At 45.4% G+C, this 144,179-nt stretch overlaps 2 protein-coding genes across 3 annotated transcripts; one reads left to right on the top strand and one right to left on the bottom strand.

The window, feature by feature from the left end:
* Positions 1–58,794: 58,794 nt before the first annotated feature.
* On the top strand, positions 58,795–122,435 carry LOC132395761 (GTPase NRas). Of its 2 annotated transcripts, none has more exons than XM_059972756.1 (6): positions 58,795–58,929; positions 75,758–75,892; positions 86,831–87,009; positions 100,248–100,407; positions 112,980–113,103; positions 117,409–122,435. In XM_059972756.1, the coding sequence occupies exons 2-5, from the start codon at positions 75,782–75,784 to the stop codon at positions 113,097–113,099; spliced, it is 570 nt and encodes a 189-aa protein (XP_059828739.1). In that variant the 5' UTR covers positions 58,795–58,929; positions 75,758–75,781; the 3' UTR covers positions 113,100–113,103; positions 117,409–122,435. The 2 variants fall into 2 exon arrangements, with proteins under 2 accessions (XP_059828739.1, XP_059828738.1); XM_059972755.1 differs by lacking the exon at positions 58,795–58,929 and adding an exon at positions 58,951–59,185.
* Positions 90,106–94,157, bottom strand: LOC132395760 (general transcription factor II-I repeat domain-containing protein 2-like). The gene has a single exon (XM_059972753.1). The coding sequence runs from the start codon at positions 91,887–91,889 to the stop codon at positions 90,279–90,281; it is 1,611 nt and encodes a 536-aa protein (XP_059828736.1). The 5' UTR covers positions 91,890–94,157; the 3' UTR covers positions 90,106–90,278.
* Positions 122,436–144,179: the final 21,744 nt, after the last annotated feature.

Here is a 144,179-nt window from a genome sequence, read left to right as displayed (position 1 = left end):
AGTGATCCAGCAGTGATCTGCCCTTACAGACCGTGATCCAGCACTGATCTGCTTTTACAGTCAGTGATCCAGCATCTGCCTTTACAGACAGTGATCCAGCAGTGATCTGCTCTTAGAGACAGTAATCCAGCATCTGCTTTTACAGACAGTGATCCAACAGTGATCTGCTTTTACAGACAGTGATCCAGCCGTGTTCTGCTTTTACAGACAGTGATCCAGCGTCTGCGTTTACAGACAGTGAACCAGCAGTGATCTGCTCTTAGAGACAGTGATCCAGCATCTGCTTTTACAGACGGTGATCCAGCAGTGATCAGCTTTTACAGACAGTGATCCAGCCATGATCTGCTTTTACAGACAGTGATCCAGCATCTGCGTTTACAGACAGTGAACCAGCAGTGATCTGCTTTTATAGACAGTGATCCAGCATCTGAGTTTACAGAGAGTGATCTAGCATCTGCGTTTACAGTCAATGATCCAGCAGTGATCTGCTTTTACAGACAGTGATCAAGCATCTGCTTTTATAGACAGTGATCCAGCAGTGATCCGCTTTTACAGACAGTGATCAAGCATCTTCTTTTACAGACAGTGATCCAGCATCTGCGTTTACAGACAGTGATCCAACAGGGATCTGCTTTTACAGACAGTGATCCAGCATCTGCTTTTACAGACAGTGATCCAGCAGTGATCTGCTCTTACAGACAGTGATCCAGCATCTGCTTTTACAGACAGTGATCCAGCAGTGATCTGCTTTCATAGACAGTGATCCAGCAGTGATCTGCTTTTACAGACAGTGATCCGGCAGTGATCTGCTCTTTCAGACAGTGATCCAGCATCTGCGTTTACGGACAGTGATCCAGCAGTGATCTGCTTTTACAGACAGTGATCTGCTTTTACAGACAGTGATCCAGCAGCGATCTGCTCTTACAGACAGTGATCCAGCAGTGATCTGCTTTTACGGACTGTGATCCAGCATCTGCTCTTACAGACAGTGACCCAGCAGTGATCTGCTTTTACAGACAGTGATCCAGCATCTGCATTTACAGACAGTGAACCAGCAGTGATCTGCTTTTACAGACAGTGATCCAGCAACTGCTTTTACAGACAGTGATCCAACAGTGATCTGCTTTTACAGACAGTGATCCAGCACCTGATTTTACAGACAGTGATCCAGCAGTGATCTGCCCTTACAGACCGTGATCCAGCACTGATCTGCTTTTACAGTCAGTGATCCAGCATCTGCTTTTACAGACAGTGATCCAGCAGTGATCTGCTCTTAGAGACAGTGATCCAGCATCTGCTTTTACAGACAGTGATCCAACAGTGATCTGCTTTTACAGACAGAGATCCAGCCGTGATCTGCTTTTACAGACAGTGATCCAGCGTCTGCGTTTACAGACAGTGAACCAGCAGTGATCTGATCTTAGAGACAGTGATCCAGCATCTGCTTTTACAGACGGTGATCCAGCAGTGATCAGCTTTTACAGACAGTGATCCAGCCATGATCTGCTTTTACAGACAGTGATCCAGCATCTGCGTTTACAGACAGTGAACCAGCAGTGATCTGCTTTTACAGATAGTGATCCAGCATCTGCGTTTACAGACAGTGATCCAGCAGTGATCCGCTTTTACAGACAGTGATCCGGCAGTGATCTGCTCTTTCAGACAGTGATCCAGCATCTGCGTTTACGGACAGTGATCCAGCAGTGATCTGCTTTTACAGACAGTGATCTGCTTTTACAGACAGTGATCCAGCAGTGATCTGCTCTTATAGACAGTGATCCAGCAGTGATCTCCTTTTACAGACAGTGATCCAGCAGTGATCTGCTTTTACGGACAGTGATCCAGCATCTGCTCTTACTGACAGTGATCCAGCAGTGATCTGCTTTTACAGACAGTGATCCCGCATCTGCATTTACAGACAGTGAACCAGCAGTGATCTGCTTTTACAGACAGTGATCCAGCATCTGCTTTTACAGATAGTGATCCAACAGTGATCTGCTTTTACAGACAGTGATCCAGCACCTGATTTTACAGACAGTGATCCAGCAGTGATCTGCTCTTACAGACAGTGATCCAGCATCTGCTTTTACAGACAGTGATCCAGCAGTGATCTGCTCTTAGAGACAGTGATCCAGCATCTGCTTTTACAGACAGTGATCCAGCAGTGATCTGCTCTTACAGACAGTGATCTGCATTTACAGACAGTGATCCAGCAGTGATCTGCTCTTACAGACAGTGATCCAGCAGTGATCTCCTTTTACAGACAGTGATCCAGCAGTGATCTGCTTTTACGGACAGTGATCCAGCATCTGCTCTTACAGACAGTGATCCAGCAGTGATCTGCTTTTACAGACAATGATCCCGCATCTGCATTTACAGACAGTGAACCAGCAGTGATCTGCTTTTACAGACAGTGATCCCGCATCTGCATTTACAGACAGTGAACCAGCAGTGATCTGCTTTTACAGACAGTGATCCAGCATCTGCTTTTACAGACAGTGATCCAACAGTGATCTGCTTTTACAGACAGTGATCCAGCACCTGATTTTACAGACAGTGATCCAGCAGTGATCTGCTCTTACAGACAGTGATCCAGCATCTGCTTTTACATACAGTGATCCAGCAGTGATCTGCTCTTAGAGACAGTGATCCTGCATCTGCTTTTACAGACAGCGATCCAACAGTGATCTGCTTTTACAGACAGTGATCCAGCAGTGATCTGCTCTTACAGACAGTGATCCAGCATCTGCGTTTACGGACAGTGATCCAGAAGTGATCTGCTTTTACTGACAGTGATCTAACAGTGATCTGCTTTTACAGACAGTGATCCAGCAGTGATCTGCTCTTACAGACAGTGACCCAGCACTGATCTGCTTTTACAGACAGTGATCCAGCAGTGATTTGCTCTTTCAGACAGTGATCCAGCATCTGCATTTACAGACAGTGAACCAGCATCTGCTTTTACAGACAGTGATCCAGCATCTGCATTTACAGTCAGTGATCCAGCATCTGCTTTTACAGACAGTGATCCAGCATCTGCTTTTACAGACAGGGATCCAGCAGTGATCAGCTTTTACAGACAGTGATCCAGCATCTGCGTTTACAGACAGTGATCCAGCAACTGCGTTTACAGACAGTGATCAGCTTTTACAGACAGTGATCCAGCATCTTCGTTTACAGACAGTGATCCAGCAGTGATCTGCTTTTACAGACAGTGATCCAGCATCTGCCTTTACAGACAGTGATCCAGCCAGTGATCTGCTTTTATAGACAGTGATCCAGCATCTGCGTTTACAGATAGTGATCCAGCAGTGATCCGCTTTTACAGACAGTGATCCAGCATCTGCTTTTACAGACAGTGATCCAGCATCTGTGTTTACAGACAGTGATCCAACAGTGATCTGCTTTTACAGACAGTGATCCAGCAGTGATCTGCTCTTTCATACTGTGATCCAGCTTCTGCGTTTATGGACAGTGATCCAGCAGTGATCTGCTTTTACAGACATTGATCCAGCATCTCGTTTTACAGACAGTGATCCAACAGTGATCTGCTTTTACAGACAGTGATCCAGCATCTGTTCTTACAGACAGTGATCCAGCATCTGCATTTACAGACAGTGATCCAGCAGTGATCAGCTTTTACAGACAGTGATCCAGCATCTGCTTTTACAGACAGTGATCCAGCATCTGTGTTTACAGACAGTGATCCAACAGTGATCTGCTTTTACAGACAGTAATCCAGCATCTTCTTTTACAGAGAGTGATCTAGCATCTGCGTTTACAGTCAGTGATCCAGCAGTGATCTGCATTTACAGACAGTGAGCCAGCATCTGCGTTTATAGACAGTGATCCAGCAGTGATCCGCTTTTACAGACAGTGATCAAGCATCTTCTTTTACAGACAGTGATCCAGCATCTGCGTTTACAGACAGTGATCCAACAGTGATCTGCTTTTACAGACAGTGATCCAGCATCTGCTTTTACAGACAGTGATCCAGCAGTGATCTGCTTTCATAGACAGTGATCCAGCAGTGATCTGCTCTTTCATACTGTGATCCAGCTTCTGCGTTTACAGACAGTGATCCAGCAGTGATCTGCTCTTACAGACAGTGATCCAGCATCTGCTTTTACAGACAGTGATCCAGCAGTAATCTGCTTTCATAGACAGTGATCCAGCAGTGATCTGCTCTTTCATACTGTGATCCAGCTTCTGCGTTTATGGACAGTGATCCAGCAGTGATCTGCTTTTACAGACATTGATCCAGCATCTCGTTTTACAGACAGTGATCCAACAGTGATCTGCTTTTACAGACAGTGATCCAGCATCTGTTCTTACAGACAGTGATCCAGCATCTGCATTTACAGACAGTGATCCAGCAGTGATCAGCTTTTACAGACAGTGATCCAGCATCTGCGTTTACAGACAGTGATCCAGCATCTGCGTTTACAGACAGTGATCCAGCAGTGATCTGCTTTTACAGACAGTGATCTAGCATCTGCATTTACTGACAGTGATCCAGCAGTTATCTGCTTTTACAGACAGTGATCCAGCATCTGCGTTTACAGACAGTGATCCAGCAGTGATCTGCATTTACAGACAGATCCGGAATCTGCGTTTACAGACAGTGATCCAACATCTGCTTTTACAGACAGTGATCCAGCATCTGCGTTTACAGACAGTGATCCAACATCTGCTTTTACAGACAGTGATCCAGAATCTGCGTTTACAGACAGTGATCCAACAGTGATCTGCTTTTACAGACAGTGATCCAGCATCTGCTTTTACAGACAGTGATCCAACAGTGATCTGCTTTTACAGACAGTGATCCAGCAGTGATCTGCATTTACAGACAGTGATCCAGCATCTGCGTTTACAGACAGTGAACCAGCAGTGATCTGCTTTTACAGTCTGTGATCCAGCATCTGCTTTTACAGACAGTGATCCAGCATCTGCATTTACAGACAATGATCCAACAGTGATCTGCTTTTACAGACAGTGATCCAGCATCTGCTTTTACAGACAGTGATCCAGCAGTGATCTGCTCTTACAGACAGTGATCCAGCATCTGCTTTTACAGACAGTGATCCAGCATCTGCTTTTACAGACCGTGATCCAGCAGTGATCTGCTTTTACAGACAGTGATCCAGCAGTGATCTGCTTTTACGGACAGTGATCCAACAGTGATCTGCTTTTACAGACAGTGATCCAGCATCTGCTTTTACAGACAGTGATCCAGCAGTGATCTGCTTTTACAGACAGTGATCCAGCAGTGATCTGCTTTTACAGACAGAGCATCTTCTTTATACAGAGCTTGGTAGTAAACCTGTGTTTTTTACTTCAAGCTGATTACTGCTTGCCAATTACATTTTTAGAACTGAATACTGACTCCTGTTTTATGACCTGAACAAAACGAAGCATATTTGTTCGAAGCTTCATTGCTCGTTTTTGCGTCCTACAAAGTGGCATCGGCTGTTTTTAAAAATCGATCTTTGCGAAACATGAAACACCGGCCCAGGACAGTGAATGTCCATTACAGCAGGTCTGCTGCCTCTCAGCTCCAGTGGTGGACCTGGGCTTGATGCTGTTTTCTGTGTGAAGTTTGCATATTGTCTCTGTAAGCATTTCCTCCTACATTCCAAAGACGTGTGTGTCTTGGTCGGTTAATTGGGTGCTATTAATTGATCCTGGTGGGTAGGTGAGTGGTAGAATCTGGGAGACGAAGGGAATGTGGGGGAAGGGAGTGTAGGGTGAGTATAGTAGTGTTAGTACAGTCTCGATGGGTCCATTTCTGTGCTGATCCCAGACCAGATTATCTAGCCGTTCACAAATCCGTCCTGCCACGGACTCACTTTAATGAATGCAAAGGTCTTATCAGGTCGATCTCCCCACATTCAAGAGGCAACCGGTCAGATGGCCAGGCTCGGTGAAGTCTCGTAGCGCATCGTGAGACACTTCCCCCTGGGACTGGCTGCCTTTGTCAGAACCTCTCAGAGTCAGAGATATTCAAAACTAATACAAATAGTGACCCAAAACAAAAAGTCATTAAAGTCGAAACAAATGATCAAATTAGCGAAAAATATCTGAATTTCCTTCCTTTCCCAGGGCTGGTGGACGGGGCTCTGAGACAATGCCAACCCTCCCTGGTATTGGGTTGAAGGGACAGACACTAAGTACTCCTCGCTCTTCCCTCACCACTTTGATGGACTTGGTGATGAGTTCAGGGTAGGACTGGGAGGTGGATTGTAATGCATGCACGCTGGAGTCCCAGGTATGGGGCAGCTGACTCTCCACAGAACCATTTACCCTTTCTTCACCCATTTCAACTGATCATAGAAACTGGACCTCGCTCAACCTGGCACCAATATAAATTTCCCGCACCAAGGGGGCCTAACCTTCTGACAAGTGACTCTATAATGTTCTCGCACAGGTGTAAAAGAACTCTGAACTAAACACCAAGCATAAACCAATCAATGAGGCGGTCCCAGTAAGATTAACTGTTTACTGCTCACTCTTCCACATTAACATATGGTGAAAATGGCGTTGCTTCTCTGATGTTTCTAGTGCGTAGAAAGAAAACTTTTCTCGCGCTGATCCTGCACACACAAGCCCCCTCCTTCCTGTTTCTCCAAACCGGTATTTTCCAACAAGACGCGGCGAAACCGGGTGTGACGTCATCACATGCCACGATATATCACAGGCAACAAATTTACTTTAAACAATCTTAACTTTAACTAGAAAACGATTACACATGAATTACTAAAGCGAAAATATAATAAACTAAACAAATGCCTTAAAGGCAACACACTCCCCGCCTGACTTTTGTAAGGTCACTATGAACATGATACAAAACTTCAGTCTCCAAATCAGTCCTTAGGTAGAAGTAGAATGACTTCTGCAACTGGCCTTTGGTACGTTTTCACATCACCTTGGTCAGAAGTTTTCAACTCGACCTTCCTGACATGTCCATCTCTACTAGGGAATGTGGCAGTGATTCTGGCCATTGGTTAGCTGTTGCGGGCGATTTGCTTGTCCCTGAGCAGGACTAAATCTCCAACTTGAAGATTCCTGCAGGGTTCTGTCCACTTTTGTCTGTGTTGCAACAAAGGTAGATATTCCTGTCTCCAGCGAGACCAGAACCGATTTGCAAGAGCCTGGACCTGTCTCCATTGCTTTGTGTACAAATCCTTATCAGAGAAGTCCCCAGGTGGAGGGGGAGCTCCTGCCTTCTGTGTAAGGAGCATTAATGGCGAGTGTAGGAAGGGGTTTTCCGGGTCAGAAGACACAGGTAAGAGTGGTCGTGCATTTATAATGGCTGTTACCTCTGCCATTAGTGTGCACAGTACTTCATGGGTCAGTCGGGTGCGTTGCTGCAGAAATATTGAATCCAGGATCCTTCTGGCGATACCAATCATCCGCTCCCATGCGCCTCCCATGTGAGAGGAGTGTGGTATGTTCAACTCCCAGTTGCATCCCTGCTCACTGCGGTACCTTTGCACCGTTTTGTCCATCCCGAGCTCCTTGGATGCTCCAACAAAGTTCATGCTGCAATCTGACCTTAACTGTTTTGCAGGGCCTCTTAGCGCAAAGAAGCGCCTGAGAGCGTTAATGCAGCTGAATGTATCCAAAGATGCGATGACCTCAATGTGTACCGCTCTTGAACTCATGCAGCTGAACATGATGGCCCACTGTTTGCTCTCTGCTTGTCCTCCTCTGGTGCGTCTCGTAGTGATAGTCCAGGGACCAAATACATCAAGCCCCAAATATGTAAAAGGAGGGCAGGCATTGAGGTGTTCTGGTGGGAGGTCCACCATGCGTTGAGCTTCCAGCTTCCCTCACAGTTTCCTGCAGGTTACACATCTGTGGAGTACTGAATTGTTCAGAGGTTTGCCTCCCAAGATCCACAGTCCCGCTGCCCTGATTGGTCCCTCCGTCTGGTGACGGCCCTGATGCTTTACCTGTTCATGGTGATGGCGAGTGAGCAGTAAGGACACGTGGCTGTCTTTGGGCAGGATTACTGGGCTCTTTTCTGCAGCTGGAAGTTGGGAGTGTATTAACTGGCCTCCAATGCAAATGAGATCATTCTTCAGGATCGGGTTGAGTTTCCTCAAAGGGCTGTCCTTTGGTATTGGTTTATTAGCTTGGAGAGCTGAAAACTCCCCTGCAAAAGCTGCTCTTTGATTTGCTTTAAAGATGATGTCCTTTGCCTGGGCCAATTCGTCCGCAGTGCGAGGTAAGTCACATTTGTGCCATAAGAAACGGAGGAAATTGTGATGGTCCTCCTGTACTAAGAAGCAATGGAACATCTGCTGGATGTCCGCTAGGATTGCGACCTTCTCCTTCCAGAAGCGCAGCAGGACCCTGAGAAGGGTACTGTTCAGGTCGGGGCCTGTAAGGAGCACGTCATTAAGGGAGATACCAGTGCACTGAGCACCGGAGTCAAAGACCACCCTGACCTGATTGGGCTTTTGTGGGTGGTAAACCCCAAACATCGGGTGGTACCAGCACTCAGTGGCGGTGCTACTTCAGCATGTCCATTAGTGAAGATCTTCTCCATAAATGCTACGTATTGTTGCTGCATCTCAGGTTTCCTTTTCAGCGTTTTTTGCAAGGACGTGAACCGCTTGACTGCCTGCTCTTTGTTGTTTGGCAAGCGCTGGCGTGGTTCTCTGAAAGGTAGTGGGGCGACCCAATTATTTGCTTCATCTCTGAAGACCTTGGTGTCCATTATTTTTAAGAAAATGGCGTCTTGTGCTGATGAAGCAAGTTTATTATCATGCTCAGTTTGAGCGAAGACTGACTGACCCAGCGTCTTGTCGGTTACTTTACATTTGTTAAAGCCTTGTCGTGCTTCCTTGATACACATGAAACTTGTGCAGGGTTGAAAAATTGAATGGCGGCCACTCTCTAGCACGTTGGTCTTGAGTGTGTTAACTGTCAGTTTGTGTACATTGCCAAGGCACACCTCTCCTATCACCACCCAGCCCAGATCCAGGCGTTGCGCAAAGGGGGCGTCGTGTGGTCCATTGACCTGCTGCCTAACCTTGTGCACCTGGAGAACATCTCTTCCTAATAGCAGGAGTATCTCTGCTTTTGGATCCAGTTCTGGGATGTGTTTGGCGATGTGGTGGAGATGTGGCTGGTGTAGCACTGCACTTGGCGTCGGGATCTCAGTGCGGTTATTCAAAATTTCATTGCACTCTAAGAGCGGAGGGAGACAGATGACGACTTTACCATCCAGGGACTCGAGCTGGAAGCCTTCTGTCTTCCTGCCATATGTTGCTACTCTGCCTGAGCAAGTTCTAAGGTAGTATGGGAACTGATTACTCTCAATGTGGAACAAGTCAAAGAACTCTGGACTGACTAGTGAGCAATTGCTCTGATCGTCCAGAATTACATAGGCTTTGATGGCCTTGTCTTTGGATCCCTTAGGGTACACCTTAGTGAGGCAGATCTTTGAACAAGAACGGCTTGATTGAGCTTGACCACAAACTTCTGTGCAGCTCGAGCTGACAACAGTTGTCCTGGAGTGAGCCTCTCCCACCCTGCTGTCCTGTTGTGGGGGTGAAGGAGCTTTATCAGTTTGCGGTAACGGGCCGGGATGCATGGCCCCATCGTGATTAGTGCTATTACATTCTGGGCACTTCACGGCAATCGTACATTCTCTAGCAAGGTGAGAGGCAGAGGAACAGCATTTAAAACATATTTTTTTCTCCTTGAGAAGGGCCTTTCTCTCTTCAAGGGGTTTTTTCCTAAACGTTCTGCATTTTTGAGGGGGTGGGGTTTGTTGTGCAATGGACAATTCTTGCTAGGGTCGTTGCTAGTTGTAAAGACTACAGTTTTACGCACTGAGACAGGTTTATTAATGTTGAAATTATTCAAAGTGGATTTAACTGGCTTGGTGTAAATTGTACTGCTACCTGGACTCATGAAGCTAGGATCATTTCGTTTTTTCGCCTCTTTGCACACAAACCTAGTGAAATACTCAAAGGGAGGAAATCGACCATCGTTCTTTTCCTTGTACTCTGAGCCAACAGACCCCCACCTTTCCTGCAGCCCAAATGGAAGTTTGTCCACGATTGGTCTAATCCCGTATGGAATATCTAGGTATGACAGGCCAGTTGAAAAGCCATCTTCTTTGGCACTTTGAATCTCTAAGCTCTCTTAATTTAGTGTGGTCCTTGGCTGACACCTTAGGAAAATTTTCCAGACGTCGAAATAGTGCCACTTCAATAATTTCAGGGGCCGCATAGCACTCTCGAAGTCTCTCGCATGCTTTGCGTAAGGCTAGCTTGGGGTTGTTGATGTGCACTGAACGTACGCATCTCACCTGTTCGCATGATTCTTTTCCCAGCCATTTCGCCGTAAGATCCAACTCTTGGGTTGCTCTGAGCTGGACTCCGTTGATAGTATTGGTGAATGTGGAGTACCATGCACGGTAATTTTCAGGCTTATTGTCAAACTGGTATAATCCTGAAGTGACGAGATCTCGTCATGCTAAATACTGTGCCATGGGCTCAACTGCTAGTGGCATGTGGGCTGTGGGAATATGTCGGCGGGTATATGACTGAGGGCGTACGTCTGTTATGGAATTTGCTGTTCTGAATTCGGCCTTTGCCTCTCTTCTCACCAAATCTGGTAAGTTTGGTGTCGAGAAGTATTTGTCATCAGCCATTTCATTCTTGAATTCGTCGCAGAGTTGCAAGGGTAAATTGTCTTCCTCGGATGGATGTGATGCAATTGGGCCTCTCTGAGACTCCTCATGAAATGGGATGTTAGCATATAAGTATGGAGAGGAAGAATGAATCTTCAAGTCCATTTGAGATCGGACATAGTCGCTTGTGCGTTCCAATCTGATCTTTTCTGAAGTAGATTATATGTCATCCAGAACATGCATTTCTTCAGCACTTTCTATTATCTCTGCTTCCACCCTGGCAGCTTTTGCTTCTCGGTGTAGCATCAGCACTTCTAACTCTGACTCTATCCTTACCTTTTTTTCGGCTTCTCTGGCAGCCGCTTCCTTTTTCAATTTTGCTTCTTGTTCGGCGTACAACGCTCGCACCTTGGCGGCTTCTGCCAGCTCTTGCATGGGCAGCCTTACTTGTTGATGCCCTACTGCCCCTGTCGCTGAATGGCAATGACTTGATGCTGGATTGAGTTGTCATTGCAGCACATGAAACACCTGGTAACAACGCCTTTTCACTGTAGTGTTCTCGCACAGGTGTAAAAGAACTCTGAACTAAACATCAAGCATAAACCAATCAATGAGGTGGTCCCAGTAAGATTAACCGTTTACTGTTCACTCTTCCACATTAACGTATGGTGAAAAGGCGTTGCTTCTCTGATGTTTCTAGTGCATAGAAAGAAAACTTTTTTTGCGCTGATCCTGCACACACAAGCCCCCTCCTTCCCGTTTCTCCAAACTGGTATTTTCCCACAAGACGCGGCGAAACTGGGTATGACGTCATTGCATGCCGCGAAATATCACAGACAACAAATTTACTTTAAACAGCCTTAACTTTAACTAGAAAACGATTACAAATGAATTACTAAAGCGAAAATATAATAAACTAAACAAATGCCTTAAAGGCAACACAGACTCACTGAAGAAAAATGGGGTCTGAGGTGATGGGGTGTTTGGAATGTCGTGGCGATCATTTCTGAAACCACACATTATAGCAATGATGTGTGGAAGAGCATCACTGAATGCACAACATTTCACACCTTGAAGTGGATGGGCTACAGCAGCGGAACAGCACACTGGGTTCCACTCCTGCACCTAATGAGTGGTGTGCAGTACTGTACAGAAGTCTTCAGGAGATGATGATGTGTGTGTGTGTGTGTGTGTGTGTGTGTGTGTGTGATCACCTCTCCTCCAATCTACAACAAAGTTATACTGTACCTGCTCATCGTGACAAGTGTGGTCATAGATCTATGGGCTCTACTTAAAGAGCTTTTGCTTCCCATAAGACAAAAGATAGATTTAAGCCCACTGAATCTGCTCTGCCATTCCATCATGGTAAAATTATTTTCCCTCTAAATCTCCTGCTCCTGCCTTCTCCCCATGACCTTTCACACCTTTACTGATCAACCTCTGCTTTAAATATTCCCCAGTGACTTGGCTGCCAAAGCCACATGCAGCATCAAATTCCAAAGATTCATTACCCTCTGGCTAAAGAAATTCTTCCTCATTCCTGTTCTAAAGGAAAGTCTTTGTACTTTGAAGATGTACCCTCTGGCCCTGGACTCTCAAAGTTCAAAGTAAATTTATTACCAAAGTACATATAAACTACCCTGAGATTCATTTTCTTGCAGGCATTCACAGTATGTACAAACAACCAATGTGTAAAACTCTGTGAATACAAGTCAAAACTAAATAATGATAGTAATAAATAACAACACACACAAAATGCTGGTGGAACACAGCAGGCCAGGCAGCATCTATAAGGAGAAGCGCTGTCGACGTTTTGGGCCGAGACCCTTCGTCAGGACTAACTGAAAGGAAAGATAGTAAGAGATTTGAAAGTACTGGGGGGAGGGGGAAATCCAAAAAGATAGGAGGAGACCGGTGGGGGTGGGGTGAAGCTAAGAGCTGGAAAGGTGATTGTCGAAAGTGATACAGAGCTGGAGAAGGGAAAGGATCATGGGACAGGAGACCTCGGGAGAAGGGGGGAGGGAGCACCAGAGGGAGATGGAGAACAGGCAAACAACTAAATATGTCAGGGATGGGGTAAGAAGGGGAGAAGGGGCATTAACGGAAGTTAGAGAAGTCAATGCCATCAGGTTGGAGGCTACCTAGCCGGTATATAAAGTGTTGTTCCTCCAACCTGAGTTTGGATTCATTTTGACAGTAGAGGAGGCTATGGATAGACATATCAGAATGAGAATGGGATGTGGAATTAAAATGTGTGGCTACTGGGAAATCCTGCTTTTTCTGGCGGACCGAGCGTAGGTGTTCAGCGAAATGGTCTCCCAGTCTGCGTCGGGTCTCACCAATATATAAAAGGCCACACCGGGAGCACCGGACGCAGTATACCACACCAGCCGACTCACAGGTGAAGTGTCGCCTCACCTGGAAGGACTGTCTGGGGCCCTGAATGGTGGTGAGGGAGGGGGTGTAAGGGCAGGTGTAGCACTTGTTCCGTTTACAAGGATAAGTGCCAGGAGGGAGATCGGTGGGAAGGGATGGGGGGGGGGATGAGTGGACAAGGGAGTTGCGTAGGGAGCGATCCCTGCAGAAAGCAGAAGGGGGGGGAGGGAAAAATGTGCTTGGTAGTGGGATCCCGTTGGAGGTGGCAGAAGTTACGGAGAATTATACATTGGACCTGGAGGCTGGTGGGGTGGTAGATAAGGACAAGGGGAACCCTATCCCGAGTGGGGTAGCGGTTGGATGGGGTGAGGGCAGATGTGCGGGAAATGGGAGAGATGCGTTTGAGAGCAGAGTTGATGGTGGACGAAGGGAAGCCCCTTTGTTTAAAAAAGGAAGACATCTCCTTCATCCTGGAAAGAAAAGCCTCATCCTGAGAGCAGATGCGACGGAGATGGAGGAATTGTGAGAAGGGGATAGCATTTTTGCAAGAGACAGGGTGGGAAGAGGAATAGTCCAGGTAGCTATGAGAGTCTGTAGGCTTATAGTAGATATCAGTAGATAGGCCGTCTCCAGAGATGGAGACAGAAAGATCAAGAAAGGGGAGGGAGGTGTCGGAAATGGACCAGGTAAACTTGAGGGCAGGGTGAAAGTTGGAGGCGAAGTTAATGAAGTCGACGAACTCAGCATGTGTGCAGGAGGTAGTGCCAATACATGGTCTTCGTATCGCGTCCCTGGCCCTGGCCGTTGATCTCGGCTGCCCCAGCAACCCAGGGCATATTGAAAATCCGGACTCCAGCACCATCAACGTGGGTTCCAACGGCTATGGACAGCTTCAAAGCGATTGTGCAAGCACCGACTGCGACTCCGGCCTTGAACTCCAGGCCGGGTCTTCACGTGCTGCAATTGTGACTCCCGTCTCCCCTTCCCCCACCACCACTCAACAATCCCCTCTCCCTCAGATCCCATCGTCAGCTCCTGGGCCCTCAGAGGCTCCATCTTCCTCTCACCCCAACCCTTCCCTCTCCACTGACACTACCAGCCTCCTCTGACTCCATCTCTCATCCGTGTCGGGTCTTCACCATTCCCTCCAACCTTCAACTCTTCTGAGGCAGAGCGCTCTGTCCTCAGTAAGGGCCTCAGCTTTGTCCTCAGTAAGGGTCTCAGCTCTGTCCTCAGTAAGAGCCTCAGCTCTGTCCCCAGTAAGGGTCTCAGCTCTGTCCTCAGTAAGGGTCTCAGCTTTGTCCTCAGTAAGGGTCTCAGCTCTGTCCTCAGTAAGAGCCTCAGCTCTGTCCCCAGTAAGGGTCTCAGCTCTGTCCTCAGTAAGGGCCTCAGCTTTGTCCTCAGTAAGGGCCTCAGCTCTGTCCTCAGTAAGGGTCTCAGCTCTGTCCTCAGTAAGGGTCTCAGCTCTGTCCTCAGTAAGGGTCTCAGCTCTGTCAGTAAGGGCCTCAGCTCTGTCAGTAAGGGCCTCAGCTCTGTCCTCAGTAAGGGTCTCAGCTTTGTCCCCAGTAAGGGCCTCAGCTTTGTCCCCAGTAAGGGTCTCAGCTCTGTCCCCAGTAAGGGTCTCAGCTCTGTCCTCAGTAAGGGTCTCAGCTCTGTCCCCAGTAAGGGTCTCAGCTCTGTCCTCAGTAAGGGTCTCAGCTCTGTCCCCAGTAAGGGTCTCAGCTCTGTCCTCAGTAAGGACCTCAGCTTTGTCCCCAGTAAGGGCCTCAGCTTTGTCCTCAGTAAGGGCCTTAGCTCTGTCCTCAGTAAGGGCATCAGCTCTGTCCTCAGTAAGGGCCTCAGCTCTGTCCTCAGTAAGGGCCTTAGCTCTGTCCACAGTAAGGGCATCAGCTCTGTCCCCAGTAAGGGCCTCAGCTCTGTCCTCAGTAAGGGCCTCAGCTCTGTCCCCAGTAAGGGTCTCAGCTCTGTCCCCAGTAAGGGCCTCAGCACTGTCCTCAGTAAGGGCCTCAGCTTTGTCCCCAGTAAGGGTCTCAGCTCTGTCCCCAGTAAGGGCCTCAGCTCTGTCCTCAGTAAGGGCCTCAGCTCTGTCCCCAGTAAGGGCCTCAGCTCTGTCCTCAGTAAGGGTCTCAGCTTTGTCCCCAGTAAGGGCCTCAGCTCTGTCCTCAGTAAGGGTCTCAGCTTTGTCCCCAGTAAGGGCCTCAGCTCTGTCCTCAGTAAGGGTCTCAGCTCTGTCCCCAGTAAGGGCCTCAGCTTTGTCCCCAGTAAGGGTCTCAGCTTTGTCCTCAGTAAGGGTCTCAGCTCTGTCCTCAGTAAGGGCCTCAGCACTGTCCCCAGTAAGGGCCTCAGCACTGTCCTCAGTAAGGGTCTCAGCTCTGTCCTCAGTAAGGGTCTCAGCTTTGTCCCCAGTAAGGGTCTCAGCTGTGTCCCCAGTAAGGGTCTCAGCTTTGTCCCCAGTAAGGGCCTCAGCTTTGTCCTCAGTAAGGGCCTTATCTTTGTCCACCTTTGCCCACACCTCAGTGAGTTCCGCGTACGCCATGACGCTGAACTCTTCTACTGCCGTCTCCATCTCTGAGCTTACTTCTTTGACAAGGACTCTTCTACCCCCACCGATGACCCCTTCTCCTGTCTTCAACCCTCCTCCTCTTCATGGACACCCCCTCTGGTCTTCTGCCTGCTCTGGATCTCTTTATTGCTAATTGCCAACGGGACATCAACCGTCTCGACTTCACCTGTTCCAATCCCAACCTCACTATAAAACCTGCTGATAAGAGGGGAGTTGTTGTTGTCTGGCGTACTGACCTCTACCTGGCCGAGGCACAGCGACAACTGTCTGATACCTCCTCTTATTTACCCCTTGATCATGATCCCACTAAGGAGCACCAGGCCATTGTCTCCTATACCATCACCAACCTTATCAGCTCTGGGGATCTCCCATCCACTGTCACCAACCTCATAGTACCCACACCCCGCACTTCCCGTTTCTACCTCCTACCCAAGATCCACAAACCTGCCTGTCCAGGTAGACCCATTGTCTCAGCTTGCTCCTGCCTCACTGAACTCATTTCTGCATACCTGGACACTGTCTTATCCCCCCTTGTTCAATCTCTTCCCACCTATGTTCGTGACACTTCTCATGCTTTGAATTTTTTCAATGATTTTAAGTTCACTGGCCCCCACCACCTTATGTTCACCACGGACGTCCAGTCCCTATATACCTCCATCCCCCACCGAGATAGTTTCGAAGCTCTTCGCTTTTTTTTGCATTCCAGACCTAACCAATTCCCCTCTACCACCACTCTCCTCCGTCTAGCCGAATTAGTTCTTACTCTCAATAATTTCTCCTTTGGCTCCTCCCACTTCCTCCAAACCAAGGGTGTAGCCATGGGCACCCGTATGGGTCCCAGTTATGCCTGCCTTTTTGTTGGCTTTGTGGAACAGTCCATGCTCCAAGTCTATAGGGGTATCCATCCCCCTCTTTTCCTTCGCTACATCGACGACTGCATTGGCGCTGCTTCTTGCACGCATGCTGAGCTCGTCGACTTCATTAACTTTGCCTCCAACTTTCACCCTGCCCTCAAATTTACCTGGTCCATTTCCGACACCTCCCTCCCCTTTCTTGACCTTTCTGTCTCCATCTCTGAAGACGGCCTATCTACTGATATCTACTATAAGCCTACAGACTCTCACAGCAACCCGGGCTATTCCTCTTCCCACCCTGTCTCTTGCAAAAATGCTATCCCCTTCTCACAATTCCTCTGTCTCTGCCGCATCTGCTCTCAGGATGAGACTTTTCATTCCAGGATGAAGGAGATGTCTTCCTTTTTTAAACAAAGGGGCTTCCCTTCGTCCACCATCAACTCTGCTCTCAAACGCATCTCTCCCATTTCCTGCACATCTGCCCTCACTCCAACCACCCGCCACCCCACTTGGGATAGGGTTCCCCTTGTCCTTACCTACCACGCCACCAGCCTCTGGGTCCAACGTATAATTCTCCGTAACTTCCGCCACCTCCAACAGGATCCCACTACCAAGCACATTTTTACCTCCCCCCCTCTTTCTGCTTTTCGCAGGGATCGCTCCCTACACGACTCCCTTATCCACTCATCCCCCCCCCCCCCCATCCCTTCCCACTGATCTCCCTCCTGGCACTTATCCTTGTAAACGGAACAAGTGCTACACTTTCCCTTACATCTCCTCCCTCACCACCATTCAGGGCCCCAGACAGTCCTTCCAGGAGAGGAGACACTTCACCTGTGAGTCAGCTGGTGTAGTATACTGCATCCGGTGCTCCCGGTGTGGCCTTTTATATATTGGTGAGACCCGACACAGACTGGGAGACTGTTTCGTGGAACACCTACGCTCGGTCCGCCAGAGAAAGCAGTATCTCCCAGTGGCCACACATTTTAATTCCACGTCCCATTCCCATTCTGATATGTCTATCCATGGCCTCCTCTACTGTCAAAATGAATCCAAACTCAGGTTGGAGGAACAACACCTTATATACCGACTGGGTAGCCTCCAACCCGATGGCATGAACATTGACTTCTCTAACTTCTGTCAATGCCTCTCCTCCCCTTCTTACCCCATCCCTGACATATTTAGTTGTTTGCCTGTTCTCCATCTCCCTCTGGTGCTCCTCCCCTCCCCCTTTCTTTCTCCCGAGGCCTCCCATCCCATGATCCTTTCCCTTCTCCAGCTCTGTATCACTTTCGCCAATCACCTTTCCAGCTCTTAGCCTCACTCCACCCCCTCCGGTCTTCTCCTATCATTTCGCGTTTCCCCCTCCCCCCACTGATGCACCATCAATAACTCACACTGAGACGTAAGGCGAGATATCGGCTTTTATTGACTGGAAGAAGGAACCAGGAGTGAGTGTCCATCATACTATGACCTGGAGACTGAAGCCGAGCGTCAGGCCTCAGATCGCCTTTATACAGGGGCCTGTGGGAGGAGCCACAGGAGCAGTCAGCAGGGGCGTGTCCAGACAGGCACATAGTTCACCACATTCACCCCCCCTTTGTTTGAAAGAGTCCCCATGTGGCGAAGATTCTTACAAGTCAAGTCTATCAGGTGGTCGAATCTGTCGCTGCGATCTACGTAGCACCGGCTGTGATCGCATGGATGCCGGCGACATTGGTGATTGCACAGGGGACGGAGGTTGTGCTTGTTCCTGCCCACTAGGCGCCGGTGATCCCTCACGCATGTGCGTGGTATAAATGCGTACGAAACGCCCGGTATACAAGTGTCGTGAGGAGTCTGTGTAGGGCCTGGTGAGTACGGTGTCACCTCTGGTGCAGGGTTCATAGTTACCGGAGAGCCTTCAGGGTAGTGGTCTGCTGCACCCGCGGGTGCCAGGTCGCGGATGGAGACCGTGTCCTCCCGCCCATCAGGTAAGACCACGTAAGCATACTGGGGGTTCGCATGTAGAAGGTGAACCCTCTCTACCAGCGGGGAGTATTTATTGCTCCTCACATGTTTCCGGAGCAGCACTGGCCCCGGGGACGTCAGCCAAACTGGCAGGGTGGTCCCAGTGACAGACTTCCTGGGAAAAGAGAATAGGCGTTCGTGAGGGGTGGCATTGGTGGACGTACATAACAGAGAGCGGATAGAGTGCAGTGCCTCAGGGAGGACCTCTTGCCATCGAGAGACCGGCAACCCTTTTGACTTAAGGGCTAAAAGTGTGGCCTTCCACACTGTGACATTCTCCCGCTCCACCTGGCCATTACCCCGGGGATTATAACTCGTGGTCCGACTGGTAGCAATGCCCCTAGCTAGCAAGTACTGGCGCAGCTCCTCACTCATAAAGGAGGACCCTCTATCGCTGTGGATATAGCAGGGATACCCGAACAGAGTGAAGAGCTGGCGCAGGGCTTTTATGACGGACGTGGCAGTGGTGTCGGGGCAGGGGATGGCAAAGGGGAACTGTGAGTACTCATCGATAACACTGAGAAAATAGACATTGCGATCAGTGGAGGGAAGGGGGCCCTTAAAGTCAGCACTCAGTCGTTCAAAAGGGCGGGTGGCCTTGACAAGTTGTGCCGTGTCAGGATGGTAGAAGTACGGTTTGCACTCAGCGCAAATTTGGCAGTCCCTGGTCATCATCCTGATGTCCTCCAGGGAGTATGGCAGGTTCCGAGCTTTCACAAAATGGTTAAATCAGGTGACCCCCGGATGGCAAAGTTGTGCATGAAGGGCGTACAGCTGGTCGAGCTGTGTGCTAGCACATGTTCCCCGGGATAGGGCATCAGGGGGCTCATTGAGTCTGCCAGGCCGGTACAGGATATCATAGGTGTAGGTGGAGAGTTCTATTCTCCACCGCAAAATCTTATCATTTTTGATTTTGCCCCGCTGTTGGTTGCTGAACAGGAACGCAACCGAGCGCTGGTCGGTCAGCAAGGTGAACCTTTTGCCAGCAAGATAGTGCCTCCAGTGCCTAACAGCCTCCACTATGGCCTGGGCTTCTTTCTCCACCGCGGAGTGCCGAATTTCGGAGCCTTGGAGGGTGCGAGAAAAGAATGCTACTGGTCTGCCTTCCTGATTGAGGGTAGCAGCCAGAGCAAAATCGGAGGCATCACACTCCACTTGGAAGGGAGCGGTCTCATCCACGGCATGCATCGTAGCTTTGGCAATGTCCGCTTTAATGCAGCTGAAGGCCGCGCGAGCCTCAGCAGAGAGGGGAAACGAGGTAGACTTGACCAGGGGGCGAGCCTTGTCTGCGTAATGGGGGACCCATTGGGCGTAATAGGAAAAAAAACCCAGGCACCGTCTGAGGGCCTTGAGAGTGGTGGGAAGAGGGAGTTCTAACAGGGGGGCGCATACGTTCGGGATCAGGGCCAATAACCCCGTTTTCCACGACATACCCAAGTATAGCAAGGCGGGTGGTTCCAAACACACACTTGTCCCTGTTATAAGTAAGGTTCAGAGCTGCGGCCACTTGGAGAAATCGTTGGAGGTTGGCATCGTGATCTGGCCTGTCGTGACCACAGATGGTGATGTTATCCAGATAGGGAAATGTGGCCTGCAGTTGGTACTGGTCCACCATCCGGTCCATTTCCCTCTGGAAGACAGAGACACCATTCGTGACACCGAAAGGGACGTGCAGGAAGTGATAGAGCCTGCCGCCCGCCTCGAAGGCAGTGTAGGGGCGGTCCTCTGGGCAGATGGGGAGCTGGTGATAAGCGGATTTCAGATCTATTGTCGAGTACACCTTGTACTGAGCAATCTGGTTGACCATATCCGCGATGCGGGGTAGGGGGTACGCATCAAGCTGCGTAAACCTATTGATGGTCTGGCTATAGTCCACCACCATCCTATTTTTCTGCCCAGTCCGAACAACAACCACCTGGGCCCTCCAAGGGCTTGAGCTTGGCTCAATGATCCCCTCCCTGAGCAGCCGCTGCACCTCCGATTTAATGAAGGCCCTGTCCCCCGCGCTGTACCTCCTGCTTTTAGTTGCCACAGGCTTACAGTCAGGGGTCAGGTTGGCGAACAGCGGTGGGGGAGGGATCTTGAGGGTGGAGAGGCTGCAAGTGGTGTCGGTAGCGCAGCTGTCGGCCTGGTTCTGGATGGGATGTGTGTGCCCGTGTGTGTGTGTGGTCAGTAGCGGGGAATGTGAAGAAGTCCCACAAAACTGAGGATTCCTGACAGTGAGTGGTGGGAGGGGCCCGTCATACACCATAGTCACACTTTCGAGATGGCTCTGGAAGTCCAGCCCCAATAGCACAGGGGCACACAGTTGAGGCATGACCAGTAGCTCAAAGTTCCGATACTCTGTGCCTTGCACCACCAATGTCACTACACAACCCGCCCGGATATCTGCGGACTGCGACCCAGAAGCCAAATGGAACCTCCGACTTACCGGCCGCGTTGCGAGTCCGCAGCGTTGCACTGTGTCCGGGTGAATAAAACTCCCAGTGCTGCCCGTGTCAAACAGGTATCTAGTCCTGTGCCCCTCCACCCGGATGTCCATCATGGACCTTGCAAGCTGGTGTGGGGCGCTTTGATCGAGGCTTACAGTGGCCAGAGTAGAATCGCCGTCGGGGTGCCCGGTCAGCATCAGAGGGTTGGGGGGCAGGGCGTGCTGACGTCAACAAAGATGGCTGCTCACATCCGGGGTACCCGGTCAGCATCGGAGGGTCGGGGGCGGGGCATGCTGACGTCGACAAAGATGGCCGCTCACATCCGGGGTGCCCGGTCAGCATTGGAGGGTCGGGGGCGGGGCGTGCTGACGTCGACAAAGATGGCCGCCCACATCCGGGCATGCAAGATGGCAGCCCCCACGTTTCACCCGCAGCGCTGCACTCTGCTCGAGATTGAGACTTACAGACCTTGGCGAAGTGGCCCCGCTTTCTGCAGCTGGAGCAGGTCGCTTCTCGCGCTGAACAGCGTTGTCGAGGGTGTTTTTTTATGGCCGCAGAAATAACACATGGGCTTCTGACGGGCCACAGCCGTGGTCAGGGTCGGGGAGCTCGTGGAATCGCGACTGGCAGCGGCGTTGGCGAATTCGCTCCCGGGAGCCGGCGGTGGCGGGGTCTGAGGTGTCCACGGAACCGGCGGGGAATCGCGCGACTGGACAGCGTCAGCATTATGCAGCACAGCTTCTAGAGCGTTGGCCGTCTCCATCGCCGAGCTTAAGGTAAGGTCGGCATTTTCCAGCAGCCGCTGGCGCATGTACACTGACCTCAGTCCTGTCACAAAGGCGTCTTGCACCAGCAGCTCCGCATGCTGTTCTGCCGTGAGCGTCTTGTAGTCGCAAGGTCGGACGAGTGTCTGTAGTGCTCGGAGAAACTCAGCGCACGATTCGCCAGGCCGCTGTTGCCGGGTAGCTAAACGATGTCTTGCGTAGACGGTGTTCACCGGCCGCAAGTACTGTCTTTTGAGGGCGTCCAGTGCCCCATCGTAGGTCGGCAGGTCCCGGATAATGGAGTAAACTTTGGGGGTGACCCTTGAGAGTAGGATTCTGTGCATAACGGCGGGTTCAGTTGCACGAACCTCCTCCAAGTACGATTGGAAGCATGCAAGCCAGTGTTCAAAAGTGAGAGCTGCGTCAGGGTCTTGAGGGTCCAAATCCAACCTTTCCGGACGCAAAACGGTTTCCATGTTTTAAAACTTCCAGTCAATAAAATTGATGCACCATCAATAACTCACACTGAGACGTAAGGCGAGATATCGGCTTTTATTGACTGGAAGAAGGAACCAGGAGTGAGTGACCATCATACTACGTCCTGGAGACTGAGGCCGAGCGTCAGGCCTCAGATCGCCTTTATACAGGGGCCTGTGGGAGGAGCCACAGGAGCAGTCAGCAGGGGCGTGGCCAGACAGGCACATAGTTCACCACACCCACTACTTTCAAATCTCTTACTATCTTTCCTTTCAGTTAGTCCTGACGAAGGGTCTTGATCTGAAACGTCGACAGTGCTTCTCCTTATAGGTGCTGCCTGGCCTGCTGTGTTCCACCAGCATTTTGTGTGTGTTGTTTGAATTTCCAGCATCTGCAGATTTCCCCATGTTTGCTGAGTAATAAATAAGACTGAGAACACGAGTTGTAGGGTCCTGGTAAGTGAGTCCATAGGGTGTGGAATCAGTTCAGTGTCAGGGTGAGTCAAGTTAGCCACGCTGGTTTAGTAGTCTGATGGTTGAGGGGTAATAGTCATTCCTGAAGCTAGTAATGTGGGAGCCATGGCTCGTGCAACTCCTTCCTGACAGCTGCAACGAGAGGAGAGCGTGGTCGGGATGCTGAGGGTCCGTCTTGATGGGTGCTGCTTTCTTGCGGCAGCACTCCTTGTAGATGTGCTCAAGGGTGGGGTGTTTTTTTCCCTGTGATGGACTGGGCTGTATTCACCACTTTCTTGCAGCCTTTCCCATCCAAGGGCATCAGTGTTTCCATACTGGGCTGTGATGCAGCCAGTCGGGACACTCTCCACTGTGCATCTCTAGAAGTTTGTAAAAGTTTTAGATGACATTCCAAAGCTGTGAAAATGTCTAAGGTATAGACACTGTTGTGTGTGCAGGTCCCTGGACAGATCCTCTGAAATGATAATGCCACCCAGTTTAAAGTTACTGACCCTCCCACTATTGGAAATATTCTCTTAATGTTCACTTCATCAAGGCCTTTCAATATTCGGTCTGTGGGTTTAAGTGATCCCCCACCCCCTCCATTCTTCTAAACTCCATCTAGAACAGGCCCAGAACTTAAATCGCTCCTCTTTAACCTTTTCATTTCTGGCATAATTCTCATGAACCTCCTCTGGACCTTGTCCAGCACATCCTTTCTTAGTTTCTTAGATAAGGGACGCAAAGCTGCTCACAATACTCCAAGTGTGGTCTGACTAATGCCTGATGAAGCCTCAGCATTACATCCTTGCTTTTGTATTCTAGTCCTCTGGGAAGGAATGCTGACATTGCATTTGCCATCCTGAACTCAACCTGCAAGTTAACCTGCACGAGGACTCCCAATTCCTTTGCACCTCTGATTTCCTGAAGTTGCTCCCCATTTAGAAAAGCGTTTATTCCTTCCACCAAAGTAAATGACCATCCATTTCCCTACACTGCATTCCGTCTGCCACTTCTTTGCCCATTCTCTTAATCTGCAGATTCTCTGCTTCCTCAATACTACCTGCCTCTCCACGTTTCCTTATATCATTCACAAACTTAGCTACAAAGCTATCAATTCAATCATCCAAGTCATTAATGCACAAAGTAGAGAATCCAACAGTAACCTCTGCAGAACACCACTAGTCACCAGCAAAGGTCCTCATTACTACTAATCCTTGCATCCTGCTAGTCTCCCTCAGCCTTCAACTCAACCTGAGAAACAGCCTCAAACCTTGATGGCCAAGATTAACCCTACAGATGAAGCAGTGTGTGGAAAGCTTTCAGCTTTCAGAAAAGGGAACTGAACGGCCTCCTTCGACCTTTACCAAAGCCACAGCAGGTTATATAATATGTGCCATTGCAGGAAGTAAGATTTGAGGTTGCATAACAGTGTGCATATTGGTACTTTACACAATACTAAAGCTAAATTTCAATTATTGCTTTAACTAATTTAAATTATTTTCATCACTTTCTTGACCCGAATGGGTTTTGGTTGGTGCTGGCAAGTTCTCAAGCTGAACACTAACTCTGAAGAAAGAATTGCGCAGGGTTTGCTTGGGTGAGAGCAAGACGGTTGTGTTGACAAAAGGGGAAAGGGTGATAGAAGGGGCATTTGCCACCAGATTTTAGTTGACTCAGCTTTCAACCATTCTGCAAGCCTCACCAGAAATGTGAGCTTGCTGTGCATCCCAGTCAGTTACATGCAGTGCACTTTCTTGTTCCCCTTTCTTGTCTGTCTTTAGTGCTTTCTCCCCCTCCTGCAGACGTTGCTGTTGTGTTGATTTGTTAGTTATGGGTCTGGTACGTACTGGGAGATATCTCTGGGAACAGATCACCTCGAGTGTGTCCATGACTTGCTTGCTCCTCATCTGTGGTCGTCTTGCGCACTGTAGCCGTTAGATGGTATAAAATTATGTCCTGACTTTGAGCAGGCGGCTGAAATGAGTAGGGGAGGTGGTGGGCATCTGGGCAGCCAGGAGCAAGGGCAGGGGTAGTGACGAGTCTCATTCATTGCCAAGGAAAATAATCATTCCCCATTCATGAGGGGCATAGATAAGGCGGATGGTCCCAGAATAGGAGTGTCTAAGGCTAGGGGGCTAAGGTTTAAGGCAAGATTTAGAGAGATCCTGAGGGACAGACTTTCACTCAGAGGGTGTATAGAACAAACTGCATGGTATGGTACAACCAGAGCATTTAAAAGACATCTAGACAGACACATGTGCCGGCCAGTGGTGCAGTGGCGCCCACACCAGACTACGAGGCCAGTGGTCCCGGGTTCGAAACCAGCCAGCTCCTTGCATGCTCTCCTTCCATGTTGGGTTGAGCGTCGAGCTGGCAACTTGCCCCCTTTAAAAAAACAGACAAATGCTAGGGAAACAGTAAGGTTGCCGCCCGATACGCCTCTAATGCGAAAAACAACAAATGAACAAGAGATGTTTGGATGGATAGGTTGAAATGCAGAGAAAAGGGGTTAATTCAGACTAATTGTTTGGTCAACATGGGTGAGTTGGGCGGAAAGACCAGTTCCTGTGTTGTATAACTCTCTGAATCTATCACTGTATTCCTGGGGCATGGATTGTGATAGGAATTTCCTACATTATCTCTCAGTCGTTGTGGAAGGTTGTTGACCAAGGCCCCTGACTGGTCTGGAATCAGAGCCAGGTTTAATGTCACCGGCATACGCCATGAATCTTGTTGTCTTTGCGGCAGCAGAACAATGCAATGGGTGATCATTGAGAGACGTGAATTACAGTAAGTGTGTACATTAAATAGTAACATTAAATAAATAGTGCAAAAATAGAAATAATAAAGTTGTGAGATAGTGTTCATGGGTTCACTGTCTATTCAGAGATTAGATGGCAGAGGGGGAGAATCATTGAGTGTGTGCCTTCACTCTTCTGTATCTCCTCCCTGATAGTAGCAATGAGATCAAGGCATGACCTGGGTGATTGGGGGGTCCTTAATGATGGATGCCATCTTTTTGAGGCATCGCTCCGTGAAGATGTCCAAGATACTCCTAAACCTAGTGCCAATGGTGGAGCTGACTATGCTTACAACTCATTGAAGTTTATTTTGTCCTGTGCAATAGCCCCTCACTCCCCATACCAGATGGTGATGCAGCCAGTTAGAATGTGCTCCACTGTACATCTGCAGAAATTTGCGAGTGTCTTTGGTGATAGACCAAATCTCCTAATGGAATATACCCGCTGTCGTGCCTTCCTGTAGCTGCATCGATATGTTGGGTCTAGAATAGATAGAGATCTCGACACCCAGGAACTTGAAATTGCTGACTCTCTCCACTTCTGATGTCTCTAGGAGTGTGTGTTCCTGTGCCTTACCCTTTCTGAAATCCACAATCAGTTCTTTGGTTTCACTGGTGTTGAGTGCAAAGTTGTTGTTGTGACACCACTCAATTAGCTGATCTATCTCACTCCTGAACTCACCTTTATCTCCAACTGAAATTCTGCCAATAATGGTTGTATCATCAGCAAATTCATGGATGGCATTTGAGCTGTGTCTGGCCACACTGACATGAGTGTAGAGAGAGTAGTTCAGTGGACTAAGCGCACATCCCTGAGGTGCGCCAGAGTTGACTGTCAGCGAGGTGAGGAGCCAGGGTTACGGTTGTGAGTAGCTGGTAACGTTCTGCAGGAAGGCAGAGCGCGTAAACCTGCGTTGTTTTTCTCCGTACACAGGCCTCGCTCTGGTAAACGTCGCACTTCATGCACCGACCACAAAGTGTTGCCAAATTTCCCACCTCATCCCGCAAGTATCCCGGAGAAAACAATCTGAGATCAGTAATGCTTCATGGCTACTGATAAAGTGTGAGTGCCTTGTCCTGGCCACGGGCCAACTTCTAGTAGACTGCCGAGCCCAGCTGTTGATGGGGAGGGGTGGGGTGAGGAATGGGCTGTGGGAGCTGCTTTGCCTCTGAAGTAGCTGGTGTTTAAACATGTTGAGAAAATTCATGCTCCACTCTGTGCATCCTGAATGTATCATGGTGTGCCCTGGCAATCTCGTAACCCAAGTGCAGAGGAAAGACAGACTCTGATGTAGAGACGGCGATGAGAATCTCTTCATAATAATTCCAAAAGAACATCAGCGGCTCGGCTGAGTGACACTGTGAGAAGTAACATTCTCAAAACTAGGACCCCGTGATTAGCTCTAATCAGGCATCCACTTAAATAATACAAGTAACACGGAATCCCCAAACCTATCAAAGTAAGCTTCACAACCTTGAACAGAAAGCACTAGGAGACCACATTACAAAGAGCGAGTCACTCGAGAAAAACACAAGGAACTCATAACGACTCTCGTTAAACAACAATTAACTAACTCAGATGCTCCAAAAACCTCAGAGCCTGATGCTGTCCAGAGCCCCGCACAGGCCCGAAGAGCTCATTACAGAATGGGAGGCATGGCAACCTGTGGGTCACCCCACTCTACTGACCAACTCTGAAGCTGCTGCTCTGGGAGAAACCGGAGTTGCTCATTCTGTTATGCTTGTCCCTGCCATTGACACGGTCCATCCCAGTTCCAAATAAAAACCTCTCAGATTACTGTCATGCTGCTGCAGCTCTTTTGGAGTTCCAAAGGGGGTTTGGAGGTCATACACAATTCCCTCTAAAGCTTACCTTCTAAACTCCAGAGTTTTGGAAGCTTTCTACCTCTCACCGTAACTATGTAAGTAGAGCTTTCACCAAGGACACAAAAGAAACCAGCAGCTATTGGTGTTCATACTTACTGATAACTCTCAAGTCATTGGGTATATGAAAATGGAGATTGATAGCTTCTTGATTAGTAATGGCATCAACGTAAAGTACATTTACTATCAAGCTATGTAGGCAGTTTACAACCCTGAGATTCGTCTTCCCACAGACAGCCACGAAACAAAGAAGCACCACAGAACATGTTGAAAGAAAAATTCAAACACCCAATGTGAAAAAAAGGAATAAATTGTGCAAACAGCAAAAAACACAGAATATAAAATGTCAAGCCACAGACTCAATTAAACAGTTATGCAATGTTTGGTTTAGTTCAGTTCATTCCAGATTAGCACTGCGTCACTCGCTGACTGCAGGCAATAGAACCAACACACACAAAATGCTGGTGGAACACAGCAGGCCAGGCAGCATCTATAAGGAGAAGCACTGTCGATGTTTCTGGCCGAGACCCTTTGTCAGGACCCAGTCCACTTTAATCAAAATCGCAAAAAATAACAAAAATCAAAAAGCAACCAGAAACACATATAACATGAACTGCAGAGTCCGATCCACAAACCATATCAATCAAACCTTGCCCAAGACCCAGGACTCTGGCAGCATCGAGGGAGAGGGAGAGGGAGGGAGGGAGAGAGAGAGATATCCATTGTAGGCACCTTCCTCTGACAACAGAGAGCAAGAGGGAGAGAGAGTGAGACTGGTCAAACATAAGCAGACGATGCTGAACACCTTCAGCTCTCGCCCTTGTTGATTTCAATGATGCTCGACACCTCAGTCAATGAGATCAGCAAGGAATGGAGCTGATCTTGGGCTCACACCCCAACACCAAACTTCTTATCCTCCAGGATGCACACTCCACTCCAAACCTCACCAAACTCCTTCGGAGACAGCAAAGCACCAGATTGCTCAATCGGCCAGAAAACATACCATCAAGATGTAAATCGCAGGTTCCAGCTGTAGCAGAATCATATTTGAAAGAAGAATGAGAAGTAAAAGAAATAGCTCTGTGAACTGTCTGAAGGATGTTGCCTTGGGTCGCATTGTCATCTTTTTCAACATTTACAGGAGTATAGGGTTGAGATGGAAAATAAATCAGGCATGATTGAATGGTGGAGCAGACTCAATGGGCCAAAGGGCCTAATTTTGCTCCTTCACCTGATGGTCTTATGGTCTAATATTTCAGCTCCCTCCTGTATTCCTCTCATTGACAACGTCCAGGACACCACGGACTTCTTTCTTCTCCTTCTTAGGTAGTCGCTTCAGGATCAAGAACAGCTCACTTCCAGTTTAGTTTTGTGGTTTCTGAGGTGACTGATGTGGGAACTGCAGACCCTGCCACAGATGAGGTCGGGCAGGGGTGAGTGGAGGGGTAACTTGCGAGCTGGTGTTCTCTTCATACTGCACATACAGGGATGTATGGCCCGAAGTTTCACAATATGTATGTTCCCCACTCTCTCCCATCACCTTTCACCCTCATACTGTAAATAACCTCCCAGTCCTCTTCCTCCCACTTCTCCATCACCCTCTCCTCAATTTGCCTTCCCCATTCACCCCTTTGATCTTCATGCCCTTTCCCCTCCCTCACTCCCACCCTGGCCCAAACTTAGTTCACTGTAACTTCTCTGCAGTTCCCCAGACTTCTCTCCACCTTGAGAGGGAGACTAACTTTCAGCCATACAATGCAAAGCCCTGTTTTTGCCTTGATGATAGCATTTTCCAAGACATTTGCAACACTACATCATCACCCCCACCCTCAGTAATCTGTACAGTGTATTGAGAATGTTACAGTTCATTCACAGGATGTGGGTATTGCTGATAAGACCAACATTTAATGCTATCCCCAAATACCCTTGAAATGAGTACTATTTTGCAGAACCACATTGCCAAAGTCAACGTGGAATTTGCAGTCATCTGCACAAGTACTCAAGTGCAATGAAGAACTTACTTGCAGCAACATTGCAGGCACATGACATCAGATAAGTAACACACACAGGAAAAAACATAAATATAAGTAAATTATACACAATTTTAGAATAAAGAATGCACTTAGAACAAAACAAAAACGAAGTGCATGGCAGCAATACATTTGGAACCACATTTGCCAAATGGCCTTCTCAAATGCTATACATTTCTGAATACTTACAATAAGGCTGCTGGATTTCCAAAGAATGTGCAAAATCAAATTTTTTGATGATTTGACAGTATCATTGTCACCATTTCCAAGAGTAAATTGTTAGTGTCATATCTTAATAGCAGTTTAGTTCCTCAATTAGGTTAATGAGATTTGAACTCTCTGTTATTGGAACTGCAATGCTGCTTTACTCTGTTGCCCGGTTTTCCTGAATGCAGGTCGGTGTTATTATTCAATTCAGGAATATTTTTCAAAAAAATGTTGGATTTGCAGCAGTGGTTTTCTAAAAGATATTGTACTTCCTTTCTGCAACCAAACATCTACCTATCTTTCTGACTGCACTATCTGCAAATGGACCTATCAAATCTTCCATTCACATCTAATGGTATTTTTAACTGTACATTATTGGCCTTGTCTCTGTGCCTGTTTTGGTGTAAATCCAGCTGGATAATATAAATGAATCCTTCCAGTCTCTGTCTGTTTACTTAATGTGATTCTGTCTCTGTCTAACTTTATGTATTTGGTACAGCTGTATTTAACTTCCTTGTCATCTTCTGGCTGCCCATTTACCATTCTGAACAACATTGCTTTACCTTTTCAATGATGGGGAACATCAATCTTATTTAATGGAAGTCTGTTTTTGTTTTGAATTTAATTTTGTTGTCCTGCAGTTTCGGATGGGTTTAGCCAAAACACGTCGATTCAAATATCTGCAGGGCAAAAGCAAACACATTTGTGGTTTTCAGCTTGCGATCTTCGTGATTTCTTATCAGTCAGTGTTCAATGCTTCATCAGCACCCTTGAGCAAGTATTAAAGAACTGTTTCTGTGCCTGGAGCATGTGGCTGTGAAGGGTGAATAATTATAAAACCCAAGGAAAAAGAGCACAGAATTAGAAACTTGCAATACATCTGTTTGGGTTTGAATTAAAATGGAGTAGCAACTTTACTGCCATGACCACTTTAGCCATTAACTGGTGTTGACTTTACCTTTCACTGATATCACAGGCAGCAGTTTGACCTAGCAAGCCATACTTGTATAACTAAAAAAGTGGTCATGGCAATAAAGTTGCTACTCCATTTTAATTCAAACTCAAACAGATGTATTGCAAGTTTCTAATTCTGTGCTCTTTCTCCTTGTGTTTTATAAGCATTCACCCTTCATAGCCACATGTTCCAGACACAGAAAGCAGGATCTCCCAGTGGCCACACATTTTAAGTCCACGTCCCACTCCCATTCTGATATGTCTATCCATGGCCTCCTCTACTGTCAAAATGAATCCAAACTCAGGTTGGAGGAACAACACCTTATATACCGGCTGGGTAGCCTCCAACCTGATGGCATGAACATTGACTTCTCTAACTTCCGTTAATGCCCCTCCTCCCCTTCTTACCCCATCCCTGACATATTTAGTTGTTTGCCTGTTCTCCATCTCCCTCTAGTGCTTCCCCCCCACCCTTTGTTTCTCCTGAGGCCTCCCGTCCCATGATCCTATCCCTTTTCCAGCTCTGTATCACTTTCGCCAATCACCTTTCCAGCTCTTAGCTTCATCCCAACCCCTCCGGTCTTCTCCTATCATTTTGCATTTCCCCCTCCCCCAACTACTTTCAAATCTCTTATTATCTTTCCTTTCAGTTAGTCCTGACGAAGGGTCTCGGCCCAAAACGTCGACAGTGCTGCTCCCTATAGATGCTGCCTGGCCTGCTGCGTTCCACCAGCATTTTGTGTGTGTTGTTTGTATTTCCAGCATCTGCAGATTTCCTCATGTTTGCTGACTAAAAATAAAGATGGCTAGCACTTTGCGATTATAATTTTTGTTTTTCTAGTCACCCTTTCAGTTACATGGGAAAGATGGCTGACTATGGATGAATGCAGACTCCCAATTTTCCACTGTAGTTCTGGAGGACTTGATGGATAAAACAAAGTGAAGGAAATAATTTTCCTTGCAGAGGAATCAGGAGACCTTCCAGAAGTGAACAAAATCCAAGTGAAAACTTCATCTCCACAGATATGGCCTGAGTGCCAAATGAGGCTCAAATCCCATCTGCTACCAACTGACCTATTACTCTAACATACCATGTCGAGGAGTGGGAAGAAACACTGAGTGTGGCTCTTCCAGATCCTGTACTTTCTCCCTGATGGATGTAACAAGAAGAGGGAATGTGCCGGACACTTGTCAAGAGACCGCCTCTTGATGGTGGGGTGGGTTGTGCCCATGATGGAAATATCTGTCTAAGACCCCCTGCAGCTTCTTGCGATCTTCTCCATTAGAGGCTCCATACTAGGCTCTGGTATAGCTCGAGGGTGGTTGCAATCTGGAACACCGAAGTACCTGGACTAGCAGCAAGGAATCGAAGGCTAATCAGAAGGTTGCTGCCTGATCGTATCCACTAATCAATGGAGCCACAGTGGGCCCTCTGGCTTAAGAACCAGACTTCTCCTGACCACGGCACTGCCTATGTAAAGTTTGCACATTCTCCCTGTGACAACGTGGATTTCCTCTGTGTCTCCATGTCCCAAAGATGTGTGGGTTGGCCACTGTAAAATCCTCCAAGAGCAGGAGCTCACAGCCTTTCCTATGCCATTAAGCAAGGGGTCTGTGGATCTCAGGTTGGGGAATTCAGTCCTAGAGTATTGGTGTGGGAAGTTGAAGAGGCTACGCCCGAGGTCAGCATTGAATCTGGATCTCGAGCACTGTGAGACAAAAGCTCTTCTATTTGCTAACTGATTAATGGATCTGCCCGGGGAAACACATCTGAGGCATTCAGAGGGCAAAGACCACCGATGCACAAAAGATTCAGGAACACCTGCCCATAACGATTCCTGCTGTGTGTGACTGGGCACCAAATCAATGGAGTTGTTAATTACAAGAAAAAACAGCATCGACCGTACCAGTCATGCCCCACTCTGTGGTGCTCGAAACAACATCCATGCTTTGAGGCAAATAGCTCAACGCTGGCCATAAAAGCGAGCCTCCCCCAAGTGAGCAGCTGCTGTCTATAACAGACACAAACCCCGTCAGGGGCCAGGCCAGACAACATCCCAGGCCGAGCACTCGGTAGTGCGCACACCAGCTCACCTACCTCTTCATGGGCATCTTCAACCAGCTCACCTACCTCTTCATGGGCATCTTCAACCAGCTCACCTACCTCTTCATGGGCATCTTCAACCAGCTCACCTACCTCTTCATGGGCATCTTCAACACTTCACTCATCCAGGCTGTTGTCACCACAGGCTTCAAAACAGCCACCATCATCCCTACACCGAAGAACTCGACACCTACACAACTAAATGACGACTGCCCGGTGGCCCTGACACCAAACATCCTGAAGTGCTTTAAACTGCTGGTAATCGTACACATTGAAAACTCCATTCCTGCCACCCTGGACACTCACCAAGATGCTCACTGACAGAACTGCTCCACCACAGAGGCCATAGCACCGGTCGTGCACCTGGCCCTGACAGAACTGCGCTAACACAGAGACCATAGCACCGGTCGTACACCTGGCCCTGACAGAACTGCTCTAAGACAGAGACCATAGCACCGGTCGTGCACCTGGCCCTGACAGAACTGCTCCACCACAGAGGCCATTGCACCGGTCGTGCACCTGGCCCTGACAGAACTGCTCTAAGACAGAGGCCATAGCACCGGTCGTGCACCTGGCCCTGACAGAACTGCGCTAACACAGAGACCATAGCACCGGTCGTGCACCTGGCCCTGACAGAACTGCTCTAAGACAGAGACCATAGCACCGGTCGTGCACCTGGCCCTGACAGAACTGCGCTACCACAGAGGCCATAGCACCGGTCATGCACCTGGCCCTGACAGAACTGCTCTAAGACAGAGGCCATTGCACCGGTCGTGCACCTGGCCCTGACAGAACTGCTCTAAGACAGAGACCATAGCACCGGTCGTGCACCTGGCCCTGACAGAACTGCTCTAAGACAGAGGCCATAGCACCGGTCGTGCACCTGGCCCTGACAGAACTGCTCTAAGACAGAGGCCATAGCACCGGTCGTGCACCTGGCCCTGACAGAACTGCTCCACCACAGAGGCCATAGCACCGGTCGTGCACCTGGCCCTGACAGAACTGCTCTAAGACAGAGGCCATAGCACCGGTCATGCACCTGGCCATGACAGAACTGCTCTAAGACAGAGGCCATAGCACCGGTCATGCAACTGGCCCTGACAGAACTGCTCTAAGACAGAGGCCATTGCACCGGTCGTGCAACTGGCCCTGACAGAACTGCTCCACCACAGCGGCCATAGCACCGGTCGTACACCTGGCCCTGACAGAACTGCTCCACCACAGAGGCCATAGCACCGGTCGTGCAACTGGCCCTGACAGAACTGCTCCACCACAGCGGCCATAGCACCGGTCGTACACCTGGCCCTGACAGAACTGCTCTAAGACAGAGGCCATAGCACCGGTCGTGCACCTGGCCCTGACAGAACTGCTCCACCACAGAGGCCATAGCACCGGTCGTGCACCTGGCCCTGACAGAACTGCTCCACCACAGAGGCCATAGCACCGGTCATGCACCTGGCCCTGACAGAACTGCGCTACCACAGAGGCCATAGCACCGGTCGTGCACCTGGCCTTGACAGAACTGCTCTAAGACAGAGGCCATTGCACCGGTCGTGCAACTGGCCCTGACAGAACTGCTCTACCACAGAGGACATTGCACCGGTCGTGCACCTGGCCCTGACAGAACTGCTCCACCACAGAGGACATTGCACCGGTCGTGCAACTGGCCCTGACAGAACTGCTCCACCACAGAGGCCATAGCACCGGTCATGCACCTGGCCCTGACAGAACTGCTCCACCACAGAGGCCAGAGCACCAGTCGTACACCTGGCCCTGATAGAACTGCTCTAAGACAGAGGCCATAGCACCGGTCGTGCACCTGGCCCTGACAGAACTGCTCTAAGACAGAGGCCATAGCACCGGTCGTGCACCTGGCCCTGACAGAACTGCTCTAAGACAGAGGCCATAGCACCGGTTGTGCACCTGGCCCTGACAGAACTGCTCCACCACAGAGTCCATAGCACCGGTCGTGCACCTGGACCTGACGGAACTGCTCTAAGACAGAATCCATAGCACCGGTCGTGCACCTGGCCCTGACAGAACTGCTCCACCACAGAGGCCATAGCACCGGTCGTGCAACTGGCCCTGACAGAACTGCTCCACCACAGAGGCCATAGCACCGGTCGTGCACCAGGCCCTGACAGAACTGCTCTAAGACAGAGGCCATCGCACCGGTCGTACACCTAGCTCTGACAGAAGTGCTCTAAGACAGAGGCCATAGCACCGGTCGTGCACCTGGCCCTGACAGAACTGCTCTAAGACAGAGGCCATAGCACCGGTCGTGCACCTGCCCCTGACAGAACTGCTCTAAGACAGAGGCCATAGCACTGGTCGTGCACCTGCCCCTGACAGAACTGCTCTAAGACAGAGGCCATAGCACCGGTCGTGCACCTGCCCTGACAGAACTGCTCTAAGACAGAGGCCATAGCACCGGTCGTGCACCTGGCCCTGACAGAACTGCTCCACCACAGAGGCCATAGCACCGGTCGTGCACCTGGCCCTGACAGAACTGCTCTAAGACAGAGGCCATAGCACCGGTCGTGCACCTGGCCCAGACAGAACTGCTCCACCACAGAGGCCATAGCACCGGTCGTGCACCTGGCCCTGACAGAACTGCTCTAAGACAGAGGCCATAGCACCGGTCGTGCACCTGGCCCTGACAGAACTGCTCTAAGACAGAGGCCATAGCACCGGTCGTGCACCTGGCCCTGACAGAACTGCTCCACCACAGAGGACATAGCACCGGTCATGCACCTGGCCCTGACAAAACTGCTCTACCATAGAGGCCATAGCGCCGGTCGTGCACCTGGCCCTGACAGAACTGCTGTAAGACAGAGGCCATAGCACCGGTCGTGCACCTGCCCCTGACAGAACTGCTCTAAGACAGAGGCCATAGCACCGGTCATGCACCTGGCCCTGACACACCTGGAAAACAAGGACACTAATGTCAGAACACTGTTTCTGGATTTCAGTTCGGCACACATCATTACAGGCCTTGGTGTGCAAACACTTAGTCCTTGATTTAAATGCACCACTGTGCAACTGGGTAGTCAGAACTGCCTAACATGTCACCAGTTCTGGACTACCCACCATCAAGAACATATGATGGGGAATGGTGCTGGAAAAGGGCAGATCCCACCCTACCGTCCCACTCAGTGACTGTTTGCCCCACTTCCATCAGGGAGAAGTCTACGTAGTATTCACATTAGGACCACCAGACTCAAAAACATTTACTCTCCCCAAGCAGTAAGGCAGCAATAAAGAAGGTTAGGTTTCATTAGGAGATTGAAGAGATTTGGCTTGTCAACTAAAGCACTCAAAAACTTGTACAAATGTACCATGAGAGCATTCTGACTGGCTGCTTGATGATCGGGGATGGGGCTGCTGCTCAAGATCGAAATAAGTTGCAGCAACGTGTAAGATTAGTCCGCTCCATCAAGGGTATTAGCCTCCATAGTAGCCCAGACATCTTCAAGGAGTGCTACCTTCGAAAGGTGGCATCCATCATTAAGGATCTCCAGCACCCAGGGCACACCCTCTTCATTCTGTTACTGCCAGGACAGAGGTACAGAAGCCTGAAGGCACACACTCAGCTATTCAAGAACAGCTTCTTCCCCTCTGCCATCGGACCCTTAAATGGATATTGAACATTACTACTTCTTGTTTTTGTTTGCACTACTTACTTTAACTTGACTATTTACCAGACACATACTCAATCTAAATCAGTTTTTTTCTCCATGTTTAATTATTATATTTTGCATTGTACTGCTGGTGTAAAATTAACAGATATGCCCGTGCTCTGATTCTGATCAACACCTCCACCCACTAACCCAGCCCTCCACACCACGACTTTATCATTTCCTATCAGTCACTTTATGTACAGACACTCATTTTTGGACATACAATCAATTGACATATATAAGCGTTCTTATGCATTTATATTTATTGTGTTTTTATTTTTATTGTGTTCTTTATCTTATTGTGTTTATTTTTGTGCTGCATGGGATCTGGAGCAGCAATTATTTCATCTCCTTTACACTTGTGTATTGGAAATGACATTAAACAACATGATTCTTGTGAAAGCAGGGATTCTAAAAAAATAAAGTAGGAATAGTTTAAAAGGTTGATAGTTGGTGTGGATTCAATGGGCTGAATGGCCGGTTTCTGTGCTGTATCTCTGTACAGCTGTACAGCTCTAAGTTGTGGAGGACATCACACACTATATCCCCTTTTGGATTGGACCTTACAAAGTGCTTGTTCCAGCCAGAAGTAAACTGCTGGAAGCACCATGTTTCATGATATTCCAAGCAGCCATGTTTTTTCTCTTCGGAGGACTGGCCATTTCAGGGACACATTAGCAGTAAGGCATTCAGAAAAGGACCGCTCCTGGGCACCATGCTTTGATGACTAGTGAGCCTTCCCGTATACAGAACTGTGTAAAAGTTTTAGGCACACCTACAGTATACAGCCAGGGGGCCTAGGACTGTATTTGTCAACACCGTGTGCAGAGTGAGTTGGTAAATCCGGCAGGAGCAAAAGATGCTGGGAATGGTGAGGATGGAGCATTGTAGGAGGGGTGTGGGACAGGTGGCAGCAGAGTGCCAGGGGCAGGGCATGGTCCGGGTGCAGACAAACCCAGCCCTGAGACACCAGGCAAGGCCACTTGATTCCAAACCATTGGCTTATTGACTCTCTGGTGCTTCCTGCTCCCTCCTCCTTTCCCCAGCCATGGGTCCCCTATCCTTGGCCCCTTCTTGCACACAGTCCACAACAGGCACAAATATCGGAACCACTCACATGTGTAATGATTCGTTTCTTGTGGCAGCAGTACAGTGCAATGTATGAAATTAATACAGTCCTGTGCTAAGACTTTTCCACGGTACAGTATCTTCACCTCCTCGGGTCATTACAGTTGTTGACTCACTACAGACTATGAAAATCTCGTGTCGATTTGGGCAAGATAGTGCATTTGATGATTGCTCCTTTAATTGCAGACTGTTTTAATTCCCTGATGACACACCAGCTTCCAAATACTGAATGTTCCCAGGACCAGCCTGGAGGCAACAAAAAGCATAAAAGGTGGTGATTACAGATTCCCCCAGCACAAAGGCCATCCTAGCTGCACTGGTGTGGCTACAGATTCCCCCAGCACAAAGGCCGTCCTAGCTGCACTGGTGTGGCTACAGATTTCACCAGCACAAAGGCCGTTCTGGCTGCACTGGTGTGGCTACAGATTTCACCAGCACAAAGGCCGTCCTAGCTGCACTGGTGTGGCTACAGATTCCCGCAGCACAAAGGCCGTCCTAGCTGCACTGGTGTGGCTACAGATTTCCCCAGCACAAAGGCCGTCCTAGCTGCACTGGTGTGATTACAGCTTTCCCCAGCACAAAGGCCGTTCTGGCTGCACTGGTGTGGCTACAGATTTCCCCAGCACAAAGGACGTTCTGGCTGCACTGGTGTGGCTACAGATTCCCCCAGCACAAAGGCCGTCCTAGCTGCACTGGTGTGATTACAGATTCCCGCAGCACAAAGGCCATTCTGGCTGCACTGGTGTGATTACAGATTCCCCCAGCACAAAGGCCGTTCTGGCTGCACTGGTGTGGCTACAGATTCCCGCAGCACAAAGGCTGTTCTGGCTGCACTGGTGTGGCTACAGATTCCCGCAGCACAAAGGCCGTTCTGGCTGCACTGGTGTGACTACAGATTCCCCCAGCACAAAGGCCGTTCTGGCTGCACTGGTGTGATTACAGATTCCCGCAGCACAAAGGCCGTTCTGGCTGCACTGGTGTGATTACAGATTCCCCCAGCACAAAGGCCGTTCTGGCTGCACTGGTGTGATTACAGATTCCCCCAGCACAAAGGCCGTTCTGGCTGCACTGGTGTGATTACAGATTCCCCCAGCACAAAGGCCGTTCTGGCTGCACTGGTGTGATTACAGATTCCCGCAGCACAAAGGCCGTTCTGGCTGCACTGGTGTGATTACAGATTCCCGCAGCACAAAGGCCGTTCTGGCTGCACTGGTGTGATTACAGATTCCCGCAGCACAAAGGCCGTCCTAGCTGCACTGGTGTGACTACAGATTTCCCCAGCACAAAGGCCGTTCTGGCTGCACTGGTGTGGCTACAGATTCCCCCAGCACAAAGGCCGTTCTGGCTGCACTGGTGTGACTCCAGATTCCCCCAGCACAAAGGCCGTTCTGGCTGCACTGGTGTGACTACAGATTCCCCCAGCACAAAGGCCGTTCTGGCTGCACTGGTGTGACTACAGATTCCCCCAGCACAAAGGCCGTTCTGGCTGCACTGATGGTGACTACAGATTCCCCCAGCACAAAGGCCGTCCTAGCTGCACTGGTGTGATTACAGATTTCCCCAGCGCAAAGGCCGTTCTGGCTGCACTGGTGTGGCTACAGATTTCCCCAGCACAAAGGCCGTCCTAGCTGCACTGGTGTGATTACAGATTCCCCCAGCACAAAGGCCGTCCTAGCTGCACTGGTGTGACTACAGATTCCCCCAGCACAAAGGCCGTTCTGGCTGCACTGTTGTGACTCCAGATTCCCCCAGCACAAAGGCCGTTCTGGCTGCACTGGTGTGATTACAGATTCCCCCAGCACAAAGTCCATTCTGGCTGCACTGGTGTGACTACAGATTCCCCCAGCACAAAGGCCGTTCTGGCTGCACTGATGGTGACTACAGATTCCCCCAGCACAAAGGCCGTCCTAGCTGCACTGGTGTGATTACAGACTTCCCCAGCACAAAGGCCGTTCTGGCTGCACTGGTGTGACTCCAGATTCCCCCAGCACAAAGGCCATCCTAGCTGCACTGGTGTGATTACAGATTTCCCCAGCACAAAGGCCGTTCTGGGTGCACTGGTGTGACTCCAGATTCCCCCAGCACAAAGGCATTCCTAGCTGCACTGGTGTGACTACAGATTCCCCCAGCACAAAGGCCGTTCTGGCTGCACTGGTGTGATTACAGATTCCCCCAGCACAAAGGCCGTCCTAGCTGCACTGGTGTGACTACAGATTCCCCCAGCACAAAGGCTGTTCTGGCTGCACTGGTGTGATTACAGATTCCCCCAGCACAAAGGCCGTTCTGGCTGCACTGGTGTGATTACAGATTCCCCCAGCACAAAGGCCGTTCTGGCTGCACTGGTGGTGTGACTACAGATTCCCTCAGCACAAAGGCCGTTCTGGCTGCACTGGTGGTGTGACTACAGATTCCCTCAGCACAAAGGCCGTTCTGGCTGCACTGGTGTGATTACAGATTCCCCCAGCACAAAGGCCGTCTGGCTGCACTGGTGGTGTGACTACAGATTCCCCCAGCACAAAGGCTGTTCTGGCCTTGTTCAGGAGCTGCTGCGCGTGACAGATCACCATCAGAATGTATTTGTGTTCAGGTGAATATAGGAAACTTCTCCTGAAAGGCTTTATATATGGACATTTCTTACCTGCTGCCTTACATTTCCCCACTAAACTAGCAATATCTTCAAAGTAATTAAAGTAATTGCATAATACCTATCCTTCCCTTCTAGAAACCCTATTAGTGCCTTTTCAATCTGAGCGCTAATTCAAGATGTCTCTGATTTACCTGGTTCAATCTGCCCCTCATTGTTAACCACTAATCATCTACTTTCCCTGTCTCACCCTCCGCACCCCCACCTCTTTACACTGCTCATTTCTCCTCTCCACTCTGGGTCCTGATAAAGAGGTTTGACTTGAAACATCGGCATTTAGACGATAAGACCCCAAGTAACAGGAGCTGAATTAGTCCATTTGGTCCTTGGATTCTGCTCCGGCATTTCATCATGGCTGGTCCATTTCCCTCTCAACCCCATTCACCTGCCTTCTCCCTGTTGTCCTTCATGCCCTGACTAATCAACAATCTAGCAACCTCTACCTTAAATACACCCGATGACTTGGCCTCCACAGCTGCCTGTGGCAATGAATCGCACAGATTCACCTCTCTCTGGCTGAAGAAGTTCCTACTCGTTCTAAATGGCTGTCTCTCTACCCTGAGGCTGTGCCCACTGGTCCCACAACCCATGGGAAACATCCCCCACCTCCACTCTATTGAAGCCTTTGAACATTCGATAGGTTTCAATGAGAACCCCCCCCCCCCCCATTTCCTCGCCCGCTACAGCCTGCCAAGCTCCTCCAGTGGATCGGTATCTCTGATTTATTTCTAGCACCTATCATATTGATTTGCATTGGGGTCAGTTTGGTGTGGAGTTCAAATTATATTTATTATCAATGTGCATATATATCATCATATTCAACCCACAGATACACTTTCTTCTGTCCTTAATAGAATAGTGACCGTAACAGAATCATTGGAAGAACACATCAACTTGAGCGTCCAACCAGTGTGTAAAGACAACAAACTGCAAATACAAAAAAGAAAGAAACAATAAATAAATAAACAAACAAACAAACAATAAATTTTGAGAACATGAGATAAAGAGTCCTTGAAAGTGAGTTGGTAGGTTGTGGGGACGTTTCAGTGATAGGGTGAGTGAAGTTAACATAGAACATAGACAAAGGAATCTGCAGTTCATTACAGGCCTCTGGGCCCACAATGTTGTGTCAACCCTGTAATCTCTAGAAATGACGCAAAATTTCCCTATCAGATAGCCCTCTACTTTTCTCAGCTCCATGTACCTATCTAAGAGTCTCTTAAAAGACCCTACTGTATCTGTCTCTACCACCTGTGCTGGCAATGCATTCCACGCACCCACCTCTCTCTATGTGAAAAACTTACCTCTGATATCCCCCTTTTACCTACTTCCAAGCACCTTAAAACTATGCCTCCTCGTGTTAGCCATTTCAGCCCTGGGAAAAAGCCTCTGGCTCTCCACATGATCAAAGCCTCTCATCATCTTATACACCTCTGTCAGGTTACCTTTCGTCCTCCGTCACTCCAAGGAGAAAAGGCCAGGTTCACTCACCCTATTCTCATAAGGCACGCTCCCCAATCCAGGCAACATCCTTGTAAATCTCCTCTGCACTCTCTCAATAGTATCCACCTCCTTCCTGTGGTGAGGTGAACTGAGCACAGTACTCCAAGTGGGGTCCGACCAAATCTTATATAGCTGTAACGTTACCTCCCCGACTTTTGAACTCAGTCTCACCGTTGAAGAAGATTGTCACACCATATTCCTTCTTAACAACACTGTCAGTCTGTATGGCAACTTTGAGTGTCCGATGGATATGGACGCCAAGATCTCTGAGATCCTCTGTACTGCCGAGAGTCTTACCATTTATATTATATTCTGTTTTCATATTTGACCTACCAAAATGAACCATTTCACACTTATCTGAGCTGAACTCCATCTGCCACTTTTCAGCCCAGTTCTGCATCCTATCGATGTCCTGCTGTAACCTCTGACAACTCTCCAGACTATCCACGACACCCCCAACTTTTGTGTCATCAGCAAACTTACTAACCCACACTTCTACTTCCTTATCCAGGGCATTTATAAAAATCACAAAGAGGAGGGGTCACAGAACAGATCCCCGCAGAACACCACCAGTCACCGACCTCCATGCAGAATACAAACCATCCACAAACACTCTTTGCCCTTCTATGGGCAAGTACAGCCTCTCCTCTAGTTGGCTTGTCTACATATTGCATCAGGAAACCTTCCTAAACACACCTAACAAACTCCACCCTTTTTCTCCTCTGGTTCAAGAGCCTGATGATTGAGGGTTAATAACGATTCCTGAACCTGATGTTGTGAGTCCTGAGACTCCTGTACCTTCTCCCTGATGGCAGCAGCAAGAAGAGAGCTTGTCCTGTGGTGAGAGTCCCTGATGGTGGATGTTGCTTTCCTGCGTTTCATCTAGATTTGTGTAGCTACCATTACCGAACAAGCTTCACGTGACGTCTTAATTGTGAACTTTGTACCTGACAAATGTATAAGTGAGTAAAAATAAAGTTATTTTGAAGCAGTATGCTAGGAGAGAGGTGAGAAATAAACATTTCTAAGGAAATGGTAATAGAAAAGTGGAATATATGACCAATAAGGGACCTGACGCAAGAGATATATTTAAGCACAAAAAAGCTGATTGAATACTGGGAGAAAGGTTTAAGCATTATGTTTGAGCTGTTCTTTCATAGGGAGGGTTCTAACAAAAGGCTGGGTCAGGATGAGTGTAGCTGCTCATTGATTAAAGGAGGGGAGGGAACTGTCAACTTCCCCTACCTATCATCACCTAGGTGACCATTACACACAGAGACTCTTTTCCTTTTGATTGAAACCAAAGGAAAGCCAACCCAATGAACCAGCCAATCTGTTTCCTGCTGCTGGGTTTCTGCAAGAAGAACCATTCCCCCACCTCACTCCTTCCCCCCACCCAAAAAAAAGGTTTGTCTCTCTTGTGAGGACAATCTCTTCCTATTCTCAACATAAACTTTTTTTATTTAATGCTCATTAGGTTTGGATTTTAAAGACATATTGTCAAAGGTCACAACAGGCTGTGGTAAATAACATTCACCCTGCTGCGGGTTAATATTACAACACATTACTGAGGGTTTTGAATTACAGTCTAATCCTACACCGAAATAGATCAAATGTCCAAGCCGCACTCTGCGAAACATAAGAGTTCAGCACAGAATGTACGGTGATGTTGGCTCTCTTACTGAGCATGGATAATCTTGACGTGAGCTTCCATGCCATGTAGCAGACTTGTTAACCACATGACAGCCAAGGTCACACCAAAAGAAATTAGGATTTTTCTTTTGAGTAGTGACAGATAGCAACAGAAATCATGTTGAAAATATCTCACCCAGGGTTATTCTTGTTCCATGATCTGTATTTCGAGAGCATCTTTTCTGACTTTTGTGTGTCTCAAAGTGTATTACAGTTGATTAAGTGTTTTAAGATCTTGTTGCACTGTAGGAAACCCAGAGGTTAGCTTGCACACAGCAAGACAAAGTGTAGTGAGAATAACTGGATAATCCATTTTGTGTTTTGGCTGAGCAAAGAATATTGACTGTAATTACATCGGAGAACACCATGTTGTTCTGCAGGACAATCTCATGGAATCGTTTATACAATCCGAGAGTTTCATGTCTGAAAAAAAGGTAATCCCAATGCTGCAGTACTGCCAGAGCCCTGTGCTAAAATATATGGGTAGATTGTGAGCTTTACTTTTCGGAACAGAGGTTGATCTACAACCATCTGACTTGGTGGCAAGACACTAACAGATAGAGTGTGACATTCAGGAAGCAGCTGATTAATCAAATGTGGTCAGCAACATTAATGGCCAATGAGATGAAATGGGGGAGACAGATCTCCAGTGGATTAAAGGGGACACTGGATATCCTGGTGGCAGAGGAGAGAATGAACACTGCGACAAGAGAGAAGGTGCATGGAATGGGCCTTTGTGGTTTTGACAGAAGAGGGTAATGCAATTGGCTTGACTGAACCAAAACTGATACACGATCGTTGTATCTAGTGTGTGCCAGCTGTACTTGCACTGGTATCTATCTGATCTCAGGAAAAGAAGGTGGGTTGCTGATGAGGAGAAGCAGCTTCTTCCCCTCTGCCATTTAATTTCTGAATGGCCATTGAAACCAGGAACACTACCTCGCTACTTATTATTCCTGTTTTTGTGCAATTTATTTAATTTAACTATTTGATATACATATATATATATATTCCCTGTAGTTCACAGTTTATCCCGATACTATCGTGTGTTGCATTGTACTGCTGACACAAAGTTAACAAATTTGACAACACATGCTGGTGATATCAAACCTGACTCTGACTCTGATTCTTCACACGCTGGAAATACAGAGCACTACAATCCTGTTACAATACAGAGCCCTGACCAAGGTTCTCGGCCCAAAACCTCAACTGTTTATCCCCATCCATTGATGCTACCTGGCCTGCTGAGTTCTTCCAGTGCATTGAGTGTATTGTTAATGGGAGTTTAGCAGGGATAAATATCAGAGGCTAATTGATGTGCTGAAAAAAATGGCTGACATGCTGGAGCACTTTATCAAAATGACCATGGCCAAAACTTTGGACAACTACTCCCAATCTAACCCCCAAAGCCCTGTTCCCCTTCTAAATGGTTTTGATTCTCTTCCATCTCCCTGTGCAAAGTAATCTCTCTCCCTTGCGAGCCCAGCCCTCCACTGCCTCTGCGATGTCAGTGCAAAAGGAGGGAAGGCCTTTGGCCTTCTATTGAACAAAACACCTCGGGCCTCACAATGGCCAGACACGCACTTTTCCCACATTCCTCACTTGTGCCGTATGGATGATGGGAAGACTTTTAGGGAATCAATGGATGTGCCACTCAGAAAATGCCCAATCTTTATATTCCCCAGGTTGTATGGCTGGTTCAAGTTTCTGTAGGTAGTGACCCAGAATGCTAACGATGTGGAACTCAGCAATAGGAAAGGTAGTTTAGGAAAGATCATTATTTGCTTCTAAAGCGTCAATGTTCTTTGCCATTGTAGAACCATGGCCATTCTGTTTGTATTCCTGATTGCACCCTCCATAGTCTTTCACACTCTTACTTATCCAGAACCTCTTTATTACTGCTTTTAAGGGTGCAGAGGAGATTTACAAGGATGTTGCCTGGATTGGGGAGCATGCCTTATGAAAACAGGTTGAGTGAACTCAGCCTTTTCTCCTTGGAGGGAAGGAGGATGAGAGGTGACCTGATAGAGGTGTATAAGATGATGAGAGGCATTGATCGTGTGGATAGTCAGAGGTTTTTTCCCAGGGCTGAAATAGTTGCCACAAGAGGGCACAGGTTTAAGGTGCTGGGGAGTAGGAATAGAGGAGATGTCAGGGGTAAGTTCTTTACGCAGAGAGTGGTGAGTGTGTGAAATGGGCTGCCAGCAATGGTGGTGGAGGCGGATACAATAGATTCTTTTAAGATGCTTTTAGATAGGTACATGGAGCTTAGTAAAATAGAGGGCTATAGGTAATCCTAGTAATTTCTGAGGTAGGGACATGGTCGGCACAACTTTGTGGGCCGAAGAGCCTGTATTGAGCCGTACGCTTTCTATGTTTCCATGTTTAAAATATCTAAAATTACTCCTTGCACCTTCCTCTGAGATGAGAGTTGTAAATAGTCACGACCCACCGGGATGAAACGTTTCTCTGGAGGGAGACAAGAGTGTGGATAAAAGCCATTCAGCCAAATGACTCTGCAATTGCCATCAACCACCCATTTTACTTTAATCCCATTTTTATTCTCCCTTGTATTCTCATTGGGTTGCTGGGGTGGAGATACGTCTCTACCAAAGGAGGTGTAAGGTGTTTCTTCTCTCCACTAGCCTGCAGGTCACCCTGGGGCAAGGTGTAGCACCTGCTTAGCCCTCTGATCAGTCATGTGAAGCCATGGGAGCAGATGGTGGATGGTTGTACAAGCAGCTGGTGCATATCTCAAGCCCTAGTTATGCAACCACTGATGCCAGGCAGACCATCTCTGATGATCATTGATAACGGCTGGGGTCACCCGTCTTGTAAAGACACTGCCCAGAGGAGGGCAATGGCAAACCACTTCTGTAGAAAAGTTTGCCAAGAACAATCATGGTTGCCCACATCATACAACAAACATTTTCATCAGCTTCCCCTCGATTCAATCACTCACTTACCCATGGGGGGTTAGGGGGGAAGGGTTGGGGGACTTACAGTGGCCAATTTACCTGCCCACGTGTGCACCTTTGACATGTGGGAGGAAAACGGAGCAGCTATAAAATAACACAAACAGTTACAGAGAGAGTGTGTCAACTCCACATGAGGGAGGATTGAACGGGGTCACTTCAGAATCAGAATCCGGTTTAATATCACTGGCACATGTCGTGAAATTTGTTGTAATGCGGCAGCAGTACATTGCAATACATGATAATAAAAACTGTGAATTACAGCAAGCTATCACCTATTCTTACAGTACAAAGTGTGTGTGTGTATATATAAAACCCCTTGTCCCTTAACTTGCCAGTTCACTTTAACCAACTCTTCTTTCATGTCCCCATTATTTCCTTTATTTAAGTTTATAATACTAGCTTTGGGTTCCTTTCTCTCTCCCTCAATCTGAATTTATAATTCAGTCATATTAAGATCTCAGCAACCTAGGAGCATTTTCAGCATAAGATCATTAATACTACAGTACCTCATTACTCAATACTACATCCAGTACAGTATGGCTTGCTCTCTGGCTCCCCAAACCATCCTGAAAACCTGTTTTCTTCTGGTCTACCTGCAGATTAAAAAGAAGACACATTATCACTATACCTGCGGAGTTCCCCCAGCACTTTGTGTATTGCTTCAGATTCCAAAATCTGCAGTCCCTTACCACTGCGACTTTCTGACAGTCACTCGCTATTTCAGGGGATGTCGAACGCATTGCAACTCTGCTGTTCCAGGGCCCCACGTGAAATACTTTAGTGCCTGTAATGGTCAATTTGGTGCAAACTGGTTGCAGCTTTTATTGCAGGACAACAAACATGTTTTGCAAATGTTGCAGGCCCATGAGGTTGACTATAAGTGAAGTGAAAATTTAAAAAAAAACACAACTGTTGGAAATCTAAATTCAGACAGAAGATGCTGGAAATGCTCTGTACGGGAGGTTATATCTGTGGGAAGAGGTGACCCGACCTGCTGCGTATTCCCGACATTTCTTTGCTTTTTAGTTTAGAGGTTGTCTGTAGATGATGCATCTGCACTATAACTTCCCACCAGCGGACAGAAGCCCTTGAGCAGAGGACATCAATATCCTGGGAAGTTTTGAGGACTGCTTAGTAAATTTTATTTGGATAGGAGCAACAAGGGATATCCCATTGATTTGTTGTGTTCTGGCCTGGGATTAGAAGCTTGTGTGTTTGTCCCACTTGACCTCAAATCCCAAGCATGCACTAGTGTGTGGCAGCACCGCTTGACGTACATGTAATGCAGAAAAGCTGTCTTCTCCCTGAGCTGGACATATAATGATCCACTGCAACATTTCAAAAGGTTTTAGGGAATTATCCTCAGGCTCGTAATGCATGTCAGTCTCTCAATCAAATCACAAATATAAAACAAGTTTGATTTGCTACATATTTCCAAAGTGAAACAACGACCACAGTTCAAAAATGATTTAAGAAAAGCTTGAAATTACCAACAGCTCTCCCACCTCAATATACTGGCCTCTCTCTGCACTCTCAGCCAGACTCATGGATCAACCATCCCTTTGTCTCTGCAGATGATTCTCCTTTTGCTGAGTTCTTCCAGCAGTCTGTTTATTATGTTCCAAGTTCCAGCACCTGTAGTATTTTGAGTCTAGAGCATACTGGTTTATTCAAGTCTTTCCTTTTGCAGTTTCATCTTTGTCAGAAACAGATCAGCCATTAGTGGAGACACAGCCCCAAGCAGCTGAATGACCCATCTTTTGATGCTTACAGCATATTTTTACTGCACTTTTCTCATCACATTTGCGTGCCGTGCCTGGATGTTTGTTTTAATCTGTGAAGTGTATATAAGTTTTATAACTGTACATGTTCAAGACCAGGCCTGTACACCTAAAACCTTACCCCCACTTCTGATTTCCAGTCTACTTCAAGTAAAGGCCAACATTCCTTTAGTCTTTTTTGATTCAATTCCATACCTGCGTCTTGGCCTTTTGTTGCGTATTTCAATACTTTATCATCTCTGCAGTTCTCTGTTGCTCACAGAGAAGTGATATTCTGCTTTCTTTCATATAGATCCAAAGTTAAACACTAGGAAATATGCCCTCTGATTTAATTACAAGGAGATCTCCACATATCTTCAGTGCTTTTACAGTGGTCGTCATTTCCAGCGGGTGAGACTCAGCAAAGTAGTCTGGTACTATTTCTGTGACCGCAAGATAAATAATTGGCCACACAATAGTCCAGATTTGCTTTTCTCCATGTCAAAATCACAATCTAATTTCACTCAAGCCTCCATTCATAGTGAAAAATTACATCTATGGCTTTGGCCATAGATGGCCTTATTGAACAACCTGGCCTCTGATGCTGTCTATGTAGAGCTTACTTGAGATGCCAAGGGTCCTGGTTTCTATCCACATCCTTCTGCCTTTCTATGCCCTGGAGCACAACTCTGTGTCTACTCATGGTCATCCCCTGGGTCAACGCACCAATGATCCAATGAGTCATAACTTCTAAGTGAAGAGTTGACCTTTCCACACAGCCCGTTCCTTTGTAAACAAGAGGTCTTAACCCCGCTGCTGCCAATGGCTTTCCTTCTGATTCCCCACCACAGTCAACATTCCCTCTCCTCTACAGGTGTGAGTGAACAGCGCATTGCTCTCTCCCTCCTCTTTGGGTAATACAATTCTTAATATTACAAAGTCACAGCTCTTAATAGTATTCCAGCTGGTCAAAGTCAACTTCAATAGTTACAGTGAGATTATCTCACTTCAGTGGAATTCTGTTGTAATAGGATTGCATATCCTGACCAGAGTTTACATGTTAGGCAGGTTAAATGCGAGCTTTAAAGATTTTCCAGCACCTGCTCTCTGTTCAATCTGGGCAAATTGTGCATGAAATGCCCCACGTAAATTAAAAAGTCCCTGAGCAAGCATTGTAACTTTTGACCACTTCAATCATGGTAAAAATCCCAGTTCAGAACAGCCAGGGAACCTGGATGTTGCAACAGTACTGTTAATATTATAGCATCTGTATGTCTAGTCAAACACTGCAGTGAAGCTCACACTTCCCTCTCCCTGCCCTCCAGCTGTACATTCATAGCACCCTGATTTTCTTGGGGCAGGGGCTCACATACTAAACTTCCGATTAGATTCTGGTGTCAAAATGGTTGTTGTCATGCATCTAGTGTGCTAGTGTAGTGGGGAGTGCTTGTCGCTCTCACTTTCGGCTTCCACCGCTGGCTAGCAGTCTCTCGAAAAGGAGAGCTGAGTGTGCAAGTCTCTCCCTGCCAGTACACAGCCTCTGCAACAGCAAGCCTCATGTAGAGCCTCCTCGCTGGACAACACAGAAACTGAACTCTTTTCGGACTCAGGCTGAACTACAGAGGACGAGGAGGTCTGGTCCCTGCACACGTAGCACGCGGGCCCACCGGTGTGTAGACGTGCCCTGGTGCAGTAAATAGCCCTTTTGCCTTGTGGGCAGTTTTGGGAGAGATGAAGGCTATGGGAGTAAACCCAGACAGTGAATCCAGAGTGGAGTTCCTAGACGTCACTGAACATCCATCTGGCAGCTCCTGCAGCCAAGCTAATGCCAAATGTACTGCTTCATAAGCTTTCCTTTGGGCTACACTGGTGAGGCCAAGGGGGGATCTCCATTCCTTCCACCCAGGCTTGTGAAGATGATGATCTTCACCCATCGTCCTTTGAGACAGATTGATGCCAGCCAGATTCTGGATAAAGCCCACACCCCCATTAAAGATTCTACTTCTTCTTGTAGGCATTGTCACACTGGTTTATTTATTGAGATACAGGCAGAACAGGCCCTTCTGGCCCTTCAAGCTGTGCTGCCTGGCAACCCCTGATTTAACCCTAGCCTAGTCACGGGACAATTTACAATGTCAAATTAACCTACCAACCAGTAGGTCTTTGGACTGTGGGAGGAAACCAGAGCACCCGGAGGTGTGGTGAACTACATATACCTGTCTGGACAGGCCCCCTGCTGACTGCTCCTGTGGCTCCTCCCACAGACCCCGGTATAAAGGTGATTGGAGGCACTGCTCCCTCCTCAGTCTCCAGGATGTTGTGTGGTGGTCTCTTGCAGCTAATAAAAGCCTATCGTTGGCCTCCCGTCTCCGAGAGTTATTGATGGTGCATCAATTTTATTAGCTGCAATTTTAAAACGTGGGGAGCATTTTACGACCGGAAAAATTGGACATTGATCCTCAAGCTCCCGAAGCAGCCATTGCCTTTGAACTCTGGCTTGCATGCTTCCAATCCTACCTGGAAGAGATTCCCGTGACTGAACCTGCTATCATGCACAGAGTCCTCCTCTCCAGGGTCAGTCCGCGGGTATACTCCCTAATCAGGGACCTGCCGACCTACCAAGGGGCACTGGACGCCCTCAAAAGACAGTACCTGCGGCCGGAGAACACCGTCTACGCAAGACATCGCTTAGCGACGCGGCAGCAGGCTGGAGAGTTGAGCGCTGAGTTTGTCCGGGCCCTACAGACACTCGTGAGGATCTGCGACTGCAGGGGACTGACGGTGGAGCAGCATTCGGAGCTCCTGGTACGAGACGCCTTCGTTACGGGGATCAGGTCAGTGTACGTGCGCTAGCGGCTTCTGGAAAACACCGATCTTACCTTACAGTCGGTGATCGAGCTGGCCGACACGCTGGAGGCTGCTCTGCACAACACTGACGTTGTCCAGCCACGCGATCTCCCGCCGGTCCCATGGACGCTGCAGACCTGCCACCCACCAGCAAATCAACCACAGCTGCTGCCACTCGCAAGTCCGTGAACTCCCCACAACGGTCCAGCGAATCAACCACAGCCGCTGCAACTCGCGAGTCCGTGAACTCCCCGCAATCAACCACGGCTCCTGCCAGTCGCGAGTCCGCGCAGTGTTACTTCTGCAGACTCGAAAAGCACCCCCGAAAACGCTGCCCGGCCCGAGAAGCGACCTGCTTCAGCTGCGGAAAGGGCCACTTCGCCAAGGTCTGTAAGTCTAAACCACGAGTGGGTTTGAGCAGCGCCGCGTGCAAGGCATGGGGATCGCCATCTTGGTCGGTGCCACCTCGCCCCACCTCCGACCCACGGGTGCTTACTGGGCACCAAGATGGCGATTCAACTCTGGCCTCTGTGACCCTCGACCAAAGCGCCCCACACCAGCTTGCAAGGTCAATGATGGACATCCTGGTGGAGGGGCACAGGACTAGCTGCCTGTTTGACACGGGCAGCACTGAGAGTTTTATTGACCCGGACACGGTGCAACGCTGCGGACTCGTGACACGGCCGGTAAGCCAGAGGGTCACCATGGCTTCTGGGTCGCATTCCACAGACATCTTGGGGGGGGGTTGTGTAGCAACACTGGTGGTGCAGGGCACAGAATATCGGGACTTTGTGTTACTGGTCATGCCTCAACTGTGTGCCCCTGTGCTATTGGGGCTCGACTTCCAGAGCCACCTCGAAAGTGTGACAATGGAGTATGATGGGCCCCTCCCGCCAATCACTGTCAGAAATCCTCAGTTTGTGGGGTTTTGTCATATACCCTGCTACGGACCACACACACACCGACCCACACATCCCACCCAGCACCATGCCGACAGACACCACTTGCGGCCTCTCCACCCTCAAGATCCTTCCCCCACTGCTGTTCGCCAACCTGACCTCCGACTGTAAAACCTGTGGCAACCAAAAGCAGGAGGTACAGCACGGGGGACAGGGCCTTCATTAAGTCGGAGGTGCAGTGGCTGCTCAGGGAGGGGATCATTGAGCCAAGCACAAGTCCTTGGAGGGCCCAGGTGGTTGTTGTTCAGACCGGGCAGAAAAATAGGACAGTCGTGGACTATAGCCAGACCATCAATAGGTTCACGCAGCTTGACGCGTACCCCCTACCCCGCATCGCGGATATGGTCAATCAGATAGCTCAGTACAAGGTGTACTCGACCATAGACCTGAAATCTGCTTATCATCTGCCCAGAGGACCGCCCCTACACCGCCTTCAAGGCGGGTGGCAGGCTCTATCGCTTCCTGCGTGTCTCCTTTGGTGTCACGAATGGTGTCTCTGTCTTCCAGAGGGAAATGGACCAGATGGTGGACCAGTGCCAACTGAAGGCCACGTTCCCATATCTAGATAACATCACCATCTGTGGTCACGACTGGCAGGATCACCACACTAACCTCCAACGGTTTTTCCAAGCGGCCAAAGCTCTGAACCTTACTTATAACAGGGACAAGTGTGTGTTTGGAACCACCCGACTCACTATCCTTGGGTAAGTCATGGAGAACGGGGTCATTGGCCCTGATCCTGATCATATGCACCCCCTGTTAGAACTCCCTCTTCCCACCACCCTCAGAGCACTCAAACGGTGCCTGGGCTTCTTTTCCTATTACGCCCAATGGGTCCCTCACTGCACAGGCAAGGCCCGCCCCCTGGTCAAGTCCACTGCATTTCCCCTCTCAGCCGGGGCCCACACGGCCTTCAGCCGCATTAAAGGGAACATTGCCAAAGCAACGATGCATGCGGTGGACGAGACCATTCCCTTCCAAGTAGAGAGTGACACCTCCGACTTCACGCTGGCTGCTACCCTCAATCAGGCAGGAAGGCCAGTAGCATTCTTCTCTCGTACCCTTCAAGGCTCTGAAATTCAGCACTCCATGGTGGAGAAAGAAGCCCAGGCCATAGTGGAAGCTATTAGGCACTGGAGGCACTATCTCGCCGGCAAAAGGTTCACCTTGCTGACCGACCAGCGCTCCGTTGTGTTCCTGTTCAGCAACCAACAGCGGGGCAAAATCAAAAATGACAAAATTTTGCGGTGGAGAATGGAACTCTCCACCTACAACTATGATATCCTCAATGAGCCCCCCCTGATGCCCTATCCTGGGGAGCGAGTGCCAGCGTGCAGCTCGACCGGCTATACGCCATCCATGCAGATCTTTGCCACCCGGGGGTCACCCTATTTTACCATTTCGTGAAAGCCCGGAACCTGCCTTACTCCCTTAAGGACATCAGGACGATGACCAGTGGGAGGAAACCAGAGCACCCGGAGGAAACCCACACAGTCACGATGAGAATGTACAAACCCTTTACAGGCAGCCATGGGAGTTGAACCCTGATTGCTGGTACTGCAAAGCTAGCGTGCCGACCGACAAAAGCCCTGCTTTTAAATCTTCCATTATCTCACTCTTTCCTAACACTGTGGGGTGTAGGGGGTGTCTAGAGAGGGGTAGCGCCTCTGGTGGGGGGCCTGCCGGGTCCTTTTCAGGACAGCTCGTCCACCTTTGGTCCCCAACTGATGCTTAGCTCTCGCCTGTGGTTGCAAGTAGCTGTAGCACGCGCAGTGACCACACGCCGGTAAACCATCTCGGCAGACGGGCCAAACCAGGTGAGGGTAGCCGATGAGTCTTCGACCCTCGGTGAGGTAGGGGATCGGCCTATCCCAGCGTGTGAAGTCTGGCCCTGGCAGATTGAACGGAGGAGACCGATTAATGGTCCAACGGTCAAGAAGGCAGGCCAGCTGGCATTGTGGAGCGCTAAGAGCACATCAAGACACTTAGACATCCTGGTCATCCACTGCAGCAGGAGAAGTCTCCAGCCGTGACGGTTGTCCGTGTCACTGGATCAAGGTCTATTCAGCCGAGAGAGTGGGATTGCCCCAGTGCAATGGCTGTTCCACTTAAAACTCATCACACACGGGTTTCAGAAGTATCTTCTTCGTATCCAAAGAGCTGGTTACCTTTCACAGTAACCAGCCCCACCCTTCAAAATGCTGGAGGAACTCAACAGATCAGACAACGTCTATGGAAACAAATAAATAGTCAATGATTTGGGCCAAGACACTTCTTCAGGACCTGACGTAGGGTCTTGGCTCAAAACATCACCTGCTTATTCCTTTCCATGGATGCTGCCTGACCTGCTGAGTCCCTACGGCATTCCGCATGTGAGGCATTTGTCCTAGTGTTTTCTTTCAGATTTATTACCAAAACTATTTACTGATGTTTTTCTTATGAGTCGCCTTTGAGAGGTTTTACTGTTTAAAAAGCAGCTCAAAAGACAAGCTACTGTAAGTTTGTGAAACTAAGGTAATGGAGATTTGTTTCAGTGACTTATCAGTTCCAAGCAGATATACGCTATATCTGTAATAAGGTCCCACACAAAACATCAGCCAGCAAGGTTAGAGTACAGGAAAATATCGGGGCAGACAGAATGTAAAGAGATCTGGTATGTCAACAAAAACACTCAAAAACTTCTATAGATGTACTGTGGAGATCATTCTGACAGGCTGCATCACTGTCTGGTATGGGGGGTGTTGCTACTGCATAGGACCAAAAGAAGCTGCAGAGGTTTGTAAATCTAGTCAGCTCCGTCTTGGGTACTAGCCTACAAGTACCCAGGACATCTTCAGGGAGCAGTGTCTCAGAAAGGCAGCATCCATTATTAAGGACCTCCAGCACCCAGGGCATGCCCTTTTCTCACTGTTACCATCAGGTAGGAGATACAGAAGCCTGAAGACACACACTCAGCAATTTAGGAACAGTTCCTTCCCCTCTGCCATCCGATTCCTAAATGGACATTGAACCCGTGAACGCTACTTAACTTTTTAAATGTATTTTATTTCTGTTTTTGCAAGATTTTTAATCTATTCAATAGACATACACAGTAATTGATTTACTTATTTTTTTCTTTTATCCTGTGTATTGTTAAGACATTTGACAGCACATGCTGGTGATAATAAACCTGATTCAGAGAAAGCAAAAGGTGGAAACAAATGGACATTGGACAGACTGTGACTGGTGCGGAGATTGTTGCCTGAGCCCCTTTTATTTACAATCCATTTTGCAGATATGGCTGATCTGAAGATTCGACTGAAATGTTCCTTCCAACATCTTTTCTGCAGCAAACTGTGGATTTCCACGGGCAGTGAGGAAGCAAGCTGGCTCGGGGGGATGAGCGGCACTGGGGCACTGTGAGGCGCAACGCATCCGAGCCGCTGGTGGAGATGGAGTGAGCGACTGGAAGAGGAGACGAGGCGGAAGAGTTCTGAGGCCTGTCCACCTCACCTGGGTGCGAGGTTGGATTGCTCCAAGTGGCGAGGCGGTTTGGTGAAATTCAGAATGGTTTCAGGTTGGGTAGCCCAAGCGTATCGGGGCACCTGGATTTGGGTCCTGGAGCACGGTAATACCCGGTTTCCAAGTGCATTGATGATTCAAAGCAAAGTGGGATTGTAAGAATGGAAGAGGACAGAGACAAGCTAATTAAGTAATTGAGGACATGGCAAATGGAATATAATGTGGAAAGTTGAAAGTTCATCCATTTTAGTACAGAAAACTAAAAAAAAACATGGTCTTTTTTAAAAAATGAGAGTTTGGGAAGAGTTGATATTCAAAGAGACCAAGATGACCTTGTGCACATCATGGAAACTAACATGGCCCTCAATTATTTGCTATTTAAGTTAATAACCTAGAGGAGAGAAGAAAGAGCAAGGCTTCCAAGTTTGCCGCTGTCAAGAAAATAGGTGGGAAGGCATGTTGTGATGAGGGCGTTGTGATTCTGCGATGGGATTGAGTGACTGGGCAAAAAGATTTGATGTGGGGAAGAACAAGGTCATATGCTTCTGTGAAAGGAAATCTAAAGGTGGGCTACTACACAAGTGCAAAGAAGTGAAGTTCAGAGGCAAGTGTCCTTGAGCCAGAACCATAAAAAGTTTGCAGGAAGATCAAACAACTTGATGCAAAGGGGTTAAAATCTAAGAACGGAGGTTTCTTTTTTATATAGGACGTTGGTAAGGCTGTACCTGGCATATTATGCAGCACACATAAAATGCGGGAGGAACTCAGGCCGCCAAAGATCCAAAACATCGACGGTACTTTTTTCCGTAGATGCTGCCTGGCCTGCTGAGATCCTCCAGCATTTTGTGTGTTGCTTGGATTTCCAGCATCTGCAGATTTTCTCTTGTTCCTGGCCTATTAACTCCCTTAACTATAAAAGAGCTACAGGCAGTCCTGTGAACATTCACCAGGTGAAATCTTGAGATGTCCTATCAAGAGAGGACAATTACTGAGCGGGGGGAGGGGGGGGGGTGTTGAGGGACTAATTCCTTTATTTTTGTATTATCTGAGATTATTTGAGTGGAGTAAATTATACAGGACCTTGGTGAGACCACCTTATCGATCCTGTGGCCTTCTGATTCAAGTATACTTACCACAAGAGTTCAAAAGGAATTCAAGACTAGCTCCTGGTCTGCAGATCCACCACACTGAGACGAGGTAAACTAATGTGGAATTCTCTAGCACTTAGTGGAAGGAGACATGATCTTACTGAAACTTACAAAAATCTTAACAGGACTTTATAGGGCTGATGAAAAGCAGATTTCTCCTGGGTGAAGCAGGATGTTAAGTCTAAGAACTAAACTTGGCAATTGCGGTCGGGGAGAGTCATTTTTCCAATTAGAGGGATATGAATGCTCAAAATTCTCTCTCCAAATGAGCTGCGGAGGCTCGATCATGTAGTTGAGTCAAGTAGGGGATTGATACTTTTTTGGATTTCAAGGAGTCAATATTGATCAAAAGCATTTGCTCCTAATTGTAACTTAAGAGCACTACCAAGCACGTGAAACTATCTCCATCCTGATTGAAGAATTTACGGGTGCAACAGCCATCTTTATTATCAAGACCAACATGACAGATCTCATCATTGCAGATGAGGAAAAGTTTAACTGCAACATCTAAATGGAAAGCTTTTTAAAAAAATTCTCTGCACACTAGGTCATCTGTAACCAAAGCTGCCACCCTGAGCAGGGTGAATGTACGGAAGGCAGCTGGTCCAGATGGAATACCTGGCTGTGTGCTCAGTCTGTGCAGGGCAGTTGGCCGGGGTCTTCATGGACATTTTTAATCTGTCCCTGGCCCAGGCAGTTGCCCCCACAAGCTTCAAGACCACCACCATCGTGCCAGTGCCAAAGCATTCCACTGCCACAGGCCTGAATGACTTACGCCCAGTTGCACTCATCCCCATCAATGCAAAGTGCTTTGAGAGACTGGTTCTATCACATCTGAAATCCTGTCTGCCCACTACCCTGGATCCCCATCAATTTGCCTGTCGCACCAACAGATCAACAGAGGACGCCATCTCCACAGCACTTCACTCTGCCCTGACCCACCTGGACAGCCCCAACTCTTACATCAGAATGCTGTTCATTGACTTTAGTTCGGCATTCAATATTGTGATCCCCTCCAAGCTGATCACCAAACTTTGCCAGCTTGGTATCAGCTCATCCCTCTGCAATTGGACCTTGGACTTTCTGACTAACAGACCCCAATCTGTTAAGTTAGACAACCTCTCCTCCCCCACTCTCACCCTGAAGGCTCAAGGCTGTGTACTGAGCCCTCTTCTGTACTCCCTTTTCACCTATGACTGCGTTCCTGTACATGGTACTAACTCCATAATCAAGTTCACAGACACACCATGGTGGTTGGCCTGATCAGAGGGGATGACGAGACAGCCTACAGGGACGAGGTCCAGCACCTGGCCGCGTGGTGTGCCGACCACAACCCAGCCCTTATCACCCAGAAGACCAAGGAGATCATTATGGACTTCAGGCATGCTCGGAGCCACACTCACATCCCCATCTACATCTACAAACTGTAGTGGAGCTTCAAATTCCTTGGTGTCCACATTTCTGAGGATCTCACCTGGTCCCGGAACTCCTCCATCCTGAATACAGTAGTGCAGTAAAAGTCACAACAGCACCTTTATTTCCTGCGCAGCATCAAGGAAACTCACCAGTGTCCCAGGATACTGACGGACTTTTACCACTGTACCATTGAGAGCATACTCACCAACTGCATCTCAGTGCGGTATGGCAATTGTCCTGTATCAGACCACAAAGCACTCCAGCGTGTGGTGAAAACTGCCCAGATTATCAGCCCACCATTGAGATCACACTACCTGGGCAGGGCAAAAAGCATTATCAAGGATGCATCTCATCCTAACCATGGACTTATTTTTCCCCTCCCATTCGGTAGGCACTACAGGAGCCTCCGCTCCCACATCAGCAGGCACAGGAAGAGCTTCTTCCCTGAGGCTGTGACCCTGCTGAACCTCACATCCCCGCGCTAAGCAGTATTGCACCCATATTGGACTGTCTCAGTACTTTTATAATTGTGTGCTGTAGCACTTACTTTTTATTCGCAGTTATTATTTAACACTACTGTATTCTTTGCATTTCTGGTTAGATGCTAACTGCACTTCATTTGGCTTTGTATCTGTACTCAGCACAATGACATTAAAGTTGAATCTAATCTACTTGAAGCCCCATGCCAACTGAACTGAACTGAAGCAAAGAAGGTTATTTATACTCTCTCCGGTTTGTCCCTCTGAAGAGCGCAATCCGGCTGGCCCGTAATCCGCCAGCGTGGGGGAAGAGATCAGTAGCTGGGTTGGCCAGACAGACGCAGCGGAGCCACTCCCCTCGCCATCCCCACACGGCGAGCCAGACTGCCCGCTCGCCTCTGCTTATATATGGGTTATTTATAGCCGCGCGCGTCATTTGACGTCACCGCTCTTTCTCACCAGCGAAACAATACCGTTCCCCGGAAACCGGCGTGGAACTGCGCTTGCGCACCGCTCGACCCCGAAAGCCCCATCGTGTGTCGCACCTATTTTGCCTGAAAAAATAAAAGTTCACGCCCCTGACAGGAGCTCTATCATCAGTGTTCGATAGGAATGGCAGCTTCGGGCTAGCGCGTAAGAGTTCGGAGCGGGTGTGATGTCCGGATGAGGAGGGCGGCGTGGAGGATGTAGCGAAGCCAGCTGGCTGGGGTCCTGCGACAGGGCGTGTTCGGGGCAGAAAGTTTCGGCGGAGGCGCGAGCACGGGAACGGGACCGGGCGCGAGCGTAGCCGTTAGCGGCCGGGCGGGGCGATGGCACCGCGCATGCTCTGAACCACCCCCCTCCCCGCACGGACACTCGTCGCTCCCGGCGCCGGGGCTGAAGAGAACGGGTGAGAAAAGAGGGCCACGGTCTTGCCTTTGGGGAGGAGGGCAGTAGGAAGAGGCCGCGAGGGAGGGTTGAGGGTAGGGGACGAAGGGAGGGCTTGAATGGGACGGTGTTAATTTATTATTGTCACATATACTGAAATACCGAGAAAAGCTTGTCTTGCATACTGTTATACAGATCAAATCATTACCCGGTGAATTGAGGTAGAACAATAACAGTGTAGAGTAAAGTGTAAACACTGCCGAATAAGTGCAGTGCAGGTAACCGGTGAAGCAAGATTACAACGAGGTGGACTGTGAGGTCAAGAGTCCATCTTGTACAAGGGGGCCTTTCAGCAGTCTAGTAGCAGGGTGGTAGAAGCCATCCTCTAGCTGCATGGTATGTGCTCTCGAGCTTTTGTATGGCAGAAGGGAACAGAGAACCTGTTTGGGAAAGGTGGGGTGGGGGAGGGGAGCCTTTGAATATGCTGACTGCTTTACTGAGGCAGCAAGAGTTATATACAGGGTCTACAGAGTGGAGTCTGGTTTCTGTGATGTGCTCTGTGGAAGAGGAGTTGCTATTACCAAGGTGTTAGTCATCCAGGCAAAGGGACAAGGGAAATGAGGAAGGTAATTGAGGGATGGAGGGAGGGGAGTGTATTAGGTGGAACAAAGGAGGTGCAATAAAGGGGGGACGAGAGCTGGACTTTACACATCCCATCCATACTCGTGTCATTCTACAGATGTGGAGTAGACAGCATCCTAGTAAGCTATGGAAGGCTCTTCAACAGGGAGTCAAAATTGCCCAACGCATCACTGGCACCAGCCTACCCACTGTACGGGACGTGTATATGGAAAGGTGCTGGAATGGAATCAGTCACATTGTGAAGGATCCCACCCACCCTGCTCATGGACTGTTTGTCCCACTCCCATCAGGGAGGAGGCGACATAGCATCCACGCTAGGACCACCAGACTTGGAAAAAAGTTACTTTCCCCAGGGAGTAACACCTTTACCCACTAACTCTACCACTACTTTATTATTTCCTGTCCGTCACCTTGTGGGTATAGAGTCAACTTATGTATAAGCTATCTTAAGTGTTTATATCTATTGTATTTATATTATTGTCTTTATCTTACTGAGTTCTTTTTGTACTTCATCAGATCCAGAGTAACAATTGTTTTGTTCTCCTTATACACTTGTGTACAGGAACTGACGTTAAACAATCTTGAATCTTGAACTACTTTCCTTCAACTGTTTGGTTCTTGAAGTAACCTGTACAATTCTAATCCCTAACTGAGCGTAGCAACACCACGAGCACTGCAGTGGAGATTTTTTTTTGTTATAACTGTTCTCTTTTGTGTCACTTATTTTTCTTTTGAATGTTGCAGCTGCAAGTTTTTCATTGCACCTGTGCGCCATCAAACTTGGCAATTAACTGAGTGTGACTTTGAGATATTTACATCTAGATGTTTGTTCATATATATTAGGAGTAGGTGTAGGCCTCTGAACCAGCTGTTCATGGGAGGAGGGCTGCAATGAAAAAAGGGTTGAAGTTAAATGGTCAGGAAGGAAGTTGCAGGGAACAGTGAGACGAGCAGTAAAGGAACTGCCAGTGAGGGAACATAGAGGGAATAGCGTGCAGGCAGCTCAAGGAAATATGGGAGTGATACAGAGATCTAGGGTGTTTTGGGCAACATGAAAGGGACTCGGGAGTTTTCGGGGGGGCTGACACAAAATGGAGAAGGAAATTTGGGAAGGGTGGCACAAAGGGAGTTCAAGGGTATGGCAAGGAAGTCTGCAAGGTTGACTGGGCATTGAGCAACTTAACAGGTGTCAATTTGCTGCCTGTGTTGTCTTTTTTAAAATCCTGTTTCAAAGTACATTTACTATTCAACTGAGTTTTTGCATGGATTTCTAGGAGGGCAGTTAGAAATTAATCAGAATCATTCACTGGGTACAAATGTCAGATTTCCTCCCCTTAAGGCAGAATTAGTGAACTAGATACATTCCTTTATTCAGATCATTGTTACCAAAAGTTTTGTTTCAAATTAAATCCCATTGTTGAACTTTGTCTCTAGGCTGTTGATCCAGCCCTCCAGGTTTCTAATCTGCAAATCTAACCACTGTGCTACCAATCCCAGAGTAGACTATTTTTGATAGTCTCACAAGAATTCAATGGGAATTCAGATGCAAAGATGATGGAGAAACAACGAACTCTTTCTGAAATGGAAAGTTTGTGACTTACAGGACAATGTGCAGATGATGTTTCCGTGTCCCTCTTGGCCATAAAGTTAACAGGTTTTGGAAATGTAGTTAGATTAGCCTAGGAGAGTAATCACTGAGTTTTTGTAGGTGATGTACTGAAGTGTTAGAGTGAATCTGCAGAGTGGTGTGTGGCTTTGATCTGGATGGTGCCAAACTTGAGTATGTTTGAATTTCACTCTTCTAGCCAACTGGACAGATTACCACTTTAAACATGTTGTATGCCTTGTAGATATTGGAATGTCATAGGATATGTGTTCTTCCAACCCATTGTTTATGTGGGGGCTTCAATTGAAGTTTTGCTCTTTGGTGATCTCCAGGGTGCTGATTGTAGGGATCTGTAGGACGTAATTGGACCCTCAAGTTGAGAAGGTCACTTACTGGTGTGGTTGTCGTGCGCATGTTACTAGACTTATCAGCCCATCTTATCTAGGGCTTGCGGCATGCAGTCATGCACTCCTTTTGTTTTCTAAGGAGTTGAACATTGTGAAATCATTAATAAAGTTTCACATTTCTGACCTATGATGGAGCGAGAATCATTGATAAAGCACGTCTATATTATTGCCCTGAGGAGTTCTTGTTGTGTCTGGGCTGATTCACTACTGATACCCACAGCGATCTTCCTTTGTGTGAGACTTGATACACACCAGTGAAGTGTATTTCCCTTTGATGCCCACTAACTTCAGTTTTCACACATACAGTGAGGCAACAATTGTTCGAATGTTTAACCTTCATTTAATCACAATCATAATGCATGAGAATAAGTTCTTCAACTCACTGAGTTTGTTGGCCATCAAGAACCCAATTACACTAATCCCACAACATTTTCATCATTTCCAATGGGATCCCACTACCAAGCACATCTTTCCCTCCCCCCCCCCCCCTTCTGCTTTCCACTGGGATCGCTCCCTACTCGACTCCCTTGTCCGCTTGTTCTCCCCTCCCCCCCCCCCCCCCCATCCCTTCCCTCCTGGCACTTATCCTTGTAAGCGGAACAAGTGCTACACCTGCCCTTACACTTCCTCCCTCACCACCATTCAGGGCCCCAGACAGTCCTTCCAGGTGAGGCAACACTTCACCTGTGAGTCAGCTGGTGTGGTATACTGCGTCCGGTGCTCTGATATGTCTATCTATGGCCTCCTCTACTGTCAAAATGAATCCAAACTTAGGTTGGAGGAACAACACCTTGCTGGGTAGCCTCCAACCTGATGGCATGAAAATTGACTTCTCTAACTTCCATTAATGCCCTCCTCCCCTTCTTACCCCATCCCTGACATATTTAGTTGTTTGCCTGTTCTCCATCTTCCTCTGGTGCTCCCTCCCCCCTTCTCCCGAGGTCTCCTGTCCCATGATCCTTTCCCTTTTCCAGCTCTGTATCACTTTCGCCAATCACCTTTCCAGCTCTTAGCTTCATCTCCCCCCCCCCCCCTTTGGTCTAACATTTCGCATCCCCCCCCCCCCCCACTTTCAAATCTCTTACTATCTTTCCTTTCAGTTAGTCCTGATGAAGGGTCTCGGCCTGAAACGTCAACAGTGCTTCTCCCTATAGATGCTGCCTGGCCTGCTGCGTTCCATCAGCATTTTGTGTGTGTTGTTTACATTTTCATCAAGCTCCCTTCCAGTCCTGGATGATAGACTTCAGTGGAACACCAGCATGGAGGCTGTGTACATGAAGAGCTAGCGTCTCCTCTACTTCCTGAGGAGACTGATGTCCTTTGGACTATGCAGGCCTCTCCTTCACATGTTTTACCAGTCTGCTGGGGCAATGACATCAACATGGTAATGCCAACAGGCTCAATAAACTGATAAGAAAAGCTGGCTCTGTGTAGGAGTCAAACAGGACACACTGGAGGCTGTGGTAGGACAAAGGACCCTCCAGAAAATCCTAGGAATTTTGGACAATATTTCTCAACCTCTGCATGCCACTTTAGCTGACCAGAGCACTTTTAGTAATAGATTAAGACAACTGCTCTGCTCTAAAGAGCCCTATATGATGGTATTCTTACCCTTGACCGTTAGGCTTTGTAATGAGTCAACCTATAGCGGGGAAACTGATGATCCCTTCCTGTTAGACTGTTCGTGATAACTTTTTTTATTCTTTCTACTGTTCCAATATGTATATCTGTGCACTTGTAATGCCACTGTAACACTGTAATTTCCTTTGGGATCAATAAAGAATATCCATCCATCACCTCAGTAGAGACCATTTACAATGGCTAGTTAATGAAACAGTTTGCATATCTTTGGGATGTGGGAGGAAATCAGCTCCATCACTATGCTATACCAATCTCCTCAATTCTGGCATTTAATTGGAATGATCTGTGGAGCTGTGTGGTCCTGACAAAACATAAAATGGGAGTTTCTGAGTATTTTGTTGGGGATTGGGTAGACTGCTTGATAGTGCTATCAATGACAACGTCCATGATTTTACTTTTTGCTCACTACATTTCTTTGAAAGCAAGTAACTTCACATAGAAGGTTACAGCACAGAAGGAGGTCATTAATACAGGTTGAGTACCCCTTGCCCAGAATTCTAAAACCTGAAATCCATGACATGATGTCAGAAATAGAAAATTTCACAAGGCACTGGGAAAGTTCCCAGGTGATGGACAGGCCTCTGCGCATCACAGACAGTTCTGAGAAGTGATTTCATCTATGTAATGAACAGAAGTTAATGAAAAATAGACAAAACATTGTATAAATTGCAAAATAAAGATCTCAATCGTGTATTGAAAGAATGCATTGGAGTAAACGTGCTACTTAACGGTATGCTGATAATGAAGCAGCAGGTAAATTTATTGATAAATGAAAATCTTAACACCAGGACAAGTCTCAGCCTTCCATAAAACCTTAAAAAAGTAAAATACAAATACAGTGTACTGTAATCTTTTAAAACATAGGTAGGTGGAGACTGAAAGCTTGCCTTTGTATGTTGTTGTTCAACAGATGATTCAGGTAATCTTCCGATGCTACTGCACTGCTTTTGTTACCCCATACTCACTATACTTTCATTATATTAATGGTAGGTAATCATTTTTACTGTGTGATTAACAAGTGAGATATACTGCTTATTAAAATTTAATTTTCTAATTTAAATTTGAGACACGATTTTTGATAAGGGCACATGGATAACAGAGCGACTATCTACCGTCGCCAGATATTACTACAATACTGAGATCACCCAAAAACAAACCTTCATGAAGATCTGCTGGTTAAATTACGTGACCTCAGCCTGCTGAGTGGATTGGGCCTACAGTCCTCGGAGTCGCCTGATGCTGGTAGCCGGAGGTGGAGACGTCGTAAACGATGTGTGAGGAAGCGGAAGCTAGGCAAGCGGGCAGGGGTCCATGCCAGGCAAAAAGCAAACTCTAGCCAGCTGGCTCTCCCGTCCATTCTGCTCTCCAATGTCCACTCCCTGGACAATAAATTGGACTACATCCGCTTCCAATGAAATACTCGGCAGGAGTACAGAGTCTGCTGTGTGTATGTTTTTACAGAGACGTGGCTCACTGGTGGAATTTCGGACGGCGCTGTTCAGCTGGACAGGCTCGCCTTTTATTGAGCGGACAGGGATGCAGCTCTCTCCGGTAAGACTCGTGGTGGTGGCTTGTGTGTTTACATCAATATGGAATGGTGTAAGAACTCTGTGCTGGTTTCCAGACACTGCTCATCACTAGTGGAGTTTGTGACTGTTAGATGCAGACCATCTTATTTACCATGGGAATCCTCATAGTCAGTGTCTACATTCCCCTCAGCGCTAATGCTAAGGAGGCGCTCTGTCGACTGTACAGGGCTATTAACGAACTGCAGAACGCACACCCTGATGGACTGATTATTGTCGCCGGTGATTTTAACCACCCAAGCCTTAAGTCAGTGTTCCCCAAATTTCATCAGTATGTGGACTTTGCAATGAGGGGGGAGAATGTGTTGGAGCTGGTTTACACAAACGTTCCTGACGTGTACCGGGCGGAGCCCCGCCCCCACCTCGGATACTCAGACCACATCTCTGTTATGCTAATCCCAGCATACAGACCGCTCATCAGGCGCTCCAGGCCAGTTCTGAAGCAGGTGAAAACCTGGCCAGCAGGAGCCATCTCTGCTCTTCAAGACTACTTTGAGCACACTGACTGGCACATGTTCAGCGAGGCTGCAACCGATGGTGACTCTACCAATTTAGAGGAGTACACAGCATCAGTGACTAACAACATCAGCAAGTGCATTGATGACGTCACTATCAAGACCATCACTACACGTGCTAACCAGAATCCATGGATGACCGCGGAGGTGCGTGCACTGCTGAGGACCTGTGACTCCACCTTTAGAGTAGGCAACAAGGCAGCCCTAACAACAGCGAGGGCCAGACTGTCCCGAGCCATCAGAGGGGCAAAGCGTGCACACACCCAGCAAATCCACAGCCACTTCCAGGACAGCAGTGACACGCGGTGCATGTGGAAGGGCTACCAGGACATCACCTGACTGTTCGGGTGAAGCCTCCCTCCCAGATGCGCTGAATACTATGCTCGTTTTGAAGTGGAAAATGTCGTGGTGGCAGGGAAGTGCACCACTCCTTCAAATGACCAGGTGCTGTGTCTCACCACTGCTGACATGAGAAGAAACCTGTGCAGATCAACCCATGGAAGGCTGCTGGACCAGACAGCATCCCTGGTAGAGTGCTCAGAGGATGTGCAGACCGGCTAGCAGATGTTCTCACTGACATCTTCAACATCTCCCTGAGCAGCACCACCGTTCCAACATGCTTCAAGGCCGCCACCATTGTCCCCGTGCCGAAGAAGTCTGCAATGTCCTGCCTAAATGACTACCGTCCCATTGCACTCACATCCATCATCATGAAGTGTTTCGAGAGGCTCAACATGAGGCATATCAAGACCCTGCTGCCCCACTCACTGGACCCCCTTCAGATGGCGTACCGTCCCAACCGCTCAACAGATGACGCCATTGCCATCACCCTCCACCTGGCCCTAACCCACCTGGACAAAAAAGACATGTACGTTTAAATGCTGTTCATAGACTTCTGTTCAGCATTCAATACAATCATCCCTCAGAAACTGATTGGAAAGTTGAGCCTACTGGGCCTGAACACCTCCCTCTGCAACTGGATCTTAGACTTCCTGACTGGGAGATCTCAGTCAGTCCGGATCGGGAGCAGCATCTCCAACACCATCACACTGAGCATGGGGACCCCCCGGGGCTGTGTGCTCAGTCCACTGCTGTTCACTCTGCTGACCCATGACTGTGCTGTAACACATAAATCAAACCACATCATCAAGTTCGCCGATGACACGACTGTGGAGGGTCTCATCAGCAAGAATGACGAGTCAGCTTACAGAGAGGAGGTGCAGCGGCTAACGGACTGTTGCAGAGCCAACAACCTGTCTCTTAATGTGAACAAAACAAAAAAGATAGTTATTGACTTCAGGAGGGCACGGAGCGACCACTCCCCGCTGAATATCGACGGCTCCTCGCTGGAGATGGTTAAGAGCACCAGATTTCTTGGTGTTCACCTGGCGGAGAATCTTACCTGGTCCCTCAGCACCAGCTCCATAGCAAAGAAAGCCCAGCAGCGTGTCTACTTTCTGCGAAGGCTGAGGAAAGTCCATCTCCCACCCCCCCATCCTCGTCACGTTCTACAGGGGTTGTATTGAGAGCATCCTGAGCAGCTGCGTTACTGCCTGGTTTCGATTTTGCATCATCTTGGATCGCAAAACCCTGCAATGGATAGTGAGGTCAGCTGAGAAGATCATCGGGGTCTCTCTTCCCACCATTACGGACATTTACACTACACGCTGCATCTGCAAAGGAAACAGCATTATGAAGGACCCCACGCACCCCTCATACAAACTCTTCTCCCTCCTGCCACCTGGGAAAAGGCACCGAAGCATTTGGACTCTCACGACCAGACTGTGTAACAGTTTCTTACCCCAAGCTATCAGACTCCTCTGGTTTTTACTGTGTACTGTACCAGCAGTTATGGTCGAAATGACAATAAAAAGTGACTTGACTTGACTTATTGGTAACACATAACTTTAGAGTCGGAAATTGTAGTGATCCCAAGCTATCATATTAAATATTCCAAAATCCGAAATTATTTCAGTCTCAAGCATTTTGGATAAGGGATACTCAACCTGTATTGCAATTCTGCTGGTTCTTTGCTAAAGTATCACTGAAACTTTGTAACTTTCCTTGCTTTAAGTGGTTGTCTTTTGCCGGAGCTATTTTCTGTTAAAAGTATTTTGTGTTTGAATTGCTGTGGATGAATTAATTTCTCCAGTCCCCTCTTCACTCTTAAATAGCGATTTCAGTTTGTCAATACTTCTAACGAGTTACCTCAGAATAAGTTATGTTTTCTTTATTCACTACTTTAATATTGGGGCTGACAGGCTGGCTGTATTTATTTCAAAGTCGGTAATGATATTGACCCTGTTTTTAATGATAGTATCTAACCTTCATAACTTTGCAAAATTGACCATTTGCCTGTTTATGCTTGTGCTCAACTGTCTTTTATTTTGTCTGGGTTTATTCCCGGAATAAATAACTTAGTGCTTTTACAATAAATTATGTTCTGTGCTGCCAATCTTTCTGCTTTGTAAGGTCAACTTTTATTATTTGTCAGCCTCAGTTTGTGATCAGTAGCAAATCATGTTCTTATGCCAATATTAAGGGCAATCATTAAGGACCTTCATCCTCTTCTCATTACTATAATCCGGGAGTAAGTACAGGACCCAGTCTCTGTTTTAGGAGAAGCTTCCCCTTCGCCATCAGATTTCTGAATGATTCATGGACAGTATTTCATTATTTGTCTTTTGCACTATTTACTTAGAGACATACAGTATGTCAGTGATAATCTGATTCTGAACCTTAGGGTATTTTCTGCAGGAGCCATTAATCATTAGTTTTAATTTCCTATTATGGTGCATTCTATGTTGTGGCATTTGTAAATTAGTCCTGAATGTTTGAGCTATCTTATTAAATTGCATCCAAAAATTCTTAAGCATTTAGTTTTTTTTTGCCTTTAACACAATGACATAACAGAGAATTTTTCAAGTATCTTTGGCTTTATTGAATTTAGATTGACTGTACTTGGGTAACATTCCTAAATGTTAACAGTTTTTGCATTATTTGTATTCTGTATTCACAGTGCTTATAAACAGTATTCATTACCCCCCCCCCCAGAAAGTAGTCATATTTTGTTTTACGACATTGAATCACAATTGATTTAAGTTGGCTTTTTTGACACTGATCAACAGAAAAAACTCTTGTGTCAAAGTGAAAACAAATTTCTACAAATTGGTCTAAATTTATTGTAATTACTAAACACAATAATTGATTGCATAATTATTCACCCCCTTCAAGTCAGAATTTAGTAGTTGCACTTTGGCAGCAATTAAAGCCTTGAGTTTATGTGAATAGATGTCTATCAGCTTTGTACATTTGGACACTGCAATTGCACCCCCCCCCCCCCCCCGCCATTCTTCTTCACAAAACTACTCAAGCTCTGTCAGATTGAATGGAGATCATGAGTGAACAGCCTTTTTGAAGTCCAACCACAAATTGTCAATTGGGTTAAGGCCTGGACTCTGACTTGGCCACTCCAGGACATTAACTTTGTTGTTCTTAAGCCATTCCTGTGTAGCTTTGGCTTTATGCATGGGGTCATTGTCTTGCCAGAAAACAAATCTTCTCCCAAGTCACAGTTCTCTTACAGACTGCATCAGCTTTTCCTCTGAGATTTCCCTGTATTTTGCTGCATTCATTTTACCATCTACCCTCAGAAGTCTTCCAGATCCTGCTGCTATGAAGCATCTCCACATTATGATGCAGCCACCACCATGCTTCATGGTAGGGATGGTGTGCTTTTGATGATGTGTGGTGTTTGGCTTCCACAGAGTTGCTTGGAGTGTTCTTTTATCTTAATGGTGTAGTTTTTGCCAGGGTATTGACTCATCAGCAGTTGGATCTTCCAGATACGGGTGTATTTTTACTACAATCAACTGAAACACCAATCTGGTGTGTTATATTGAAGGAGGTAAATACTTTCTATAGACCTAGTAATCACCTCTTAGAATCTCTGAGAGGATCCTTGTTAGGTATCCTTGACATGGATATGCCTGTGACAATCAAGCTATCTGTTATCTTTCTGTGTCTGGTGAAGTTCTGTGCACTGGGTAAGTCAAAAGGACAGCCTTCCTTCTGTCACAAACATAGTGAAACTCTGCTTTTACAACCTAATTCAAAAGTTTTTTTGATTCATTAACATTCTACTTGCCGGCGCTCAGTCTGGCAATGGCTTGATTTTTAACAATTTCACCCATAAGATGTAGGAGCAGAATTAGGCCATTCAGCCCACTGAGTCTTCCCTGCCATTCAATCATGGCTGATTTATTCTCCCTCTCAACCCCATTCTACCATTTCCTCATAACCTTTAGCATCCTTACTAATCAAGAGCCTATCACCCTCCTCTTTAAATATACCCAATGATTTGGCTTCCTCAGCTGTGTTTTCATCAGATTTTTGAAATCCCAGCGTGACATTGTCCCTCCCCAGTAATGTTTTAGTCTTTCAGCCTTTCCCTTAAGTCTCTATATGCTTGTTGAGTTTCTGAGCATCGTAGAATTTAATTGTTCTACTATTGTCCTCTATGCCACTTGGACCCAGAACTCTTGCAGTTTTTCTTTCTTTCTTTCTCCATTTGAGATAATACTATTTGATGAACTTGTCCTCACATGTTGTCAGATCTTACAAGGTAGTAAAAGCAATATACAATGCAATATGGTCTCTCTGTTAGGTTCAGGAGTGGAACCCAGTGTGATCTGCTGTAGGTTATCCACTTCAAGATTTGACGTGTTACGCATTCAGAGATGCTCTCTTGCATGCTACTGTTGTAATGTGTGGTTATTTTAATTTACTGTTGCCTTCCTGTCAGCTTGAGGCATCTGGCCATTCTCTCACCTCATTATTGAGGTATTTTTGCCCACAGAGCTGCCGCTCACTGCATGTTTTTAAAATTTTTCTTACCATTCTCTGTAAACTAGAGATTGTTGAGCATGAAAATCCCTGAAAATCTACAGTTTCTGAGATGCTCAAACTACCCCATTTGGTTAAGCAGTAGAAAAAGGAAATTGTGTTACAAATGATAATTCAAAGCAATTGCTATCAAAATTAATCAAAAAAAATAAATTCATAGAACCATTTTGTTGCAGTGCCTTCTCACTCCAAGTCATTTACTTCATGTTGATATGCACATGCATCAGTTGGAGCATGGAGTTTAAGAGTCAGGAGGTTAGATTGCATTTGGGACATTGTGTGCAGTTCTGGTATGGCAATTCAATTACAGGAAGGATGGGGAGGCTTTGGAGGCAATGAAAAAGTTTCACCAGGATGCTGTCTGGATTAGCGTGTATTAGCTATAAGGGGAAGTTGGGCAAATTTGATTCTGTTTCTCTTGAAGTTTGGAGGCCGAGAGGAGATTTGATAGAGGTTTATAGAATTGAAGAAGCATAGATGGGGTAAGCAGCTTTTTTCCCCCCACAGCAGAGAAATGTAAATTACTAGAGGACATGAGATGAGAGAGGAAACTGCTTAAAGAAGATGTATACAGAGGGTTATAAGTGCCTGGAAAGTACTGCTGAGTGTGAACTAGAAGCAGACATGGTAGTGGCATTTAAGTGGGATTTTGACAGTTACATGACTATACAGGCAATGGTGTTATGTGGACCATGTACTGTTTGCTAGTTTCAGTTGAATATGGCATCGTCAGCACAGATAATGTAGCGTACAGTTGGCCATACTTATCCACAGGTTCTGCATGCGCGGATTCAACCAACCGCAGATGGGGAAAACAAGGAAGTTCTCTCTCCAGCACTTGTTGTTTGAGCATGTACAGACTTTTTTTTCTTGTCATTATTCCCTAAACAATACAGTATAACAACTATTTACATAGCATTTACTTTGTATTAGCTATTATAAGTAAACTAGAGATGATTTAAAGTATATGGGAGGATGTGCATAGGTTACCGCAGATCAGGAATCGGGAAAAAAAACGGAAGTTCTCTAAGTTGGAACAGGTACATCCGGTATTATTTAGCATTCACAAAAAATAAACCAAACAGCTTGGTTAGACAATGACTATTCTGCACTAGAAATTTTAGCATAGCAAAACACTGTCTGATCACATAGCATTTGTTGGTATCTATTGTTCTAAGTTACTTGTCTGTCATTTGAAAGAAACCAAATTGACTGAAAGATGACTTCTGTGATAGCTTGGGGAGAAGCTGAGGTGGATCAGCCACTGATACTTCTTGCTAAAGATGTTTGTAAGTACTCACCCTTCCATTTTGGCACTTGTAGTTTGGATTCTGCCGTCTTTAAGAATGGTGACCTTCCTGAGGTAGCATGTTCTTGTAAGCTGTTTAATTGTTCACCATCAATCTGCTGGAGGATCTCAGCAGATCGGACAGTATCTATGGAGAGGAGAGAACAGTCTAATGTGTCAGGCCAATACCCTTCATTAGCCGTTATTGGTTGATGTTTGCTTTACAGCACAAATATATTGCAGTCCTATTCAGATTTACGTGTTGATACCTCGTTTTTAGGGGGCTAATATTAACACTCCTTATCAAATTAAGATCAGTTAACATCCTTGCTGAATTGTGGAATAAAACTCGGTCATGAAGTTCCCATTTGTGGTGATGTAAATTTCCACTGCTGAAGATGCTTTATTAATGCTCAGAATTGAATTGTCAAATTCATTCAGACTGTATCCTATTTCACACAGTAACACAACACAGTAGTGGTAGGCTGGTGGGTAGAGAAATGGAATGGGTATCTCCACAATTTATGGATGAGACTTTTTATGGAGGCTCTGTGGTTGACTTTCCAACTAATGTAGTTTTGGATTGTTGTACCTGCATCTCTGTAATATGGCCATTGCTATTTTAAGACTGGTTTGGTCAGCAGTTGGGCGAGTTTCTCAAAGCTAATATGAGCACTGTATCACCTATTTCCAGATCTTATTAGGCAAATTTATAGGTTTAGTTATGTTGTATTTACAAAAGCATACACTGATAGGTTTGTTCAAAGAGCTATGGTGGAGATCTAAAATAATACCACAGGAATTGTGGTTCATCTGCCTTGAATGAATTGCATGTGATATATGGTAACAGAAAAGATAAATGTAAAACAATCTTTTTATATCACCATTTTTCTTCCTTGTGGTTGTGTTGGAAGTTGGACCTTGTGTAAGGACTGAGATTCAGACCGACAGTGACATCTATTCGCTTGATTATTATTGACATCACCTCGTATCAACTTTTAAAACCCAGCAAATGGTGCAATCGTTTTATCATCAGTACTGAATCTGATCTGTTTAAGATACTAAGCTGTTTTGTGTTGTTCTCTCTGAAGAACTTGCTTACAAAAATAAAATTATGTAAGTTCTGTTGTGTTTGGGTGTTCCAGTCACTGTTGAGCTTCATACTAATTCCCAGCAGTTAATGTCCTTCAATGCACAATGAATGTGAAGGGTAATTGAAACTTCAGAAATAATTTGTATAGTAAATTGGTTGAGTGGTTATGTGACTTCATAAATTCACTTTAAAGTTTCATAATAGCATTTTGAGTGGTCTTGCCACTAATGCAGATTACTATTATTTCTAAAATGCTGTATTGATGTTGTATGGAATTAATGTATCAAAGCACAGTAATATTGAACTGGCGAAAAAATAATTAATAAAATCACATGGCCATTTATTTAATCCTGATTTGGGTTCATTTTTATCGTAGCAACAAATTTTTACTGATCTATGCGTATCTTAAGTTGTGTTATTCCTAGCCCATCTATTTCCCCCCCCCCCCCACATACACAATAATCCACAGGTCTCTGCAGTTTGTTTTGGTCAAGTAACTAAAATGCGTGTGAGTTCCTGATCACTATTAAAATATTATTAGACATTAGACATGATGATAATTTGCTGGTTTGCATTAATTGTACCTCCTACAGAGTCCCTGATGTAAATAAGTACACATAAAACACAGAGCAGTACAGCACAGGAACAGGCCATTCGGTCCACAATGCTGTGCCAAACCAGCTATAAACCAAATCAAAAACAGCCAAACCCTAATTCCTCCTACCGACATCATGTCCATATCCCTCCACCTTTCTTGCATCCATGTGCCTGTCCAAATGTCTCTTAAAAGCCTCTAATGCATTTACCAAAACAACAGGCAGTGCATTCCAGGCATCCGTGACTCTCTAAGAAAAATACTTGCCCCTCATATCTCCCTTGAACCTACTCCCCTCTCACATTAGATGCAAGCCTTCTGATATTAGATATTTCAATTCAGTGAAACAGAGCTCTTTGTCCACTCAATCTATGTCTCTCATAATCTTGTAAACCTCTATCAGATCTCCCCTCAACCTCTAATGCCCCAGAGAAAAATAAGTTTATGCAGCCTCTTGTGATGGTACATGTCCTTAAACCAAGCAGCATCCTGGTAAACCTCTTCTGCACCCTCTCCAAAGCTTCAACACCCTTCCTGTACGCAATACTCCAGATGTGGCCTAACTAGAGTTTTATAAAGTTGCAATATAACCTCTTGACTTTTGAACTCAGTGCCTCAACTAATAGAGGCAAGCGTGCCATAAGCCTTCTTAACCACCTCATCAACCTGTGTAGTCACTTTCAAGGAGCTACGAACTTGAATCTCAAGATCTCTCTGCTCAACAACATTGTTAAGGATCTTGCCCTTAACCATGTACTGTCTGCTTGCATTTGCTCCACCAAGGTACAACACCTCACATTTATCTGTGTTAAACTCCATCCACCATTTCTGCAACTGATCTATATCATGGTGTCAAGAGAAAATCTGCAGATGCTGGAAATCCGAGCAACACATACAGATTGCTGGAGGAACTTATCAGGCCAGGTAGCATCTATGAAAAAACTAAAAAGTACTGCCAAAGGGTTTTGGCCGGAAACATCACCTGTACTTTTTTCCGTAGCTACTGCCTGGCCTTCTGAGTTCCTCCAGCATTTTGTGTACATCACACTGTATTCTTTGCCAGTCTTCTACACTATCCGCAACTCCAGCAATCTTGGTCTCATCCCTAAACTTACTAACCCACCGATCTACATTTTCATCCAGGTCATTTATATCATTTATATACATCACAGACAACAGTGGTCCTTGTAGAACAACACTAAATACAAACCTCTGGCTCAAGTAAGGCCCTTCAACCACTACCTTCTGTCTTCTTTGCGCTAGCCTTTTCTGAATCCCAACAGCCATTTCGCAGTGGACCCCATGCATCTTATTCTTCTGGATTAGCCTCCCATGAGGGACTTTGTCAAATGCTTTACTAAAGCCCATCTAGACAATATCCATTGCCCTACCCTCATCAATCTCTCTCCTCACCTACCTTGTCAAAAAACTCAATCAAGTTGGTAAGAAGCAATCTGCCACACACAAAGCTATGCTGGCTCTCCCTAATTAGGCCATGATCTTCCAAATGCTCATATACCTTATCCCTGAGAATTTTCTCCAGTAATTTCTGTACAACTGATTTGAAATTTGTAAATGGCAAGCACATGGTTGGATTTTTTTTTGTTGCAATTGACTTTCTGGTATGCCCTAAACCAACCGTAAAAGTTACACTGGAAACATTCTTACTATGTTAGCTACTCATTTTCTAGATCATATAGCAATGTGGGTGAATTACAGTATCAGGATAAATACAAAAGCTTGACCTCAGTTTTCTTAGTCTTGTGCCAATAATATTAAAAGAGCCAGAAGAAACTTGCATTCATGTAGAAATGCTGTTTGCGTTTTAGAAACTTAGCTGGTGGTGTAATGTAGGAAGCATGCCAGCCAATCTTTGCGCAACAAACTCCCTCAAACAGTAACAATTTTTTGTAATTATGTCAATTAAGGGATAAATATTAATCAAGACACATAGGATAACTTCCCGATTGATCAACTTACTACTGTGGGATCTGTGTCATCCCTCACATTGAAAAGGCAGCATCTCAACAGAGCAGTGCATTATTTTGTAAAAATGTAACTCTTCATAACATAATTTGATTATGCAAGTTGCACAAAGTAATTCTTGGGCAGGCAGAGCTTAATAACTTCCTGCTGCATAAATTTCTCTCAGCACTATTACCTGCATAACGGCTTTGACACTGCATGTTGCTGCAGATTACATTCAAGTTTAGGACAGAAATTTATGATTGCTTTTTCAAGTGCAACAAGTTCACCATTACCACCTTTGAATTTTGTACTGACAAATCTAATATTCCCACTTTTCACAATTTCCAGATTAGCTCCAAAGGGAACCAGGAAATGACGGAATACAAACTTGTAGTGGTTGGAGCTGGAGGTGTGGGAAAGAGTGCCTTAACTATCCAATTGATTCAGAACCACTTTGTGGATGAATATGATCCAACAATAGAGGTAAGTGGGCACAGACCAATGGATAGGTTCTTAAAGTAAATTTGACAGATTTTTATTGGAGTTTGTGTTTGAACTAATGTAGTTTTCTTTCTAGCAGTCAAAAAATGAATCTGGATTTGACATTGAACTTTTCTAAAATACTTCCTGTTATTGATATGTGAAACAGTTTAAGGTGCTTTCCAGCCAATTAAGTGCTTCAGAAGTGTAACACTGTTGAAATGCCAAAATCAGTAGGCATTTCTACATTGCAAGTCACCCAGATCAGATGTTTTTAATAGTAAGGGATTACAGATGGTCTGGATCAAAGCTCAAAGTACTTTTATGACCAAAGTATGTACACTATATACAACCTTGAGATTTGTCTCCTTAAAGATGGCCACAAAGAAACCTGATAGAACCCATTTTTTAAAAAAACACCCTTGTGGAAAAACAAAGGAACAATTCATACAAACAATAAAATGTAAGCGAGTAACATTCAGAACTAAAGCTCATGAAAGTGAGTTCACAGCCACAAAGCCAGTCTGGTTGTCTGTTAGTTGCAGGCCACAGCCTCAGTTCAATAGAGACAGGCTGAACACTGCTCTGTGCCTCGCTTCTGGCCCTGATACCCTAACCTTTTCAATCTGGCCTTATGCTTATATCATCCAACGTCAAGTTGTCCCTCACTCTTGGGTTCAGCCTCCGCTGCCCTGACTCTACCTTGCCCCGTCTTGGATCCATCACTTTCAATTGGCTCCAAGTCTGTTCAAGCTCATTTCCTGCTCTTGGGCCTGGGCCCTGCCACCTTGATTCAGCCCAGACACACCACACCACAACCACCTTGCACCATCGAGACTTCTGTTTGCGCAAGTGGTTCAAAAGCTCAGTGCTAAAAGGGAAATTACAGACCATTAATTGCGGTGATCATTTACCAGAAAAAGTGTGATTAATAGAGTAGTTAGTAGAGTTTTGTTTGCTACCAGTAAGATGTCTCTGTGTTTCACCAGCACCATCTTAAATTGGATATCAGTAATAACTGCTATGCTCTTAGAATAATGTGATGTCATTTAATTTTGAACTTCAATTTGGTGTCTCATCAAAACAATGGCATTTCTCCCTATTTGATACTGCCCCGTTACTGCAATGACTGTGGAAGTCGAGATGTAGTGCTCAAATCTTTGGAATAGGATTTAAATCAGTAAAACTCTGACTTAACCAGTTTTATTGAGCTGCAGCTGGCATTCTGTTACAATGGGCACTAATGTTCACTTGTCATATTCCAAATGAATTAACTTTTCCTGTATGCTCGATAATTCCTTAAAAGATGACAACATTGTCAAATGTAACCTGGCTTTCACTAATCCATGAATTTGCTAAATGTTTGCTTGTCTCTTATAAAGAAGTATTCTATAGATTTTTTGTTACTGATCTATGGTGATAGAAAATACTGATTGGCCAGTATATTCCACATCTTTATACTTTCCCCTTTAGTCGTTAACGTTCACCATTTTCCAGTATATGGTATAATTTCCGTTTTGAAAGAACTCTGGAACAAATAGTGCTTTATCAAAAGTGAAATAAAAATTGTCTAGAGCCGATAACTTACTAATGCAGAAGGAAAATATTCTGTGTATTGGAAGTCTGAAGTAGAAAGAAAATATTGGAAAAGTGCAGCAAAGTACATTTAGAATTATTGAATTGTGACTCAATTGATGACCATTCACTACAGAGTTTGTACTAGCTTTTATAGAGCATATCAGTCAGTTCAATATCCTACTCTTTTTCTGTAACCTTGAATTTATTTTCCTTCAAGGTTCTTGTTTTTTTTTAAAGCCCTGATTAAATGTTTCTACCAGCACTGCAAATAGGCAGTTCTAGATAGTAGCTGTTTGATTTTTTTTTGCATTTTCTCCCACCTCTTGCCATTGCTTTTCATCTATGTCCACTGGCATTTTAACTGTCTTCAGCAGGAACAGTTTCCCCCAATCCTATTTAAACACACCAGTGCCGTATCAAAACTCCTAACTACTTCTTTTGCTGCAAGGAGAACAAATGATCTTCTGCAGTCTAATCTTTCAACTAAAATCATTCATATTTTACCATACTATTAAATTTTGAGACCTTTCTATGAGACCTTCTTCCTAAAGTGTGGTGGTGTAGCGGTGTGCTACACGCAGCGCTAAAATTACGACACGGAGTCGGTAACTGCAGTCGAAGGAAAAAACTTTATTCGAAAACTTCAGCCTCACTTTTAAGCCTCTGTCAACCGGCCCCCCATGGCGCGGAGGCTCCAAACCTCTGTGCTCGCAAACCCCCGTAGGCTATCTAATTGTGAGTCGGTTCGGATACGCTAGGAAATGGGTCGCCACATAACCCCCCCCCCCCCAGAACCGGCGATACACCCCCCAATGTCCACAGTCTGGGCCAGAACCTGCTTGGGAGGTCGGCCTCTGCGCCAAGGCGCCGGAAACTCGGCCGGTTGCGCCAGGTCCACATGGGCTGGCTTGAGGCGGTCCACCGTGAAAACCTCCTCCTTCCCCCCAACGTCCAGCACGAACGTGGACCCGTTGTTCCGGAGCACCATAAACGGCCCCTCGTATGGCCGCTGCAGCGGTGACCGATGCCCGCCCCTTCGTACAAACACAAACTTACAGTTCTGTAGGTCTTTGGGTACGCAGGTCGGGTGCCGCCCATGCTGTGAAGTGGGTATGGGGGCCAGGTTACCGAGCTTCTCGCGAAGTCTGCCCAGGACTGCTGCGGGTTCTTCCTCTTGCCCCCTTGGGGTTGGTAGGAACTCCCCGGGGACGACCAGGGGCGCGCCGTATACCAACTCGGCCGACAAGGCTTGCAGGTCGTCCTTGGGCGCTGTGCGGATGCCGAGTAGGACCCAGGGAAGCTCGTCCGCCCAGTTGGCTCCTCGCAGGCGGGCCATGAGGGCCGACTTCAGGTGACGGTGGAAACGCTCCACTAGCCCGTTCGACTGTGGGTGGTAGGCAGGTGGCGATCAGGGCTCGGGCGCAAGATTCGGAGGTGGTGTCGGTGAGCCACGATAGTCAGGAGGTAATGCGCTCCGCGCGACACTGGCAGGGGGCCCACGATATCCACATGAATGTGGTCGAAACGCCGGTGGGCGGGATGGAACTGCTGCGGTGGGGCTTTGGTGTGCCGCTGCACCTTGGCCGTCTGGCAGTGCATGCACGTTCTGGCCCATTCACTGACCTATTTGCGGAGTCCGTGCCAAACGAACCTGCTGGAAACCATCCGGACAGTCGTCCGGATGGAGGGATGCGCCAAGTTATGAATGGAGTCGAAAACGCGGCGCCGCCATGCTGTCGGGACGACCGGACGGGGCTGGCCGGTGGCGACGTCACAGAGTAGGGTCCTCTCACCCGGGCCTATGGGGAGGTCCTGGAGCTGCAAACCGGAGACTGCGGTCCTGTAACTCGGAATCTCCTCATCCGCCTGCTGTGCCTCTGCCAGCGCCTCAAAGTCTACCCCTTGGGAAAGGGCATGAACGGTAGGGCCAGAGAGCGCATCCGCCACGACATTGTCCTTACCCGAGACGTGCCAGACATCCGTCGTGTATTCAGAGATGTAGGACAGGTGGCGTTGCTGGCGGGATGACCAGGGGTCGGATGCTTTCGTAAACGCAAAGGTAAGCGGTTTGTGGTCCGTGAACGCGGTGAAGGGCCGACCTTCTAGGAAGTACCTGAAATGCCGGATTGCCAGGTAGAGTGCCAACAGTTCCCAGTCGAAAGCACTGTACTTAAGCTCGGGTGGTCGCAGGTGCTTGCTGAAAAACGCCAGGGGTTGCCAGCGACCTGCGATGAGTTGCTCCAGCACCCCACCGACTGCCGTGTTGGATGCGTCCACTGTGAGGGCGGTAGGGGTGTCCATTCTGGGATGTACTAGCATTGCGGCGTCTGCCAAAGCTTCCTTCGTTTGAACGAAAGCGGCGGCGGACTCCTCGTCCCAGGTAATGTCCTTGCTCGGACCCGACATCAGGGCGAACAGGGGGCGCATGATCCGGGCAGCTGAAGGGAGGAAGCGGCAGTAGAAATTGACCATACCTACGAATTCCTGAAGGCCTTTGATCGTGGTGGGTCGGGGGAAGTGGCGGACCGCATCTACCTTAGCGGGCAGAGGGGTTGCCCCGTCTTTAGTAATTCTGTGGCCCAGGAAGTCAATGGTATCGAGTCCGAACTGGCATTTGGCAGGGTTGATTGTAAGACCGTACTCACTCAGTCGGGCGCAGAGTTGACGGAGGTGGGACAGATGCTCCTGACGACTGCCGCTGGCTATGAGGATGTCATCTAAATAGATGAACGCGAAGTCCAGGTCCCGTCCCACCGTGTCCATTAACCGCTGGAACGTCTGTGCGGCATTCTTCAGGCCGAACGGCATGTGGAGGAACTCGAAAAGGCCGAATGGGGTGATGAGAGCCGTTTTGGGGACGTCGTCAGGATGCATCGGGATTTGATGGTATCCCCGGACGAGATCTACCTTGGAGAAGATCCGTGCGCCGTGCAGGTTTGCCGCAAAGTCCTGAATGTGCGGCACGGTAGCGGTCCGGTGTGGTAGCCTCGTTCAGCCTGCGGTAGTCGCCGCACGGTCTCCAGCCCCCCGTCGCTTTGGGCACCATGTGCAGGGGGGAAGCCCATGGGCTGTCGGACCGCCGGATGATCCCCAATTCCTCCATCCTCTGGAACTCCTCCTTCGCCAGTCGGAGCTTGTCCGGGGGAAGCCGCCGAGCACGGGAATGGAGGGGTGGTCCCTGGGTCGGGATGTGGTGCTGTACGCCGTGCCTGGGCATGGCTGCTGTGAACTGCGGTGCCAGAACCGATGGGAACTCCGCCAGGACCCTGGTGAAGTCGTTGTCGGACAGCGTGATGGAGCCGAGGTGAGGGGCCGGCAACTGGGCTGCACCCAGGGAGAACGTCTGAAAGGTCTCGGCGTGTACCAGTCTCTTCCTGGGCAGGTCGACCAGCAGGCTGTGAGCCCGCACAAAATCCGCACCCAGAAGCGGTTGGGCTACGGCGGCCAGTGTGAAGTCCCACGTGAACTGGCTGGAGCCGAACTGTAGCTGTACCTGGCGGGTGCCATAGGTCCTTACGGTGCTGCCATTCACGGCCCTCGGGGGGGACCCGGTGCCCTGCTGCGGGTGTCGTAACTCGTCGGAGGTAAAACGCTGATCTCAGCCCCAGTATCGACCAAAAACCGGCGTCCCGACCTTCTATCCCACACATACAGGAGGCTATCCCGATGGCCAGCCGCCGTAGCCATCAGCGGCGGCTGGCCCTGGCGTTTCCCGGGAACTTGCAGGGCGGGCGACAACGGCGGGCTCCTGGTTTGCTGCCGGGAGCGGGGCTGGGAGATCCGTGCGATGGACGCCCCGCTCACCTTTTTGGCGTTCCACAGCAAGTCCGCCCGGGCTGCCACCTTCCGGGGGTCACTGAAATCCGCGTCGGACAGCAGCAGGCGGATGTCCTCGGGCAGCTGCTCCAGGAATGCTTGCTCAAACATGAGGCAGGGTGTGTGTTCGTCGGCGAGAGACAACATCTCATTCATTAAAGCCGATGGAGGTCTGTCGCCCAAGCCATCCAGGTGCAGTAAACGGGCAGCCCGCTCGCGCCGTGAGAGTCCGAAAGTCCTGAGGAGCAGGGCTTTGAATTCCGTGTACTTGCCGTCTGCCGGGGGCGACTGTACAAACTCCGCGACCTGGGCCGCTGTGTCCTGGTCGAGGGAGCTCACCACGTAGTAGTAGCGGGTGTCTTCTGAGGTGATCTGGCGAACGTGGAATTGGGCTTCGGCTTGCTGGAACCATAGGTCCGGGCGCTGTGTCCAGAAACCTGGCAGTTTCAACGAAACCGCATGAACAGAGGCGGCGTCGGTCATTTCTGGTCCAAAAATCGTTTGGACCGTCGGGGTCACCAATTGTAGCGGTGTGCTACACGCAGCGTTAAAATTACGACACGGAGTCGGTAACTGCAGTCGAAGGAAAAAACTTTATTCGAAAACTTCAGCCTCACTTTTAAGCCTCTGTCAACCGGCCCCCCATGGCGCGGAGGCTCCAAAACTCTGTGCTCGCAAACCCCCGTAGGCTATCTAATTGTGAGTCGGTTTGGATACGCTAGGAAATGGGTCGCCACAGTGGCTTTAATTGGCAACAATTATAGATTGTGGCCTATGCGAATCAGCAAAATTCCTCTGCTGTTGTATTTGGTAAGTCTGTTCACAAGTCTAAGATTCCAAATGCTTCACTAAACACACTCTCAAAATGTTCTGTCACTTTCAAATATTGCATGCAAATATTCCAGGTCCTTTTCTTCCTGCACACCCATCCAAAAAATTAATGTTTTTTCCTACTCAGTCTTTTGATCTAAGTGTTTAATTTTATGCTCTTCTGTATTAAATTTAATTTGTCACTTGCCTGCTTATTCTGCTAGCCTGTACTGTCGGTCCCCTTAAGTGTGTTGTCATTGTCCTCACTTTTATTTGGTCTACTATATTTTTACATCACCTGCAGGTTTTGAAATTTTTGCCTTTCGTATTAATATCCAAGTTAATCTATATAAGTAGTGGTCCCAGCACCTAACCTGGGGAGTTCTACCATTGTCCAGTCTGATAATATCCATTTTCTTTGTGTCATTGATTATAGAACACTGCAGCACACCTGGTCCATGCTGAACTATTCTGCTTAGTCCCATCCACCTGCACCTGGACCATAGACTTCCACACTCCTCCCATCCCTTGTTTTTCTTAAGTGTTGAAATCGAACCTGCATCCACCACTTCCACTGGCAGCTTGTGCCACACTCTCACTATTCTCTAAGAAAAGCCCTTAACATTTCACCTTTCACCCTTACTCTATAACCTCTAGTTGTATTCTCACCCAACTGCTATGGAAAATGTCTGCTTGCATTTACCCTACTCATAATTTTGTATACCTCTATCCAATCTCCCCTCATTCTCCAACACTCAAGGGGAAAAAAATCCTAACCTATTCAACCTTTCTCTATAACTCAAGATCTCAAGTTCTGGCAACATCCTTGTAAATATTCTCTGCACTATTTCAATCCTATTGATACCTTTCTTGTAGGTAAGTCACCAGAACTGCACACAATACTCTAAATTAGGTCTCATCAAGTTTCACATAACTTTCCAACTCTTGTGTATTCTGTAATTTTAATTAGGCTCTCTTTATGACCATATCTACTTTCAAAGAATTATAGATCTGTATTCCAAGATCCTTTTATTTTATGTACCCCTCAGTGCCCTGCCTTTCATTGTGTAAGTCCTACCTTGATTTGTCCTCCCTAAGTGCAACACTGTCTCCAAATCAATTTCTTATTCATGCTGTTTATTCGATTATCTTCAATTTGCAAAACATAAGAAATGGGAGCAGGAGGTGGCCATCTGTTGATCTGGCCATTGACTCATCTCCATCAACCTTCCTTTTCCCCATAACCCTCAATTCCCCTATGTAAAAATTTATCCAACCTTGTCTTAAATATTTATTAAGGTAGCCTCCACTGCTTCATTGAGCAGAAAATTCCACAGATTCACCACTCTCGGAAAAGCAGTTCCTTCTCATCTCCATCCTAAACCTACTCCCCCGAATCTTGAGGCTATTTCCCCTTTTTTGCTAGCTATTCTTTAGGTTGGGGTTTCATAAAATGTCCTTTGAAAATCTACATTGGTGACATCTTTTGCATTCCCTTCAGCAGCTTCTCTGTGTGTTATTCAGAAAGTCAGAAGGCATGGAATCCAGGGAAGTTTGGCCAGGTGGATTCAGAATTGGCTTGCCCGCAGAAAGCAGAGGGTCTTGGTGGAGGGAGTACATTCAGATTGGAGGGTTGTGACTTGTGGTGTTCCACAAGGATTGGTTCTGGGACCTCTACTTTTTGTGATTTTTTTAACGACCTGGATGTGGGGGTAGAAGGGTGGGTTGGCAAGTTTGTAGACAACACAAAGGTTGGTGGTGTTGTGGATAGTGTAGAGCATTGTCGAAGATTGCGGAGAGACACTGATAGGATGCAGAAGTGGGCTGAGAAGTGGCAGATGGAGTTCAACCCAGAGAAGTGTGAGGTGGTGCAGTTTGGAAGGACAAACCCCAAGGCAGATTTCAAAGTAAATGTCAGGATGCTTGGAAGTGTGGAGGAGCAGAAGGATCTGGGGGTACATGTCCACAGATCCCAGAAAGTTGCCTCACAGATAGATAAGATAGTTAAGAAAGCTTAACTTAAGCTTAAGCTTATGGAGTATTAGCTTTCATAAGTTGAGGGATAGAGTTTAAGAGTCGCAGGGTAATGATGCAGCTCTATAAAACTCTGGTTAGGCCACACTTGGAGTACTGTGTCCAGTTCTGTTCACCTCACTATAGAAAGGATGTGGAAGCATTGGAAAGGGTACAGAGGAGATTTACCAGGATGCTGCCTGGTTTAGAGACTGCATTATGATCAGAGATTAAGGGAACTAGGGCTTTACTCTTGGAGAGAAGGAGGATGAGAGGAGGCATGATAAAAGTATACTAGATAGAGTGGAGAGCCAGCACCTCTTCCCCAGGGCACCACTGCTCAATACAAGAAGACATGGCTTTAAGGTAAGGGGTGGAAAGTTCAAGGGGGATATTAGAGGAAGGTTTTTTACTCTTGAGAGTGGTTGGTGCGTGGAATGCACTGCCTGAGTCAGTGGTGGAGGCAGATACACTAGTGAAATTTAAGAGACTACTAGACAGGTATAGGGAGGAATTTAAGGTGGGGGCTTATATGGGAGGCAGGGTTTAAAGGTCGGCACAATATTGTGGGCCGAAGGGCCTGTACTGTGCTGTATTGTTCTATGTTATCAAGAAGTTAAATCAATTAGTTAAACGTACAGGTAGTCCCCGAGTTACAAACATTAGACTTACAGACAACTCGTACTTACAAACTGAGCAAGGAGAATGCTGTCTGCCATTTTAAGTCAGAACGCGACGCCATCCGCCATTTTAAGTCGGATTGCGATGCCGTCCGCCATTTTAAGTCGTTGCGGTTGACACTGTGTTGAGTGTTCAACTTTGTATTTGGCTTAAATTTTTCTTGGCAAGCCTCACCCTGACCCGGCCCCCCCCCCCCCCCCCACCTTTCTGGTCGGCTGGTGGCGCAGTGAGATCAGTGCCAGGCTCGACTTCGATCCAGTGACAGACCACTCCTGTGCCAGGTTGATGTCGAGCTTGAAGCTCGACCTCATTTAAAAAAAACCACTGCCACCTCCAGTTTAAATTCCCACGCTGAATATTGTGGAGTAACAAATACCCAAATCCAGCACAGCTCCCACTTGTCCTATTTAGCCTGTCTCAGTGCGGTGGTCCTTAGGACCCAATGGACCTTGGGAGCTGGCACAGCTCGGGACCCGTCGCCTGCAGTGTTTCTGTTCCATTGACGGGAAGCGATTGCGATTGAAAATAAAGTGGAAATAATAAAGCGTTTGGTAAGAGGTGAAACGCCATCGGTCATTGGAAAAGTGTTAGGCTACAGTCAGTCAACGATTGGAGCAATTTTAAAGGATAACGGATAAAGTGAGAACAATGGAGCATGTGAAAGGCCCTGCCCCGATGAAAGCTACAATTATTACTAAGCAACGCAATGGTTTAATTATTGGAATACATACGTTTCTTAAGTGTTTTATATGCATAGAAAGGTGAAATATATACTGTATACTAAGACAAACATTTGACTAACTGACGCTAAATAATACCGGATGTAGTTCCGACTTGCGTACAAATCCAACTTAAAGACGGACTCAGGAACGGAACTCGTACGTAACCCGGGGACTGCCTGTAATTTGGTTTTAGAAACTTCATTCAGACTCTCTTCATTATGTGAGCTTCCCTAAGTGCCAGCTAACTTTATTCTTAGATTATGGTTTCTAGGAGATGAAATTATGGTTGCTAGGCCTTTAAAATACCCAAAACATTAACTATTTTTGTCACCTTTTTGTTTGATCTACCAAGTCTCCATTCTTTTCCCTTCATTTTGGATGACTTACTATTATCAATATTTGCTAGTGAAAAAACACCAAATGTTCTACACGCTCAGCAGGTCAGCCACTACTTGGTTTATCTTTCTGTTGATGCTTCCTGACCTGCTGAGTTTTTCTGGCAATTCCTCATCTTATTTCAGATTTTCACATTTTTTTTAACGATTCCCATTAACTCTTTGCAGGACACTTTTAAAGTGCAATTTCACATTTTTCTTGCAGCTTTTGCATGCTCAGAAATAATCTAAATGTCAGTCTTCTCTAAATGTCAATATTCTGGAATATATTTTATTATTTCTGGAATACTTGTAGACGGTTGAGTGACTATAAACTTGAAATTGTAATTAGTGCTTTTTATTTACCTGTCAGTGTAATTGCTTGGTACTATGACTGCAGAACAGAATTTTAAGAATGATGCTGGTTGAAACTCCCTAGTCTGGCACTCTTGGGATTTGACTGGTGCTGGACCACAGATAGTTCCCCCGATCATTTTCCCCTGAACAGGAGTACTGCTTTTTTCAAAGTACAGACACTCCCTGAGCCATGTAAATAATAAGAGAACTGACTTGAGCCTGAAGTTTCTGTAAATTGGAAACATCAGCTGAGGTTGCAAAAGTTCCATTGGTGCAGTAATTAGCTTCGGATTAGTTATAGATCCTAGCTAATTAGTATAGATTTGTACCAATGATTCAAAACATAGTGACTACAGAATGCTGGACTGGAGAATTTCATCCTGTATTTTTGTGTTCGTCTGTCTTTATACTAACCTTCCAGTGTGCTTGTGGGTTCAAACATTTCTACTTGCTGCTCTAACACAAACCCAGGGGAAATGAGTATAATCGGTTGCAATGTGTACAATTTTTAATTCTCAATTCATGGGTATTACTGTGTAATGATTGCTGAAATATAATTTAAAATAAATTCATCTTGTTTTTCTCTTCAGGACTCCTATAGGAAACAGGTAGTGATTGATGGTGAAACATGTTTGTTGGACATTCTGGACACAGCAGGTCAAGAAGAGTACAGTGCTATGAGGGATCAGTACATGAGGACAGGCGAAGGATTTCTCTGTGTCTTTGCCATAAACAATCATAAATCATTTGCAGATGTTCACTTGTACAGGTGGGTGGAATATTCATTCTACAATCAGCTTTTGAGAAGGTTAAAAGTAAGTTTAAGTTTTAGATCACTGGCTACCATTAAATTCGCCTATGAAAATCTGCCTCAACTTATAAACTAGCCAGGATATTGTTCAAATTTAATTTTGAGTCTAAATCTATGGAGATATTTTGGCAGATGAATAATTCCTGTAGAAATAACTGATAGAAACTTCAGAACTTTAAAAGTCTGTCCTGGAAGCAGCCCAAAAAAAGACTTTCTATACCAACTTCTGTACTTCGTGGATGTTGAATTTTATTTTAATAGTGGCATACTGAAGACTACAGCTATAGAGTACCAAACATAACTATAGAAGCATAATGGCCAAATTGTCTATGGTAAATTGGGAAATTTAGTTTAAAAATACATCAGATATTGAAAATGTTTCATAATGTAGACAGAAAGGGCTAGTTCAGTGGACAACTAATTTCATTAGTTCAGCACCGTGGGCCAAGATGCCTGTTGCTGTGCTGCACTGTTCTATTATCTTTAATTATCAGTAAAGCTCCCTAATGTTGACAAATAAGAATACCATGGGAAAAATCTTTTATGAAAGGATTAAGTGTTAGATTACAGGAAAAAATGGATTTGTGAAATTGGAATATAGTTAAAGGAGGACCAAAAATTGATGTGAGGAAATAAACCTATGAGTAATACAAAAAATGTAAGAGCTACTTGAACTGTACAGAAAGAGAGTAAGAAAATAATTCAGATCAAAGAAACGAGTATTAAGGAAACAATGTTCATGTAAGTGAGCATGTCTGCCTTAATCATATTAGAAATAATAAGGATGTTATGGGCTAATAGAAATTTAAAGAACCATTATTAAAGAAATAGTGCTAGAAAAATGAATGTGACTACAAATCTATCAATGTGGGTCCTGAATGGCTGCCTTTTCTAAAAAAAAGTGAGAAGATGATAGTTGTTGTGAACTTCCAAAATGTTCTCTTTGGAACACAAGAACATAAGAAATAGGAGCAGCAGTAGGCCATCCGGACTGTTGAGCTCATTCCACCATTCAGTAAGACCATGGCTGATATGACCATGGATTCATCTCCACCTACCTGCCTTTCCCCTGTAACCCCTAAATCTCCTACTATGCAAAAATCTATCCAGCCTTGTCTTAAATAAATCTACCGCATCATTGGGCAGAGAATTCCACAGATTCACCACTCTCTGGGAAAAGCAGATCATCCTCATCTCCATCCTAAATTTACTTACCCGATTCTTGAGGCTATGTCTTCTAGTTCTAGTTTCACCTACCAGTGGAAACCACTTTCCTGCCTCTTTCTTATCTATCCCTTTCATATTTTTATATTTTTCTGTAAGATCTCTTCTCATCCTTCTGAAGTTTGGATACACTACACTCGGTCCCTCTTCCAAATTGTATATCGTGAACTGTTGTGGGCCCAGCACCGACCCCTGCGTCACACTGCTCACCACTGATTGCCAACCAGAGTCACACCCATGTATCCCAACTCTCTGCTCTCTATTGGTTTACCAATCCTCTATCCATACCAATACATATGCCACCTTATCAAAGGCCTTCTGGAAATCCAAGTAAATAATGTTCATCTGTTCCCCTTTATCCACTGTGCTCATTATATCCTCAAAGAACTCCCGTAAGTTTGTCAAACAGGACCTGCCTTTGCAGAATCCATGCTGTGTTTGTCTGATAGATCCATTTCTTTCCAGATGCCTCGCTATTCCTTCTTTATTGATAGCTTCAAGCATTTTCCCAATGACAGATGTTAAATTAACTGGCCTATAGTCACCTGCCTTTTGCCTACATCCTTTTTTGAACAGTGACGTGACATTCACCTACTTCCAATCTGCTGGGACCTGCCCAGAGTTCAGAGGATTTTAGTAAATTATCACCAAAGCCTCTATTATAACCTTTGCCATTTCTTTCAGTACCTTGGGATGCATTCCATTAGGACCAGGAGACCTGTCTATCTTTAGGCCTACAAGTTTGCTGAGTACTGCCTCCTTAGTGATAGCTATTGTTTCGAGGCCCTCGTCTCCCATTGCATCCATATCTAAATTGAGCTTAATGACCAGTGCACGTGTTACAGTGTGTTAACATGTGCTTGATAATCAGTAGACAGATGAATAAAAATAATGAATTGTTAAATTTGGTTTGGTAATTGGCACAAGAGATTCTGCAGATGCTGGAAATCCAGAATAACACCCACAAAATGCTGGAAGAACTCAGCAGGTCATGCAGCATCTATGGAAATGAATAAACAATCAACACTCTGGGCTGAGACCTTTCATCAGGACTGGAAAGGAAAGGGGAAGATGCCAGAATAAAAAAAGTGGGGTAAGGAGGACAATCTAGAACAGGGGTGGGCAAACTTTTTGACTTGAGGGCCACAGAGGGTTCTAAAATTTGACAGGGGGGCCGGACCAGGAGCAGATGGACGGAGTGTTTTGGTAATACACCTCGTAAGAGAAAATAAAATATCATGGGATATGTAGAAAACATGTGCTTTAATTTCAATTGAAAATGAACAAATGCATTACAACAAAATATCTGTCTTTGAAGTCCCATGGTATTTAGCTATTTATTGAAATGACTTTTAAAACACTGAAAATTAAATGAATAAAATACAGCTTTTTTTAATAGTAACAGTTATTATTTTCTGTTACTATTCTGTTATCCTTCAAGATATTATCATCATCACTCTCCTCCTGACTGTCTTTATTTCAAAAACGGTAGGAGATGCAGGTCTACTTGTCCTGCTCCTTCTTATTCAATTGTCCCCTGCGCCAAAATGACAGAACAATGAGAGCGCGCCAGTATGCGGAGCGTGTTATTTGATCTGCGCACAATGACAGAACAGTGAGAGCGCGCCAGTATGCGGAGCGCGTTATTTGATCTGGAGCGCATTTTTTATTTTGAGAACGTACGTGCACCTGCGCACTACTCATGTCCATCACTTAACAGAACTGACATGTAACATGTAAGGCTTATTGAAAAAAATATTTTCAAATGCATTTTTTACATGACACAATGAAGAAACTTATTTTTAATTTCAGTGGGAACAGTGTTGTTGGTCTCCCTTTTTAGCCAGCGCATCAAAGTCTGGATTTAGTTTTGTTGTGGCGATTCTCAGGATGGATCTGAGGTGTTGGTCAGTTAACTTGGATCTGTGGCTGGCTTTGTTGATGTTCATGACGCTGAACGCCTGTTCACACAAATAGGTCGAGCCGAACAACGCCAGCATCTTCTATGCCATCCTCTGGAGGTTTGGAAACACCTCTTTAACAAGTGAAGCATAAAAGTCATTCAGTTTAAGAGAGTTGAACTTCTCTTTTAAGATGGGGTCAGACTGAAGGTCGATCAGTTCCAGCTGTAGCTCCTCTGGTGCTGTTTCAGGATCTTGTGACAGGGGACAGGCCACCAACCGAAGTGACTTGTCAATTTTTTCAAAATCAGAAAGGCGACGGCAGAATTCTCTGTGCAGCGCATCCAGTGACTCGCTGTATTTTTTCACATTTGCGCCGGCCTCTTCCAGCGTGGCTAGTGTGGGAAAATGAGTGAATAACTTATTCGAAATTTGCCTGGAGAGAAAAACCAGCTTGGATTTAAAGGCTTTCACGTTTGTGTACATGTCATTCACAAACTGATCCTTCCCCTGTAGCTTCACGTTCAGTTCATTCATGTGTGAAAATATATCCACAGCAAACGCAAAGTCACAAAGCCAGCTCTTGTTGCTCAGCTCAGGAAATTTGCCAGCCTTCCTCCGTAACTCCAAAAATGCACCGATATCCTCTTTGAGCTCCCATACTCGTTGAAACACTTTGCCCAAACTTAACCAGCGGACACGGGAGTGATAAAGTAGGTCCTGGTGATCCACATCAGTTTCCTCCAGGAACGTGATGAACTGACGGTGCTGAAGTCCCCTTGCACGTATAAAGTTGACAAGTTTTACGTCAGGATTCACAACATGATTCAGCTGTAATACCGATTTACATAGAGATTCCTGGTGGATGATGCAGTGAAGGAAAATAACATCCTGGTCAGGATTTTCATCTTTCACTTTATTCTGTATTCTCCTCAGCAGGCCAACATTTTTCCCCGTCAAATTAGGAGATCCATCTGTGGTGACGTTGATAAGTTTACTCCAAGGGAGCTTCATATTTTCGATGACAGCAGACACCCGGTCATACAAGTCCTCTCCCCGTGTTTTTCCTTTCAGAGACTCCATTGTCAAAAACTCCTCCGTTATTTCAAAAGTATTGTTAATTCCTCGGATAAAAATGAGCTGAGCAGTGTCTTTTACATCGTTGCTTTCATCCAGTGCTAATGAATATAACGTGAACGACTCTGCCTTTTTATATAAGTCGCTGGTTATATCTTCATCTATCAGTTCCACACGGCGAGTCACTGTCCTGCGTGATAAACTGATTTTTTCAAATTTGTCTTTGCTCTCCGGACACAATACACCTGCTGTCTCCACCATACATTCTTTTAAAAACTCACCTTCAGACAGAGGCTTGCTGGCCTTTGCTAATTTGAATGACAGCATAAAACTCGCCTTGGTACTTGAGTCATGAATGGCAGTTTGACGATGAAAAAAATTTTGTTGAGCCTGTAAATTAGCTGCCAACCTCTGAGCATTAGCTTCCCGTTCTTTCGTTGACTGGTCGCTAGCATAGTTGGCATGTTTTGTGGCAAAGTGACGGCTGATATTATATTCTTTAAAAACCGCCACAGTCTCTTGGCATATCAGGCATACAGCAGTTGATCTGTGTTCGGTAAAAAGATATTTAGTTGTCCACTCCTTTTTCAACACCCGACATTCTCTATCCACTTTTCTTTTCTTAGCTCCACTCATCTTTACAGAAGGGGTGAGAGGTTGTAGCGGTGTTCTACACACAGCGCTAAAATTACGACACGGAGTCGGTAACTGCAGTCGAAGGAAAAAACTTTATTCGAAATCCCCCAGCCTCACTTTTAAGCATCCCTCAACCTGCCCCCCGTGGCGCAGAGGCTCCAAAGCTCTGTGCTCGCAAATCCCCGCAGGCTATTTCCCTTAGCCGGAACGCTGGCTAATTGTGAGCAGATTCGGATGTGCCAGAAAAATGGGTCGCCACAAGGTCACAAGGTAAAGCGCAAACGTGGAGTAATACGCTGCACCTCAACAAAGATCAATGTATATAGAGTGCGTCATCTATTGGGAAAACGCCAGAATTGCGGGGGGGAAAACGTTAACAAGGTTTATTAATATAATTTCATCAAGTTCTGCGGGCCGGATTAAAAAGCTTAACGGGCCGCATATGGCCCGCGGGCCGTAGTTTGCCCATGCCTGATCTAGAATGTGATAGGTGAAGCCTGGTGTATGGGAAAGATAAAACACTGGAAAAGAAGAAATGTGATCAAAGAGAGTGACCCACAAGAGAAAGGGGAGAAGGATGGGCATCGGGGGACCACAGGAGAAATGGAAGAGGAAAAGCAGCAGGGGGGGGTGAAGGGCAGGTAAGAGGCCAAAGTGGAAAATACAAGAGGAAAAAAAGAAATGGGGGGAGAAAGTCATCAGAAGGAGAAATCGATGCTCATGCCATCAGGTTGGAGGCTACCCACCAGGAAATTCTGCTTTTGACAGATGGAGTGGTGGTGCTTGACAGCAATTCTCCGGTTTATATTGGATCTTACCAATGTAGAGGAGCCTGCATCGAGGTACTATAGATGACCCCATCAAATTCACAGGTGAAGTATTGCCTCACCTGGAAGGAATGTTTGGGGCCCTGAATGGAGATGAGCAAGTAGGTGAATGGGCAGGTGCAGCATATGTGGATAAATCAATTGTTAAATTTGATCTGGTAATCAGTATGTAGGGAGTAGCAGTAGATTGTTAAATAAACAGCACATTAAATTAGTATAATTGCAATAAGCATGCAGTAAATTTTGATTGAAAAGCAGGAAATAAGATAGCTTGATACAGTTAATTATTAACGTGAGTTTGTAAATGAATATCCAAAAGGCTATAAATTGTTAGATTGGGCTTAAAAGCCAGAATAAAATGAAAAAAGAATCATGGAGACACAAGAGACCACAGATGCTGGAATCAAGAGCAACAAACAATTTGACTCTTGGTGCAGTGTTTCAACATTAACAATTTCTCTCCTCACAATCCTCGACTCCAGAGATCCTCCAGAAGATTGTTGGAAGAAATTTACAATGTTGCGGAATTGGGTTTGATACCCAGTGTGATGTTACAGCAAATTCATTCTGATTTGCAAAGAAAGTGACAGTTATTTGTTAAATTAGACTTTTCTAATCAATGCAAGAATAGCATAGTGTTTAGTTTCTTGATGAACAATACAAAACTGGGCTTGACTAAATTTTAAATGGAGCAGTGTATATACACTTGATGAAACAGATTTGTTAAGATATACATAAAGATGAAAGATTTGTTTGATTGAGCTTGATGGCCATTATCCAGCAGTTGGATTAGAAAATAATAAATCAAACACTGCACTTTGGAAAGGAGGAAAATAGATGATGGGTGAAACTGGGAAGAGGGAGGGTTGAAGAAAAGAGCTGAAAAATAGATTGGTGAAAGAGCTGGAGAAGAAACTGATGGGAGAGGGTAGAAGACCATGAAAGAAAGGGAAAGGGGAGGAGCACTAGAGGGAGGTGATGGGCAGGTAAAGAAATGAGGCGAGAGAAGGAAATGGGAATGGTAAAGGGGAGCATCTGCAGATTTTCTCATGTTAGTATAGATTGAAGAGTCATTTGCAAGTTGTCAAGATGTTTCTTAATTGGGTAATTAGTGTTAGGCTTCAGGTACACTCTAATGACTGAATGAATGTGATATATTCAAGTTACTGATGAGAAAATGAGGTGGTGTTAGGGCAAGAGGCTAAAAACAATGCCAGCAAATTACGTCAATGGCTAAAGTGGCAGTGAAAATGTTAGATCATTCTCTTGGTTAGTAAATAAGGTATAGAGTATGGTACAAAACTCAAAAAATGATAGTAAGATAGCTTGTGATAGGTAAAAATTACTCAGGGGGCAAGTGGTACGTTTACTTGTTTGTGAATGTTTGGAGTTTTCTTCAGAGTGTTATGTATGCTCAATCATTTATTTTACTCAAAACTAAAATTGTTAAAATTAGGAGAATAACATAGAAAATTAAGTTAATGCTGAATTACAAAGAGGTCTTCGTTTGTTTTGGTTCATTTAAGTTAGATATTATTTGGGAAAGGTAGTTTTGTTTTAAAAAAAACACAAGTAAACTTTGGGTTTCTATAATATTTTGGAATTAAATTTGTAGTAATTATAAATAACACTTGCTCATTCTGAGTCATTTCTTCTCATCTGGCATTTTACCAGTCAGGGTTTCTTTTCCAACCAACTTACCCTATCACGTCACTTGATGTTCTCGTGTGTTCACAAAGTATGTGATGAATCAGCAGTTCACATTTTTAAACCCAATTCTTAAAGCAGAAGTCAAGAGTGCTAATAGAAAATATATTTTTGTCACTTGGATCATTACATAAAATACATGAATTTTTGAAATCTTAGACTTATTATATTGTTGGCGTAAAACAGGGGTTCCCAACCTAGGGTGCCTGCACCCCCAGGGGGTGCAAGATGGAATTTCAGGGGGTACGACAAAGAGTGGCTTGTGTGCTTGAGTGATGAGTCACGAGTCATCACTCAGCCAGCTGCCAGTGTGCCTTGAGAAGTGATAGTGTAGCAGTGTGCTACACGCAGCGCTAAAATAACGACATGGAGTCGGTGAGCTGCAGTTGCAAAAGAGGTTTATTCAAACTTCGCGGCCTCGCTTTAAAGCCTTCCTGTTCCCGCCCTCCCCGGGCGGGAATGCTGTAGGGGGCACATATTCACAATCCTGTCCCACGCACTGGCTTTTCCTCTTGTTGGTGAAGAAAGCCTGGCGCCCTTTTTGGGACCAGCCTCAATGCCGGCGCGCACCACTTTATGAGCCGGTTTGAGTGTGCTGGGAAGTGGGTCTCCACATAACCATCCCCCCAGAACGGGCAATACACCCCCCAATGTCCTCACTCTGGGTCGGACTCTGTTTGGGAGGTCTGCCTCTGCGCTGCGGTGCCTGAATCTCGACCGGCTACGCCAAGTCCACGTGGGCCGGTTTGAGTCGGTCCACCGTGAAAACTTCCTCTTTCCGCCCAATGTCCAGCACGAATGTGGACTCGTTGTTTCTGATCACCGTAAATGGCCCCTCGTAGGGCCGCTGTAGCGGTGCCTGATGTCCGCCCCGTTGTACAAAAACGAACTTGCAATTTTGCAGGTCTTTGGGTATGCAGGTTGGGTGCTGCCCATGCTGTGAAGTGGGGGCCAGGTTACCGAGCCTCTCGTGTAGTCTGCTGCGGGTTCTTCCTCTTGCCCCTTTGGGGCTGGTATGGACTCTCCTGGGACGACCAGTGGTGTGCCATACACCAACTCGGCCGATGAGGTGTGCAGATCCTCTTTGGGTGCCGTGCGGAATCCGAGCAGGACCCAGGGAATCTCATCCACCCAGTTAGGCCCTTTGATGCGGGCCATGAGGGCCGACTTCAGGTGATGGTGTAAACGTTCCACTAGTCTGTTGGACTGTGGGTGGTAGGCAGTTGCGTGGTGCAGCTGTGTCCCCAAAAGGTTGGCCGCAGCCGACCACAGGCTGGAGGTGAACTGGGCACCTCTGTCGGAGGTAATGTGGGCCAGTACACCAAAGTGAGATACCCAGGTTGCAATCAGTGCTCAGGCGCAGGATTTGGAGGTGGTGTCGGTGAGTGGGACTGCCTCTGGCCATCTTGTGAACTGGTCCCCGATAGTCAGAAGGTGCCGCGCTCCTCGCGACACGGGCAGGGGGCCCACGATGTCCACATGAATGTGGTCGAAATGCCAGCGGGTGGGGTGGAACTGCTGTGGCAGGGCTTTGGTGTGCCGCTGCACCTTGGCTGTTTGGCAGTGCATGCACATTTTGGCCCATTCACTGACCTGCCTGCAGAGTCTGTGCCAAACGAACCTGTTAGCTACCATCCGGATGGTTGACCTGATGGAGGGGTGCGCTAAGTTGTGAATGGAGTTGAAAACTCGCCGCTGCCAGGCTGCCGGGACGATGGGGCGGGGTTGGCCGGTGGTGACATCACAGTGTAGGGTCCTCTCACCTGGGCCTATGGGGAGGTCCTGGAGCTGCAAACCGGAGACTGCAGTTCTGTAACTAGGGATCTCCTCATCTGTCTGCTGCGCCTCTGCCAGCGCTTCATAGTCTACCCCCGGGACAGGGCTTGGATGTTAGGTTTGGAGAGAGCGTCCGCCACGACATTGTCCTTTCCCGAGACATGCCGGACATCCGTTGTGTATTTGGAGATGTAGAACAGATGTCGCTGCTGGCACGGGATGACCAGGAGTCTGATGCTTTTGTGAACACAAAGGTAAGAGGTTTGTGGTCCGTGAACGCAGTGAAGGGCCAACCTTCTAAGAAGTACCTGAAATGCCGGATTGCCAGTTAGAGCGCCGACAGTTCCTGGTCAAAAGCACTGTATTTGAGTTCGGGTAGCCGCAGGTGTTTGCTGAAAACCGCCAGGGGTTGCCAGCGACTCTCGATGAGTTGTTCCAGCACTCCACTGACAGCCGTGTTAGATGCGTCCACTGTGAGAGCGGTAGGGGCGTCCGTTCTGGGGTGCACTAGCATCGCGGCGTTTGCCAAGGCTTCTTTGGTTTTAATGAAAGCGGCGGCGGACTCCTCGTCCCAGGTAATGTCCTTGCCCTTATCCGACATCAGGGCGAACAGGGGGCGCATGATTCGGGCTGCTGAAGGGTAGAAGCGGTGGTAGAAATTCACCATACCCACGAATTCCTGAAGACCTTTGATTGTGTTGGGTCAGGGGAAATGGTGGACCGCGTGTACCTTGGCGGGCAGAGGGGTTGCCCCGTCTTTAGTAATCCTGTGGCCCAGGAAGTCGATGGTGTCGAACCCAAACTGGCATTTGGCCGGGTTGATTGTTAGGCCTATTCACTCATTCGGGTGTAGAGTTGACGGAGGTGGGACAGATGCTCCTGACGACTACTGATGGCTATGAGGATGTCGTCCAAATAGATGAAAGCGAAGTCCAGGTTGCGACCCACCGCGTCCATTAACCGCTAAAACGTCTGTGCGGCATTCTTTAGGCCAAACGGCATGCGGAGGAACTCGAAAAGGCCGAACAGGGTGATTGATGAGTGCCGTTTTGGGGACGTCGTCCGGATGCATCGGGATTTGATGGTATCCCTGGACGAGGTTTACCTTGGAGAAGATCTGTGCGCCGTGCAGGTTTGCTGCAAAGTCCTGAATGTGCAGCACAGGGTAGTGGTCTGGTGTTGTAGCCTCGTTCAGCCTGCGGTAGTCGCCGCAAGGTCTCCAGCCCCCTGTCGCTTTGGGCACCATGTGCAGGGGGGAGGCCCATGGGCTGTCAGACTGCCATATGATCCCCAATACCTCCATCCTCTTGAACTCTTCCTTCGCCAGTCGGAGCTTGTCCGGGGGAAGCCTTCGAGCACGGGCGTGGAGGGGTGGCCCTTGTGTCGGGATATGGTGCTGTTCGCCGTGTCTGGGCATGGCTGCTGTGAACAGCGGCGCCAGAACCGATGGGAAATCTGCCAGGACTCTGGTGAAGTCGTTGTCGGACAGCGTGATGGAGTCTCGGTGTGGGGCCGGCAACTGGGCTTCACCCAGGGAGAACGTTTGAAAGGTCTTGGCGTGGACCAGTCTCTTCCTTGGCAGGTCGACCAGTAGGCTGTGAGCTCGCAAAAAATCCGCTCCCAGGAGCGGTTGGTCTATGGCGGCCAGTGTGAAGTCCCATGTGAACCGGCTGGAGCCGAACTGTAGCCGCACCGTACGGGTGCCATAGGTCCTTACTGTGCTGCCGTTCGCGGCCCTCAGGGTGAGACCCAGTTCTTTGTTGCGGGTCTTGTAACTCGTCGGAGGTAAGATGCTGATCTTGGCTTAGCTATCCCGATGGCCAGCCGCCGTAGCCATCATCGGCGGATGGCCCTGGCGTTTCCCGGGAACTTGCAGGGCGGGCTACAGCGGTGGGCTTCTGCGCCCCACCGCTGGTGGTAGAAGCACCATTGTTCGTTGGTCTCCTCACCCCTGCCTCTGGGGTTAGTGGGCTCTGCGGCCGGGCCTGGTCTGGTGATCTGTGCAACGGACGCCCCACTCTCCTTCTTAGCTTTCCACAGCACATCTGCCTGGGCTACCACCTTCTGGGGGTCGCTGAAATCCGTGTTGGACAGAAGCAGGCGTGTGTCCTCGGGCAGCTGCTCCAGGAACGCCTGCTCAAACATGAGGCAGGGCTTGTGTCCTCCGGCCAGGGACAGCATCTCATTCATCAAAGTCGACGGTGGCCTGTCTCCCAAACCATCCAGATGCAGTAAGCGGGCAGCTCACTCGAAAGTCCTTATGAGCAGGGCTTTGAATTCTGTATTTTCCGTCCTCTGGGGGCGACTGTATGAACTCCTCAACCTGGGCGGCTGTCTCCTGGTCGAGGGAACTCACCATGTAGTAGTAACGTGTGGCATCTGAGGTTATCTGCCAAATGTGGAATTGGGCTTCTGCTTGCTGGAACCATAGGTGAGGTCGCAGCATCTAGAAGCTTGGCAGTTTTAACAAAACTGCATGAACAGATGCGGCGTCGTTCATCTCTGGTCCAAATATCGGTTAGGCCGTCGGGGTCACCAATTGTGGCGGTGTGCTACACACAGCGCTAAAATAACGACATGGAGTCGGTGAGCTGCAGCTGCAAAAGAGGTTTATTCAAACTTCGCGGCCTCGCTTTAAAGCTTTCCTGTTCACGCGCGGGCTTTTCCCCTTGCTGGTGAAGAAAGCCTGGTGCCCCTTTTGGGACCGGCGTCAATGCCGGCGCGCACCACTTTGTGAGCCGGTTCGAGTGCGTTGGGAAGTGGGTCGCCACGGTAGTAACGTTTGTCCCAAGCACACTCCAGTCTCCCGCTGCCTGAGTCGAGAGAGACGTAAACTCACTCCAGTCTCCCACTGCCCGAGTCAGAGTTGAGGATTCTCATCAATTCACTGTTTACAATTTTTTCTGAATAAATTAGAATCTAATTGCTCAATTTATATTTGCATTTTATGCACTGAGTTAAAAGCTTTTTTTTTAAAGTTTAATTTGTTCACCCACAGTATTGTATGTGGTTCAAAAATTAGAAATTAGACTTCTTCATCTTCAAATGTGATATTACTTTTGTAGGGGGTGCGAACATTAATCAAACATTTCCTAGGGGTGTGGGGCATAGAAAAGGTTGGGAACCACTGGTCTAAGAGAAATTGAGCTCTCGGTGTGAGCCACATATTTGAATAATGAAATATGCTTCAGACTTGTATTCCTTGCTTTCCCTGTTGATGTCCTTAACATTGGATAGTGCTCATCTGTATTACCTCAGATAGCATGGCCCTATATGATCACAGCCAAAATAAAGGTGACCCAATTCAGTGATTTAATCTTTCCATTTATACTCTTGCATATTAGGAAATTTTAGGCAGTGGGCACTGCTTTACTTGTGTGCCTTTTCCGTTCTTGCACTCTCCTTGATATTTGTCCTTCAGCTGTTTTAGCATTGCACAGTGAAGCATTCCTGCTTCCCATCGGTTACTCAGATCTTTCACTTTCTTCACTACTACAAATCTGCTTTGCTGTATTCTCTTAGCTAATGAGTGAACTACAACCAAATCAGCCTTGATTGTAAGGAGAGCATGAACTGAAGCTGCTGTGATGATTATAATTTGATTGTGTGTTTTTCTTTATTTTGCTATAATGATTAAGCTGTGTAAAGCAGCTGTAATTATTATACAAGGACAAACCATTCAATTATTAGTTTAAGTGGAACCGATTCTGTTTGTGTTAATGATTTAGATAATTGGAATGTGTCTACAAACCATTGAAGTTCAAAACCAAATGTGAAAAATGAACCCAGTTAATTTTATTTGACAATTGAATTCAAAACAACATTAAATTATTTGTACTAGATTGTGCAGTTCATACATCTTACTATTTGTTGCCTAGCATTTATTCAGTAAACTCATGTAGCAAAATTGATTCCATCATCTTTTGAAGCACCTTTGGTTTCTTACTGTGCTCATCTAACTATAGCAATTGTTTCTTAACACCTTTTGAAATGTTCACACTAATTTCTGTAACATGAACATGTAATTAATTTATTTGTTGTTATTCAGAGAACAAATTAAAAGAGTAAAGGATTCTGAAGATGTCCCCATGGTCTTGGTGGGAAACAAATGTGATTTACCTTCCCGAACTGTGGACACAAAACAAGCGCAAGAACTGGCTAGGAGTTATGGGATACCTTTCATAGAAACTTCAGCAAAAACAAGACAGGTAAGTTGTGTGGGAGAATGTTGGAAAAACTCGTGCTTAGGCTGTGGGTAAGTCAAATCACTGACTTCCAGAGTTTCATTGTTAACCGAGGTTGCATTGAAATATGACCAGAATACAGGGGTTTGTTGTTTGCAAGTGGGTGAGTGGAAATAAAATAATGGATTTGAGGAAATGCAAAAGTAGTTTTGGGAGTCTAAGTAAAGATCTGTTCCCAGTAAATAATGGGGTAGATGAGATGGTTAAGGCATTTTGATACCTATCTTTTTATTGACTGGGACAAGGATTAAAGTAGTAGAAAGATCATGCTAGAAAGGTATCAAACTAATTAAACTTCCAAATTGTTGTTTATAGATCTAGTCATTATTGTAACAGACAAATACGGTGGATTCCAGTTAATTGAGCCAACCATTAAATCAGGGCAGCTGCTTATTTGGGACAACACTTAAAGAGCTAAAACTAGTTGGAAAAATAGCCTCATTTATTCCCTATGCCAATTAATTGGGACAGGAGACTGTTGCTGAACAGTTTCTAACAAGCCTCAGTCACACTCGCTTGTTTGGCTATTAATTAAACCTTGCTTAGAGCAAACAGTTTTTAACTGGTGTCAGTTGTGTTAGTTTGTGTTCAAAACGCAGTGATTTTTATCACTGATAGTTCATGAGAAATGAGCAGTGAGACATTTCAGAAAAGTTTTGCTCACTGCGGTTTCAAGCATTTAGACATAAAGATGCCAGATATGGCTGGGAGTGAAAAAGAAATGATTTCACTACTTAGTTAGAAACTACAAAGAATTTCAAGATTTCAATAATCTTGAGCGTAAAGTGAAAATAAAGATTTGGAAGATGTATTGTACGAAAGCAGTCCATTATCTGCATGAGGTGTCAATGTTGATTTGATTCATTTACAGTCAGTCAAAAAAAACAAGGGAGCATACACAAGAGTTCCTCTGTCAACAACTATTAGGAACTATTGTTAGTATTCTAATTTGTTCTGTATTTCACTTAAATACATAATTTGTTACTCAGTTAAATGGTAGTTTATCTTTTATGGCAAGATAGCACCAGCGACCAAAGGCAACGTCTTGCAGACAGCTCAAAAAACTGCAAGATAATCTCCTGGATATATTTATTCTGAACTGCAATGGATTGCAGCCTGTGATTTTCCCTTTTAAGATGCCCTTTTGAGCTGCTAAGCGATCTGGCATTTTTAGATCTGCATCGATGTCGGGTGGTGGAAGTCAAGTCAAGTCACTTTTTATTGTCATTTCGACTATAACTGCTGGTATAGTACACAGTAAAAACCAGACAATGTTTTTCAGGACCATGGTGCTACATGAAACAGTACAAAAACTAGACTGAACTACGTAAAGCTAACACAGAAAAAAAACTACACTGGACTACAGACCTACCCAGGACTGTATAAAGTGCACAAAATAGTGCAGGCATTACAATAAATAGTAAACAAGACAATAGGCACAGTACAGGGCAGTAAGTTGTTGTCAGTCCAGGTTCTGGGTATTGAGGAGTCTGATGGCTTGGGGGAAGAATCTGTTACATAGTCTAATCGTGAGAACCCGAATGCTTCGGTGCCTTTTCCCAGATGGCAGGAGGGAGAAGAGTTTGTATGAGGGGTGCCTGGAATCCTTCATAATGCTGTTTGCCTTGCGGATGCAGAGTGTGGTGTAAATGTCCGTAATGGCGGGATGAGAGACCCTGATGATCTCAACTGACCTCACTATCCTCTGCAGGGTTTTGCGATCCGAGATGGTGCAATTTCTGAACCAGGCAGTAATGCAGCCACTCAGGATGCTCTCAATACAACCCCTGCAGAATATGATGAGGATGGGGGTTGGGAGATGGACTTTCCTCAGCCTTCGCAGAAAGTAGAGATGCTGCTGGGCTTTCTTTGCTGTGGAGCTGAGTTGAGGGACCAGGTGAGATTATCTGCCAGGTGAACACCAAGAAATTTGGTGTTCTTAACAATCTCTACCGAAGAGCCGTCAATATTCAGCGGGGAGTGGTTGCTCCGTGCCCTCCTGAAGTCAACAGCCATCTCTTTTGTTTTGTTCACATTCAGAGACAGGTTGTTGGCTCTGCACCAGTCTGTTAGCCACTGCACCTCCTCTGCGTAAGCTGACTCATCGTTCTTGCTGATGACACCAACTGTGGTTGTGTCATCTGCGAACTTGATGATGTGGTTCGAGCTGTGTGTTGCAGCACAGTCGTGGGTCAGCAGAGTGAACAGCAGTGGACTGAGCACACAGCCCTGGGGGGCCCCTGTGCTCAGTGTGATGGTGTTGGAGATGCTGCTCCCGATCCGGACTGACTGAGATCTCCCAGTCAGGAAGTCTAGGATCCAGTTGCAGAGGGAGGTGTTCAGGCCCAGCAGGCTCAGCTTTCCGATCAGTTTCTGAGGAATGATTGTGTTGAATGCTGAACAGAAGTCTATGAACAGCATCCAAACGTATGTGTCTTTTGGCCAGGTGGAGGGTGATGGCAATGGCGTCGTCTGTTAAACGGTTGGGACAGTACGAAAACTGCAGGGGGTCCAGTGAGGGGGCAGCAGGGTCTTGATTTGCCTCATGATGAGCCTCCCGAAACATTTCATAATGACGGATGTGAGTGCAATGGGACAGTAGTCATTTAGGCAGGACACTGAAGACTTCTTCAGCATGGGAACGATGGTGGCAGCCTTGAAGCACGTTGGAATGGTGGCACTACTCAGGGAGATGTTGAAGATGTCAGTGAGAACATCTGCTAGCTGGTCTGCACATCCTCTAAGCACTCTACCAGGAATATTGCCTAGTCCAGCAGCCTTCTGTGGGTTGACCCTGTACAGGGTTCTTCTCATGTCAGCACCTGTGTCATTTGGAGGAGGGGTGGACTTCCTCGCCGCCATGTTATTTTCTGCCTCAAAACGAGCATAGAAGTTATTCAGAACATCTGAGAGGGAGGCATCACCCGCACAGTCAGGTGATGTTGTCCTGTAGGTGATGTCCTGAGTGCCCTTCCACATGCGCCACATGTCGCTGCTGTCCTGGAAGTGGCTGTGGATTCGCTGGACGTGTGCATGCTTTGCCCCTCTGATGGCTCGGGGCAGTTTGGTCCTCACTGTTGTTAGGGCTGTCTTGTCGCCTGCTCTGAAAGCGGAGTCACTGGTCCTCAGCAGTGCACGCACCTCCGCGGTCATCCATGACTTCTGGTTAGCACGTGTAGTGATGGTCTTGGACACAGTGATGTCATCAATGCACTTGCTGATGTAGCTGGTCACTGATGCTGTGTACTCCTCTAAGTTGATAGAGTCGCCATCGGTTGCAGCCTCGCTGAACATGTGCCAGTCAGTGTGCTCAAAGCAGTCTTGAAGAGCAGCGATGGCTCCGGCTGGCCAGGTTTTCACCTGCTTCTGGAGTGTCTGACGAGCGGTCTGTATTCTGGGATTAGCATAACAGATGTGGTCTGAGTAACTGAGGTGGGGGCGGGGCTCCGCCGGGTACACATTGGGGATGTTTGTGTAAACCACGTTCAATGCATTCTCCCCCCTCGTTGTGAAGTCCACATACTGATAGAATTTGGGGAGCACTGACTTAAGGTTCGCATGGTTAAGATCTCCGGTGATGATAATCAATCCAACAGGGTGTGCGTTCTGCAGTTCACTAATAGCCCCGTACAGTTCACAGAGCACCTCCTTAGCATTAGCACTGGGGGGGAATGTAGACACTGACTATGAGGGCAGTGGTGAATTCATGTAGTAAATAAAATGGTCTGCATCGAACAGTCACAAACTCCACTGGTGATGAGCAGTGTCTGGAAACCAGCACAGAGTTCTTACACCATTCTGTATTGATGTAAACACACAAGCCACCACCGTGAGTCTTACTGGAAAGAGCTGCATCCCTGTCCGCTCGAAACAAGGCGAGCCCGTCCAGCTGAACAGCCGCGTCTGGGATTGCATCAGTGAGCCACATACATACAGCAGACTCTGTACTCCCACTGAGTATTTCGTTGGAGTCGGATGTAGTCCAATTTATTGACCAGGGAGCGGACACTGGAAAGCAGAATGGACGGGAGAGCCGGCTGGCTAGAGTTTGCTTTTTGCCTGGCACGGAACCCTGCCTGCTTGTCTCGCTTCTGCTTCCTCGCACATCGCTTACAACGTCCCCACCTCCGGCCACCAGCATCAGGCGACTCCGAGGACTGTAGGCCCGATCTTGCTGAGTGGATCGTAATTTAACCAGCAGATCTTCATGAAGGTTTGGTTTTGGGCAATCTCATAGTTAGCTCCTTTACTTTGAGTAAGATTAAAATCAAAGATGAGAGCAGAAAATGAACGGGTGTTCAGCGCCATCATGCTATGCACCCCGGTTTAGGGGCAGTTGTTGCCCTGCAGCCGTCAGGTTCCTGAATGGCTCTGCAGCTATGGACTCTTTCAGGGACTCTGCAGTTCATGTTCTACATGGTTTTATTTACTAACCCCCCCCCACTTCTATGACTTGATCAAGGCATTTCAGCATTGAACTGACTGCAACCACACTCACTCAGTGCTGAACTGGCTCTGTGGCTATGATGGCCCTTAGCCACTGGGCTCCTGGACTGACATCACTCGCCTCAGTGCTGAACTGGCTCTGTGGCTGTGGAGTCACTTTCAGAGTTAATGTTCTGTGTGTTATTTGTTTAGTCTTTTATTTTTTGCATGATTTTTTCTTTTGTCACACATTGGGTGTTTAATCTTTATTGTGTGGGCCTTTTTAATGATTTCTTGTTGCATTTATTTGTTTTGTGGCTACCTGCAAGAAGACAATTCTCAATGTTGTATACAGTATACATACTTTGATAATAAATGTACATTGAACTGTTTCCATGAAACTTCAGCTAACTGAGGCAGCTGCTTTATTGGGCCACAATATATTGGTCCCAATGTGTCCCAATTAACCAAAATCCACTGTATATCACTAGAAGGATACAGAGAAATGAGCATACAGGTGTCCCCCGTTTTTCGAATGTTCACTTTACGTCAACTCGCTGTTGCAAAAGACTTACATTAGTTACCTGTTTTTGCTAACAGAAGATGATTTCACTGTTACAAAAGAAGGCAACGTGTGAAAAAAGGCAGCACGCTCAGAGCAGACTAGTTCCTCCCCCGGAACTGCATTCTAGCTGGCATTGCTTAAACACGTGCCTGTGAGCATCTGTGCTTTATGTCGATTTTGTTTTTGTGCATCTATTAACAAGATGAGTTCTAAGGTATCGGAAAAACCTAAAAGAGTGTTGTAAGGGTGTTACATTTAGCATAAAGCTAGACATAATAAAGCGTTTCGATCATGGTGAACAAAGTAAGGATATAGTGAGTTTGGCTAAGGGTTTTTGGAAGTTGACGAAGATGATGTTGAAGAGGTTTTGGCATCCCATGACCAAGAACTGAGCGATGAAGAGCTGATGAAGAGGGAAGGATAACAATTGAAGCTGAACCCAGTAGTGAACGGCCTGAAAGTGAAGACATCCAGGAAGCAATTGCGTGAGATTTTCGCTGCGATTAATAGACCTTGGAAAATGATTCTGGAGAACTAGTAATGGGGGAACAAAAAATGGCAGGCAAACTGAATAAGTATTTTGCATCAGTCTTCACTCATGGAAGACTCTAGCATAGAGGTTCCCAATATATGGTCCATGGACCACTCGGTTACTAGTAGGGGGTCCGTGAGATGGAAAATGGTTGGGAACCCCTGCTCTAGCAGAAGACCAGAAATGCAAGGGTGTCGGGGCTGAAGTGAGTGTTGTTGCTATTACAAATGAAAAGGTGCTTGGGAAGCGGAAAAATCTGAAGTTAGGGAAGTGGCCTGTACCAGATGGCCTATACCCCAGGGTTCTGAAAGAAGTAGCCAAAGAGATTGTAAAGGCATTAATAATGATCTTTCAAGCATCACTAGATTCTGGGATGGTTCCAGAGGACTGAAAATTGCAAATGTCACTCCATTCTTAAGATAGGAGGGAGGCAGAAGAAAGGAAATGATAGGCCAGTTAGCCTGATTTTTATGGTTGGAAAGATCAGAAAAAACTTCTTAACATCCTGACTTTTTGTGTGAGGAAGAACATTTTACTTTGTTGGATATCTGATAAGGCCCCTGGACTTTTTGGTTGGCGTAAATTAATCATGGAATACATTCCTTTGGACTTTTTGACATGAATGGTCCACTCAAAAACAAATAGTTTTCATAAAACATGGCAACCTTTTCTGCAGTATGTAGATGTAAACCTGTCTGCTATACTAATAAGGGCTTTTGTATTGGATGTTGGATGGAAGTGTTCTGATAGCTGATATTTGTGAGGGGAAGAAATGTAATTGTATCTGGAAATTGAAAGTTTTGTTATGCTGAGCAAAAAAAAAATCAAATTTTAAAAAAAGGATGAGGTTTCACAGTCCTAGAAGGCATGTGATAAATAGGCCGAATCAGCATGGTTTTCTAAGTGTGAAATCTTGTCTGATAAATCTGTTGGAATTCTTTGTGGAAATAACATGCAGTATAGACAAAGGAAAGTCAATGGATGTTGCCTATTTGGATTTTCAGAATGTCTTTGACAAGGTGCTGCACATGAGGTTTCTGAATAAGGTAAGAACCCACGGTATTACAGGAAAGAGACTAGTATGGATAGAAGATTGGCCGACAAAGCAGGAGGCAGAGTGGGGGGGGAGGGGGTCTTTTCTCATTGGCTGTCAGTGATTAGTGGTGTGCCACAGGGATTGATGGTAAGGAATGCATTCATTTCAGGAGGGCTAGAATACAAAAGCAGGGATGTAAATCTGAGGCTTTATTGTTGTTCGTCCTTCGGAGTCGAAGACGACCACTTCTTCTGTCCAGTGGAGGGTTTGTGACTGTGGGTCCGGAGGTGACTGGTGAGGCCAATCCGGGCCCTGAAAGCTCGCCCACATGTGGGACACATGAGGGTAGGTGCTGCAGTGGAAGTGGAGGTAGTTCAAGCCTTGCGCACAACGCGTTTCCTCTGAGCCTCTGCGGTGCGTCTGATTTATAATGAAATAGTCAGATCACACTTGGAGTATTGAGTGGAGTTTTGGGCCCCTTATCTAAGAAAGGAAATGCTGGCAGTGGAGAGGGTCCAGAGGAGATTCCCGAGAATGATGCCTGGAATGGAAGTGTTAACATGAGCATGTAATGGCTCTGGGCCTGTACTTGCTGGTATTTAGTTGAATGAGTGTGGATCTCATTGAAACCTATTGAATATTGAAAGGCCTAGATAGAGTGGTTGTGGGTGGAGTCTAGGACCAGAGGGGATAATCTCAGAATGGGGGATATCCACTCAGAACAGAGATGAGGAGAATTTCTTTAGCCGGGTAATGAATCTATGGAATTTATTGCCACAGGCAACTGCTGGCCAAGTCATTCGGTATATTTAAGGCAGAGGTTGTTAGATTCTTGATTAGTGCATCATTGGTTACTGGGAGAAAGCAGGAGAATGGGTTGAGAGGAAAACAAATCAGCCATTATGGAATGGCAGTGATGGGCTGAATAACCTAATTCTGCTGCTATATCTTATGGTCTTTTGACCTATTACTTGAGCAGAAAGATCAATAACTAGGGGACATCAAGTTAATTTAGTTAATAGGAAGTGCTGAGGGAAATTGAGTTGGGGAGGGGTGGGGATCACCCAAAAGTAGTGGGGATTGGAACTCTGCAGCTGAAAGAGTGCTGAAGGCAGAATCCTACATATATTTTTTATCTGGATGAGCCCCAGTAATGTCATCAGAAGTTGGGACATGGGTGTAACAAAAATAATTGTTCAACAGCACAGGCACAGCTGATTGAGAGCTATTTTGTGTGTTGTACATTTCTATGAATCAACTACTTATGGGATGAAGATGTCATTTGAAGATAGTTCAAGTAGAGTTTTGAATTGCCAAAATTTCAAAACTAATTCCTTACCTACCTTTACTCTGGAATTTGCTCTTGTTCATTTCTAAAGCTAGTGTTGAAAGAGCCCAAAAACACGAAACTACATCTTCTAGTTATTGATAGCATCTTTATATTTCAATGCATTAAAGTTTCTCAATCATTAGTTTCTATACTAGACATCTCCAATACCAAGTTATTACTGGACAAACCTGCTGGTGCAGCCTGTGCACTGGGTAAGTTTGTACATGCCTGGAATGTCATTTTATTAGATTTGTACAAACCCCATTTCCAGAAAAGTTGGGATATTTTCCAAAATGCAATAAAAACAAAAATCTGTGATATGTTAATTCATGTGAACCTTTATTTAACTGACAAAAGTACAAAGAAAAGATTTTCAATAGTTTTACTGACCAACTTAATTGTATTTTGTAAATATACACAAATTTAGAATTTGATGGCAGCAACACACTCAACAAAAGTTGGGACAGAGTTAAAATAAGATTGAAAAGTGCACAAAATATTCAAGTAACACCGGCTTGGAAGACTCCACATTAAGCAAGCTAATTGGTAGCAGGTGAGGTTTCATGACTGGGTATAAAAGTAGCATCCATCAAAGGCTCAGTCTTTGCAAGCAAGGACGGGTCGTGGCTCACCCCTTTGTGCCAAAATTCAATAGACAATAGACAGTAGGTGCAGGAGTAGGCCTTTCGGCCCTCCTAGCCAGCACCGCCATTCACTGTGTTCATGGCTGATCATACACAATCAGTACCCCGTTCCTGCCCTCTCCCCATATCCCTTGACATATCTATAAGAGTTCTATCTAACTCTCTCTTGAATGCATCCAGAGACTTGGCCTCCACTGCCTTCTGGGGCAGAGCATCCACATATCCACCACACTCTGGGTGAAAAAGTTTTTCCGCATCTCTGTTCTAAATGGCCTACCCCTTATTCTTAAACTGTGGCCTCAAGTTCTGGACTCACCCATCAGCCGCAACATGCTTCCTGCCTCCAGTGTGTCCAATCCTTTAATAATCTTATATGTTTCAATCAGATCCCCTCTCATCCTTCTAAATTCCAGTGTATACAAGCCCTGTTACTCCAATCTTTTAACATATGACAGTCCCGCCATTCCGGGAATTCACCTTGTGAACCTACGCTGCACTCCCTCAAAAGCAAGAATGTCCTTCCTCAAATTTGGAAACCAAAACTGCACACAATACTCCAGGTGTGGTCTCACCAGGGCCCTGTACAGCTGCAGAAGGACCTCTTTACTCCTATAGTCAATTCCTCTTGTTATAAAAGCCAGCATGCCAATAGCTTTCTTCACTGCCCGCTGTATCTGCATGCTTGCCTTCATTGATGTACAAGAATCGTGAGAGAATTGTTAGTCAGTTCAAAGGGAACATTTCCCAAAAAAAGATTGCAGAGAATTTAGGTTTTTATAACATCTATAGTACATAATATTGTGAAAAGATTCAGAGAATTCAGAGACATCTCAGTGCGTAAAGGGCAAGGTCGGAAACCACTTGAATGCGCGTGATCTTCGAGCCCTCAGGCGGCACTGCCTAAGAAACCGTCATGCTACTGTGACAATTATAGCCACCTGGTCTCAGGAGTACTTCGGAAAACCATTGTCACTTAACACAATCCGTCACTGCATCCAGAAATGCAACTTGAAACTGTATTACGCAAGGAGGAAGCCATACATCAACTCTATGCAGAAACGCCGGCGAGTTCTCTGGGCTCGAGCTCATCTCAGATGGACCGAAAGACTGTGAAACTGTTTGCTGTGGTCAGATGAGTCCACATTTCGGCTAGTTTTCAGGAAAAAACGGGCGTCGAGTTCTCCGTGCCAAAGCTGAAAACGACCATCCTGATTGTTATCAGCGAAAGGTGCAAAAGCCAGCACCTGTGATGGTATGGGGGTGCATCAGTGCCCACGACATGGGTGAGTTGCATGTATGTGAAGGTACCATTGACTCTGAGACATATATTAGGATTTTAGAGAGACATATGTTGCCATCAAGGCGACGTCTCTTCCCAGAACGTCCATGCTTATTTCAGCAGGACAATGCCAGACCACATTCTGCAAGGGCTACAACAGCCTGGCTTTGTAGACACAGAGTGTGTGTGTTTGATTGGCCTGCTGCCAGTCCAGACCTATCTCCTATTGAAAATGTATGGTGCATCATGAAGAGGAGAATCAGACAACGGAGACCACGGACTGTTGAGCTGCTGAAGTCTTATATCAAGCAAGAATGGACAAAATTTCCAATTGCAAATCTACTACAATTATTGTCCTCGGTTCCAAAACGATTAAAAAGTGTTATTAAAAGGAAAGGTGATGTAACACAATGGTAAACATGCCTCTGTCCCAACGTTTGTTGAGTGTCTTGCAGCCATCAAATTCTAAATTTGTGTATATTTACAAAATACAATTAAGTTGGTCAGTAAAACTATTGAAAATCTTTTCTTTGTACTTTTGTCAGTTAAATAAAGGTTCACGTGAATTAACATATCACAGATTTTTTTTTGCATTTTGGAAAATATCCCAACTTTTCTGGAAATGGGGTTTGTAGAAACAGTGCAAACTGATACTTGTCTGGCCATTTGTGAACTTGGTATTCCAGTAAGATGCTATTTGTCCATTCCCCCCACCCTCCCCCACCTCAGTTGTCTTCCTCCTCCCTGGTAGGTGCTGACCTCTTGTAGTTAAATGAAGTTTGTTATAAAGACCTTTTTTTAAACTAATGTACTTTTCTGGAAAGAGATATCCTGCCCTAAAAGCTCTAGCCTACATGTGTCTCTCGCATTGAGCTCATGGGAAACAGGGTGGGCAATAATCCAGTGACACCTGATAACTGAAGAGAGCAAATTTGTTGGGAGTTTTTAAATGTTAATGGATTAATTGCATATAGTTCTTGCACCCGCAAGTGTCCTGATAAAGGGTCTCGCCTAAAATGTTGACTGTTTATTCCTCTATAGATACTACCTGACCTGCTGAGTTCTTTCAGCATTTTGTGTGTGTGTGTTAGTTTCTCTGGGTTTCCAGCATCTATTTCTTGTGTCCACAATAACTCATATTTGATCACTAGGTAGTGTTCAGAGATGACCCTTCCTCAACCAAAATTTGACTTCCTTATCTTTAAAGCTAGATGTATTTTGAGGAACTGAAGTCATCTACTCCAGTACAAAATATAGTTGTTGACATTATGAAATGCTATTGTGCCCACTCTTTATTGAAGGCACATTTGATTCGACCAAGTTTTATTTCCTATTAGTACTGAAAATACATCTTTTCTAATGCAGTCCTCTGTGAACTGTCCATGCAACTAAATCCAGTAAACCAGTCCAAGTAAAATGGATTCTGAAGATTCCAGTGGTTGTAGTTCATCTCGGTAGCCCCAGCATCTCTAGTTGTCCAAGTCATTGTGGCCGATGAGGCTAGTATTTGATTTCGAAACTCCACAGTGGAGCAGGTGTGTAGTTTTCCAGTTGATGTGTTCCTTGCACGATGTACAGCCAGCTTCTGTGCACTTGCAGTGGATGGGCTCAACACCTAGCCAAATGCTGCTGCTCCATTTTGAGCATACATCGGCCAGAGATTTCCACAAGTCAGTTGGATATTACTCTTTTTCAAGAGAGCTTGATGCAATCATTTCCTCTGTAATTTGGCAATGGAGCATAGAATAGTGTCTGTTTTGGGAGTCAGGTACTTGGCATGTAGATCATATGGCCTGCCATTAAAGCAAAATGAGTGTAATTTCTTCAAGGTTGGCCTGGGAAAGGCTTTTTAATGTTTGTTAATTTATCTTACCAGTAGATTTTGATGCTTTTGCTGAAACATATTATGGTATTTCTGCAGTTCTGTGAAGTGCCTGCTGTAGACAGACAATGTCTTGGGGTTGTAAAGGAGGCTATAGATTACAGCTCTCCATTGTAAACAACGAGTTCAAGTCTGGTTTCTAGTCTTAATCGTCATCCCTTTTTTGGATGGCTGTGAGCGGAAAGAATATCGGTTAACTTTTCTTGGTGTTTGGATCTATATACTCAATATCCCAACATCTTATTGTAAGATGTAGTGTACTCACTGAACATGTCTGGTTGAAATAGTGCATTTAACAACTACATATTTCATTTTTTAGTTGAATTTAATGTAACTGGTACATAATATTTGACTAATTTTACAAGCTGTCTGATCTTAAATGAGTTTACTACCAGAGATATTAGGGAAGGCTCAGCTGAGGTTATTTAACAAAGTGCTTGGTGGAATAAGACTCGCCAGTTTGTTGGAGTTTGAAAGATCTGTTTAGAGCTTACCCTTACAGAAGATATAAAACTAATGTTGAAGTTGTAAAATGATAAGACTTAATTATATTTTGGTATGTTGTAAAATATAATTATCTACATACCAATATGATTTTGCACTACTATGGCCTAAGATGCAATAGGCAAGCACTGTTATAAAAGAGCCACTGTAGTCAAAATATTAATATTTGTATGGTTTTATTGTTAAGAATCTCTAAAAGTAATACATAGACTACAGATATATGTATATATTTGTATACTCTTGTTTTTAAATGTTAATAGAAGTCTATTACTGATGACTATATTTGAATATATCTGTTCTCTATCAAGCAATTAACAGAATGTTGTATTTGAATTAAAGGGAGTTGAAGATGCATTTTACACACTGGTACGAGAGATTCGGCAATACAGAATGATAAAACTCAACAGTCAAGATGATAGAAACCAAGGTTGCTTGGGGTTAAAATGCATCATTATGTAATTAGGTAGGTATTATTTTTGTGTGTGTGTTTTTTTTTAAACTTAGTTCTATTCAGCCAGGACGATGGAATATAATCCATGCTCAGAAAATCTGTTTCTATGCCTGCAACCAAGTGGCAGGTTTATCTTTAGTTGAATATGGGTCATTTGTATATTAGCAAACTAAATTGACTTAGATGAACTACCCTTCAATTCACATCAGTTACATGTTTATAGCATGCACTTCAGGAACAGCTTGAATTCTGTGAAGACAAGTAAATATTTTCTTTTATATGCAATTCTAACACTGCCTGATCATTTTTGTGATGTGACATAAGAACAGAAGACACCAGACTATTAAGCAGGTTAATCTACATCACAAGCTTTTGATGTCTCTTAACTCACTGATATTTCATTGTAACTGGAACACGTTCAAGGAAAACAATTCTTTTAGCACACATTATGAAATGAAAAAGGAAGGGAAAGAGAAAAAAAAGTACTTGTATAAATTCAGAGACATGAATCTCCTCACTAGCCATATTACATATCCTTCTTGATATCATTTCCTCATTTTCTCTTAAGTGGTAAGTAATACAGCATGGAAATAGGCCCTTTGGCCCCCGTGGTCCGTTGCAACCACAGCATCCTCTCTTCTGGTCCTGGTTCACATTTGGCCCAAAGCCCTACCCTTCATTTACCTATCCAAATGCCTCTTAAATTTTGTAATTTACCCTCTTGACCACTTCATCTGGTTACAGATTCCAAGTACTCATTACCCTCTGAGATACCTCTCAGGTCTCTCTTAAATCTCTCCTCTTGTATCACTATCCTATAGCTCTGGAATCCTCAAATCTGGTAAAAGACTACAACGATGCATCTTATCTGTAACCCTCATGATTTTATAAACCTCTATGAGGCCATCAGTTATGTTCCTACACTACAAAGAATAAAGATTCTGTGTAGCCAACCTCTCCCTATGACTCCAGCCCTCTAGTCCAGGCAGCATCCTTATAATTCTCTTCTGCACCCTCTCCAAGTTTTCCATTCTTTCCTGATTGGTATTCTGTTTCAATTCTGTTATTATCTTGATAAATCTTTTGTATTTTCTCCAATATTTCTACATCCCTTTTAACTCAGAATCAGGTTTAATATCAGAATCAGGTTTATTCTTTGTTCTTTATTATCACCGGCATGTGTGTGAAATTTGTTAACTTAGCAGCAGTTCAATGCAATACATGATAATATAGAAGAAAAAAGAAATAATAATAAATAAATTATAGTATATGTATATTGAATAGATTAAAAATCATGCTAAAACAGACATAATGTATATTAAAAAAGTAAGGTAGTGTTCAAGGGAATCAGATGATAGTGGGGAAGAAGCTGTTACTGAATCGCTGAGTGTGTGCCTTCAGGTTTCTGTGCCTCCTACCTGATGGTAACAGTGAGAAAAGGACATGCATCACTAGCATATGTTTTGTAGTATTTTGGACATAATAAAAGCTATGATTGCAATTAGTATGTATAAAAAGTTAAATCCAATTAAATAAGTAATGCAAAAAGAAAAGTGGGTATTACTGAGGTAGTGTTCATGGGAACATTGTCCATTCAGAAATCTGATGGTGGAGGGGAACAAGCTGTTCCTGAAATGTTGAGTTTCTTTTCTGTGAACCCCATGGTTTCCTCAGCTACGTAAGTCTAGGGAAGACACTCTCTGGTCCAGCCAAACTCGTGAGATTGAGATTGCTGTCCCACCCCAAACCCTGGTGTGCGAGGATGCTGTGTAATTTGCGACCCTGTTTTAAATCAGTGCCACGAAATAACACAGCGCACTGCATACCATTAAAAGAATTATATTTATGAATCCTAAGAGTTAATAAAGGAAAACAAATTTCCCATTGTAATTGAGCAGTCAAGTGTGCTCAAGTTGGAGCTCATCTTGAACTTCTTAGTCACTCATGTGCTCTGCCCTTGGTCTGCATGAAAGCTCACACCACCTTCCGAACATCGCTGCAATCCATCTTGAACAAACAGGTCTCCCACTGGGTCATATCCTATAACCAGTTCTCGCCAGTGTCTTCTCCCTTCAACTCCTGCCGAACCAAAACCCAAGACAATCCTCAGTGTCCCTCCCCGCAGTTCCGACATCCTAGTTGGACAGCACGTATTCCTCATCATCCCTTATCTTCAACATTAACCCAAACAGGCTGAAAGCAGAACAGACTGCTCTTACAGAACTGCTAAATGAAATAGGTACAGCATAACAGTAAAGATGTTAACCAGGGCATTGCACATTCTTGATGATATTAATGAGAAGAGGGCTGGCCCTGGGTGATGCGGGCTCTTAATGATGGATGGTACTGTTATGAGGCATTGCCTTTTGAAGGTGTCCAGGATGCTGGGGAGGCTGGTGGCCATTTTAGAGTTGTCCAGATTTACAGTTTCTGCAGTTTTTTCTGATCCTATGCAGTGACCCCTCCATATCAGAATACTCTCCAGGTTACATCTGTAGAAATCGGTGCATCTTTGACATACCAATTCTTCTCAAACTCCTAATGAAATATAGCCACTATCATGCCTCCTTTGTAATTTCATCAATAAGTTGGGCCTAGGATAGATTTTCAGAGATGTTGTCACCCAGGAACTTGAAACTGTTCACCTTTCCACTCTGATCTCTTGATGAGGACTGGTGTGTGTTCCCTCGACTTTCCTTTTCTGAAGTCTACAATCAATTCTTTGGTCTTACCTACCGTTAAATGCAAGGTTGTTGCTGCAACACCACTCAACCAGCTGAACTATCTTGCTTTGTACACCATCTGAAATTCTGTCATTAATAGTTGTGTTGTTGGCAAGTCGTTGTGTGTGGATGGTGTTCGAGCTGTGCCTGGCCATACAATCGTGGGTGTAGAGTGAGTTGAGCAGTGGGCTAAGCACACATCCTTCAGGTGTGCCAGTACTGCTTAGTTCTAGAGGAGTTCAAGGTAAATTGGTAAAATATCTTCCAGAATGCATGTATCTATTACCTCAAAGCCTTCAGCCTGTTAATGCACTTGTTTTACAAGTAATATATCAACCCTTTTCTCCTTACCTAAATGCATCACAGCTGTGTTGTTGTCCTTTTCTTCTAGTTCATTAATATATTTATTTTGCAGCTTCTCTATTAGAATTATAAACCCATAAGTTGCAATTCACATTTTTACTTTGTACTTCCAATTTCTTTTCCAGAACTATTTAAATGTGGTTCCAACGCTGGGACATATTTCCCACTTTTTTGATCCATTCTCTCTTGTTTCATAGTTTACTATTCATTCTAATATTTGTCACCATTTGTACTCATGTTTTCACCTTGGTCGTGTGTCTATTGAGAAATTTTTAAGGCGTTTTGAAAATTCTTTCATCCTTAATACTTCTTGGTACAAGGTCAGTCATTCCATGACTGATACCTGATCTCACTTTTTAGGTACTTTTCTATAGTATCTTTGTTTGCTGGCACAGACACACAATTCCTTACACCACCAGAAACTGTGTTTTCTTTGTGCCACTAGACAGGGTTGGTGGTGATGATGGTTTCCCTCCACATTGTAATACCAGTTGGTTGGTAGGATAATTGGCCTCGACTAATCATCTCTCGTGTAGATGAGTAGTAAATTTTGGGAGTCAATGGGATTTAAAATGGGAATAGTGTGTGATTAGCATAAATGGGTGCTGAAGATGACATTGAGTAAGAGTTATGAGATTGTTGTCTTCCTGTCAACAGCATTAAAACTAGTTTTGTTCTTTTATTTGATTTGTTCTCTCTCTGTTTAAATCTAGAAATCAAATTTGCCTTAAAATCTATTCACAGTGACCACTTTTTAGTTCACTAAAGCTACAATATCTGGTATAGAGTACACCAAATGGATTATAATGTGAATTGAAATCTTTTCATTGTGCCTGGCTGTTCCAATTTGAAAATGAGCCCAAGCTTATTTGAGTTTTAGTTGAATTTTCAATGAGTCCACTTGTTTTGAATATGTTTATTTTTTCATTCCTTTTGTACAAGAGGATTGGGGTGATTTTTGGTCACTGCTAAAGAATAGCCCTGGTAATCCTTAAAAAGGTTAAAGGAAATCAAACTCGGATTGCTGACCTCTGATTCACAGCATCTTCAAGTGGCAGCGTTCTGTGGGTCTGCCAGCAAAAATGTAGAGATTTAATGTTTTAAGGAAATGAAGGCGTGAAATATCCACTGGAGTTGCAGAATGTCTGAACTGTATTTCAGAATGTCTCATTATAATATCAGGTTGCAGAATGTGTGACTGTTCTAACAATTGTTTTTGTTTCTCCTGTAGGTTATTGGATGCCTTCTATGTGATCTGTAAAATATACAAACCGGGGCAAAAATGGAAAAAAAAAGACCAACATTCTTTGGTGTAAAATTCCTGACCCCACCTGACCCTTTATATATATCTATATATATATATATATATATATAAAAGAACTGTTGTGATGTACAATAGATTTACTAGGTACAGGTGCACTGTTTGCTCATTCTCTTTCTGTGCATTACACTAAATGTACCGGAATTAATTTTATAGTACACTAACAAAGTCATATTGCAGGTGTGTTATCAGACTGTGGTACAGACTAGTCTGAGTGCAAACTGATTTTTTTAATATAAAGTGCCTGTTTACTGTAACAAATATTTTAGCTGTTTTGAACCCCTGTGCTTACTAGGACTACCTACTTTTGTCAAACAGATTCCAGATGTATAAACAAATTTTCATTCAGTTTGTTTGACCTGCAAGTTTGGAATACCATCAGTGTGATGAGATCTGTATTCATAATTCATATGAGTATGAGCACCAAGTATTAAAAGGGACACTCAAGGTAGTAAAGCATTGCAGCTGTGATACCAGCAAATGCAATCCTGTTAAATTGTAGCCACAATTACCTATTATAGCAGATGAATCGATTTGACTATTTTAACCTGTGCAAGAAAGTCACAAAGTGGTTGTACCACACTTGGTATGAGGAGTGTATTCTTTATATTTAACTGCCTCCATTGCTAAATTATTGTAGCCCTGATGAAGACTAGGTTGTGTGTCCACCATCCTGCTTCAAGAACTAGATACAATGTTTCTGCAGAATTGCTTTCTTCTTAACTTCTCTGCAATGTCCCTGCTTAATCATAGAATATCTTGCCTTAGCAAGACTGGCATGCATTAAAATAGAAGATTCAGTAGTGCCCTCAGTCAGTTATCATGGTTCTAAATTTATGTTGTCAAAAGTACAAAAAAAATTTGTTTTCTTTTGGAATAATTTTATGACTGTGGTAATCTTGAGCTGTCTGTGATTCAAATCAGATTTGTTGTGAAGGGTCAACCCTTTCCAGTTTTAACACTCACTTTCACTGCAAGGTACTTGGCTGAAGTTGCTTATGGGCATTAATAGGCAAGGAAGGAGGGCCATGTGTGCTTTATTTTCCTCCTTGTCGCACTATATTAAGGAATGTTCATCAATTGTTTCAGCAAAGATAAGCAACATTATTGGCAGACTGTTTGGGGATGTGGTTCAATGACAGTTGTAAGGTGGGTGGAAATGTAGAACAAATTTGCTAGAAACACTAGCCAGTCACTACTTATTTCTAAGCAGTAAATAACTTTTTTATATAAGAATAATTCAATCCTTGGGCTTTTCTTTGTGTGTGTGTGTAGTGGGGGAGGGAGAGGGAATCTTTAACATGGTTTAGATCTAAATTTTTCCTAAGTTCTGCTTTGTGGCCATAAAAGTAATACCTTAAATGTTTATTGGTGGGAACACTGTTTCTTTGAAAACACAGCTTTAGTACTTGGAATTTTTTTTAAGATATTTCAGTGTAACTTGGATATTTGATGTAATCAAATGCCACATTACTAATTCAAAAACTGAACAATTCTGCAATATTTCCAAGAATAAGGCATGTTTGAATCAGGAAATCACTTGTTTGTTAACAACGATGTGCAATATCAAATAGCAGAGATGCACGCTGTCTGATATCTTGTTCATAATGTTCTGCCATACTCGGCTCTGCACAGGCATTGCAGGTTTTTCACAGTTCCCGCCTTAATAATAATTTCATTTTAGACTAAATTTAATATTCGTTATATTGTGATCTTTAGTTTACAGCAGGTATTGCTTTGTTTTATAGGCTACTGTCTACTGCCTGTATGAGTTCATTTATCATGACCTCTAGGTCAGGAGGGCCGGTAGTGTTTATTGTTCAGCTTGTGGCCTGTAGAGGCACCTGTACCTGGTAGGAAAGGGACAGAAGTAGGCCATTCAACTCTTGTTTGTTATTCAGTTTTTTGGGGGTAAATAATATCAAGTTAAACATGTTTTTCAATGTGACATATTCTGATAACCACTGTTAGTCTTTCACCTGAAAAAGACTTAATCTGATTTTGCAATGAACATTATTGCCTAATCACATTTCGAGCTCTGACAATATTTCTTTAATTATAATACCCCGAGTCTTAATATAGGCTTAAAAAGATGTTTGATTTACTAGCAGTCCTAGCTGTTTTTGTCTCTTCTAGTTGATATATTTTCCATCTATTTACAGTTTAGAAGTGACAGCTTGTTCAGATACATCTTGACAGTATTTAGTCTCTTTCTCTGCCATGTGCTACGTACTGTTCCAGGATATTCAGTAACTGTGGTCTTCTGTTGAACAGACTGGGGCAAATGGTTTTCATGTTCTTATTCTGAGTAATCATACGGGTGATAATTTGAAAATACCAGTTTCATGTTAAAGTTTGGAACTGGAAGCTTTGACCACTAGATCTATAGCTAATGTCAAAATCATTGTATTATTGATTGACTTAACACAATCGTTTATCCATTAGGGAAAGAACATAAGTAGGCATAGACAGTTCACCTTGCCATTCAAATGAGATCAGGGTTATTTTAGCAACTAATTCCATAGGGCCACCAATACCTCAAAGCCATCATTAACTTATTTTTAAGTGTGGCTAAATTTTTTATTAAGACCATTGAAGCAGAAGTTGCAGGCTAGTTTTGTTTATTATTATTCCCAGTTGATGTTACAGGTGGGCTCGTTTAACATTAGCAGAATCAAGACATCAAAATAGTGAAAACTGAATAATCTGCTCAGAACCTCCCATACAAATACAAAAATTCAAAAATAAAAGCAGAAAGTGCTTTAAGCACTCAGGAGGTCAGGCAGCCTCTGTGGAAAGAGAAACTGACTTGATATTTCAGGTAATCAGATCAAACCTTAACAAATGTTCTGTGTTCCATAAAATGCTGTGTCATGTAGCCTCTGGAAGCTAGCAAATCAGACATTAGTTTTTTTTAAACTGCATCGGTTTACTTGAAAACAATTTTGAATTTTTCTGTTTGTAACCTTTGTGGTATTGTATGCGGTTGTGATTGTATTTAATGTTGACATGTGTTTCCAATTATGTTCAGTGATCCAAGTTGATCTCTTGAGCCTGATGACCTTTTCTGATGTAATTAAACTATTAGCATACATATAATGGCAAGGGTTGTGTTTAGCATGTATCAAAACATATGCTGTTATTTCGGACAGACTGACAACCATTGACTTCAATGGTGTTGAGATTCTGAGAGGCAGCATTTTTTTTTGCTTCAGTTTGCAGGAGCTGAGACTGAACATCCTTTGCAGATGAAGCTGATGTTTTCTGCCAATAATGTTGTCACATCTCCTTAAATCTTTTTTGTACTCTGAAATTCATAACAAATTTTCTATATGTAAAAATATTAAATTTAATCAAAGTATAATTGAAAAGTTGTAAGTTTTTCCTTGCTCTATATTCCCTATTATATTGTATAGGAAGTCATTGTACAGTCTGCAGAGAGACACTATTTTCTCAATTGTTTATTTGTAATCTTCTCCATCCTGGGCTTGAGTTTAATATATTTTGATAAAATAGAGATGCTTGCATTGACAAGTTTGTTACTACTTTGCTACATTCATTCAATCATGTTTGGTGTTGAATTGTCCACCATTCTAAAATCTCTTCTTAAAAAAAAAAGATGCTGTCTCTCTCTAGCTTGTGCATAATAGAAATGCTTTTCTTGGTTCTTCTGAGCATGTCCCAGAAACTTAGTTTGTATTGGTATTTTCTTGGTTGAAGGCATATATTTCTGTGATGCCTTGCTCCAAGTGAGCATGTTCAGTATTTTTAAGAGATTTGGATAAATATTGATTCACTGATGAAAACATACTGTAACATAGTGTTTCTCTTGTTTTTACACTAAACTTTTGCTTATTTGGAAATGCTCAAAGTGCACATTATAGCTTTAAATCATAATTTGAATTACAGCTCTCCAAGGTGACTGCAGTGTGAGGAACTATGCAGTATGCATAGCAATTCTGAAGGAATGTATTCTGTAAATTTAACAGCATGTTTTCAAATCCATTCAGAAACGTACTAAACAAAGTTGGTACTAGGAACCTGATGCAATGCTATATTCATGATTATTGAGCAATGTTTGGATACTACTTAGCAAGTTAATAAAGCTCACTCCCATTGTTAAACCTTTAAACAAACCTTGCACTAATAGCTTTCCTCCGATCGCCAATAACCTGTGTAAGTAACATAAATAATGGTGGATATTCCATCACATGGGCAGAATGGAACTCTTTAAAATTAGAGATAGAATAAAGCATCAGCTTTTTTAAGACCCAATAAATTATCAAAAACTCTGAATATCAGTTTCCAGTGAAGAAATGCCATTAAGATTTGGATTACTGGAATTGAGCACATTATTGATCCAGATTTTATTATTAATTTGCTTAATTCTTCTTGTACTTTTGAAAGCTCTGCCTAGATGAGGATCTTTTAAGTGTTTTTGAGATTCTTCACCATTCTCTGCTTCTGCGCCTCTCAAAATTACATTTAATAATGATATAAAAAATAAATGTTTCTAATCTTTTTATTTTGTGCACTCAGGGTTTTCAGATTTAACAATATTCTGAGTGATGAAAGGAAATAATTGTGTGTATCCTTTAACAATGTAAATACTATATCCTTTTACTTTTTAATAACTCGTGTGTGTCTTGTACTGGTTTGCAAAATGTGAAAATGGCTGGCTGAAAGTACATTTTATGCATGTTACAACTAACTGCTTTTTTCCCCCAGTGTTGGCCTTTTCTGTAAATAAAATTATTTTAAAACAGAAATGTTCTGTACATGAAAGAAATTTGTGACCTCTGGGACAAAGGAACAAACAAACACTGGTGATCCTCTTTCTCCACGGTCTTATGTTTCTCCTGAATGCAGGAACATTCGCCATGAGCCATTTTGTGTATTCAATGCAGTGAAACAATAAAATGACTTTTTTCTCTGTAGTTGGTAGTCTGTACTTCTATATCAGTTTGTTCATTTACTTAAATATATAGTATTGTGCAAGTCTTTGACACGTGTAAAAAAAAAAAATCCTGTAAAGGGAAGATGCTTTTAAAAATGAAATGAGCAGTTTCTAAATATCAATAAATTTACTACAAAGAACTGTAAAATGTAAAAAAACTAAATCAAATCGATAATTGGTGTGGCTACCCTTTGGCTTTAAAACTGCATCAATTCTCTTGGGTACACTATCATGCAGTTTTGTAAGAAAATTGGCTGGTAGATTGTTCCAAGCATCTTGGAGAACTTGACACAGCTCTTCTGCAGACTTTGGCTGTCTCTCCAGGTAATCCCAGACAGCCTCAATGATGTTGAGATCAGGACTCTATGGATGACATTCCATGTGGAAAGCATATATCAAAATCTAGGGTGCCTAAGACTTTTGTACAGTATTGTACTAGATAAATACCTTACTGTTTATTTTTATAATCTTCTAATATGTTGTATAAATCAATCATCATGCTCTACGCTGGTTATAAGATAGCCTAAGCATTGCAACTTTATCAGAGTGAAGTTTTGAATTTGGTCAGCAAGGTCCAGTACTTACTGGCAGGCACAATAACAGAAATGTAGAATTGCTGCTCACAACAGCAGCAACTGGGGTTCAGTCTGATTTCCAATGCTGACCATGTAGTTCTCCCCATGACTGCATAAATTTCCTTTGTTCGCTCGAATTTTTTGTTATATCCCAAAAATATGAGGATTGGTGTTTTATTTGACTGCTATAAACTTCACCTAGTCCTGCTGAAGTGTTTCGGTCCAAAATGTCAACTGTACTTTTTTCCACAGATGCTGACTGACAAAGCACCTTTTTCCTGCGTTGTATAGCTCGACAACTTCCCTTAGAATAGAAAGTGTTAGATGCACAGTTACAGCACATTTGTTCTTTAAAGTCTGCTGTAGACTTAAAAGTAAAATTTTTATGTAATTAAAGAACAATTTTTGTGCAATTCTGGCTATAAAGTGAAATCCAGGTGCCTGAAAATACAGTATAAAACATGATTTGATAGAGATAGCACAGCAGGTTATCTATTATGGGAATTGATGAACAGTGGGTTCCCTAGCAACCATACATTGTGGTTTCATCTTGGATTTTGATTGAAAATTAGTTTATCTCAGTGGGTTGGGGAAGAGAGAGTGACCATTTAGATTAGGTGGCAAACCTGGAAGTGGACAGTAAGGGCTGATTTACCCAATTTCCCTCGGGATCAATAAAGTATGTCTGATTTATAGGCCGTAGGTGTCACGTACCCTACGTAGTAGGGTGACGTGGCGCCACAGAAGGCTACAACTGTGATTGGTCCGCTTGGTAGATCATATTTCCGGTTGCTTCTCCGCCATGTTTGTAGGCTGTGCATACAGTGATATGAAATAGATGAGATTACTTAGGAAATATAAAGAATTAAGAAGAAAACGATTGATCTGGAAAGCAGGATGAATTTACACATACTGGGTCTGTCTGAAAACACGGAAACTGATTAGCCATTAAAGTTTTTTATGAACATACTATTCTCACTCTTTAGCTCCTCTGATGATAAAGCTCACCAAAGCCTTCAGCTGAGATGAAACCTCGCCCTGTGATCTTATGTTTGCATTACTTTACAACTAAAGAAGCAATCCTCTGTGATGCGAGGAAGTGGGGGAAGCCAATTTATAACGGGATTCATATAGTTGAAGATTTTACCCCAGAGCTCAATGCTGAATATCGGGAAGTGATGGCTGAACTTTATAAGAATAACTGTCGTCCCTCTTTGCACTATCCGGTTTGTCTGAGAATTTTTCCACCCAATGGTCGCCCAAAATGGATTGACTCCCCAGAAGAGGGTTGGAAATTTATAAAGGAGTTCAAGCCCGTGTTGCAAGCAACTTGAATAGTTAATCCTTAGCTGGGAATCGTTGGTAAGGGAGTCTGTAGCTAGATCGATGAAAGTGTGGTCCATGTTTTATGTGTATCCAGATATTGACTTGGCTGGTTTATTGTTTTTTTTTTAATCCTTTTTTTTTCCCCTTTGGGTTTCATTTTTTCTCCTTTCTATCTTGTTTTGTCTTTTGTTTTTCAGCCTGTCCTTTTTCATTTTTCTTTTCTTAATAAAAATATTTAGAACTGTTGTTTGCTTCAATACTCAATATAGTTTTGGATTTAATATACATATATTTACTTATTTTTTCCTTGACTTGTGTCTAGCACTAGTCGTAACATATTGGTTGGATTTATCTTTTTGAACATACGATTAACTTATTTTAAATGAATCTAAGATGCCCGTTGTTAGGTTTTAACCTCTGTTAGACATATCAAAATATTTGAAATTGTTTATTACTTCATGTATTTTTTGTTTTGACTTTAGTGGTGTTAACGTATAATTTTGTGGTGTAGCATGCTGTCCACCTATTGGACGGTTTCGGGTCTGGGGGAGGGGTGGGGTTTAGGAGTTTTTCGACTGAGCAGTCCTGAGAGGTTTTCTTGTCAATCATGTTGAATTTTTTTTCTCTCTCTGATCGAGTCCATGCTTTGTTCTCCTGTGGGTTTGGCCTGCGACTGCGCAATAACTTACTTTACAAAATCTTAGAGCCTAAATATGGATGTTAATAAAATTAATATAAGATCTTGGAATCTGAACGGCATGAACCAACCTATCAGGCAGAGAAAGATCTTTAAGAAATGAAAACACTTCAAGCTGATATTTTTGCGCAGGAGACTCATCCATAGGGAGGAAGAAATTTTTTTTTAATTTTAGAGGGGTTCTCAATTTTACTCTTCATCAGTGTGGTGAACTACATATACCTGTTTGGAGGCACTGCTCCTCCCTCAGTCTCCAGGATGTTGTGTGGTGAACGCTTGCTGCTTGTGCTTTCTTCCAGCCAATAAAAGCCTACCTTAACTCACGTCTCCGAGAGTTATTGATGGTGCATCAATCAGTAACTAAAATTAGAGGGTATCTATTTCTATTAATTCTAAAGTCTCATATATTTTAATACTGTTACTGATTCAATTGGAAGATATTTAATTGTTATTGGGTTGTTATGTGGTCAGAAGGTGGCTCTGGTGTGTGTTTATGCACCTAATATAGATAGCCTGAATTTTTTAAGAAGTTACTTTCTGCACTGCCGAATTTAAATGAATACAAGTTGATTATGGGTGGTGACTTTAACTGCTGTCTTAATCCTTCGATTGATAGGTCATTAACTAATCTGTTGCTTCCTAATAAGGCTGCGACCTGTATTAATTTTTTTATTAGAATATGGTTTGGTTGATAGCTGGAGATTTATGCATCCTTACGATAGGGATTTTTCTTGTTTTCACATGTATAATCATAAATACTCAAGAATTGATTATTTTTTGCTGGACACACGATTGGTGCCCTATGTTGCCAACTGTGGATATGATGTCATCATGCTGTCAGATCATGGGCCCACAAAACTAACATTGAAGTTCCCTGACAATATACTGAATGCATCCCAGTGGAGATTTAATGCTACATTGCTGGAGGATTCAGCTTTTATAAGTTTTATTAAAGAGCAAATCCTAAGAAATCTATTCCTTCTATGCTATCTATATTTTCTGAATTCAGTAGTTTTTCTGGGTATAAATTAAATTTACACAAAAGTGAGTTATTTCCTATGAATAATCACTTGGATCAATACAATCAAATACCTTTTAGTATTACTAAAAATCACTAATCTTGGTATTAAAATTACTAAAAAATTAAGGACCTGTATAAATATAATTTTCTCCCATTAATTGATTATACACAACAAATACTTTCTAAATGGTCTGCTATGACGCTATCATTAATTGGTCGAATTAATACTATTAAAGTGATAGTTCTACTGAAGTTCTTACATACGTTTCAAGCAGTCCCTTCCTTTGTTCCTAAACTCTTTTTTGATAGAATAGACTAAAATCTCATCTTATATTTGGAATAATAAAAATCCTAGATTGAGTGAACATTTATTGCAGAAATTAAAACAGGACAGTGGTATGGCTTTGCCAAATCTTAGAATGTACTACTGGGCAATTAATATTCGATATATTACCTTCTGGATTCACTATTTAGTCATATATGACTGTCCTTTATGGGTGGATTTGGAGAAAGACTTGGTGAAGGGGTATTCTTTGGCCTCTTTGCTGGGAGCTCCTCTTCCTTTTTTGCTCTAAGATTGGTAATCAAGACCTCAATCCCATTAGTAAACATACATTAGAATTTGGTTTCAGTTTTGCAGATTTTTTTTGAGTTAAATAATTTTGTTCTTTCTAGTAAAATCCATCTTAACTATTTTTTTTTAAACCATCAATTTAAGATCAGGCTTTTTTAATTTGGAAAACCAAAGGATTGCTTAATTTCTTTCACTCAGTGGATATGTATGATTTATCTAATGCACACTTTTTTAGATATTTACAAATCAGGAATTTTTTTTAACATATTTTGCTTCCAAATGATCTCTCTGCTTATCCACCTAATATGATAGATACCCCTTTTCAGATTAAACCACTTCAAAAAGGATTGATAGCTACAATTTATAAATGATTATTGAATTTACAAAAAATATCTAACGATAAAACTAAAGGTGCTTAGGAATTGGAATTTCAGGAGTTACTTTCAGATAATCAATGGAGTAAAATTTTTCATTTGGTAAATACTTCATCTATTTGTGCCTGTCATTCCTCGATACAGTCAAAGGCAGTGCATTGGGCACATATGTCACAAAGACAAATTAGCCCATATTTTTCCCAATATCAATCCTATTTGTGATAGATGTAATGTTGAGGTGGCCACTTTAACTCACGTGTTAAAGTGTCGCGGCATAAAGCTGGATAATTTTTGGAAAGATGTCTTTAAAACTTTATCAAAAGTCTTGGGTCTGGACTTACAACCAAATTTACTTACAACAATTTTTGGGATTATTCTATTAGAAGCAGGATATATTCCTGTTTCCGCTCAGCACGTGATAGCCTTTTCAACTTTACTGAAATAGGATCCTAATCCACCTACTGTCTTTTATTGGCTTTCCTCCATTATGTCCTGTTTAAGTTTGGAGAAAATAAGAAGTTGGACATTTGATACATCCTTTAAATTTTAAGAAATCTGGCGACCTTTCATATGATTTCATTTATTGATTTTTGTACTGACTCTCTTCCAGTTATTTTTCTTAAGTTTTGGATTTGATCAGAAAGTTTTTCTTTTCTTGGTTTTACTCTCAGGCTGGACTGCCCAGTCCTTTTTTTTCCCTTTTCGTTTTTGTTTGTATAGATTAGTGTTTTTTTCATATAAAAAATTTCACAAAGTCTTTTTTCTCTTAATTCTCCTCTTATCAATTCATAATCTTTCCTCATTATACATTCTATATCAGATTAATACTATGCATGATTTTGATAACGTTTATTTCACCTTTATGTATCGTTATTGAGATATATATTAGAGGTAATTCTCTTGTTTGTATATATGTTTTTAAATCAATAAAAAGATTGATAAAGAACAAAGGTCTGCTGGCCCAACATGGGGCTTGTTATTTATTTACTAAACACAAAGGACAATTCCATATTTACGAAGTATGGACAAAGCTTTCTTCACACCTTTTGATTCGCATCCATCCCACAGTCACCAGCGTCATTTGTGGACAGGGATTCACAGCTTTTAGGAATGCACTGTTTCAAATTAAATTCACAATACATTGTCAAGGAACAGAAGACTGGTAGCCAAAGTCATTTGCTAAATCTAAAGAATCCAAACCCAAAAATCACTTTAACAGTCCCTCCTCTTGGCCCTCTGGGCAGAAATAAATTTATACCAGCAAAGGCTGACCAAGAAGGATCTACTCAAATAGGGCAGCAAAAATCACCCTGCCTCAGAATTCCCCCCAAATTTTGTGAGCTGATATCTACCCTAGCATTCTCTAATCACTACCTACCAAATGTTAAGCAGAGAGGTTGTTCCAGAAACTTGAGCAAGTCTTAATTTGAGCAGCTTCTTTCATGTGCCTGTCGGCTCTTTCCCCGCAGGCAGATTTGCAGCTTAATCACATTCCTTGTCTTCACCACTTAATTCTCTGGTCACTGAAACTTTCCAGGAGCACCGACAGGCCCTCTCATCGATGTACAAGAAGGGGTTGGGATGGTCTCTGTCAATGTCTGCAAGGACCTCTCCTCGATGGCACCCCCTTCCGTACAGCCCAGTCGATCACTGGCCCGACTGCTGAAAAAGCCCAGCTCCTCATTCAGACTGGGGGTGACTGCCTTCAGATGCTGTGTGCAATCTGAAATGCCATCGAAGTTGTGAAACTTGCAGTCTCTGCTTTAAATTAAAAATCCTTCCCCATCTATTTTCCAATATGTTTTCTATTCTGTGCTATGAAACAAATCATATACCTTCAGCAACCAGCCTTCATTACAGAGTACCGTCATCATCACACTTTAACATGCCATTCACAGTTTTCCGTCATGCTCTGTGTCTTTGCCACGCTCTCCGGATCTTCTGCCTTTGCGTTTCCCCCGGGTGTGTTTTCATCAGCTGTTGTCAGGGCTGGTATGGCCGGCTGGTGTTCCTCTCTTGGGCTCTCTGTAATTACATGGTTACTGGGTACACTTCATCCCCTGCTCTGTCTGTGGGAGCACCAGGAGGCTGAGTCGTATCCTTTAACCTGAGTCCAGTGTTTCCACTGGCTGCCTCACCCAGTCTGCACACAGACTCAAGTATCATTGGTTATCAGTACTATGTGGTCCTATCCACCTGGGGGCAAACCCTGGCCTTTCCGGCAGCAACTTCACCGTGACTTGGTCACCGGGCTGTGGAAGGACTATCTCCTTTTCCTCTGGCTCTCTCTGATCAGCAATGTGCTGTTGTTTTGCTTGGTCCTTCAACACTAAGTTGGTTAATTCTTCCCTGACACCCAATGTGCAGTTTGGGGTTGCACACAATCATCCGGATTCTCAGCTATAGCTTTGGCTAAGGCATTCTTGATTGTTTGGTTCATCCTTTCTACCAATGCTGAAATCTGAGGATGGCAGGGTATGTGGAACTGTTGTCGAATCCCTAGCAGTCAGCACATTTCCTTAATCACTTTGCCTGTGAAGTGTGCTCCCCGATCCCACCCACCTGAACTGGGGTTCCCCACCTTGGGAGGAATTCCCGAACTAGAATCCGTTCAGCGGTGCCAACAGTGCAGTCCCTTGCTGGGAAAGCCTCTACCCACCCCGTGAAGTGATCCACAGTTACTGGGCAGTGGCTTTCCCCCTGCTTTTATGTAGGGACTGCATGAAGTCCTGCTGGATATCTTCCCAGGGTCCCCTTGGCTGTGGTTGATCGACCAGCTGTGGCTTTCTGCCCTTACCAGGATGAGGCTGGGCACAAGTGATACAACAGTGGCAGAATTTCTCAACATCCCTGCCCATCACCAGTCTTGCTGGAGGGTCATGAATATGTTCTGCCTCCCCTGATGCATCACCCCATGATACAACTTCAGTAGTATCTGCCGAATACATGGTGCTGCCACGACTCTTCTGCCTCCATCTCTTCATATTCTTTACTAAACTGGCTTCTGTCATTTCTTCCTGCACACTAAATTTCAATTGCCTTTTGTTCCTCCGCTGCCTTATTCACAGTAATGTCTGGCCTTGGAGGGACTGGAAAAACTTTATGTTCTGGAGACTGGCCATTCAGGATTGTTGCAGGGCCTGCCACTATGGGATGCAATCTTGGCATGGTATTAAGGGCGTCATAGCTTGTTGTTAATGGATATGGTCCATTGGGCTTTTTTACTGGCCATATAGCTGAGTTAGTAGTTGCCACAGTCTCTCTGAGTGTCCCCAGGTGTTTTAGTTCCTTCACTTTACCCTGAACAACAGTCAGTGCATCAGTTTTTATAGGGGACTGCTTATGGAACTTATACAGACCCTTGTCTATCTTAACTAGGTTACTCTTTACTTGACCACAATTCTGCTTGTGTCTACCTCACTTTGCTGGGAATTGCTGGCTTCCATCTCTGATGATTGGCGCAGCTGCGACTCTGCTACCCAGGTGTGTATTCTATTGGTTGTACATGTTCGCTGCCCCTAACTTGTCCTTATTATTTCTCCATTTCCCAAATCTATAACGGCCCCTCCTCCCTTTGGGACGTCTATTCCAAGGATAGTGCTGTCATTATTTGGGCAGACCCAGAAATACACTGGATTTGCACTCCCCTGATTTCGAGAATTTGCAACTAGCTTCTTTCTGCTTTCACTGTTTTCCCTCCTACACCCCTAACAAAAATGGCCTGTCCGGTTGTGGGCCAGGGCAAGTCTATTATCAATACCAATCCCATGTCCACTAACATATCACATTGCTATCCCCCTGACAACACTGTTGTGTACAACTGCGGGTCACCAGCACTGGCAGTGGGGCCCACTGCCACATCTTTTTCTGACCTTTACCAGCTCTATGATCTGACTGACAGTCAGATTGATCAGACTAGGCATTGATGGGGTAAGAGATTGTGTGTCTGCTGTGACGTTCACCTGTTTTTCTTTCCTGTTTTGGACACTGCCTCCAACCATGTCCCAAATGGCCACACCTGTAGCATATCAACTCCTTTACCCTCACACATCTATTCCAGCAATTCCTTGCTTTGTGCCCTGGCTGCCAGCAGATGAAACAAACTCTCTGGGACATCACTGCAGCTGCATCCACTAAAGTCAATTAACAATTTCTCTTGCACTTTCTTCAGTCTATCTCACCGGCCCACGAAACTAATGCAGAGTTGGTCAAACCCATGGCCTAAATCTAAAAATCTAAATCTAAATCTAAAGGCCTTCCTTCATTTTCAGGAAGACTGGGATATCTCTCCCTGGATTATCCAACCCAGAATACTTCTCATAAGCTTGATATTTACATTCTGCATAATCTATGGCCGTCTGACCAGCTTTTTGAATCGTTGCCATTATCGTTTCCCAGTTACTCTCACCTCCCCTTTAAAAGAGCGATATCTTTCTTCATTGCTGCCGTTTCCGGTAGTTGCCCAGGTACCATCCCGCACCCCCTGGGTCATCCTGTCCCATATATTCCTTGGGCATTTCGCTTTTACCAACACGTGTATATCTTCAGGGCGCATTTGGTGAATTTCAGCCATTTTCTCGAGCTTACGCCAGAATTCTGAATTCCCACATGCGACTTTAAGTGAGGGCAACTCTGCCAAAATGCTGTTTCTCCCCGCGGGTGAATGGTTTATAAATGGTCGTAATCGGGGTCAAGGTCTGCCTCGGATCATCAAGATTCTCAACCTGACATTGCTTGATCTCAAACGGTGCCATCCTGACAGATATATCTGAGTTAAGTCTCTCCCTGACATACCTCCACATATAAAAGACGGGTACCAGTTAAACAGTACATAGTTAAAACCGCAGCATATGTACTCCTCAATCTGCCACTTTTGAGCATCTGAACTCATGATGCCTGCTGTATTCCTTTGCATCAAACTCGCAAAGCGTGTACCCTTAAAATGCAGCTCCCCGAACAAGTAAACGCGTCCCACTCTGGCGTCCGGAAACGCCGGTAACCACCTTTCGCAACTGGTGGCTCCATCCCAGCAAATTAACATGCAAAGTTTTGTCTCTTTACATAAATACACACACACTACTTTTATATTATCAGTACAGCTATCCGTGTTTGTGATACCCTGTGTTCCCATGTACCACCAGCCTGAACAGATCCAAATGTGAGTGCTATTTTAGAAAATAGTCACCCACTCAGACTGCTAAGATTGCTGGCCACACAATTGCTCATGAAGGTATCCCACTGCTGACACCAAATGTTGTTGCGTGAATGAAATCACCAGGGAAAGTTACTGGTAAATACAAAGCAGCTCCTTTAGTCGACAAAACAAGGTACAGCAGGCATCATACGGAGACACTTTCAGTGGAAAGATCTGCTGGCCCAACGTGGGCTTGATAGTTATTTGGACAAAGGACAATTCCATGTTTACAAAGTATAGACAAAGCTTTCTTTTGAAACTACATGCCAACTTCACACCTTCTGATTTGCATCCATCCCACAGACACCAGCATCATCTGGACTGGGATTCACAGCTTTTAGGAATGCATTGTTCCAAATTAAACCCACATTTTCAAGCTACAGATTACTGGTAGCCAAAGTCATTTGCTAAATGTAAATGACCCAATCCCAAAAATCACTAACAGAATCTATCAATGTTGGCTGATTATTGTTGGACCCTTAAACAAGAAGCCTCAGACACTGAGTGCAAATGAAAATCATCTATAAAATATGTTTAGCTCAGTTAAACTTTTGCAATGTGTTAACACCATTGTGCAATCAGACACATTCTATTGAATATGTTAATTTCTTGTTTCTCCAAACTCCTGAGTAATACAATTATTTGTATGAAGATTTAAGTGGTCTATCATTGTCCAAAAAAAACTGAGGAAGCAACACTCTTGAAAAAAATTGTTGTCCAGTGATATTATGAAGTGTCTACTTTTGGATATAGGCCGAAGGTGTTGCCGACCAACCTGGACCAGTTCTCAGCTCAGCCTCATGATGCAAATATTTAGCACAAGCAAAGGCAGTTTTGGTTGGTAATTTTATTTGATATTTTCATAGATATATATGGACAAAAGCAGACTTACTGTAAATTCTCTCCTGCTGGGGATCTCTTTTATTCTGACACCATGTTCGAGTGACAGAATCATAGAGAAGTACAGCACAGAAACAGGCCCTTCAGCCCATCTAGTCTGTGCCAAAAGCGTTTAACTGCCTACTCCCATCGACCTGCACTAGTACCATAGGCCTCCACACCCCTACCATCCATGTACAGATCCAAACTTTGTTTAAACATTGAAATGGAGCTCACATGCATCACTTGTGCTGGCAGCTCATTCCGTACTGTCAGAGTGAAGTGTAAGGGTACCTCAGAGTGAAGACGTTTCCCCTCATGTTCCCCTTAATTCACCTTTTACCCTTAACCCATGATCTTTGGTTGTAGTCCCACCTAACCTCAGTGGAAAAAGCCTGCTTGCCCCTCTATACCCATCAGAGAAGTTTTGAATCTGCTGGAGGTTTGGGAGAAAAACATCATCTCTTGGTTTGTACAAGTCGAGGCCCAATTCACACTGCGAGAAATCTCCCTGGGTGACACCAGATATTATTACAAAGTAGGACTGAACACAATAACACTCACCCTTTGCAGATGTAACCCGCTCACCAGGCTCGTAGGCTAACAGACATGCATTGCATGGGTACCAGCGAGAAGGCCTCCTCCACAGGTCTAAAACGTCGGAGCTCGTTTCTGTAGTATTTGGGTGTATTGCTTTACTCACGGCGCTGAATTCCCACCACCAGCCACAGGCTGAACTTCCCTGGAAGAATATCACAAACAAATTGAGAATTACTCCATGCAATTGGGTCTCCCCTTTTGGTGGGATCCTCCAAATGTCTTGCCTTGTGCTCTTCTCCGCACTTCCTCACGAAAGTCCCCAAACCAGACTACTGTCCTTCCAAAATCTGATCCCGCCCAGCTCTCTCAAATCATCCATCACATCTCCCTGGGCAGAATGCTACAACATGTTACCAAGTCAAACCCCATAGGAATGTTGTTTCAGCCAAAGTTGAGCAAATGGCTCCTTATCTTCAGCCAGCCAATTCACTATTTTCTTCTCACATCCAGGACGAAAGACCTCACAGAAATTGGTTACACTAAAGTTATCATGGCATGGCCTTAGAAAGAACGTGTGTGATAGAAGTGCAGCCTGTGATGACTGCTAGCAGGCAAACATTAGCCACCATGTTCAGGCTCACTTTAAGAGGCTGGTCTGGCAGGATGGTGTAAGGATTTTTTACTGCACTTAGAATTCTGTGCTTGGTTGACAAAAAAAAGAGTTGTTATGTAATCCATTAAATGTAAAATGCCTCTACCATTTTATTTACGAAAACCAACATCATGAGGTCAATTGTGACATGATGAGTACATGTCACTGTCTTGGGGCACTGTTCAGTATCATGATAACTGCAGGGCAGGAGCTGTACTCATCTCTGCTCAACAGAGGGGTATCTTACAGTATTGTTTGGAAATCCAACTGTATTCCCTTGGGACAGTCAGGCAGTCCTATTTCTGCCTGATCAACCACTGCAAACTCTGCACTGTTGGTGCTTTGCCTGTGAGATGGTGGGTCTGCCCTTGCCTTCAGCTGGTGGGCCTGCAGGAAGTATGCCAGGAAGAACCCCTCAATGAGGCAGCTGAATCTGGAGCAGACACGGCCCAGCAGGGAATTGATGCCCAAAGCTGAGTGTGCAGAGCCAGATGACTGGGGATGCTCTGGTCTGTCAGACATAATCGAGACAGAGGATGTGGAGGATGGAAGCTCGGATCCTAGAGAGACAGAATCAAATGGTGACATGAGAAAATCTGTATCCTGGCGAGGGAAGGCCAAGCCCTGAACCAGATGTCCAGGAATTTCCTTTCAGAGGTGCATAGCCCACAGCTGATCCAAGATGTTGAAAGGAGGGATACCTGGAATGAGAAAGTGACAAATGAAATCAAGGACCAATCAATGGCTGGCAAAGAGAAAGTGACAAGTGAAAACGTGGATAAAGCAATATGTGCAGAAGAACCAGTGTGGAACGATGAAGCGAGCCCGGGGTCTAGGTCACATGACACCACACAGGTGCTGGTAGGCAAGGGAAGAGTGCCATTGAGCAGAAGAATAAAATTAAGGAAAGAAGCTCCATTGAACTGAGATCAGCTGGGGATGCAGAGAAACCTAGGAAGAAGAATTCACGATGCAAGGGTGGACAACCAAGAGGATGTTGGAAGGTCAACAAAGAAAGATCAGCAGATATAGATGAGGGGGACATAGAGGCAAGGGAGGGGTTTTCACATTTTGGAAACCGCTGCCTGAAGGTATGACAGGAGAATCAAGAAAATGGGAAGAGAAGTCAGCTGATATCATCAAGAGCTCAGAAGTCTCAAATCCAAATTCTTCTAAAGAAGTTAAAGGTAAAAATGTTTTATGTATAAACTACACTCAGTGTCCTTCTGTCATAAAACAAACAGCTGTTCTCTTTTGCTGACATTGTATGAGAAGTTGTTGCTGCATCATTCATCTAGGTTTTCAGTCTCCTTCCTATATACTGATTTGATTCAGCCAACAACTGCAAACTAGAATATTGCATTAGAGCTGTCCTTAGCCCCATAGCTTCAATTACAAAGTGACTAGAGCAGGGGATTAAGCACAGTGTCTTGTGGTGCACCGTTGTTGATGGTGATAGTGAAAGAGGTGCTATGAATCGGAACTGAGGTCCACAAGTGAGGAAATTGAGGACCCATTTGCACAAGGGAGTGCCGTGACTTGGATCCCAACATAGGGAACGTTTCTCTGGGCTGAGTAAGCAACTGAGGGTTTGAATCGAACACAACCGAGTGGTAGGGCGCCCCTCAGGTGTTTTACCTCTGGCCACTCTGTGTCCAGGCAGGCATTCTGCCCCTTGCCCATCGAGACTAGTACCTAGATGGGATCCAGCAAAGCACCCGGACCAGGAGAATAAGGGAAGCAGTTGTTTTGTGAGTATAAAGTCTGCGGGTGCTGAAGAATTGGGCAACAGGGCTCTGGCCTGGTTGATTAACTGTGTAATTGAATCGATTTATCTGATTGGATAACGGGCACAGAAAGGACCCGGTCTATTTGTATAATTGGGCAACAGGTCGCAGGCCTGGTCGATTGAGTCAACTTATCTAATTGGGTAACGGGCACGGAAAGACTCAGTCTATTTGTATAATTGGACAACAGGTCATGGGCCTGGTCGATTGAGCTGTATAAGTGAATAATCAGCACAGGATGGGGCAGACTTTGGATACAGAGGGCAAGGGAACTCCCTTGCAATCTATGTGTGAACAAACAGCAGATAAAGAATAGGGTCTCTGGATGTTAAGTGCAGCTCTGACTAAGAAACTGGGAAATGCAGTGTGGCCATTGGGAGGAACTTGGGATTTAACCTCTTGTGAACAAGCAGTAAATTTAATATGGAGAAAGAACTGCAGTAAAAAGTGGAAATTATTGATTATGAATGGAAAGATAGAGCCGATACCAAATGGAATAGTACTTCACTGGCCAGTTGGAGGAATAATGCCTGTGATAGAGGTATGTACGACAGAAAGGGCTCCCAAGAGTTGGGAGACACTGAAAGCGGATTGTGAGTGGGCAGATGGGTGACGGAAGAGGGAGCAGGAAAAACAGTGTAAGCAGGCAAAGGCTGATATGGACAGGCAGGAAGGATTAGATCATCAATATCAAGCGCACAAGGGAAAAGACTCAGGATCCCAAACCTATGTCTGGCATACTGACTCTTATTTGATGATTCTGGTGAGACCGATAGAGATGAGGAATGGGGTTGTTATCCCCGACAACCACCCCCGCAAATGCCCCCGACTCCACCAACCGCACCCCCACCACCTCCCTATCAAGGCCCTGCCCAAGAGGGAATATCGAACCAGTGAAATTATATTCCTGTAATGGGGGGATTGGAGGCGGTCATGGCCTGGTAATAGAGGGGACGAGGCAGAGGAACTCCGAAAACTGGCTGAAGGGATGACGATGTCACCGCCACACTAAAACCCCATTCACCAGATGCCGAACCCCCAGGCTGGTCAGGGAGCAAATAGAATCCGACCATTGAAGTGTACGCTCCCTGAAAACACCAGGAGATGATAATGATTATGAATCAGGCACCAGATAGAAGGGAGAAGCAGGCAATGTTCGCCGAATATATCCAAAGCCAGTAAACATTACAAAGGTTTTGGAATGTAAGCCCAAGCTAGGGGAGTCCGGATCCGACTATTGGGAGAGATTTGTGGCCTGCCACGGGACATTTGCAGGCGATTCTGCCTTTAATGATGGCCGTGATTCACCGTTATTTAATGCAATGATTTTGCAGCATATGCCTTCTGACATCGCGGACATAGTCAGAACGTATAGACTGATAATTCTCGATCTCAGGTGAGACGAGCAGTAGTATACTACTGGGATAAACACAGTGAGCCACGGTCCCGCCCCAGATAAAGCTGAATATGTACAACACCCCTCCCAGAGGGAAATAGAGACCCACTCTCAAGGGGAGGAGGGCTAAGAGATCCTGACCAGCAGTTCCCAGTGTGGCCCAATCCTGATGATGAACCAAGGCATCAACCTTCTGACTGGTGGCAATCGTCCAGCCGCAATATGGCTCAAGGACACCCAAGTGGATTACCGCGAGGCCTTGGAAGATATTGCCCGGAACCTGATGGATCCCTGAGAGGCCATTGCTATAACTGCAGCCACTATGGGCATTGGAGGGCCAACTGCCCACAGAGATCGAGAGCCAATGGTACCTTGAAAGATAAATCAGCCAAACTTACCCAGGAGACTGGACTGACCTGGTTAAAGGTTCTACCCTTGGCCCTGTTCCATGTGAGAATCACACCGTCAGTTAAAACCGGGCTATCGCCTTCCGAGATTATCTCTGGGAAACCTATGCCAACTCAATGGAGGTTGGAATTGGCCCGAACTCCCCTTCCTGAAAGGATGGACATGCATACCTTGGGATAGGAAGTGGGAAAATATTTATGCAAATTAACTAAAACTCTCCAAAACTTGCACTCACAAGTACGACAGGCCTATCGAGAGGACAAAACACAGTCTAAGGGCGACTATCCCACTATCGAGCCTGGAGATTTTGTGCTGTTCAAGAACTGGGATTGTAAGAAGTTGGGACCGAGGTGGAAAGGACCGTACCAAGTGCCACTGACAAAACCTACTGCAGTCAGTGAAGGTGGAAGGGCAGCTCCAGTGGATACATCAAACAGACTGTAAACATGTTACTGGCGGAACTGATAAGGACTGAAAAGTGTACAGGTTCATGCTGATTTTAATGACCCTAAGGAGACCTGCCCATCTTGGGAGGCCCCCAGGTTAACATGTTTCTGTCCTTCTGTCACACCTATGCCAAACAGGTAGAGCTGGGGGCCTGCTGGGTTTGTTTCGAAATCTTGCAGCATGGTAAACCTATGATTCCAATGTCAGTAATCCCACTCAACCAGAGTGAGGAACTCTCAGCCTGGGCTTTCTCAGATATCACCCAGGGAACTGACGTGCAGAACTGTAGTTCAGCCAAAGGTGACTGTAGCTATCAGTGTTTTGAGGGATGGTATCTCAGGCCCCCACCAAATGGAACCTCATATACAGGAAAACGTGTATCCTGGCCATACCTACGGGTGCTTAGCAGCAGAGTAGTAAATGCCAGCTGTTACTGTATCTTCCAGGGAGGGGAAAATGCAGTCTTTTTGGGAAATAGCAGCTGTATCACCTATACCACTGCAGACCCTCTATACTGTATTGGCAGAAAAAGGAGGATCCTGTTCTATTATAGGAAAAGAATGCTGCACCTAAATCCCAAACAAATCTTCAAATATTACTGATCTATCCAAACACATAACTCAAGATATCCAGAACATCCGAAATGTTGACAGTAAACTACACAATTTTGGGGCTAGTGAGGCAGGGGAATGGCCCTGGCCTTTTAATATATTCAAGAACTTCTGGAGGTTATTTTTGCATTTTGGAAGTCTGATTGTATTAATTTTGATTATTATCTGTATCCTACGGTGCCTTTGGCCATGTTTTGTATCATATTATAGAAGCAACAATCTGTTCTGAAAAGTTATCATGTAATGATAAAAAGGAGGGAAAGATGAAATTTTAAGGGAATTGGGGGACATAAGAAATGATCTGCTAATTTTGGTAAATAGCGGGTTAAGAATTAAGTGCCAGCTTGTGTATGCTCTGTTCTGTGAAAACTTGCAGAGACTGTCCTTGACTGAAAAAACTGCTTTCAGTTTGTTTGTATTAACAGTTCACAGCTGTCCCTTTGAGAATGACCCGTGGGCTGTTTTTTTTTATTATTACAAAATCCTTTATTACAAATTTCGGTGCTATACAATATATACAAAACAGTGGCAAACACAATTACTGCACTACAAATAGACAATAGACATTACACCAGAATGTTGCCATCCCTATCTATGATGGCATTTATACCCCGCGGAGCCCAACGGTCTCGATCCTCCAAGGCAGCTGTGGACTGCGCTTGTTCTTTTTCAATAGTTACCCGGGCACGAACATACCCCCTAAACATTGCCAGGCAGTCTGCCCGGGGATGCGCTTGTTCTTTTTCAATAGTTACCCGGGCACGAACATACCCCCTAAACATTGCCAGGCAGTCTGCCCGGGGAAAATATGGAACGCTTCACGAATTTGCGTGCTGTAGGTTGCATTCATCAAGCCCCAGGATGTCACATCACTGATCTATGTTCCCACCTTCGTCTATTCAAGTTTTACTGATAAAGCAAGAATTTGTCTTTAATTAAAACCTGTGATTTAGTGTACTCTCTTAACTAATTAAGTTTTGCTCTAACTGACTTGGTGGGAATATCCTAATATAAGTGTTCTTTGTCTGCTATTCTTATAAAGTGTAGTGTTTCTGCCTGTCAAATCAGCTCGTTTGAGCCACCAGGGAGAGAGAGAGTAACTCTGTCTCTTTGATGTTCGGTTTCGAGTTTCTCGCTGGCTGAGCTCGAACAATAAACTGGTGAAGAGTTGAAAGTAAAGATTGTGTAGTCTGGTGAATTTGAGTTTTACAGGAGTATTGATGCCTTGGAGTTTATTGATTAAAGATATCAAAGCCATGCTCAGGAGCAGCAATTTGCTGAAGATTGAGTCTTGGGCATGGGTGAAGTTCTGCTTTTTCAAGCTCCAGGGTGACTATCAGACCATGTGGTGCGGCTTGTGAGATTTTTAAGAAGGCCAAAACCCAAATGAGTGCCGTGCAAGTCTTAGAGAGACTCAGTGAGTGAAGAACAGAGTTTGAAGAAAGTTGACAACGGGCCAGCAATGCCTCTGATTAGACACTGATTCATGATATGATACCATGTTGAAGCCAGTGGTGTTGCTACCTCAAGGGATCTGTAATCTGAGTTCTATTTTCATTTATTTTATTAAGAGCCCACCTACCCACCTACTTAACTCTAGCCTACTGCCAGGCTGTAAAAAATACATGATTTACCTACTAACCAGGATGTCTCCGGACTCGGGGAGGAAAGCGCACCAGCAGGAAAAAACCCACTTGATCACAGGAAGTACGTACAAACCCCTTACAGGATTGAAATCTGAATCCCCACACCCAGAACTGTCATATCATCATGGTAACTGCTACCTTTCCGTGATACCCCTTATCTTTTGTGCTTTCAGTCTGGAGATTGTACATTCTCTCTGTGGACACGTGTTTGCCCTGCGAGTTTCAGTTTCCTTCCACTTATTAATATTGGCTTATTATTGTCACATGTAATGAGCTTCAGTGAAAAAATTTCAAGGTCAAATGGCCTAATTCTGCCCCTATATCTTATGGTCTAATGGTTTGATAACTTCACACTAAAATGGATTTGGTGTGGTGGCTTGCCCACGCGGCAAGCGAACCGGTTCCATCAATCGCGGGTGAGTCTGCAGTCAGCGGCAACCGAGGGGGCTCTGAGTGCAGGGCAGACCTCAGCCCGGAAACTGACGTCACTTCCGCCCCACAAAGAGCGGGCGATGATGGGAGCGGGCAATAAGCGCGCATGGATTGAAACAGTAAACAGTTCAACCAGACCCTGCCTGACTCGGTGTGTTGCTTTCACTCGTTGCGTATCAGCACGACCACATTGCTGACCCCGACGGTCCAACGGCATTTGGACTCAGCATGAACCACTCAGCTCTGCAGAATGTATTTTCCCTTTAACTGCCAACCTTCTGAGCCACTCAACCCCTGGTCTGGTTCGAGCAAGCATAGGCCCAGTTCCAGGTCAGGCAAATTGTCTCAGACACCACCAGGTATTACTACATGGTGGGTGCCCTAAACCAGGAGACAGCAGGCTGCATTATTGACTTTCTGCGTCAGCCCCCAGCAACAGACAGGTAAGAGGCACTCAAGGCCCTGTAATTCCGCACATCTGGCCTCTCCCACAGCGAATCAGCCATGCGGTTACTGCAAATGGACGGCCTGAGCGACTGCGTGCCATCAGCCCTGATGAGCGACATGCTAGCACTGGCAGACAGCCAAAAGCCTTGCCTCCTTTTTGAACAGATCTTCTTGGAGCAAATGCCAGAAGACATCCGCCTCCTGCTAGCAGATGAAGACTTCAGAGACCCGCGCAGGGTGGCTGCCCGTGCGGATGTGCCAAACAAAATGGTGGAACTACCATCGAAATTAGTGCTGTGGCACGGTTGAAAGCCCAGCCCTCCCACACCCCAGCAGCGGGGCACATAACACCCACACCAAGGGACAGCACCATTTCTGAATCTTGGTGCTTTTATCATCAAAAGGTGGGGTTCCGGGGCCTGCCGCTGCCGACCGCCATGCTCATTCCAGGACCAGACGTCGCTGATGGCTATGGCGGCTGGTCACCGTGATAGCCTCCTCTACATTTGGGACAAGCACTCCGGGTGCAGATTCCTGGTGGACACGGGGGCGAAAATCAGTATCCTACCCCCCTCGGGCCATGATACCTGAACTAGAACAGGACCAGAACTTACGGCAGCCAACAGCAGCACGATCTGCACCTATGGCACAAGAACCATCCCCTTGCAGTTCGATTCCAGCTGCTTTACATGAACATTTACGCTGGCCGCAGTATCACAGCCATTGCTGGGTGCAGACTTCCTCCGTGCGCACTGTCTGCTTGTGGATTTGAAGGGATGACGATTGGTCAATGCGAAGACATTCCAGACTTCCTCCCTCAGTGAGGGCAGGTTACTGGCCCCATACCTGGTCTCCATCACGCATTCAGACAACGAGTTCGCCATAGTGTTATCGGAGTTCCCATCTATCATCACGCCACAGTTTTCCTCAACAGACCCCTAGCACGGCGTGATGCACCACATCCCCACACTGGGATCTCCCCATCATGCCTAGGCCCGCAGGCTACCGCCCAACAAGTTCCGCCTCGCGAAAGAGGAATTCAAGAAGATGGAGGAGATGAGGATTGTGCAGCATTCCGACAGCCCATGGGTTGTCCACACTCCATACAGTGCCCAAGTCTGCGGGAGGGTAGAGACTGTGTGGCGACTATAGCAGGCTGAATGACGCCACCACGTCCAATCGCTATCCAGTACCACACATCCAGGACTTTACGGCCAACCCGCACATCTTTTTGAAGACTGACCTAGTCTGAGGGTATCATCAGATCCCAGTCCACCCGGATGATGTACCCAAGACGGCTTTCATTACCCTCTTTGGCCTGTTTGAGTTCCTCAGGATGCCGTGCGGGCTCAAAAACGCGGCGCAGATGTTCCAGCCCCTGATGGACGCAGTAGGGCAAGATCTGAACTTTCTGTTCATCTACCTGGATGACATACTTATCGCCAGCCGCTCCTGCTAGGAACATCTAGCACATTTATGCCTGCTCTGCCGCCACCTAAGTGACTATGGCCTGGCTATCAACCCTGCCAAGTGCCAGTTTGGCCTACCTGCCATTGACTTCTTGGGACACCGGATCAACTGCCATGGAGCTGTGCCCCTGCCAATACACCAGACCCAACACTGTTAAAGGCCTGCAGGGATCTGTTGGGATGGTTAACCTTTACCACCATTTCCTGCCCGGATCATGCAGCCCCCTTTCAGTTTGATGTCCAGCAAGGTCAAAGAGGTCACCTAGACAGAGGAGGCAACGGCAGCTTTCGAAAAAGCCAAAAACTAACTAGTAAACGCCACGCTCCTGGTCCACCCCCAGGTCGACGTCCCCACTGCCCTCACTGTGGATGCCTCTGATATGGTAGTTGGCGGCGTGCTCAAGCAACTCATCGAAGGCCAGCCAGCTTTTTTCAGCCGGCACCTACAACCCCCCAGAACTTAAGTCCACTGCTTTCGACAGGGAGCTGCTGGCCATGTAACTTGCTATCCGGCACTTCAGGTATTTCCTGTAAAGGAGAGAGTTCATGGTCTTCACAGACCACAAGCCCCTCACCTTCACGCTTGCCAGTGTCTGACCCATGGTCGGGCTGCCAGCAACGCCACCTGTCATACATCTTGGAGTTTACCACCACGATCAAGCACATCTCTGGGAAGGACAACATGGTAGCCAACACACTGTCACGCACCTCCGTCCAATCAGTGCACTCCGTCTCCGGGAGTGGATTATGCAGCGTTAGCTAAGGCGCAACGACTGGACAGCAAGATGCCGGCGTAACGAACCACAGTCTCAGGACTCCGCCTCCAAGACATACCCATTGGGCCTGAAGGTAATGAGCTCCTTTGCAATGAGTCCACTGGGCAACCTCGGTCCATTGTCTCAACTGCTTGAAGGCACCGTGTTTTCGACGCCTTGCACAGTTTAGCCCACCTTTCCATCTGGGCAACCATCCGGCTGATCGCAGACAGGTTTGTGTGACATGGTCTAAGCAAGCAGGTCGGGCACTGGACCAGGACATGCACGCACTGTCAAACCTCCAAAATCCAGAGGTACGTGAGGCCCCACTGCAACCCTTCCAGCCGACACATAGGAGATTTGAACATGTCCTCGTGGACATCGTCAGCCCACTGCTGGTTTCAAGAGGAGTGAGATACCTGTTTACCATGGTGTACAGGTTCACGAGGTGGCCGGAAGCTTTCCCACTCGCTGACCTGGCCACGGAGACATGC

The sequence above is a fragment of the Hypanus sabinus genome, chromosome 6 (genome assembly GCF_030144855.1).
Source record: "Hypanus sabinus isolate sHypSab1 chromosome 6, sHypSab1.hap1, whole genome shotgun sequence".
Classification (NCBI taxonomy): domain Eukaryota; kingdom Metazoa; phylum Chordata; class Chondrichthyes; order Myliobatiformes; family Dasyatidae; genus Hypanus; species Hypanus sabinus.
The sequence above is the reverse complement of the archived record's forward strand: the minus strand, read 5'-3'. Positions and strand labels throughout refer to the sequence as shown.

Coding starts and splice junctions, on each gene's coding strand:
- LOC132395761 (XM_059972756.1), top strand. CDS start 75,782: ATGACGGAATACAAACTTGTAGTGGTTGGAGCTGGAGGTGTGGGAAAG. Junction 87,010..100,247: donor GCAGATGTTCACTTGTACAG/GTGGGTGGAATA, acceptor GTTGTTATTCAG/AGAACAAATTAAAAGAGTAA. Junction 100,408..112,979: donor CTTCAGCAAAAACAAGACAG/GTAAGTTGTGTG, acceptor TTTGAATTAAAG/GGAGTTGAAGATGCATTTTA.
- LOC132395760 (XM_059972753.1), bottom strand. CDS start 91,889: ATGAGTGGAGCTAAGAAAAGAAAAGTGGATAGAGAATGTCGGGTGTTG.